Here is a 114544-nt window from a genome sequence, read left to right on the forward strand (position 1 = left end):
AATTGTGACCGGAAACTGATCAGCAGCCAATGCAGACTGCGGAGTGATGGAGAAACATGGGCATACCTAGGTAAGCCCATGACTGCTCTCGCAGCTGCATTCTGCACGATCTGAAGTTTCTGAACACTTTTCAAAGGTAGCCCCATGTAGAGAGCATTACAGTAGTCGAACCTCGAGGTGATGAGGGCATGAGTGACTGTGAGCAATGAGTCCCGGTCCAGATAGGGCCGCAACTGGTGCACCAGGCGAACCTGGGCAAACGCCCCCCTTGCCACAGCTGAGAGATGTTTTTCTAATGTGAGCTGTGGATCGAGGAGGACGCCCAAGTTGCGGACCCTCTCTGAGGAGGTCAATAATTCCCCCCCCCCCAGGGTAATGGACGGACAGATGGGATTGTCCTTGGGAGGCAAAACCCACAGCCACTCCGTCTTATCCGGGTTGAGCTTGAGTCTGTTGACACCCATCCAGGCCCCAACAGCCTCCAGGAACCGGCACATCACTTCCACCGCTTCGTTGACAGGGCATGGGGTGGAGATGTATTACAATGTTCCACAAAGTGTAGATAGTTAACGCAGTTAGGAAATGTAGTCCAAGCTATAATCCAGGAGTTCAAATGAAACGAAGCAAAAACGAAAATCCAAACATCCAAAAGGTAGTAGCGAAAATGTATTAGTTCAAGTTGTAATACAAAGGGTAATAACGAAGTAGTATTGGGGACATGATCGAAACATTTAAATATATTAAAGGGTTAAATAAGGTTCAGGAGGGAAGTGTTTTTAATAGGAAAGTGAACACAAGAACAAGGGGACACAATCTGAAGTTAGTTGGGGGAAAGATCAAAAGCAACATGAGAAAATATTATTTTACTGAAAGAGTAGTAGGTCCTTGGAACAAACTTCCAGCAGACGTGGTAGATAAATCCACAGTAACTGAATTTAAACATGCCTGGGATAAACATATATCCATCCTAAGATAAAATACAGAAAATAGTATAAGGGCAGACTAGATGGACCATGAGGTCTTTTTCTGCCGTCAGACTTCTATGTTTCTAATTCAAATTGTAATCCACAAATGCAACGACTCGAAAGTCGAAGAGTCAAAAATCCCAAGTATCGAATATCAAAAATAAAATAGTTGAAATGAATTATAATGGAAAGCAATAAGAGAGAAAAAAGGAGGGGGGGGAGGGACGTTCTGTCTTCCGGTTATATCTTTTTAGTGATTCACACCCTCCACGTTGTAATCCTTCGAACAACTCCGTAACTTCACAAACTTCCACCTTCCCATACAACTTCCAGCTTTCCCAACAGAATCCCCACTGCAATTCTCATCAAGATTTTTTCAATTGTATTTTCAAAATTTTGGGACTTTACAGTTGTTGGTAAAGTTTTCTAAAGAAGATTTTCAGTCCCTTACAGTAAACTACGCAAAACTTTTAAATGCAGTCGCCATTTTCGCGCAATAGCCGCCTTTCAATTTTAGCAATCAGCTTCAGATCACTTAATACCAGCAGCAGGGATTTACTTCCATATAACACACTAACTATATATAACACTGTCCATGTGATAACAAACAACAAAAAACAGCTTTTCACTTTCCTTTTCTTGTCGTGGCATCGGCAGCTTCCATGGGGGAATCAGAGCGTCGGCTCTTTGGGCCGATCAGAAAGATCGGGTTTTTTGCGAAACGGCTGGAGGCGTCCTCGCTGTTCGGGGGGGGGGGTGTCTGCGCCCCCCCCCCCCAAGTGCACCGGGAGTACCTCCTAAGTAACCTCCAACTCTTCGGGTCGGAAATCGCCAAAACAGACACCGAATTTCGCAAAAAGCCGGGGTAGCCCCGAGGAGAAACGGAGACTACCCAGCAGCTAACAGAGCAACGCCGGAACCAGAAGTCTCCATCCAAATCCTAAAAGAGAAAGAACAGCAGGAATCCTACAAAGACCCAGGAGGAGATCTTGGAGGATCTACAGGGATCTGAGGCTGTATCCAAAGAATCCTCTTCCTCCCCCCTCTTCTCCCCCTTCCATATCCTCCTCCTCCCTCCCCTCTCCCTCTCTCCTCCCCTCCTCCCTCTAACCTTCTCCCTCTTTTTCCTTCCCCCATTCCACTCCTCCTCTCCTTCCTCATCTTTCTCTTCCTCATCTTCTCCTCCTCTGCCTCCCCCTCCCTTCCCCTCCTCTGCTTTTTAATTTGCCTTGGTGTTGATTTTAATTTGAGGAGATTTGGGTTTTTTAATTGTAAATTATTTGGGTACAAACTGTCTATTTTCGTTTTTCTTGTTATTTTTATTCCTTTTACAACCATAATAAAGGCTGGTTTGAACTGAATTCAATTGAATGCCTATTTGGACCTGATTCCTTTAGGCTTCTTCCTTAGTCCTGGAAACCATTGGATGACCAGATTTTCCAACAATGGTTCTTCTCTGGACTCTTGTCTGACTCCCTCACAAGTGTGCAGCTGAAGACCCCAAAGCAATGGGATTCTTGTCATGATAGGACAGGTCTATTTCGACCCTCCCCCCTCTGGATCCCCCTCTCCAGCCAGGACATCTACAGGATTTAACTATTGCATTCTGTTTATGTTGTAAGCTGCTCCCAGACCTCGGAGAGGGGCGGCATATCTATCAATCAATCAATCGATCAAGTCAATCAATCAGTGAAAGGCAGCTTCTGAGTTCCATGGAAAAGATACAGTTGGATCTGTCACTCATCCACCCATACCCCACTCAGTCTGCCAAATAAAGAAACACACACAGAGGAACCTGGGGGGACTTTGTAGGTGCCTCCTAAAGTGGACATCTGGATGGAGATGTCCCTGTCAGCTGCATCAAGAAGAGCCAAAGGAAGTGGTCCTTCCTCCCACCACCGTCATTGGGAACGTGGGCTTCTCCAGCAGAGAGCATCTCCAGCAAGGCCTCTGAGCCAAAACCAGAGGCAACTGATAAGTTACCCACCACCTTGACATTTTAACGAGTTATGAGAAAGTGGGACGGAGATAATTCTCCACCAGAGTTAAGAGTCGCAAATGCACCATTATTTGTAGAAGGAGTAATTTTTATCCCCCTCAACAGTGCCTGCACGCCAAATCCCTACAGCAGTTCAGCGCAGGGAAAAGGGAAGGGCCAAGTCACCCTGGCTGGATTGCCTGTCCCTCCCCCCCACTCCGTACATTCACCCACAACCCCAACCCCACCCCAGGAGTGAGAAAAGCCTTCGAGCCTCGCGGCCAGAACAGCAGCCAACGGAACATGCACGAGGGAATGTTTCCCCACAGTAGCTCCTGGATGGGAGGGGCAGAAATTGCATGTGGGAGGATCTTCTGCAAGGAAAGCAGGAAGCCGGAACTCCATTCTGCTCTAGGACTTCACACTTCTCTGGCCTGCGCTGCGCCTCCATCAGGCGTAGATAATGCGGACTCTGTCCGTCAACTGCCCGGTGTCAATTGGCGTTGGGCCGTTCTCGGGAGCCGAAATGAGCCCCTTGGTGACCCGTCATCCATTCCCTACGCTCCACCCGTCAGATCTCAGCCCCGTTTGGATCTCTCTTGCCTCCGGGAATTTTCCCTTCTGCAGCGTCATCGGTCTCCGGGCAGACTCTCCCTCGACTTCACCCCCTGGAGGAGAGAGTTCCGCCCAGAGAAGAAGCACCAGTTGGTTCTTCAGGCTAAGACCCCTCTCCCCTCCCACTTTCCCCGCTTCTCTCTCACCTCCTTCGGGTGAAGCCAGAGGGACTCTGCCCAGAAACCGATGACGCTCAAGCAGGGAGAATTCCCATTGGCGCTGTCCCTCGTTCTGGCCCCCTCCCACCTCCAACGGCAGAGATAAACGTTTCTCCGCGACCCCCCCCCCCCCCAGAACCTCGGATTCTTCGTCTGGGGCTGGAAGTATCTGGCTGCACGCGCACGCGCACACACACAAATACACTTACAAACACACACGTTTCATTTCTGTCCTTCTATCTTCTTTCCTTTCCCTTTCTTTTTCCTTTCCCTTTCTTTTCTTGTCCTTTTTATTCCCCCCCTTTCCTTCCCCCCCTTTTCCCACTTTCTCGTTCCTTTACTAGCTTTATTTTCTACTTTATGTTTTGATAATAAAAATAGTGAAAAGGAGCCTTTTGTTTTAGGAGCGCTTCTTGTTCCAAGGCTTGAATATGCACATTTCCCTGGAGAACATCTGTGAAATGAAATGTGTGTGTGCGTGTGTGTGTCTCAGGAGGCAAGGGAGGCCAGAAAGAGGGCTAGGGACAGCCAATTCAGCCGATTCAGATGAACACATCAACAGAGTTGGAATGGGCCTTCAAGGTCATCTAGCCCAACCCTCGCTGTCCAAGCAACGGAACCTACATCTGCCTCTAGCTAGGATCGAACTCCCAACCTCCTAACCCGGGAGGGCCAGCTAAATCCCACCACTCCTTCTTTGCCTCTACTTTCTCTCCCCCTCCTTCCCTCCTCCCTCCTCTCTCTCCTCTCCCCCCCCCCAAGTAATTTTTTCTATCCATTCCATAGACTTTGCCTGGGACTCTCCGGGGGTCTCTTTCAGCTTCTGACTCTCCATCATTTAAAAAAAAATATTAAACAGTTTTAAAACATATAAATACTAATGTAAGTTTCAAAAGACACCACATGACATCACTTAACACAACAAGATCTAAACAGTAAAAAATAATATTCATTTAGCAGTATTGTGTATTGGTATATTTCCTGTGTATCTGTAACACTTGTTTGTTAACTTATCTATATTCACATAATTCTTTAAACTCCAACTCATTGCAATTTTTTCTGTCTCATAACATCTCTAAATCTATCCACCTTGCACCTTATGTCCTATATACACCACTATCTATCTATCTATCTATCTATCTATCTATCTATCTATCTATCTATCTATCTATCTATCTATCTATCTATCTGATTTGTATGCCGCCCCTCTCCGAGGTCTTGGAGTGGCTACTTTGTGTCTATCTTCCAACCAATTACAGTATACCAATTATTCCACATTTTATAAAATTCTGTTTCCTCTTTATCGTGAATTTGCATGGCTAATTTACACATTTTCACGAATTCTAAAATTTTAGTTATTATCATTGTACTTGAAGGAATTGTTGCTGCTTTCCCAGTATTGAACGTATGTGATTCTGGCTGCTGTTATTACCGTATATGTACCCTAAGATATCAATTATTGTTATTTATTTTCCCCTTTATAATTCCTAGTAAGAATATTTCCAGTTTTAAATCTAGCCTCGGATTGGGCTCTGCGACTTTGGCAAGGGGGGGGGGGTAAATTGGTGGTGGGGGGCGAAAGAGAAAGAAAGGCTTCCTTGCTTTTCCGTAGCCTTTGTCCTGGTTGCCCCCTCAAGGTGGGACCCTCAGCCTCCCTGCTTAGCACCCAAGACGCTCCAGGCAAAGCTGCCGGCCGAGCCCATGAAGCCGCTCCGGGAGAATCTCCGCAGATCTTTGGCCGCTTGAACTGGTTTCTCTTGCGGCTCCTCCGCCGCCTTTCTCAGAGGCTTTGCCCGCCCCTCGCCTGCTGCTCCCACGTTCCCTTCCGTTGCCTCCCGGGCTTTAAGCCCCCCTTCCTCTTCCTCCTCCTCTTTCTCCTCCCCTGCTCTCCTTCACCCACACGCAACATGCAACCACAACACTACACCAACAATACCCCAACCACTCCTTCATCTTATGAATAGGGGAATCCCAGGTAGACACACATGCACAAAATCAGGAGGGGGTCCCCAAATCCCCCCCCCCATCCAGGCCCCCGCAGCTGCAGGGAACCCTCAGCAATGCCGCCAGGAGCTTCTTTCCTGGAGGGAAATCCTGGGTTGGAGGGAGGGGAGACGGGGGCCACTCACCCATTTACTTGGCGACGCTGGGGAGACCCCTTATAAAGGCTGGGTTCCTTCCTGGCACTCCCGAAGAGCATCCAAACATTCCTGGCACCAAGTGGGAAAGAAATTCCCGCGCTGGCTGGGATTGTGGCTCGGAGGAGATAGGAAGCCCCCCCCTCCTTGCAAGCCCTCCCTCCCTCCCTTCCATGGCTGCCTGCCATCTGGGGGACCCCTTTCCCGAGGATGCTCCTACCGGCCCCTCCCTCCCGGCCAGACTCCATCGCAGCCTCTTGGTGGGGGGGAGGGGGTGTCTCGGTGCAAAGGGTGGGGGGTGGGACGGACGCCGGGGGAAGCCATTCCTCCCCACCCCTCCGTGCCTTTTCATTAGCTGGGTAGCGAGAGAACCAGAGACAGATAAAAGGCGGACCTGCATGCTCAGTTCCCCTTTGAGGCTAAAGAGCTGTCGGGGATGCGCTCTCTGCGAAGGGAGCCCCCTGGTGGTCGGCCACGTCCACAGCAGCCCCCTTTGTGAGCCGGAGGCAAGAGAGACTCCTTTGCATTTTTGGCGCCGCAATCCAAGTGGGACTGGGTGGAGGGAGTGGATGACAGGTCACCAAGGGGCTCATTTCGGCTCACGAGAAAGGCCCGACGCCAACTGACACCGGGCAGTTCACGGACAGACAGGGCCGCCATCAGAATTTTGGGGCCCATACAGCCTAAGTGTCTGGCCCCCCCGCCATTTAAAAACTATTTTAAGTCGCCAAGCCACTCCATCCCCCGGGGATAATTCCCGCTTCACGCCAAGTGAGGCGGTCCCATAGGCCAGTGTTTCCCAACCTGGCAACTTGAAGATATCTGGACTTCAACTCCCAGAATTCCCCAGCCAGGAAAACGCTGGCTGGGGAATTCTGGGAGTTGAAGTCCAGATATCTTCAAGTTGTCAAGGTTGGGAAGCACTGCCATAGGCTATTTCAGGAACTGGGTTAAGCCGATTGTGTGGACTCTTCCAGGAGAAAGAAAGAAGCGGGAGCGACGAGGGAAAGAAAGATCCTCCTGGCATCGGTCAGGCGGAGCGAGGCTTATTTACGGCTCCTTGGCACTTCTCCCTTTTTGGAAGAGGCCTTGTTGACAAAACCATGTGCTTTCTAGCCAAGGTTGGGAAACACTGGCCTATGGGACCGCCTCGCTTGGCGTGAAGCGGGAAATGATCCCCGGGGGATGGAGTGCTTGGCGATTTAAAATAGTTTTAAAATGGTGGTGGGGGGGGCAGACACTTAGGCTGTATGGGGCCCCAAAATTCCTGATGGTGGCCTTGCCCCGAACCCCCGGCCCAGCACTTCCGGAGGCCGAAAGGCGTGGCTTTCTTGCCCTTGCAATCCTCGGGGGGACACAAGGCCAGCGGAGAAGCGGCCAGGCTCAGCCCTCTCCCGGCTTCCCCAACAGTGCGGCTTGGCTTCTGAGGGCCGAGCCAACCCCACGGTTCATTCCTCCTTCTGCGGCTGCCATCGGGGCTCCCTGCCTGTCTGCCGGCCTCCCTGCCTTCTTTCCTCGTGGGGGTGGGAAGAAGGTGCGGGCCCGCGATCGGAGAAGCTCCGCAGAGGCAGAGTTTGTCTCAATCGGGGTTGGAGAGTTTTTGGCGGGCGTCCCCCCCATTTTTCCAATTTGGCCGGGCCCGTGATGCCACTCCCAGTAATACCGGTCTATCGGCGGCCCTGCGGACAGAGTCCGCATCATCTACGCCTGATGGAGTGTTAACACCAGAGAGGTGTGAAGTCCTAGAGTGGAAAGGAGTCCCGACTTCCTGCCTTCCTTGTAAAAGATCCTCCCAAGTGGAATTTCTCCCCTGCCCCGCCCATCCAGGAACTACTGTGGGAAATGTTCTCTCTCCATGTTCCGTTGGTCCTTTGACGCGGCCGTTGTGCCCGCGAGGCTCCTCAGTCCTGGAGGGGGGGTGTTGGTTGGAAGTGAATACACGCCGTGGAGGGTGGAACAGGTAATCCGGCCAGGGGACCTTGGCGCCCCCCTTTTCCCTGTGCTGAACTGCTGGGGATATTTGGCGTGCAGGCACTGATGGGAGCTTTTTGCCAGGAACTGGAGGCTTTTGAGGTGTTGCAGGGGTGGTGGTGTCACCAAGCGGTTTTTCTGGGTCTTCCCCCTTTGGCAGAGACTCTTTGGGGGGGGAGTCCTAAAGGTGCTGCTAAAATAAGGTCACCAGATTTTCACATTGGTAAAGCAGAACACCATTGGTGTGTGTGCGTTGGGTTCCTTAATTAAAAATTTTGTTCTATTAAATAAATAACTTACCTAAATTATCTGAGATGAGTCAAGCTATTTTCCAAAGCACCTGAGGATAAGACTGGAAGGAATGTGTGGAAACTAAACAAGGAGATGACTATGGAGAAAATTTCTGACAGAACAATGGATTAATCTGTGGAACAGCCTGCCACCAGAAGTTGTAAATGCTCCAACATTGACAGTTTTTAAGATGTTAGATACTCATTTGTCTGTAGTAGTGTAGGGTTTCCTGCCTAAGCAGGGGATTAGACCATAAGACCTCCAAGATTCCTTCCAACTCTGTTGATATTATTATTGTGTAATTTTTCCTTCCAAAATGGTTATTTCCTAAACCTTTCCATTTTTGGGCCTACTACTACCTCCCCTTTCTAAATCCCTTCCTCAGTATCTTTTTTTAAAAATTCCTTCTTTTATCATAACTAAAAACCTCTAAAAATATCCTTAGGAATGTAATCAAATCTGTTATCTTCATTACAATATCATAATTTTCTTAATTGGGATTTCATATATTATTTCAAAACAATTGCTTAAATCAAACTTCCATGTGATAAATATTCATATTTTCCATTTAAAACATATTTCATAAGTTAAAATCATTACTATCTCGATAGATCAGTAAATAACAATTTGGGGTTACACAATCATTAATTATAACATCTTTCTTCTACAAGATGATATTTATCTTGCATAAGGAGAAACCACACAATAAAGGTAAATATATTCTATTATACACACACAGGGTAATGGACGACAGATGGAGGGGTCCTTGGGAGGCAGAACCCACAGCCACTTCATCTTGTCGAAGTTGAGGTTGAGCCTGTTAGCACCTATCCAGACCCTAACAGCTTCCAGACACTGGCGCATCACTTCCACTGCTTCATTGAGTGGACATTATTATACACTCATCCAGTGGCTCATTATTATACACTCATCAAAGTTGGCTCTTCTATAACTTGTGAACTTCAACTCCCAGAATTCCTGAGCCATTCATGCTAGCAAACTTAAACACCATTAACTCCATTAAACCTTAAACACGACCTAAGAATAGCACATAAAATCATCTGCTACAACGTCCTTCCTGCCAATGACCACTTCAGCTTCAATCACAACAACACACGAGCACACAACAGATATAAACTCAAAGTAAACCACTCTAAACTCAACTGTAGGAAATACGACTTTAGTAATCGAGTTGTTAATGCCTGGAACTCAATACCTGATTCTGTAGTATCATCACCTAACCCCCAAAACTTTACCCTTAGACTATCCACTGTTGAACTCTCCCGTTTCCTAAAGGGTCAGAAAGGATTCAGATGGTGGTTCTGGTGACGCAACACCCTGAACGCAGAGGCCAAACCATACACAGACCCCAAAGATAACAATGTCACTTTCCAGGGTCTCCAAGGAACTTTGGTGGACTCTCACTGGATGGCCGCACCAGTTCTCTATTTCTTTATGTAAACATCAAATTATAATTTTATCATATCTTATCTACATTTTAAATTATTGCATTTTGTTCAATTTAATTTTAGAATGTATTTTATTCCAACTTCATCTTAAGCCGTATTTTATTCCAATTTCATTTTAAATTGTATTATAATATATTCAATTTTAAATTCTTTTATCAAATTTTAATAATAATTTGTTTCTGGAACTTTGCACTTTGATATGGCCCAAGAGCTAATCAATAAAAACTTATGTTATGTCAAACCATGACCATTATAGAATATTTATTCGGAGGTGGGAAAACTGTTGAGAATTTAATATCAAATTCTGGAAGAAAAAATGGGGTTGCTATCTAAAAGTTCTCAGTGTTTGTTCCAAATTTTTGCAGAGCTCTTCCTTTTGTGCAATTAGTTGGAGATTTTTCTGTTGTGTTTCTTTCAATTACAAAGAACAAAGAGAAATTACACATTGGTTTCTTTTACTTGAAACTCTTAAATAATATTAAATATAAGTTCATGCATTAGTGTGCAGTTGTGCATATAATAATTCATTTTTCCTATTTCTGCTATGATAATCAGAAGCTTTTCCTTACAGGGAAAAAAAGGTGCAACCATTTATCAGGTGTATTTGAAATGCTCAGGGAAACAGACAGATCAGAAAATGTTTGCATGGCCACATTTGTCAACTTTTTGATTGTTATTTTTCCACCTAAAAGATTTCAAATAGATTTTCAGTTAAATTGAATAGCTTGCTTGTTGTATTAAAGGTGGTGGTGGAGGGAGTGATTTATTTTGGTTTGATTTTTTAATTTGCATCTCAGAAACATCTCTGCAGACTTTCTATGTCCACCATGAAGGTGGTCCTTGACTTGCAACCACAGTAGAGCCCTAATGATATGTTGCAAAGCGAGACTGTTGTGAAGCGAATTTTGCCCCATTGTACGACCTATTCTGCCACAGTTGTTGAGTGAATCACAGTGATTCTTAAGTGAGACTCACACGGGATGTGAAGTGAACCTGGCTTCTCCATTGACGTTGCTTGTCAGGAGGTCCCAAAAGGGGATCACGTGACTCCCAGACACTGTGCGTCACAAAGGTGAGTCAGCCGCAAAGCCTCGGAATGTCAATCACGTGACCCTGGGGATGCTGCAAGGGTCATAAGGGTGGAAAATGGTCCTGAGTCCCTTCTTTCTACAAACAGTCTCTGAGGGAACCGTCGTCAGTTGAGGGCTGCCTGTATTAATGCCCCCAAGGCGCCTCTAGACGGAAAGGCCTTTTCCTCACAGGGGGCCACACAAGGCCCAAAGCCCTTCAAGACGCTTCCCAGAGGGAGGGTGAGGGAGGGAGGCAGGAGGGGGGAAAGGCCTCCCTTCTCCCCAATCTGTGGCCATCCTCGGACCCCAAAAAGTCACCACTAAGGTGACCAGACGTCCCTCTTTCTGCGGGACAGTCACACTTGTTAGCAATTTGTCCCGTGTCCCAGGGCATTTTTTAAAAAGTCCGAATTTTTTGAGACAAACGGCCGGCTGGGGGTTGCTGGATCTCCCTATCGGCCGATTTTGGGCAGCGCGGAAGGTGAGCTTCCTTCTTTGGGGCTTCCAAGTTTTTCCCTGCGGATTCTATTTGCCGGTGCATGGAAAAAACTTTGAAGCCGCGAAGAATAATAATTTAATAATAATTTATTAGATTTGTATGCCACCCCTCTTCGAAGACTCGGGGCGGCTCACAACAACAACAATAACAATGTTACAATGTAAACAAATCTAATATTAAAAACATCTTAAAACCCCCATCATTAAAAACCATGCACCACATGCATACCAAACGTAAAAATATAAAACCTGGGGGGGGGGGTTGTCTCAATGCCTGGCGATACAGGTGGGTCTTAAGCAATTTACCAAAGACAAGGAGGGTGGGGGCAGTTCTAATCTCTGAGGGGAATTGATTCCAGAGGGCCGGGGCCGCCACAGAGAAGGCTTTTCCCCTGGGACCCGCTAGATTACATTGTTTAGTCGACGAGACCCAGAGAAGGCCAACTCTGTGGGACCTTATAAGAAGAAAGCTCAGTTTCTGGCCTCATACCTTTTGTCTCTTCGCCCCCTCAGCCTTCCACAGCCCCTTCCCGCCTTTCTCCTGCCCCCTCTTTTCTTTCTTTTTCTTTCTTCCTCTTTCTTTGTTCATTCCCCCCCTCTTCCTCTTCTAGTCTTGCTCACTCCTCGCCCCCGGATCGACATCTTCCCGGGGCCACCACCGTTGGCTGCCTCCCTCAGTGGAGCCAAGCCACCCAGGTACGAAGGCTCGCTGGCCACGACAGCAATGGGGGGGAAGGAAAGGGAAGCGCAGCTGAGTCGTTCACCCCCTCCTCCTCTGACAGCCCATTCGCTGTGCTGAGGGGGCGGGTGGGAGGAGCGGCGTTTGCGCCAGGTGGGAAAACCTATCCACTCCTTCCGGACAGCAGCTGGCCCGGTGTATAGAGATGGGTCCAGCCTGGCCTGGCGGTTTCCTCCCTGATGGGCCTTGGGCCTTATGCCACAAATGGAGAGATTGAGTGCGCTCTGCCTCTGGGTCAGCATTGCCTTGAAAGCAGGTGAGAGAGGCACTGCCCATGCCCGCCACCAACGGATTGGGAGAGAGAGAAAGGAAGAGAGAGAAAGAAAGGGAGGGAGAGAGAGAGAAAGAGAGAGAGGGAGGGAGGGAGGAAGAGAGAGAGAAAAGAGAGAGGAAGGATGAAAGAGAAAGAAAAAGGAAGAGGGATAGAGAAATTGAGAGAAAGGGAGGATGGAAGAGAGAAAGAAAGAGGGACAGAGTGAGAGAAAGAAAGAGAGGAAGGAAGGAAGAGAAAGAAAGAGGGAGGGGGAGAGAGAGAAATAGAAAGGGAGGGATGAAGAGAGATGGGGAGAAAAAGGAAGATTTTTTTTTTGCTCCCTGTAGACCAAATTTTAAATCAAGAAACACCCCCCCCCCCCCCCCCCACCAATCAACGGTGTCCCTCTTTATCAATATGAAAATCTGGTCACTTTACCACAGGCAGAAATAGTAGTCAGATTGTATTGAGACTTGTTTCTTAAAGACATTTTCATTTGGGGAAATGTAGTGAAATTGCACTCTGGGTAATGTAGTTCTACATGTGACCACATCTGCGCCTTCCTTTATTTATTTATTTATTTATTTATTTATTTATTTATTATCTTCAAACAAACATGTTCAAAATGCCTTGTGAGAATGGGCCTAAAAAAACAAGATGGGTCTTTGCCAGTTTTAGTTGTCCTACTCATTGCCTGAGGAAGTCAGTTAGAATTTAAAGGCCAGAGCACAGACTGCCCCCTACAGGCAGCAAGAAACACAGCTAAATCACAAGGCCCAGGGAAGAGAGGTCCCTGAATGCTGACTGAGGAATTCTGGGAGTTGAAGTCCATTCATCTTCAGGTTGCTAAGCTAGCCAGTTTTTTACTAACTTCTCTCTGTTTGTTTGTTTGTTTGTTTGTTTGTGTGTGTGTGTGAGAAAGTTTGTTTTTACCTCTGCAAAGTTCTGTTAACTAGTTTTTCACTAAAGTTGCATCAGCCCTTTTGTGTGGGACCTCTGAGTTTTAACTTTCAAATTAAAGTTAAATACATGTTGGCTTTAACTCAGCAGGCAGCTATTTCAGATCTGTGAGATGCTCTGGCATTAACTGGCCCCTGGGATTTTGTCTTCATGCCAACAAATCTCAGATTTATTTGTTTCTTTAGGCACAGTTGCTGTGTATTCCCTCCGGAGTCAGTTTCAAGCATGAATTCTTCTAATTCTTCTTTAGGAACAGGAAGGAGATTGACTGAGTCACCCCATGAATTATGAACCTGCTGCTTCTGCTTCTGCTTGTGTCCCATCCAGTCTCTGGGAAGTTGAGAAGGAAATGTCCGCTGAGTTTGGAGCACCAGGATGGAAAACAACCACGGAGCTTTTACAGCCCAGGAGACCATCTCATTGGTGTAGTCACCGCTGGACTTGAAAGATTGCGTATAAAGTTGCTTTTCAACATGGCTCCTTCTCTTCAGTTTGTTTTCCCTGATATGTAAGTCATTCAGGGTGATGGAGTTGCACTCCCTCCATTCTAACAGTCTCCTTTTCTGTTTCCCCCCCCCTATTTATTCCTATATTGTGAATATGCCTAATTTCTTGAATGATTTTAATTTCCACAGCTTCTAATTTTTGACTGATTTTGTGAAAGAGACTAAAAAGGAGTCTGAGAAAAACTGAAAGGGCTGCAGATTATTTTCCTCTCTCTGTTCAATCCTTAATTTATCCCTTGAATAATGAATTTTATTTAAAGTAGTGTTGGAATCAGTTGTAGTTGCTGTACCTCAGCCAATTTCCATATTTGTGTAACTGATCATTCCTTTTGGCTTGTGGAGTATTATATATTAAAAGAAGTATTTGTTGTTACTGTTAATTATAATCACACTTTTTTTACAATAGGGATATTTATGGTTTTTTATATTTCTTAATATTAATTTTCAACATTCAACTGATCAACAAGAATTCCCATTTCATGCACAACCTCACACTGGGCTACACTATCCATAACAACTATATGAGCACTTTCCACACTTCAGATGCCTTGCTGGACATTCTCTCCAGTGGAGAAGTCAATGTCCCCAACTATGGCTGTGGAAGGAAGGAGAACCTTCTGGCTCTTCTTGATTCAGCTCGCAAGGAAATCTCCATCCAGATGTCAACAATAGGAGACACCTACAAAGTCCCACAGGTTAGTGTCTGTTTTTCTCCATCTGGTAAAAGTAAGTGGTGATCATGTCTTCTCCATGGAATTCAAGAGCTGCTTTTCTCCATATTAGCAAAAATGACAATGTTTTACCCCATTATGTTCATGATGAGATTAATCATAAAAGGCCTAAAATTCAAACAATACATTCCATGGAGAAAACATTCTACCAACTATTTAACTGTTCAAAAAATAACCCTATTTGTTGGGGCCTCTATTGGAATCTTCATTTTAGAAAATAAGTCCTGCCCTATCCATTTGGATTGAAGTTGTCAATAGTAGCATTTTATTTATCTACAACGTGGAATAAAAAGGACTCTAGCAATTATAGACCAAATGGACTAGCAGATATTGTGGCTAAAATCTATGCCACGATCCTCTTAGTTAAACTTGAGAAAAATGCATTCCTTGCAGAAGAACCAGAAGGTTTTAAGTAGAATTAAAAGCTAAGTAGATTTTATAAGAAACAATGCATAAGTTAATGATCATATATTGACTCAAATTGGTCGTGAAATATCTAATCTATATCAATGAGGTAAAACAAGGTTTACAGGCTTTCTAGATGTTAGTGCAACATTTGACTGAATGAACAGAGAAATAGGATGGAGAAAATGGATTGCCCTCCAAATGGAGCTCAGTCTGTTGGCCCTGATTGAAGCCCTTGTTGGAGAGGGAGGTTTGGGCTCAATGGAGCCACAAGAAGAAGGCTCTTTGCTTACCAAGCAGGGAAAGGAAAGATACATATTTGAACCCTTGTTATAGATATGTTATAGAGGTATAGATATGAATGACTTACTGAACTGATGTAGGATTTAAAAAACAGATCATAAATAAATGTTATTTCATTTTTTGACCAAAATTACTAAATTAGCGGACCAGTGAAAGGCAGTGCACATAGTATACAGCATTTGAATTTAAGAAAGGCTTTGACAAGGTCAACCACAACCTATTTCTCAGTAAGTGAAAAATATGTGAGATAGGCAGCCTGATGCCCAGATGGAGTCAGCCGGTGGTCCTCAATGGAACTACGTACGTCTGCATGGAGGGAAGCCAGCAGTGGGGGACCCCCAGGTTCCATTTTAGGCCCAGGATTCTTCAACATCTTCATGAATGATTTGGATGAGGGTAGAAATGGGGAAATCATCCAATTTGAAGACAACACTAAAGTAGCAGGAATAGCCAGCACCCCAGAAGATAGGCTGTAGATCAGTGTTCCCTCTAATTTTTTTTCGGTGTGGGCAGAAAAGTATAGTATCTGAGTGGCATAGAAGCATAAATAAATAAATAAATACATAAATACATAATAAATAAATAAATAAATAATAAACAAATAAACAAACAAATAAAGTGTGGGTGCGCGCTATCACGCATGCGCGAGATCTGACATCCAAAATTCTGTATTTTCAATAGTATATTTTCAAATATACAGTAATCATTCAACATCCCAAACTTCCTAAGATTAGCCTCTTACAACAGCCATTGCAAATTATAAATCTTTCACTCTAGAAATACCATGGTGTATTTGAGAACTTTAAGTTTAGTCTGTCAGTCTCAGATCAAAAACTTTAATTATCAACATCCAATATATTCATAAATGTATTTAATTATAGGTCAAAAAAGTCTGGCTCACCTTAGAGTTTCCCACATCTGTCTCTCACATTGATGATGACCATTCCATCATTGTCTTTGTCCATTCCATCTTTGTCAAGATCAATCTATCTCTTCCTCTCTTTTCTCTCTTTCTCTCCCTCCCTTTCTCTCTTTCCTTTCTATCTCTCCCCCTCTTTTTTTCTCTCTCCCTCTTTCTCTCCCTCCCTCTTTCTCTTTCTTTCCTATCTCTCCCCCTATCCTTTTCTCTCCCTCTCTTTCTCTCTCTCTCCCCTTCCCTCTTTCTCTTTCTTTCTTTCTTTCTTTCTCTCCCCATCCTACGGCAGAGGCAGAGGGCTAGGCGACTGGGCCGGGGCGGCGGGCCCGATGATGGGAGAACCGCCGCTGGATGGCAGCTGGGCCTGGGTGGCGGGTGGGCGGGCTGCAGCAGGCCGGCGGCTGGGGCTGGGTGGTTGCAGGGCCACGGTAGGCCGGCGGCAGGGGCTGGGCAGTGGGCCAACGGCGGGAGAACCGCATCAGGCCGGCGGCTGGGCATGGGTGGTGGGCCAACAATGGGAGAACCGCGGCAAGCCAAAAGCTGGGCCCAGGCAGCGGACAGGCTGCGGCAGGCCGGTGGCTGGGCCTGAGCGGTGGGCCAATGATGTAAGAACTGTGGCAGGCCGGCAGCTGGGCCTGGGCGGGCTGTGGCAGGCCGGTGGCTGGGCCGGGGTGGCGGCAGGGCCATGGCAGGCTGGCGGCCGGGCCTGGACAGCAGGCTGACAGCGGGAGAACCACGGCAGACTGGCAGCTGGGCCTGGGCGGGCCATGGCAGACCAACGGCTGGGCGTGGGAGGCAGGGCGGTGGCGGGAGAGCCGCAACAGGAGGGCTACAGCGGAGGCAGAGGGTAATGGGCTTACTTACCTCCTTAGCGAGCTGAACAACCTCTGCCACAGTTAAAGTGGCAGGAAGGAAAGCGGGCCTGCAATTGGCTCCTTTCTTTCTCATTCCAATTTCCAATTGGTCAGAGATCTGTGTGGGAGTTGCAAATTTCTGCGCTGCACTGCAATCTCCTGGACTATAGCACATAGTGCAGGTTAGAAGGAACAGTGATGTAGATAGATTTGAACCATAACAAGATGAAATTCAATGTAGAGAAATGTAAGGTTTTACACTTAGGCTAGAGAAACCAAATGTACACTTACAGATTATGTAAAATCTGCCTCAATTGTAGTAACTGTGAGAGGGATCTTGGAGTCTGAGTGGACAAACACTTAAAAATGGACCAGCAATGTATGGCACCAACCAAAAAAGCCAAAAACATTTGCATCAACAGATGGATAAAATCATGTGAAGTATTAGTATCGCTTTATAATGCCTTGACAAGGCCACACTTGGAATACTGCATCCAATTTTGATCACAACATTATTTTAAAAATGTAGAGGCTAAGATGACTAAGGGTCTGGAGAACGGTTGCAGGAATTGGGTGTGTCTAGTCTAATGAAAAGGACTGGGGTGACTGAGAGGAAAATGTAAAGATGGTTTCTTTTGGGAATCAAAGTGCAGCCATATTGATACCAAGTTCTCTTTTACACTCAAATGACCTTTCCTCTATGCCATTATGTAACCATGTGTGCAAAGCAGTATTATGAACACATATTGTATTTTTAGCTCATTGTGTGAAAAACAGGATATGAAACTGGGGCTAGTCCCTAAGTAAGAGGAAAAACCACATAAAGAACATATGACATTGCTCACGTCATGACTTATGGGAGTGTTCGGTATACTGGGAGTCACGTATGTATTGTTGATTTGGTATGAAAATTGAGGTGTGACGATGTCAATTGCCTTCTTCAGGGGTGATTCTCTACCTGAGTTGGCCTCTCCTTGATTAAGGAGAAAATAAACGTCTGTTCCTGTTCACCTGGCTCCTGTGTGTTCTGCCGGCTCAAAGGCACGAGCCCCAAATTAGGTACAAAGGTATGAATTCAAACACGCACACTTGAAAAGTCTAGAATTTTTGGATTACATCCATCTGATGTTTGGGGCTTCAGAGAGAAATCTCTAGTAGAACCAACCCAAACACAGCCTCTGAGGAGCATCTTGGGCTGAGTAAAAGGACTCCAGCCGATGCCCTCAAAGTTGTATTGGGAATTGATACAATTTCTGCTCAGTCTAAATTCTGAAAATATCGATATCGGCATAAAATTCAATCTATGGAAACTAACAGATCACAAAAACAGACAAAAGTTCAATTAAAGAGAAATCTTGGATTATACAATTGACAAATCATATTAGGAACTGAGGTCTGCCTGTTTCTTGTATAACTGGAGAAGAAGCTAAAAAAAGTCCTTCAGAAAAAATCTGGGACACAGAAACAGAAAAAGATGCATCAATCCTCAAAAATTATAATAGGCCCTTTATTGGAATATAATACTTCAGTCAGTATTTCAATATGATAATTTAATTGTGGTATATTGTAGAGGTGGTACAGTAATACTTTATTCACATTGTTTATAGTTTTTAAAATTTATTTCATAAATCATTAATATTTCAAACAATGTCTAACTACAAATTGTTCCAAAACATTCATGAAAGTTGGATTTATTAAAATCGAATATTTTGGATTTGGTCTGACCCCAAATATAACACAGAATTTTCATTGCTTTTTCAGATCAATTTTGAAATTGCTTCAGAGGCTCTGAGTGATAAAAGCAAATTCCCCCTTTTCCACCAGATGACCCACAAAGAAGGGATCCAGTACCCAGCCATTGTCCAACTGCTCCTCCATTTCAGATGGACCTTGATTGGCCTCTTTGCTTCAGGCACAAAGAAGGGAGAGAATTTCATGAGGACCTTTCCTCCTGTGCTTGTCAGAAATGGAATTTGTGTGGTTCTATCACAACAATTCTCAACAACTGAACACACAGCCTCCCTCAGGGATGCCCTCTCTAAGTGGAGACAAGTCAATGTCTTTGTTCACTTCATGGAAAATGATTCCCTTTGGGACAGAATTCTTCCTTTCCATGAAACATTTCTGCACTTACAGGGACTCATTGAAGGGAAAGTCTGGATCCTCACAAATTTTGTAGGGCATCCAATGAACAAGCGCAGACTTCTCAAATACGTCCACAGTATTTCAAACTTTGGTTATCTGCCCAAAAGAAGGCCAATGGATGAAGCCTTTGAACCCTGTTTCTTTGTGGAAGAAAACTTTCAAGATCTTCCTTTTCCCTGTTCTCTTTCAAAGAACCTCTTTTCTGTCAAAGGCCGCAGAAGATGCACCCAGAAAGCCCCACTGGAGACCCAGGGGAAGAGAAGATTGATCACAAATTACTATTCATATTACATCCTCCCGAAGACTCTGGCCCATGTCTTGAATGCTGCCTATTCCTCCAGATTGAGGAGGAGAAGGAAGGAGGGAGAAAAGAGGTTGGGGTCTCCAAGGCTGCAGCCGTGGCAGGTAGGGGGTCCCGATAGGGATCCATGAATCTTTTGATCCTTTGGAGAGGAATCCCGAGGAGAAGGAGGGGAACCACCTAAACAGATCTTTCCGATTTAATTACTCAGAGAATAATGGTTCCAAAGTAATGGAGTTTTCCTAATATTTTTACTACCACTCTGGGCGTAGCTTATTTTGTGGTTGTGGCTTAATGGTCATCTGACCGCATGGGAATGGCTTACCAGCCATGTGACCGGGTGGGGGTGGCTTGGCCATCGTGACTGGGTGGGAGTGGTTTCATGGTCATGTGATTCAGTAGGCGAGGCTTGGTGGTCATGTGACTAGGTGGGCATGGCCAACTCAATGTCACTCATATCAAGAGGTGCCTCACTTGGCCCCTCCCCACCCAGCCATTCCTTGTTGCACTCAATGAATCTACAGTTCTGCAACAATTTCTTTCGCCTTTTTTCCATCTTTGCATACTTGAGATATCCTTTCATGGACCCCTGAAAGGAAGAAATGGCCCCCATGCTTTGCCCAAGAGTGTGAGGGGCAACAGGCTCTTAGGGGGCTGCCAGAATGAGGGGGGGGGGGGCAATGTATTTTCCAAAGCACCAGAAGGCCAAACCAGAATCAATGGATGGAAATGGAAGAAAGAGCGAAGCCGCCTAAAACTAAGGAAACATTTCCTGACAGTGAGAACCAAAAGAGGTGCAGAAATATTTCGGTCATAATTTCACAGATAAAATTGCCATTCGTGGAATACAACCTGCATATTGTTCAAAACAGTCATTAGTGTTATGGCTGATGTGGCTGATTATGGGATGGAATAGTGTATTAAGCTGGACTGATGCAACTTGATGTACAAAATAAACACACCCATATTTACACTCTGTACAATAAACATTGAAAGCACGTAAATCCCTGAAAAATATGTGGTAGCCATGAGCAAAAGAAAGGTAGTAAAATCACTATATGTGTAAAATAGTATATAATATATTAACATGTGATAAATAATGGAACAATTGAAAATAATAGCAGAGTTTTTCTCTTTCTCTCTCTTCCTTTTATCTTTCATTTTCTTTTTCATCTATCCCTTCCTTCCTTTTCCTCCCTCCCTGCTTCCTTTCTTCTTTCCTCCCTCCCTTCCTTCATTCATCCTACCCTCCCACCCACCCAATCTTCCTTCCTTTCTTCTTACCTTCCTAACTTCCTACCTCCCTCCTTCCTTCCTTCCTTCTCCTCCCTCCCTCCATCTCTTTCTTTCTTTCCTTCTCTTTCTTTCTCTCCCCCTCTTTCTTTCTTTCTTCTTTCCCTCCCTCCCTCCCACTCAGCCACCTAACCTTCCTTCCTTCCTTTCCCCCCTCTTTTGTTTCTTTTTCTTTCTTTCTCCCTGCTCTTTTTTTCACATCCCACCCACCCAACCTTCCTCCTCTCTCCTTCCTTCTTTCCTTTCTCTCCCTCCCTGCCTCCCTTTCTTTCCTCCTCTTTCTCCCTCCCTCCCTTCTTCCTCTCTTTTGTTTCTTTTTTCTTTCTCCCCTCTCTTTTTTTCACATCCCACCCATCCAACCTTCCTCATCCTTCCTTCCTTCCTTCCTTTCCCTCCCTCCCTCCCAATTTCTTTCCTTTCCTCCTTTCCTTCCATTCCTTTCCTTCTCCTAACATAATAGGGTGTGTAAGGAGTTGATAAATTGAGGGGACTGCCATACCCACTAGCCTAACAGCACCCCCTCTGCCCTATGCCCCATTTTGGGCCTAGGAAGTCTTCCTCCCTCCCTCCAAGGGCCTAAAGGGCTGCAGGAGACTCTGGAAGTAGAAGTTTTGCAAAACAAACAAACAAACAAACAAACAAACACCCAAGCTGAAAAACAGATGGCAGCCACAAGTACAGTTTCGGAACTCGGCTTCTGCACATGTTCAGAAGGGAAAAAAAATTAAAAACCTGCCCAAAATAAAATGGTGATGCATGGCTTCTGCACATCCAAAGATTACATACCATGGCATTTCGATATTAATTTTAATGCTATTTCTAATAGTCAAATGGACTATTCTGGTAAAAAGAAAGACAAGAAAAAGAAAACTATTTTGCCAACAACATTTTGGAAAATGAGTTCAGAACTATTATTGAAAGATAATGGGTGAACACCACCCATTAAATAAACAATATACTTTCTATTCAAATCCTCATAAAATTTGGACCAGGATAGATACGGCGGGAGGGTGCCGGCTGCAGCGGCCCCAGGCGGTCACGGGGAGATGGGGGCGGCGAGAGAGTGCTCCAGGGTGGAGGCACCGACGGGGGCGGTTGGACGTGCTGCTGGATGGCGTACATGTTGGCGCTGCGGGGCTGGCATATACGGCGTCCAGCAGCACGTCCAGCTGCCGTCGTCAGGGCTCCCGCTCGCAGTCAGCCGAGAGAGAGAGAGAGAAAGAAAGAGAGACATAGCAAGCGAGGCAGAGAGAGAGAGAGAGAGAAAGAGAGACATAGCAAGAGAGGCAGAGAAAGAGAGAGAGAAAGAGAAAGAGAGAGAGAAAGAGAGACATAGCAAGAGAGGCAGAGAGAGAGAGACACACACATAGCAAGAGAGGCAGAGAGAGAAAGAGAGAGAGAGATATAGCAAGAGAGACAGAGAGAGAGACAGAGACAGAGAAAGAGAGAGAGACAGAGAGAGAGAGAAAGAAAGAGATAGCAAGAGAGGCAGAGAGAGAGAAAGAAAGAGACATATAGCAAGAGACAGTGAAAGAGAGAGAGAGCAAGAAAGAGAAAAAAGCAAGAAAGAGAAAAAAGCAAGAAAGAGATAGCAAGAGAGACAGAGAGAGAGAGAGCAAGGGAGAGAGAAAGACATAGAGGAAGGTAAGGAGGGAGAGATAAAGAGGGCAAAAAAGAGAGGAAGAAAGAAAGAGGGATGGAGAGAGAGAAAGAAGGGAAGGAAGGAAAAGAGAGAAATAGGGAGAAATAGAGCAAAAGGGAGGGAGAGATTTTTTTTGTCCAAACTTTTCTTTAGCGCCTCCCCCCCCCTCCGTTCAATGTTCCCCAGGATTTTGAAAATATGAATAATGCGCCGCGGCTCAAAAAAGGTTGGGAAACACTGGACTAGATGACCTGAAAGGTCCCTTACAATTCTAATAAGAAATAAAGGTATATGTAAATAAATGTCTTTGGTTTTTTAGTATAGTTACTATTATTAATCTTGATGTCTAGCTTTTAACTGAATTCATGCCATGTTCATTATGCTGTCGACTGTAATAAAGATTTTAAATCTTAAAATAATCAAATTCTATTTAATTCCCGTCAGAATGGTATTTCATTTTCTCTTTTTAGTAAGGCTGTTAGACAGATCTGTTGTCACATTTTATACTGCTTAGCCTCTGAAAATGCTTGAAACACCGTATTTTTTGTAGTATAAGTTGCTCCGGACTGTGAGACATACCTGCCTTTTGGTGGAAGGAAAAGAAGAAGAAAAAAAATTCCTTTGCCTCCCAGTATCGATCCAGTATTCATTTGGCCCATTTGCTGTGGCCCATTTGCCACTATTGCAGCCCTTTTGCCACTGTCCATTCGTTACTGCCCGTTTATGTATGTATGTATGTATGTATGTATGTATGTATGTATGTATGTATGTATTTATTTATTTTGTCCAATACACAATGAGGGTTTTAGTGGGTATATATCTATATACACATAGTAAAATACATGATGAAGGTTATAGAGGAGATACGCATAGTAAAATATATCTAAGAAATAATAGAAAAGAAGGTATAGTAACATAACATATCAGTGAAAGAAAAGAAGAAGAGATATAGGAATAGAAGAAAGGTATAGGAGATATAGGAGAGCAATAGGACAGGGGACGGAAGGCACTCTAGTGTACTTGTACTCGCCCCTTACTGACCTCTTAGGAATCTGGATAGGTCAACCGTAGATAATCTAAGGGTAAAGTGTTGGGGGTTTGGGGATGACATTAGGGCTGCTGCTATTGCTGTGGCCCATTCGCTGTTATTTAATGTTCTCTCTTTTTAGTAAGGCTACTGGAGAGATCTGTTGTCAGATTTTATTATGCTTAGCCTCTGAAAAGGCTTGAAACACCATATTTTTTTGTAGTATAAGTTGCTCCGGACTGTGAGACATACCTACCTTTTGGTGGAAGGAAAAGAAGAAGAAAAGTATCCATCCAGTATTCATTTGGCCCATTTGCTGTGGTCCATTTGCCACTATTGCAGCCGTTTTGCCACTGTTGCCCATTCACTGCGACTTGTTTACCACTGCCCATTCGTTGCCGCCCGTTTGAGACATCCTGTTTTCTGCAGCTTATTTTTCATGGCCTGTTGGCTGCTGCTATTGCCTGTTTGTTGCGGTCTATTCGCTGTAGCCGATTTGCTGCTTCTGCGGCCCAGTCAGCACAGCCCATTCCCTTTCCCTTGCTTTAGTTCTTGCAGTTGGTATAAGTGGCATCGATGTCGCTTTACAAGAAGCAAACAAAAATCTTGCAAACGACATAATTTTGTAATTCAGTTCTCTGTCGCTAGATGGCGAAACAACCAGCGACTATAAAGCGGCTAAGTACTGTACAGCAGAACGGCATCGGTGGTGGCTGAGTACCCACATCCAATGGGAGGGAGCGCGAGGGAGCCTGAAGCGGTTGAAACAATAGAGTACTCGATTCCTAGAGGGGATGTGGAATAGAGGGGAACAACTGAGAAATCTTCTCTTCCGTCTGACCCATCGGAGGACGGTGGCTTGGAGTGCGCCTCTCCTGCTCTTCCCAGGAGTTCAGCAGCTGGAAGGTGAGTTGAGGACAGGTCGGGGGAGAAGCCGGTACAGGGAGGGCTGCTTGGTTCCCTCAACGAGGCTATAGCAGATAAGAAACCAGGCTGAACCATGTCGGGTGCTGCTTTGTGTTCCTCCCCTCCGCAAACTTTATTCTACTGGTGATGGTCGTTATGGAAGTGGTGCCTGCAATTTTCTGCTTGTTGAGAGATTTTTAAAAAAATTCTTCATTGGACTCTTTGATTTTATGGGTGTGTACTTTCCTTGGAAACTGGGGCGTTTGATGCACAAAAGCCTGGATTATATCTTGCAGATGCTTTGGGTACCACACATCAATTGAAGCCCCTGATCTGGTGAAGCTGCCCCATCCTCTAAAATTAGAGACAAACGTTTAAGGGTACCCACTTCTCAGACATTTTTGAAGCTGAAGTACAAATGGACTTTTACCAGGCATATATTCGTAGGCGTATCTATCTATATTTGACCCTATGTCTGTATCTGTATAATCTAGCCTCCACATTTCCTGATATATTTGAAAATACCAACTTGGTATTTAATGTTTGTGTGTATATTTGAACTTCGATCTAACTAATTTTTTATTTGTAAAATGAATCATAATTAAGGTTTTTCTATGTGAAATGGGTTCAAATGACTCTCTGAGTGTTTAAGGTTACCGACCCCTGGTCTAGCTGTACTGCCAAGAATGTAATATGGGTTAATGGAGAGGCAGTTTCTCTAAGCAGGGCAATAAAGATTAGGCTATAGAAACAAGACCAGAATGTTGTAATCCCTTACAGGATTAAGCCTGTAAAGTGGGGGGGGAAAGGCAAATTTCTTCTAACAAGTATTTCAGTTTCAATAGTTTTGCTGTCTTTTCAAATTCTTACACTTCTGGTAGTTCTCCGTCTACTTACACCTGGAGCTAACCTTGTAGCATTTTGAGTGTAACTTTGAAAGTGAAATGGGTGCAATGGTGCAATAATCTGAGCATTCTTTGGCCTTGTCTTTCTTTGGAATTGGAATGTAGACTGACCTTTTCCAGTCCCGTGGCCTTTGCTGCCATGTTGTGAATCTGTATTCTGTCTATCAGATCTAATTCCTTTAAGCTATTTGTCACCTCCACTGTATATTCAGCAGAGATACAATTAACTTCATACCTGAGTGGTATAGTGCTTTCCCCTACTTTCTTTAAGTGAAAGCTCATGATCTCAGGCACAGTCAGCTCCTGGTCTTTTTTTTTTTACTGACTGTATATAGTAGTGATGGCGAACCTATGGCACGGGTGCCACAGGCGGCATGCGGAGCCATATCTGCTGGCACGCGAGCCGTTGCCCTAGCTCAGCTGCAACATGCCTGTATATGCTGGCCAGCTGATTTTTTTCTCGCACAGAGGCTTTGGGAGCTCGTTTTTTTTGCATCCAGAGCGCCTCTGGGGGAATGGGGAATGGTGTTTTCACCCTCCCCAGGCTCCAGGAAAGTCTTTGGAGCCTAGGGAGGGTGAAACATGAGCCTTCTGGGTTTACCAGAAGTTGGGAAACAGGCCGTTTTCAGCCTCCAGAGGGCCTCCGGTGGGCGGGGAAAGCTGTTTTCATCCTCTCCAGGTATTGAATTAGGGGAATGGGCAATCGAGCGTGCACAATAGCATGCACCCACATTCTTACGGCACCCGAGGAAAAAAAGGTTCACCATCACTGGTATAGAGCTACTCCATCTTTGGCTGCAGAGCACATAGTCAATCTGATTTTTGTGTTTACTGTCTGGTGATATATATCTGCATAATCATTTCTTGGGTTGTTGGAAAAGAGTGTTTGCTATGACTTATTTTAATTGTAATGCATGTTTTTTCTTTGTTTATGTTTTCACATCTTCTGCAGCTATTTTATAAATACTTTATGTCAATCTAATGTTTTATAATAAAAAAAGTATAATATTGTTTTTATCGTTGTTGTGAGCCGTCCCGAGTCTTCGGAGAGGGGCGGCATACAAATCTAATAAATTATTATTATTATTATTATTATTATTATTATTATTATTATTATTATTATTATGTCAATCTTGTAGACCGAAACGTTGCAAGCAAGAAAAATCCGGAAAAGTGAGAAACCCAAGCAGCATTGAAAGGAAATCAAGTCCAGCCAGCAATGAAAGTGGATTTTGCCGCCTCCAGAAAGCTACAAAAGACTTCTCCTTCTGCAGACAAGTGACGGACAAAAGAGAGAATATGAAGAGAGTTTTAAGTTGGAAAAAATGAATATGTAGAACTTAGGGAAGCACTCCAGAAAAAGATCAAAGCAGATTGCGTTCAAGTTCAGAAAAAGGAGACGTAATCTGGAAATCAGCGCAGGAGGAAGTGGTCATTTCATAGTCACATAGGATAGGCAGGCATTCAAACTTCACCCTGTGAATCAAGTAAGAATAGCTTGATTGAAAGCAGCATCCAAAAGTATCCTTGGTGGAAAATCCCACAATATGCAGCTTCTAGGGAAAAACAGATTGCAGAGCACAGCTGATAACGCATGAGATAACCCAATGAAGCGAAGGCCACCCACTGCCCATTTCGTCGCTTTAGGAAGTGTGATACAAAAGAAAATTCACATGGGGGACAAACCATATGAGTGTTTAGATTGTGGGAAAACTTTTAATAGCAATTCTCACCTGGTAATGCACCAGAATATTCACACAGGGGAGAAACTGTACGAATGTTCAGACTGTGGGAAATCTTTTAGTAAAAATTCCACTCTGGTGAAACATCAGAGGACTCACACAGGAGAGAAACCGTATGAGTGTCCGGATTGTGGGAAAAGTTTCAGTCAAAATTTCAACCTGATGATACATCAGAGGACTCACACAGGAGAGAAACCATATGAGTGTTCAGACTGTGGGAAATGTTTTAGTCAAAATTCCACTCTGGTGAATCATCAGAGGACTCACACAGGAGAGAAACCGTATGAGTGTCCTTATTGTGGGAAAAGCTTCAGTCAAAATTCCAGTCTGGTGACACATCAGACGATTCACACAGGAGAGAAACCGTATGAGTGTTCAGACTGTGGGAAAAGTTTCAGTCAGAATTCCAGGCTGGTGACACATCAGAGGACTCACACAGGAGAGAAACCGTATGAGTGTCCAGACTGTGGGAAAACTTTCAGTCAGAATTCCGGTCTGGTGAGACATCAGAGGACTCACACAGGGGAGAAACTGTATGAATGTCCAGAGTGTGGGAAAAGCTTCAGTGAGAATTCCAGTCTGGTTAAACATCAGAGGACTCACACAGGAGAGAAACCATATGAGTGTCCAGATTGTGGGAAAAGTTTCAGTCAAAATTACAACCTGATGATACATCAGAGGACTCACACAGGAGAGAAACCATATGAGTGTCCGGATTGTGGGAAAAGTTTCAGTCAAAATTACAACCTGATGACACATCAGAGGACTCACACAGGAGAGAAACTATATGAGTGTCCGGATTGTGGGAAAAGCTTCAGTCAAAATTACAACCTGATGATACATCAGAGGACTCACACAGGAGAGAAACCATATGAGTGTCCAGACTGTGGGAAATGTTTTAGTCAAAGTTCCGCTCTGATGACACATCAGAAGACTCACACAGGAGAGAAACCATATGATTGTCCAGATTGTGGGAAAGGTTTTAGTTACAATTCCAACCTGACGAGACACCAGAGGAGTCACACAAGAGAGAAACCATATGAGCAGTGAACGGCTACCAAAGTTTTTACTACCACACTGTGGGCGTGGCTTATGCAGGATGCCCTGCATTTTCTTTCAACATCTTTCAGTGCAAATTGGGTGCTCTGAGGTGGAGCTCCATTTTTGCTACCCGAATGTATCCCTCCCCCCGCATCCGCACAGTAGCCCACCCCTGCATATGAGTGTTTTAGCAACCTTTTGTATTTGTAGGAACACGAATTTCTTTTCTGATCTGCCTTTGCAAGTTCACCTGAGAGATGAAGTATTTAATTTCTGGCCTGATCCTGTTTAGCCAAACATCTGTCAGTATTATGCATTAAATGGAAAATAAAATGAAAATGGATAATGTTTCCTTGATCAAGGTTAATTACTTCTGTATTTTGTATGACGAAAAGGTAGTGGATATTTCTTTTTTGTAAAAATAGCATAATTGCAGGCAAAAGGTGTTTAGAATGTTTTTTCCACATTGAACAAGAGATAATATAAAAGCAAGATATATTTTTTTTAGAAATCTGCTTCACATCCATAAAAAATTTATTGGAAGGCAGGAATGTTACCAATTTTAGCTGCACAGATATGAAGTGAGAGAACTACTGTAGATGTGCAAATAATTTCCAATATTATAGAGAAAGAGGCATTGTGATTTTTGAGTGTGGCATCTTCAAGTTTATGAGAACTCCTGCTGTGATCTCCTTTGCTGGGAGATGCCGCTTGTTCACTTTTGAAGGTTGATATTACGATAGCACTGTCAGGATGTTAAACATTTTTCTGAGTTTGAAAGACATCAAATAATTCACTAAGGCTGCATTACTATTACTATTTTGTTTTTCTCATTATTCCTATCACTCATCCCCTCCCACTTATGACTGTGACTTCTTTGTATCCTTACTATTTAGATTTATATTTATTCCTTCCTGATTGCTTATTTGAACTCTATAACAACTATTGTTGTGCCTCATGATTCTTGACAAATGTATCTTTTTCTTTCACTGAGAGAATATGCAAAGAGAAATTCCTTGTGTATCCAATCACACTTGGCCAATAAAGAATTCTATTCTAATTCTATTCTAATCTAATCTCATTTTATTCTGTTCTAATTCTATTCTACTCTAATTCTATTCTAATCTAATCTCATTTTATTCTATTCTAATTCTATTCTATAATAATCTATCCTAATTCTAATTTACTGTTAGATTATATTAGATTAACGAAGTTGGAAGGGACCCTGTAGGTCATGTAAACCAACATCCCCCCCAAGCAGGAGACCCTACACCATTTCTGACAGATGGCAGTTCTATCTCTCCTTGAAAGTCTCCAGTGATGAAGCTCTCAGAACTTACAAAGAGAAGCTGTTCCATTGGTTGATTGGTCTCATTGTCAAAAAATGTCTCCTTATTTCCAGATTGAATATCTCCTTGTTCCGTTTCCATCCATTATTCCTTGTCTGGCCTTGAGGTGCTTTGAATATAGCTTGACCCCTCCTTCTCTTTAGCAGCCCCTGAAATACTGGAACACTGCAATCATATCACTCAAATTTTATGATAGCAGAAAAATTCTCTGAAGGAGTGAGGCTGTACAGTGAGCCACAACACACAGTTATGGTTGGTTGATAGCTCCTCCTTCAGATATTACATTTAAATACTTTAGCAGTTCCATTTAGACTCCTGTTTTTATATACATAAGCTCTTGTCTTTCATGAACTAAAAGAGGTCAATGCCAGACCACTTTCTCACATCTTCCAAGGATCATTGCTCACAGGAGAACTACCAGATTACTGGAAATGAGCCAATATAGTACCATCTATAAAAAAGGCAAAAAAACCAGACCCAAGAAAGTACTGACCTATCAGGCTTACGCCAATACCCAGGAAAATACTAGAAAAAATAATCAAGAAACAGATCTGCCACCACCTAGAGACAAATAACATAATACTCAATAGCCAATACGGGTGTGTCAGGAACACATCATTCCAAACCAACCTCATCTCATTCTTCAATACTGTGACCAAATCAATTGACCAGAGCAATGCAGGGGACTTAGTATATCTGGATTTCAGCAAAACTGCTGACAAGGTTGACCATAATCTATTACTCCGCAAGCTACAGTGTTTCCCCGAACACTATCAGGTGGATTGGCAACTGACAAACCAACAACACTCAGCGAGTCGTCCTAAATGGGACAATGTCCACATGGAATGAAGTCAGTAGTGGGATACAAAAAGGATCGTAAGCTCAGTACTTTACAACATATTCATTAATGACTTAGATGAGGGAGTAGAAGGGGAAGTAGTCAAATTTGCAGATGACACCAAGCTGACTGGAGTGGCCAACATCCCAGAGGATAGGCTCAGGATACAGAGCGATCTAAACAGACTAGTGCTAAGAGCCCAAACAAACAAAACAAAGTTCAATGCAGAGAAAAGTAGGATCCTACACCTAGGTAAGAAAAACCCAAAACCCAAATATACAAACTGGGCAAAAACACTCTTAACAGCAGTGAATGTGAGAGAGATTTTGGAGTCTTAGTGGACAACAAACTAAACATGAGCCAACAATGAGCCAAGGTGGTGCAGCAGGTAGAGTGCTGTACTGCAGGCCACTGAAGCTGACTGTAGATCTGAAGGTCAGCGGTTCAAATCCCATCACTGGCTCAAGGTTGACTCAGCCTTCCATTTTTTCGAGGTGGGTACAATGAGGACCCAGATTGTGGGGGCAATATGGTGGCTCTGTTAAAAAGTGCTATTGCTAATATGTTGTAAGCCGCACTGAGTCTAAGGAGAAGGGCGGCATAAAAATTGAATGAATGAATGAATAAATAAATGAATAAATGTTCAGCAGCGGCTAAAAAAGCCAACACAATCTTAAACTGCATAAATAGAGAGATACACTCTAAGACAAGGGATGTGCTAATACCACTCTATAATGGCTTAGTTAGACCACACCTAGAGTACTGCATTCAGTTTTGGTCACCACACTAAAAAAGGGACATTGATACTCTAGAAAAGTGAAGAAGAGAGCAACCATAATGGTAAAGGCACTAGAAACTAAAACATAGGAAGAAAGGTTGCAGGAATTGGGCATGGATAATCTAGGAAAGAGGAGGTCAAGGGGGAACATGATAGCAGTCTACTAATATTTGAGTGGTTGTCACAGGGAGGAGGGGAACACATTATTTTCCAAATCACCAGAGAGCCAGACAAGGATCAACAGTTGGAGGCTGTCCAAGGGGAGATTCAACCTGGAAATAAGGAGGAATTTTCTGAGAGGGATCAACCAGGGGAACGACTTGCCCACAGAGGTGGTGAAGGCTCCAACACTTGAGACCTTCAAGAAAAGACTGGACTGCTATTGGAGTAGTTCGATGTAGAGTCTCCTGCACTAGCAGGGGTGTGGACTAGATCAGCGTTTCCCAACCGGTGTGCCGCGGCACACTAGTGTGCCACGAGACACGGTCAGGTGTGCCGCAAAGCTCCTAGGGAAGCTCCAGCTGGGCGGGGCGCTGCCGGTGCCTCCGAGCTCCCACTCGCAGCTGTCCCCCGGCTCCTTCCTGATGCCGCGGTTTCTGGCGCTCTCCTGCTGGGCCCGAAAGAAGGAAGGCGAGAAAAAGGAGAGCTTCATTCTTCGCGCCTCCTTTTTCCTGCCTTCCTTCTTTGGGGCCCAGCAGGAGAGCGCCAGAAACCGCGGCATCGGGGAGGAGCCAGGGGACAGCTGCGAGTGGGAGCTCGGAGGCACCGGCAGCACCCCGCCCAGCTGGAGTTCCCTGGCGTCGGCGGCAAGTGTCCTTTGGGGCTTGGCGAGAGGGCACTGGCGGTGGGAGCGGGAGCAGGAGGGTGCCGGCTGCAGCGGCCCCAGGCGGTCGCGGGGAGATGGGGGTAGCGAGAGGGTGCTCCAGGGTGGAGGCACTGACGGGGGCGGATGGACGTGCTGCTGGACGCCGTACATGCTGGCGCTGCGGGGCTGGCATATACGGCGTCCAGCAGCACGTCCAGCTGCCGTCGTCAGGGCTCCCGCTCGCAGTCAGCCGAGAGAGAGAGAGAGAAAGAAAGAGAGACATAACAAGAGAGGCAGAGAGAGAGAGAGAGAAAGAGAGACATAGCAAGAGAGGCAGAGAAAAAGAGACAGAGAAAGAGAGACAGCAAGAGAGGCAGAGAGAAAGAGAGACAGCAAGAGAGGCAGAGAGAGAGAGAGAGACATAGCAAGAGAGGAAGAAAGAAAGGGATGGAGAGAGAGAAAGAAGGGAAGGAAGGAAGAAAGAAAGAGAAATAGGGAGAAATAGAGCGAAAGGGAGGAAGAGAGAGATTTTTTTTGTCCAAACTTTTCTTTAGTGCCCCCCCCCCCCGTTCAATGTTCCCCAGGATTTCGAAAATATGAATAATGTGCCGCGGCTCAAAAAAGGTTGGGAAACACTGGACTAGATGACCTGAAAGATCCCTTCCAATTCTAATAAGAAATAAAGGTACAGTATATGTAAATAAATGTCTTTGGTTTTTTAGTATAATTACTATTATTAATCTTGATGTCTAGCTTTTAACTGAATTCATGCCATGTTCATTATGCTGTCGACTGTAATAAAGATTTTAAATCTTAAAATAATCAAATTCTATTTAATTCCCGTCAGAATGGTATTTCATTTTCTCTTTTTAGTAAGGCTATTAGACAGATCTGTTGTCACATTTTATACTGCTTAGCCTCTGAAAATGCTTCAGACACTGTATTTTTTGTAGTATAAGTTGCTCCGGACTGTGAGACATAACTACCTTTTGGTGGAAGGAAAAGAAGAAGAAGAAGAATATAGTAGAGGCCTTTACAGGAGCAGCTCTGGCACAGCTGGTTAAGACACCAACTACAAGGGAGAATATTCTAGATTTAGTTTTTATGAATGGGAATTGGGTTTCAGAGGTCAAGGTGGGAGAAAATTTAGGTTGCAGTGACCATCTATGTTTGTGGTTTGATGTAAAAACTCATAGTGAGCAATCCTATAATGCAACCAAAGTATTGGATTTCAGAAAAACAAATTTTAATGCAATGGGGGAATATTTAGATAATGAATTAAAGGGGAGGGATAAAATGGCAGGAGCGAGAACCCAGTGGACTGTATTAAAAAAGGCCATCTTAAAAACCACTGGACTGTATGTAAGACAAATAACTAAAGGTAAAAGGAAGAAGAAACCGCTATGGTTTAGCAATGATGTAAGGGCTATAGTCAATGAAAAAAAGGCTGCCTATAGGAGGTATAAAGAGTCTGGAAGTATAGCTGATAGGGAGGTGTATAAAATGAGACAGAAGGAGGCGAAACAGATAATATATGCTGCTAAAGCCTCAAAAGAGGAAGAAATTGCCAAATCTCTAAAGAAGGGGGATAAAACCTTCTTCAGATATATTAGTGATAAGAAGAAGAAAAACTGCGGCATCACGAAGCTTAGTACCGGGAATAATACATGCATTAATGGGAATAAGGAGATCGCGGACCATTTCAACAGTTACTTCTGTACAGTTTTCTCAAAAGACACCTTACAAAATAATACTATAGAGGGATATAGCATTGCTTCCAGCTGTACGGATTCAGCTCCAGTGATCTTAGAAGCCGATGTCTTAGAAGAACTTGAACGATTAAAGATAAATAAGGCAATGGGTCCAGATGGCATCCACCCCAGAGTTCTTAAAGAACTCAGATCTGTCATTGCTACCCCCCTGACTGATTTGTTTAACCAATCCTTGTTAACAGGAGAAGTTCCTGAGGATTGGAGAATGGCCAGTGTTGTGCCTATCCACAAGAAGGGCAGTAGAGAAGAAGCTGGTAACTACAGGCCAGTTAGCTTGACATCAGTGGTAGTTAAAATGATGGAGACTCTACTCAAAAAGAGGATAAATCAGCACCTAAAAAACAATAACTTATTGGACGCAAATCAGCATGGCTTTACTGAAGGCAAATCATGTCAGACTAATCTCATTGTTTTCTTTGACTATGTCACAAAGGTGTTGGATGAAGGTGGTGCCGTGGATATTGCCTACCTGGACTTCAGCAAAGCCTTTGATACGGTTCCACATAAAGAGCTGATAGATAAATTAGTGAAGATTGGACTTAATCCCTGGATAGTTCAATGGATTTGCAGCTGGCTGAAGCATAGACATCAGAGAGTTATTGTTAACGGCGAGTATTCTGAGCAGAGTCAGGTTACAAGCGGTGTGCCACAAGGGTCTGTTCTGGGTCCTATTCTTTTTAATATATTTGTGAGTGACATAGGGGAAGGTTTGGTAGGGAAGTTTTGCCTATTTGCCGATGACTCTAAAGTGTGCAATAGGGTTGATATTCCTGGAGGCGTCTGTAATATGGTAAATGATTTAGCTTTACTAGATAAATGGTCAAAGCAATGGAAACTGCAGTTTAATGTTTCCAAATGTAAAATAATGCACTTGGGGAAAAGGAATCCTCAATCTGAGTATTGTATGGGCAGTTCTGTGTTAGCAAATACTTCAGAAGAAAAGGATTTAGGGTTAGTGATTTCTGACAGTCTCAAAATGGGTGAACAGTGCAGTCAGGCGGTAGGGAAAGCAAGTAGGATGCTTGGCTGCATAGCTAGAGGTATAACAAGCAGGAAGAGGGAGATTATGATCCCGCTATATAGAATGCTGGTGAGACCATATTTGGAATACTGTGTTCAGTTCTGGAGACCTCACCTACAAAAAGATATTGACAAAATTGAACGGGTCCAAAGACGAACTATAAGAATGGTGGAAGGTCTTAAGCATAAAACGTATCAGGAAAGACTTCATGAACTCAATCTCTATAGTCTGGAGGACAGAAGGAAAAGGGGGGACATGATCGAAACATTTAAATATATTAAAGGGTTAAATAAGGTCCAGGAGGGAAGTGTTTTTAATAGGAAAGTGAACACAAGAACAAGGGGACACAATCTGAAGTTAGTTGGGGGAAAGATCAAAAGCAACATGAGAAAATATTATTTTACTGAAAGAGTAGTAGATCCTTGGAACAAACTTCCAGCAGACGTGGTAGATAAATCCACAGTAACTGAATTTAAACATGCCTGGGATAAACATATATCCATCCTAAGATAAAATACAGAAAATAGTATAAGGGCAGACTAGATGGACCATGAGGTCTTTTTCTGCCGTCAGACTTCTATGTTTCTATGAAGAAAAAAGCCTTTGCCTCCCAGTATCCATCCAGTACTCATTTGGCCAATTTGCTGCAGCCCTTTTGCCACTGTCCATTCGTTGCTGCCCGTTTATTTATGTATGTATGTATGTATGTATGTATGTATGTATGTATGTATGTATGTATGTATGTATGTATTTATTTATTTTGTCCAATACACAATGAGGGTTTTAGTGGGTATATATCTATATACAGATAGTAAAATACATGATGAAGGTTATAGAGGAGATACTCATAGTAAACTATACCTAAGAAATAATAGAAAAGAAGATATAATAATATAACATATTATAGTGAAAGAAAAGAAGAAGAGATATAGGAATAGAAGAAAGGTATAGGAGATATAGGAGAGCAATAGGACAGGGGACGGAAGGCACTCTAGTGCACTTGTACTCGCCCCTTACTGACCTCTTAGGAATCTGGATAGGTCAACAGTAGATAATCTATGGCTGCTGCTACTGCTGTGGCCCATTCGCTGTTATTTAATTTTCTCTCTTTTTAGTAAGGCTACTTACTAAATATTTGGATTTGTTATTATGTACTGTTTTATTGTTGTTGTGAGCCGCCCCGAGTTTGCGGAGAGGGGCGGCATATAAATCCAATAAATCTAATCTAATCTAATCTACTGAAGAGATCTGTTGTCAGATTTTATTATGCTTAGCCTCTGAAAAGGCTTGAAACACAATATTTTTTGTAGTATAAGTTGCTCCGGACTGTGAGACATACCTACCTTTTGGTGGAAGGAAAAGAAGAAGAAAAGTATCCATTCAGCATTCATTTGGCCCATTTGCTGTGGTCCATTTGCCACTATTGCAGCCGTTTTGCCACTGCGGCCCATTCACTGCCGCCCGTTTGAGACATCCTGTTTTCTGCAGCTTATTTTTCATGGTCTGTTGGCTGCTGCTATTGCCCGTTTGTTGCGGTCTATTCGCTGTGGCCGATTTGCTGCTGCTGCGGCCCAGTCAGCACAGCCCATTCCCTTTCCCTTGCTTTAGTTCTTGCAGTTGGTATGAGTGGCCTCGATGTCGCTTTAGAAGAAGCAAACAAAAATCTTGCCAACGACATAATCTTGTAATTCAGTTCTCTGTCGCTAGATGGCGAAACAACCAGCGACTAGAAAGCGGCTAAGTACAGCAGAACGGCATCGGTGGTGGCTGAGTACCCACATCCAATGGGAGGGAGCGCGAGGGAGGCTGAAGCGGTTGAAACAATAGAGTACTCGATTCCTAGAGGGTATGTGGAAAAGGGGAACAACTGAGAAATCTTCTCTTCCGTCTGACCCATCGGAGGACGGTGGCTTGGAGGGCGCCTCTCCTGCTCTTCCCAGGAGTTCAGCAGCTGGAAGGTGAGTTGAGGACAGGTCGGGGGAGAAGCCGGTACAGGGAGGGCTGCTTGGTTCCCTCCACGAGGCTATAGCAGATAAGAAACCAGGCTGAACCATGTCGGGTGCTGCTTTGTGTTCCTCCCCTCCTCAAACTTTGTTCTACTGGTGCTGGTCGTTATGGAAGTGGTGCCTGCAATTTTCTGCTTGTTGAGAGATTTTTAAAAAATGCCTTCATTGGACTCTTTGATTTTATGGGTGTATCCTTTCCTTGGAAACTGGGGCGTTTGATGCACAAAAATCTGGATTATATCCTGCAGATGCTTTGGGTACCACACATCGATTGAAGTCCCTGATCTGGTGAAGCTGCCCCATCCTCCAAAATTAGAGACAAACGTTTAAGGGTACCCACTTCTCAGACATTTTTGAAGCTGAAGTACAAATGGACTTTTACCAGGCATATATTCGTAGGCGTATCTATCTATATTTGACCCTATGTCTGTATCTGTATAATCTAGCCTCGACATTTCCTGATATATTTGAAAATACCAACTTGGTATTGAAATCTAGAAGAGAATTTAATGTTTGTGTGTATATTTGAACTTCGATCTAACTAATTTTTTATTTGTAAAATGAATCATAATTAAAGTTTTTCTATGTGAAATGAGTTCAAATGACACTCTGAGTGTTTAAGGTTACCGACCCCTGGTCTAGGTGTACTGCCAAGAATGTAATAAGGTTTAACAGAGAGGCAGTTTCTGTAAGCAGGGCAATAAAGATTAGGCTATAGAAACAAGACCAGAATGTTGTAATACCTTACAGGATTAAGCCTGTAAAGTGGGGGGGAAAGGCAAATTTCTTCTAACAAGTATTTCAGTTTCAATAGTTTTGCTGTCTTTTCAAATTCGTACACTTCTGTAATTCTCTGTCTACTTACACCTGGAGCTAACCTTGTAGGATTTTGAGTGTCACTTTGAAAGTGAAACGGGTGCAATGGTGCAATAATCTGAGCCTTCTTTGGTATTGTCTTTCTTTGGAATTGGAATGTAGACTGACCTTTTCCAATCCCGTGGACACTGTTGAGTTTTCCAAATTTGCTGCCATGTTGTGAATCTCCATTCTGTCTATCAGATCTAATTCCTTTAAGCTATTTGTCACCTCCACTGTATATTCAGCAGAGATACAATTAACTTCATACCTGAGTGGTATAGTGCTTTCCCCTACTTTCTTTAAGTGAAACCTCATGATCTCAGGCACAGTCAGCTCCTGGTCTTTTTTTTTTACTGACTGTATATAGCAGTGATGGCGAACCTATGGCACGGGTGTCACAGGTGGCATGCAGAGCCATATCTGCTGGTACGCGAGGTGTTGCCCTAGCTCAGCTGCAGCATGCCTGGGTATGCTGGCCAGCTGTTTTTTTCTCACACAGAGGCTTTGGGAGGTCGTTTTTTTGCATCCAGAGAGCCTCTGGGGGAATGGTGTTTTTGCCCTCCCCCAGACTCCAGGGAAATCTTTGGAGCCTGGGAAGGTGAAACAAGAGCCTTCTGGGCTTACCAGAAGTTGGGAAACAGGCCGTTTTCCTCCCCAGGTATTGAATTATGGGTATGGGTAATCGAGCATGCACGATAGCACGCACCCACACTCTTTTGACACCCGAGGTAAAAAAGGTTCGCTATCATTGGTATAGAACTTCTCCACCTTTGGCTGCAGAGCACATAGTCAATCTGATTTCTGTGTTTACTGTCTGGTGATATCTATCTGCATAATCATTTCTTGGGTTGTTGGAAAAGAGTGTTTGCTATGACTTATTTTAATTGTAATGCATGTTTTTTTCTTTCTGTATGTTTTCACATCTTCTGTAGCTATTCTAGAAATACTTTATGTCAATCTAATGTTTTATTTCAATCTTTTAGAACAAAAAGTTGCGAGGAAGATAAATCCAGAAAAGTGGGAAACCTCAGCAGCTTTGAAAGGAAGGCAAGTCCAGCCAGCAATGAAAGTGGATTTCGCCGCCTCCAGAAAGCTACAAAAGACTTCTCCTTCTGCAGGCAAGTGAGGGACAAAAGAGAGAATATGAAGAGAGTTTTACGTTGGAAAAAAATGAATATGTAGAACTCAAGGAAACACTGCAGAAAAAGATCAAAGAGGATTGTGTTCAAGCTCAGTACATCTGGAAATCAGCGCAGGAGGAAGTGGTCATTTCGTAGTCACATAAGATAGGCAGGCATTCAAACTTCACCCTGTGAATCAAATAAGAATAGCTTGAATGAAAGCAGCATCCAAAAGTTTCCTTGATGGAAAATCCCACAATATGCAGCTTCTAGGGAAAAACAGATTGCAGAGCACAGCCGACAATGCATGAGAGAACCCAATGAAGCGAAGGCCACCCACTGCCCATTTCCTAGCTTTAGGAAGTGTGATACAAAATAAAATTCACATGGGGGACAAACCATATGAGTGTCTAGATTGTGGGAAAACTTTTAATAGCAATTCTCACCTGGTAATGCACCAGAATATTCACACAGGGGAGAAACTGTACGAATGTTCAGACTGTGGGAAATGTTTTAGTAATAATTCCACTCTGGTGAAACATCAGAGGACTCACACAGGAGAGAAACCCTATGAGTGTCCGGATTGTGGGAAAAGCTTCAGTCAAAATTTCAACCTGATGATACATCAGCGGACTCACAGAGGAGAGAAACCGTATGAATGTTCAGACTGTGGGAAACGTTTTAGTCAAATTTCCACTCTGGTGAATCATCAGAGGACTCACACAGGAGAGAAACCGTATGAGTGTCCGGATTGTGGGAAAAGCTTCAGTCAGATTTCCAGTCTGGTGACACATCAGAGGACTCACACAGGGGAGAAACTGTATGAGTGTTCAGACTGTGGGAAAAGTTTCAATGATAATTCCAGTCTGGTTAAACATAAGAGGACTCACACAGGAGAGAAACCGTATGAGTGTCCAGACTGTGGGAAAAGTTTCAGTCAAAATTCCAGTCTGGTGACACATCAGAGGACTCACACAGGGGAGAAACTGTATGAATGTCCAGAGTGTGGGAAAAGCTTCAGTGAGAATTCCAGTCTGGTTAAACATAAGAGGACTCACACAGGAGAGAAACCATGTGAGTGTCCAGACTGTGGGAAATGTTTTAGTCAAAGTTCCAGTTTGGTGACACATCAGAGGACTCACACAGTAGAGAAACCATATGAATGTCCAGATTGTGGGAAAAGTTTCAGTCAAAATTACCACCTGATGATTCATCAGAGGACTCACACAGGAGAGAAACCATATGAGTGTCCGGATTGTGGGAAAAGCTTCAGTCAAAATTACAACCTGATGATACATCAGAGGACTCACACAGGAGAGAAACCATATGAGTGTCCAGACTGTGGGAAATGTTTTAGCCAAAGTTCCAATCTGATGACACATCAGAAGACTCACACAGGAGAGAAACCATATGAGTGTCCAGATTGTGGGAAAAGTTTCAGTCTAAATAACCACCTGATGAGACATCAGAGGACTCACACAGGAGAGAAACCATATGAGTGTCCAGACTGTGGGAAAGGTTTTAGTCACAATTCCAACCTGATGAGACACCAGAGGAGTCACACAAGAGAGAAACCGTATGAGTGTCCAGACTGTGGGAAAGGTTTTAGTCAAAATAACAACCTTATAATACATCAGAGGACTCACACAGGAGAGAAACCGTATGAGTGTTCAGACTGTGGGAAAGGTTTTAGTCAAAATTCCACTCTCGTGATACATCAGAAGACTCACACAGGAGAGAAACCGTATGAGTGTCCGGATTGTGGGAAAAGCTTCAGTCGAAATAACGACCTGAAGAGACACCAGAGGAGTCACACAAGAGAGAAACCATATGAGCAGTGAACGGCTACCAAAGTTTTTACTACCACACTGTGGGCGTGGCTTATGCAGGATGCCCTGCATTTTCTTTCAACATCTTTCAGTGCAAATTGGGTGCTCTGAGGTGGAGGTCCATTTTTGCTATCCGATTGTATTCCCCCCCCCCCCCCCGCATCCCCACAGTAGCCCACCCCTGCATATGAGTGTTTTAGCAACCTTTTGTATTTGTAGCAACCCGAATTTCTTTTCTGATCTGCCTTTGCAAGTTCACCTGAGAGATGAAGTACTTAATTTCTGGCCTGATCTTGTTTAGCCAAACATCTCTCAGTATTATGCATTAAATGGGAAAGAAAAGAAAAATGAAAATGGATAATGTGTCCTTGATCAAGGTTAATTATTTCTGTATTTTGTATGACAAAAAGGTAGTGGATATTTCCTGTTTGTAAAAATAGCATAATTGCGCTTTAGAATGTTTTTTCCACATCGAACAAGAGATAATATAAAAGCAAGATATATATATTTTTAGAAATCTGCTTCACATCCATAAAAAAATTATTGGAAGGCAGGAATGTTACCAATTTTAGCTGCACAGATATGAAGTGAGAGAACTACTGTAGATGTGCAAATAATTTCCAATATTATAGAGAAAGAGGCATTGTGATTTTTGAGTGTGGCATCTTCAAGTTTATGAGAACTCCTGCTGTGATCTCCTTTGCTGGGAGATGCCGCTTGTTCCCTTTTGAAGGTTGATGTTACGATAGCACTGTCAGGATGTTAAACGTTTTTCTGAGTTTGAAAGACATCAAATAATTCACTAAGGCTGCATTACTATTACTATTTCGTTTTTCTCATTATTCCTATCACTCATCTCCTCCCACTTATGACTGTAACTTCTTGTTTGTATCCTTACTGTTTAGATTCATATTTATTCCTTCCTGATCGCTTATTTGAACTCTATAACAACTATTGTTGTGCCTCATGATTCTTGACAAATATATCTTTTTCTTTCACTGAGAGCATATGCAAAGACAAATTCCTTGTGTATCTAATCACACTTGGCCAATAAAAATTCTATTCTATTCCAATCTCATTTTATTCTATTCTAATTCTATTGTATTCTATTCTATTCTAATCTAATCTCATTTTATTCTATTCTAATTCTATTCTATTCTAATCTATTCTAATTCTAATTTACTTTTGGATTATATTAGATTAACAAAGTCGGAAGGGACCCTGTAGGTCATGTAAACCAACATCGCCCCCAAGCAGGAGACCCTACACCATTTCTGACAGATGGCAGTTCTATCTCTCCTTGAAAGTCTCCAGTGATGAAGCTCTCACAACTTACGAAGACAAGCTGTTCCATTGGTTGATTGGTCTCATTGTCAAAAAATGTCTCCTTATTTCTAGATTGAATATCTCTTTGTTCAGTTTCCATCCATTATTCTAGGCTCAGGATACAGAGCGATCTAAACAGACTAGTGCTAAGAGCCCAAACAAACAAAACTAAGTTCAATGCAGAGAAAAGTAGGATCCTACACCTAGGTAAGAAAAACCCAAAACAAAAATATACAAACTGGGCAAAAACACTCTCAACAGCAGTGAATGTGAGAGAGATTTTGGAGTCTTAGTGGACAACAAACTAAACATGAGCCAACAATGAGCTGGGGGGGGGGGGACGCAGCAGGTAGAGTGCTGTACTGCAGGCCACTGAAGCTGAGTAGATCTGAAGGTCAGCGGTTCAAATCTCATCACCGGCTCAAGGTTGACTCAGCCTTCCATCCTTCCGAGGTGGGTACAATGAGGACCCAGATTATGGGGGCAATACGCTGGCTCTGTTAAAAAGTGCTATTGTTAACATATAAGCCACCTTGAGTCTTAAGGAGAAGGGAGGCATAAAAATCAAATAAATAAATAAATGTTCAGCGGCGGCTAAAAAAGCCAACACAATCTTAAGCTGCATAAATAGAGACATACACTCCAAGACAAGGGAGGTGCTAATACCACTGTATAATGGCCTAGCTAGACCACACCTAGAGTACTGCATTCAGTTTTGGTCACCACACTAAAAAAGAGACATTGATACTCTAGAAAAGTGCAGAAGAGAGCAACCATAATGGTTAAGGGGCTAGAAACGAAAACATAGGAAGAAAGATTGCAGGAATTGGGCATGGATAGTCTAGGAAAGAGGAGGTCAAGGGGGGACATGATAGCAGTCTGCAAATATTTGAGTAGTTAACACAGGGAGGAGGGGAACACATTATTTTCCAAATCACCAGAGAGCCAGACAAGGAGCAATGGTTGGAGACTGTCCAAGGGGAGATTCAACCTGGAAATAAGGAGGAATTTTCTTTCTGAGAGGGATCAACCAGGGGAACGACTTGCCCGCAGAGGTGGTGAAGGCTCCAACACTAGTGACCTTCAAGAAAAGACTGGACTGCTATTGGACTACTGCAATGTAGGGTCTCCTGCACTAGCAGGGGGCTGGACTAGATGACCTGAAAGGTCCCTTCAAATTCTAATAAGAAATAAAGGTATAAATAAATAAATGCCTTTGGTTTTTTATTATAATTACTATTATTAATCTTGATGTCTAGCTTTTAACTGAATTTATGCCGTGTTCATTATACTGTCGACTGTAATAAAGATTTGAAATCTTAAAATAATCAAATTCTATTTAATTCCCGTCAGAATATTATTTCATTTTCTCTTTTTAGTAAGACTATTAGACAGATCTGTTGTCACATTTTATAATTTTGGTCACTACACTAAAAAAGAGACATTGATACTCTAGAACTGCTGAAAATGCTTGAAACACCGTATTTATTTGTAGTATAAGTTGCTCTGGACTGTGAGACATACCTACCTTTTGGTGGAAGGAAAAGAAGAAGGAAAAAATAAGCCTTTGCCTCCCAGTATCCATCCAATATTCATTTGGCCCATTTGCTGCGGTCCATTTGCCAATATTGCAGCCCTTTTGCCACTGCGGCCCATTCACTGCCGCCCGTTTGACACATCCTGTTTTCTGCAGCTTATTTTCCATGGCCTGTTGGCTGCTGCTATTTTGCGGTCAATTCGCTGTGGCACATTTACTGCTGCTGCGGCCCAGTCAGCACAGCCTATTCCCTTTCCCTTGCTTTATTTCTTGCAGTTGGTATGAGTGGCCTGGATGTCGCTTTACAACAGGCAAACAAAAATCTTGTAAACGACAGAATCCTGTAATTCAGTCTTACGTCGCTAGATGGCGAAACCCGGCGACTAGAAAGAGGCTAAGTACAGCAGAGCGGCATCGATGGTGGCTGAGTACCCACATCCAATGGGAGGGAGAGCGAGGGAGGCTGAAGAGGTTGAAACAATAGAGTACTCGATTCCTAGAGGGGATGTGGAAGAGGGGAACAACTGAGGAATCTTCTCTTCCGGCTGACCCATCGGAGGACGGTGGCTTGGAGGGCGCCTCTCCTGCTCTTCCCAGGAGTTCAGCAACTGGAAGGTGAGTTGAGGACAGGTCGGGGGAGAGGCCGGTGTAAGGAGGGCTGCTTGGTTCCCTCCAAGAGGCTGAAGCAGAGACGAAACCAGGCTGAACCATGTCGGGTCCTGCTGCGTGTTCCTTCCCTCCCCAAACTTTGTTCTAGGGGTGCTGGTCGTTATGAAAGTGGTGCCTGCAATTTTCCCCTTGTTGGAAGATTTTTTTAAAAAATCTTCATTGGACTCTTTGATTTTATGGGTGTGTTCTTTCCTTGGAAACTGGGGCGTTTGATGCACAAAAGCCTGGATTATAGCTTGCAGATGCTTTGGGTACTACGCAGCAATTGAAGCCCCTCATCTGGTGAAGCTGCCCCATCCTCCATAATTAGAGACAAACGTTTAAGGGTACCCACTTCTCAGACATTTTTGAAGCTGAAGTACAAATGGACTTTTACCAAGCATATGTTCGTAGGTGTAGCTAACTATATTTGTCCCTATGTTCGTATCTGTATAATCTATCCTCCACATTTCCTGATATACTGTACTTGAAAATACCAACTTGGTATTGAAGTCCAGAAGAGAATTTAATGTTTGTGTGTATATTTGAACTTAGATCTAACTAATTTTTTATTTGTAAAATGAATCATAATTAAAGTTAACTTAGCATTTTAGCATCTATATATTTTTCCATTATAAAGTAATGGCAGGCATTCAAACTTGACCCCGAGAAGCAAGTAAGAATAATTTGAATGAAAACACTATCCAAGAAGGGATCCAAACCCCCAGCTACTGCCCTCAATGTGTCAACTAACTTTAGGAAATGTGATACACAAGAGGACACACATGTGGGAGAAGCCATATGTGTTTCTCAATTGGGGAATAACTTTCAGTCAGAATTCTCACCTGATGATACACCAGAGGACTCACACAGCAGAGACATATATTCATAGGCGTAATATTATTTATTAGATTTGCATGCCGCCCCTCTCCGTAGACTCGGGGCGGTTCACAACAACAATAAAACAATGTTTAAGAAATCTAATAATTAAAAAGTCACTAAAACCCCCTTATTAAAAAACAATAAATGCACACAAACATACTATGCATAAACTGTATAGGCTTGGGGGAGATGTCTCAGTTCCCCCATGCCTGGCAGCAGAGGTGGTTTTTAAGGAGTTTCCGAGAGACAAGGAGGGTGGGGGCAATTCTAATCTCCGGGGGAAGCTGGTTCCAGAGGATTGGGGCCGCCACAGAGAAGGCTCTTCCCCTGGGTCCCGCCAGACGACATTGTTTAGTCGACGGGACTCTGTGGCACCTAACCGGTCACTGGGATTCGTGCGGCAGAAAGCAGTCTCTGAGATATCCTGGCCTGATGCCATGAAGGGCTTTATAGGTCACAACCAACACTTTGAATTGTGACTGGAAACTGATCAGCAACCAATGCAGACTGCGTAGTGTTGGTGTAACATGGGCATACCTAGGGAATAATAATAATAATAATAATTTATTAGATTTGTATGCCGCCCCTCTCCGAAGCCCATGATTGCTCTTGCAGCAGCATTTTGCACAATCTGAAGTTTCCGAGCACTCTTCAAAGATAGCCCCATGTAGAGAGCGTTACAGTAGTCAAACCTCAAGGTGATGAGGGCATGAGTGACTGTGAGCAGTGACTCCCTGTCCAAATAGGGCTGCAACTGGTGCACCAGGCTAACCTGGGCAAACGCCACCCTCGCCACAGCTGAAAGATGGTTTTCTAATGTTAGCTGTGGCTCGAGGAGGATGCCTAAGTTGCGAACCCTCTGTGAGGGGGTCAACAATTCCCCCCCCCCCAGGGTGATGGACAGACAGATGGAATTGATGCTTCACCCTATGTCCTTGGATGATCTCACTCAACGGTTTCATGTAGATATTAAATAGAAGGGGGGAGAGGACCGACCCCTGAGGCACCCCACAAGGGAGCAACCTAGAGATCGACCTCTGACCCCCCACTAACACCGACTGCGACCGACCGGAGAAGTAGGAGGAGAACCACTAAAGAACAGTGCCTCCCACTCCCAACCCCTCTAGTCGACGCAGAAGGATACCATGCTAGATTACCAGTAGTAATCTATACTGCTCAAAAAAAGAAAGGGAACACATCCTAGATCTGAATGAATAAAATATTCTCATTGAATATTTCATTTGCACAACTATTTAATTCGCGCAACTATTTAATTTGCACAACTATTCCATTTGCACAACAGCATGTGAAATTGACTGTCAATCAGTGTTTCTTCCTAAGTGGACAGTTTGATTTCACAGAAGTTTGATTTACTTGAAGTTATATTCTGTTTTTTAAGTGTTCCCTTTATTGTTTTGAACAATATACATTAGTCCCTATGTGGATATCTGTATAATTTGGCCTCTACATTTCCTGGTATATTTAAAAATAACCAATTTGTTATTTAAGAATTTTGACTTAACTGAAGTCCCAAAAAGAATTTAATGTTTTTTGGATAATCAAACTGTGACTGGTCTTTTATATGTCAAATGAATCATAATTAAGGTTAGAAGTTAATTTATCATTTTCATTATTGTTGTTAGTCCACAACTTTACTGCATGCCTTCCTGTGCTCTACCATCCTGTGGAGTCCAGTTAAGCTCACACCTGCTGCTTCAGTGACTCCATCCAGCCACCTCATTCTCTGTTGCCTCTTTCTTCTTTTGCCCTCAATCGTTCCCATCATTAGGCTTTTCTCCAGTAAGTCCTTCCTTCCAGTGGTGGGATTCAAATTTTTCAACAACTGACCTTCTGTGGGCGAGGCTTATTTGGGGCGTGGCTTGGTCATGTGGTGTGGGTGTAACTAACGTGTCATGTGACTGGATGGGCATGGCTACATGCATAGGGACTTAGAGAGCTAAAAAATGTCCTTGCGTTTACAACCTGTCTCCGCACTTACGAGAGTCTTCACATTTATGCCCATTGCACATTCTTAATAACCGTTTCAAGCATTTCACAACTGCGGTTCTTCTCTTTACCACGGTGACATGATAGGGTACAAAATGTAAAATGTGAGAACAGTCATAAGTGTGAGGACCCATCAAAAATAAACTTTTCAGCCCTCTGAGTAGTCCCTATGTGCACCTGTCGTGTCCATCAGTCATGTAGAGGGGCGCTCCTCACCTGGCCTATCATGACTGCAATGGCCATAAGTGTGAGTAATGGTCATAAGTCACTTTTTTAATGCCATTGTAATTTTGAATGGTCAGTAAATGAAGTGCTGCCAGAGCATCTTGAGGAATTAAAATCATTAAAATGCTATGAGAAATCAGAAGCCATTTAAGCTGTCCAGAAAGAGCACACCCAGAAGAAGCAATTCTTAGATCCATTTCTACCCCTTAAAGGTACCAGCTGGTCGCACTCACCTTATAAGATATCCTAAAGAAATCACCCAGATTTACTGCCCGGAAGGCAGTAAAAAAATCAGTGTGAAGCTTGGAAGTATACCCCAAAACCCTCTTGGAAGTACACCCCAAAAGGACAGTCCCAATAACCCCTAAAGTAGTGAAGTAAGACCCCTTCCCCAGATAGAAAAAGCACTTGAGACTAGACTGAAGCAAAGGAGCAAACACAGTACTTGTTGCTTGTTAAACCAATCACCAGAACAAACAGACACAGGAACTAGGCAGATTTCTGAAGTTGCTTCTTTTCAGAAACAGATTAACCCCTGTCCATCTAAGTTCCTTGTCTTTAAAAGCTTCCTTCTGGCAGCTCTGTGCTGGAAGAACTCCAACAGGGGAGTATTTCCTCCTAAGAGCAGCGTAAAAACCTTAAAATAACCCTTCTCCTCTAAGAAAGTCAAGCAAAGGTGGAAAAAGTATCTGTAAAGAGAAAAAAACTCTGGAAAGAGTAAGTCAAAGTCTGCTGTGGCTTCCTGTTTCTCAAAATATGCATCACAACAGCCAATGTCTAATATCTGCTGTCACACAATTTATTGAGTTATGTGACTCCAGTAAGCCAACAAAGTATAAATTAAAAAAATAAACATTTCAGAAGAAAAAAGAATGGTTAATTCAACTACATATGCTAGTTCTGTGGCCACTCAGGAAATAGTCAGGCACGGGAAGGGTTCTGTGGCTCCCAGTGGTTTTTTTTCTATGTGAAATGGGTTCAAATGACTCTCTGAGTGTTTAAGGTTACTGACCCCTGGTCTAGGTGTACTGCCAAGAATGTAATAAGGGTTAACGGAGAGGCAGTTTCTGTAAGCAGGGCAATAAAGATTAAGCTATAGAAACAAGACCAGAATGTTGTAATTCGTTACAGGATTAAGCCTGTGAAATAGGGAAAAAAGGGCAAATTTCTTCTAATAACTATTTCAGTTTCAATAGTTTTGCTCTCTCTTCAAATTCCTACACTTGTGGTAGTTCTCCATCTACTTACACCTGGAGCTAACCTTGTAGGATTTTGAGCATAACTTTGAAAGTGAAATGGGTGCAATGGTGCAATAATCTGAGCATTATTTGACATTGTCTTTCCTTGGAATTGGAATGTGGGCTGACCTTTTCCCATCCCGTGGCCATTGTTGAGTTTTCCAACAGGCTTTGACAGGTCAATTGGAATACTGTCACCTCCACTAGCTTTATAGTTGCTCAAACTTTTTAAGGCCCATTTGACGTTGCATTTGGGTGTATCTTTCTCTTTCTCCCTGGCCTTTCGCTTAACTTCTGTCGTCAGCTATTTGCAAAGCTTCCTCAGACAGCCACTTTGCTTTGTTGCATTTCTTTTCTTTGGGATGGTTTTAGTTGCAACCTCTTGTACAATGTTGTGAATCTCCATTCTGTCTATCAGATCTAATTCCTTAAATCTATTTGTCATCTCCACTGTATATTCAGCAGAGATACAATTAAGTGGCGTAGTGCTTTCCCCTACTTTCTTTAAGTGAAAGCTCATGATCTGAGGCACAGTCAGCTCCTGGTCTTTTTTTTTTAATTGACGGTATAGAGCAGTGATGGCGAACCTATGGCACGGGTGCCACAGGCGGCATACGGAGCCATATCTGCTGGCACGCGAGCCGTTGCCCTAGCTCAGCTGCAACATTTCTGTGTATGCTGGCCAGCTGATTTTTATCTTGCACAGAGGCTCTGGGAGGTTGTTTTTTTGCATCCAGAGCGCCTCTGGGGGAATGGGGAATGGTGTTTTTACCCTCCCCAGGCTCCAGGGAAGTCTTTGGAGCCTGGGAAGGGTGACACATGAGCCTTCTGGGCTTACCAGAAGTTGGGAAACAGTCCATTTCCAGCCTACAGAGGGCCTCCGGTGGGCGGGGGAAGCTGTTTTCATCCTCCCCAGGTACTGAATTAGGGGAATGGGCAATCGAGCATGCACGATAGCACGCACCCACATTCTTTCGGCACCTGTGGAAAAAAAGGTTCGCCATCACTGGTATAGAGCTACTCCACCTTTGGCTGCAGAGCACATAGTCCATCTGATTTCTGTGTTTACTGTCTGGTGATATCTATCTGCATAATCATTTCTTGGGTTGTTGGAAAGGAGTGTTTGCTATGACTTATTTTAATTGTAATGCATGTTTTTTCGTTCTTTATGTTTTCACATCTTCTGCAGCTATTTTATAAATAATTTATGTCAATCTAATGTTTTATGTCAATCTTGTAGACCGAAACGTTGCGAGCAAGATAAGTCCGGAAAAGTGAGAAACACAAGCAGCTTTGAAAGGAAATCAAGTCCAGCCAGCAATGAAAGTGTATTTCGCCGCCTCCAGAAAAGTACAAAAGATTTTTCCTTCTGCAGGCAGGTGATGGACAAAAGAGAGAATATGAAGATAGGTTTAAGTTGGAATATAATGAATATGTAGAACTCAAGGAAACACGCCGGAGGATTGCGTTCAAGCTCAGAAAAAGAAGACGTAATCTGTAAATCAGTGCAGGAGGAAGTGGTCATTTGATTGTCACATAGGATAGGCAGGCATTCAAACTTCATCCTGTGAATCAAGTAAAAAATTGCTTGAATGAAACAGCATCCAAGAAGAGATCCAAAATATTTTTCACCTTGGAAATCCCAAAATATTCTTGGTGGAAATATCCCACAATATATGCATCTTCTAGAGAAAAGCAGATTGCAGAGCACAGCCGATAATGCATGAGAGGACAAAGTGAAGTAAAGGCCACACACTGCCCATTTCCTAGCTTTAGGAAGTGTCATACCCAAGAACACGCACGTGGGGGAGAAAGAACATGGGTGTCTAGATTGTGTGAAAACTTTTAGTCGGAATTCTGAACTGGTAATACACCAGGATATTCATACAGGGAGAAACCATTTGTGTATTCAGAGTGTGGAAAAAGTTTCATTCAGAATTCCCACCTAGTTGTGCATAAGAAGACACACACAGGAGTGGAACCATATGAGTGTTCCTATTGTGGAAAATTATGAGCTGGTATTACATCAGGAGACTCATACAGGGGAGAAATATGAGTGTCCACATTGTGGAAAAGGTTTTTGTTCCAATAGCAACCTGAAAAAACACCAGAGGACTCACACGGGGGAGAAACCTTGTGATTGTCCAGATTGTGGGAAAGGTTTCAGACAGAATTCTAAACTTGTGCTACACCAGAGGGATCATATAAGGGAGAAACTGTATGAGTGTCCAGATTATGGGAAATGTTTTAGTCAAAATTCCAATCTGGTGACACAACAGATGACTCACCCAGGGCAGAAACCATATGATTGTCCGGATTGTGGAAAAAGTTTCAGTCAGGATTATAAACTTGTACTACACCAGAGGGGTCACACAATGGAGAAACCTTATGAGTGTCCAGATTGTGGGAAAGGTTTTAGTCAAAATTACGAGCTGACGAGACATCAGAGAACTCACACAGGAGAGAAACCGTATGAGTGTCCAGATTGTGGGAAAAGCTTCAGTCACAATTCCAGTCTGGTGACACATCAGAGGATTCATACAGGAGAGAAACCCTATGAATGTCCAGACTGTGGGAAATGTTTTAGTCAGAATTATAGTCTGGTGACACATCAGAGGACTCATACAGGAGAGAAACCGTATGAGTGTCCAGACTGTGGAAAAAGTTTCAGTGAGAATTCCAATCTGGTGAAACATCAGAGGATTCACATAGGGGAGAAACTGTATGAGTGTTCAGACTGTGGGAAAAGTTTCATTGACAATTCCAACCTGACTAGACACCAGAGGACTCACACAGGGGAGAAACTGTATGAGTGTCCAGAGTGTGGGAAAAGCTTCAGTGAGAATTCCGACCTGACAAGACATCAGAGGACTCACACAGGAGAGAAACCATATGAGTGTCCAGACTGTGGGAAAAGTTTCACTCAGAATTCCAGTCTGGTGAAACATCAGACGACTCACACAGGAGAGAAACCATATGAGTGTCCAGACTGTGGGAAAAGTTTCAGTAAGAATTCCAACCTGACGAGACACCAGAGGAGACACACAGGAGAGAAACCATATGAGTGTCCACATTGTGGAAAATGTTTTAGTTCAAATAGCTACCTGAAGAAACATCAGATGACTCACACAGGTGAGGAGCCATATTATGTAATAAATCTAATCTAACAAATCTAATAAATAATAAATAATATAATAATATAATAATAATAATAATAATAATAATAATAATAGTCTGGATTGTGGGAAAATGTTCAATTAGAATTCTAAACTTGTGCTACACCAGAGGACTCACACAAGGGAGAAACCATATGAGTGTCCAGACTGTGGGAAAAGTTTCAGTGAGAATTCCAAGCTGACGAGACCCCAGAGGAGCCACACAAGAGAGAAACCACATGAGCAGTGAAGGGCTACCAACATTTTTACTACCACACTGTGGACGTGGCTTTTGCAGGATGCCCTACATTTTCATTCAACATTTGACCCCACTGCGCCCCCCCCCTGCCCAGCGCCCCCTAAATTGTGAAAAAGATTTTACTTCGAATAGGAACCTGAAATAACATCAGATAACTCACACAGGTGAGAAACCATGTACTCTGTATTGGGGAAAAGCTTCAGTCAGAATTCTAACCTTGTGCTACACCAGAGGACACATACAGGGGAGAAACCTTATGATTGTCTGGATTGTGGGAAAGGTTTCAGTCACAATACTAACCTTATAGTACACCAGAGGACTCACAGTGCAGAGAAACCATATGAAATTCCTGATTGTGAGAAAGATTTCAGTACTAGAGCTAAACTTATCAATCATGTAGGTTTACACATAGGTGAGAAAACTTTCAAGTGCGCAGAGTGCAAACAGTGCTTCTCGGAAACCTGCGACCTTGTTAGACATAAGAAAATCCACATTTTCTTATGTCTAACAAGATCATCAGTAAAGGGAAAGCTTGAATCTCCTCCCACCTATGACTGTAACCTTTTGTTTGTATCCTTACAATTTAGATTAATATTTATTCCTTCCTGATTGTTTATTTGAACCCCTATAACAATTATTGTTGTACTTTATGATTATTGACAAATGTATCATTTTCTTTCATGTACACTGATCGCATATGCAAAGACAAATTCCTTGTATGTCCAATCACACTTGGCCAAGAAGTCTATTTTATCCTATCCTATTTTTAGATTATATAAGATTAACAGAATTGGAAGGGACCTTGTAGGTCATGTAAACCAACATCCCATCCAAGCAGGAGACCCTACACCATTTCTGACAGATGGCAGTCCTATCTCTTTTTGAAAGTCTCCAGTGATGAAGCTCTTGCAACTTACAAAGACAAGCTGTTCCACTGGTTGATTGGTCTCATTGTCAGAAAATGTCTCCTTATTTCCAGATTGAATATCTCCTTGTTCCGTTTCCATCCATTATCCCTTGTCTGGCCTTCAGGTGCTTTGGAAAATAGCTTGACCCCTTCTTCTCTGTAGCAACCCCTCAAATACTGGAACGCTGCTATCTTATCACTCAAAGTCCTTCTCTTCACCAAACTAGCGATGCCCGGTTCCTGAAACTGTTCTTTATATGTTTTGGTCTCAATTTCCCTGATCATGGTTCCTTTCCTCTACATTTTTTCTAACGTCTCAACATCTTCTTTATAGTATGGTGACCAAAGGTGGATGCATTATTCTAAGTGTGTTCATTTCAGTAATTCAATTCAGGTTATAATACAATGACCACGAGTCTACTGCATTTGTGAAAAATGATCATTAGTCAATTTTTACAGTGTTTACTGTTGTAATTTGGAATGGTCATAGCAAACAGGAGCATCATGTGGTAAATAGCTTTTAACTGAATACATGCCATGTTCATTATGTTGTTGTTGACTAATAAAGATTTTGAAACTTAAAATAATCAAATTCTATTTAATTCACGTCAGAACATTATTTAATTCTGTCTCTTTTTAATAATGCTATTGGACAGATCTGTTATCACATTTTGCTATGCTTAGGCTCTGAAAATGCTTGAAACACCGTATTTTTTGGAGTATAAGTTGCTCTGGACTGTGAGACATACCTACCTTTTGGTGGAAGGAAAAGAAGGGGAAAAATGCCTTTTCCTCCCAGTATCCATCCAGTATCCATTCCCGGGAACCAGTCAAAAATGCAATGTGTGGATGCCAAAAACAGCATGTGCGGAGTTAGAAAATAGACAAAAGATGGGGGCTGGTTGGTGGGCAGGCCTTCGGCAACATTTGGTGTATAACATGGTGAGATATTTATTTATTTATTTATTTTATTAGATTTGTATGCCAACCCTCTCCGAAGACTAGGAGCGGCTCACAACAATAAAATAGTACATATCCAATGGATTAAAACAATTTAAAAAACCTTAAATTAAAAACCAATCATACATCTCATATAAACCATACATAAATCGTAAATGACCTGGGGGAATCAATTTCCCCATGCCTGATGGAAGAGGTGGGTTTTAAGAAGTTTGCGAAATGCAAGGAGGGTGGGAGCAATCCTAATCTCCAGGGGGAGGTGATTCCAGAGGGTCGGGGCCGCCACAGAGAAGGCTCTTCCCTGGGTCCCGCCAGACGACATTGTTTAGTCGACGGGACCCGGAGAAGGGCAACTCTGTGGGACCTAACTGGTCGCTGGGATTCGTGTGGCAGAAGGCGGTCTCGGAGATATTCTGGTCTGAAAGAAACCAGTCCAGTCAATTACCAGGTGCAAATTCGATCTTCAAGGAACCTTAAACTGTAGCTATGGACAGCAGAAAGTGTTTCCTGGTTCGGACCAGTTCAGCGAACTGGTGGTGTTGCTGTTGGAAGGCTCTGCCCACCCATCCTAGAAGTTTCTGTGCATGTGCAGAAGTAGCACATGTGCAAACTAGTAGCAATACAATTTAGAAACTATCACTGGCTACGGAATACTGGGATGCCAATTGAAAGGCCAAAATGAGGTCCCTGAAGGGAGACAAGAGGATAGGGGACATTTAAATGAACCTCCTTCCTGGTCCAGGATGTGACCTACGATGTGCTTTATGCAAAGAAATACTATGGTACCTTGAATTCTGGAAGGAAAAAAGAATCGAGGTAAGTTGGGTTTGCTTCATTCTGATTTCTGCATGCAACACAGATTAGAACCAAGAACTGAACTGAGGTCTTCTGAATGTAGTTAGGCCAGCAACTCCATGGTCACTATGTTTTCCCTTGCTTTCGTGCTTGCAGTTGGTATGGGTGGCATCAATGTCGCGTTAGAACAATCAAACAAAAATCTTGCAAATGACAGAAGCCTGTAATTCAGCAGTGTGTCGCTAGATGGCGAGCGCTCTATTACATGGGAAACAGACGGCGACTAGAAAGCTGTTAAATACAGTAGAGCCGAATCGATGGTGGCTGAGTACCCACATCCAATGGGAGGGAGAGCGACGGAGCCTGACGAGGTTGAAACGATGGAGTACTGGATTCCTAGAGAGGATGTGGAAGAGAGGGGAAGAACTGAGGAATCTCCTCTTCCGGCTTACCCATCGGAGGACGGTGGCGAGGAGGGCGCCTCTCCTGCTCTTCCCAGGAGTTCAGCAGCTGGATGGTGAGTTGAGGCCGGTCAGGTCGTGGGAGGAGCCGGTGCAAGGAGAGCTGCTTGGTACCCTCCACGAGGCAGAAGCAGAGAAGAAACCAGGCTGAAACATGTCGGGTGCTGCTGCATGTTCCTCCACTCCCCAAACTTTGTTCCAGTGGTGCGTGCTGGTCGTTATGAAAGTGGTGCCTGTAATTTTCTGCTTGTTGGGGTTTTTTTAAAAAAATTCTTTCATTTTAAATTGGACTCTTTGATTTTATGGATGCGTTCTTTCCTGGGAACCTGGCGGTTTGATGCACAAAAGCCTGGATTATATCTTGCAGATGCTTTGGGTACCACGCATCAATTAAACCCCCTGATCTGGTGAAGCTGTCCCACCCTCCAAAATTAGAGACAAACGTTTAAGGGTACCCACTTCTCAGACATTTTTGAAGCTGAAATACAAATGGACTTTTACCAGGCATATATTCCTAGGCATAGCTATCTATATTTGTCCCTATGTCCGTATCTGTATAATCTAGCCTTGACATTTCCTGATATATTTGAAAATACCAACTTGGTATTGAAGAGTTTTGATTTAACAGAAGTCCAGAAGAGAGTTTAATGTTTGTGTGTATATTTGAACTTAGATCTCACTATTTTTTCATTTATGAAATGAATCACGATTAAGGTTAAAATGAATCATAATCAAAGTTAACTTAGCATTTTGGCATTTGTATATTTTTCAATTACAAAGTAATGGCAGGCATTCAAACTTGATCATGTAAAGCAAGTAAGAATAGCTTGAATGAAAACACTATGCAAGAAGAGATCCAAACGCCCAGCCACTTCTCTCAATGTGGCAATTAACTTTAGGAAATGTGATACAGAAGAGGAGAAACTTGTGGGAGAAACCATATGAGTTTCTCAATGGTGGGAAAATTTTCAGTCAGAATTCTCACCTGATGATTCACCAGAGGACTCACACAGCAGAGACATATATTCATAGTTTTAGTAATCTATACTGCTCAAAAAAATAAAGGGAATACTCAAATATCACATCCTAGATCTGAATGAATGAAATATTCTCATTTCATATTTCATTTACACAACAGCATGTGAAATTGACTGTCAATCAGTGTTGCTTCCTAAGTGGACAGTTTTATTTCACAGACGTTTGATTTACTTGAAGTTATATTTTGTTCTGTTTTTCCCTTTATTTTTTTTTTAACAATGTATATCAGTCCCCATGTGCATATCTGTATAATTTAGCCTTGACATTTCCTGATATATTTGAAAATAACCAATTTGCCATTTAAGACATTTGACTTAACTGAAGTCCAGAAGAGAATTTAATGTTTTTGTGGATATCCAAACTGTGACTAGTCTTTCATATGTCAAATTAATCATAATTAAATTTAGAAGTTAATTCATAACTTTGTGCTGTTTGTTTTTCATTATTGTTGTTAGTCCACAACTTTCCTCCAAGCCTTCTGGTCCTTTGCCATCCTGTGGAGTCCAGTTAAGCTCACGCCTGCTGCTTCAGTGACTCCATCCAGCCATCTTCAACTCCCAGAATTCCTCCACCAGTCATGCTACCTTAGGAGTGGGAGTTGAAGTCCACAAGCCTTAATCTTGCCAGGTTTGAAGACCCTTGTACGCCTAACCTCTAACTCAGGGGTTTTTAAACTTGACAGTTTTAGGACTAGTGGACTTCAACTCTCAGAATTCCTTCACCAGTCATGGTAACTTAGGAGTGGGAGTTGAAGTCCACGAGCATTAATCTTGCCAGGTTTGAAGACCCTTGCACCCCTAACATCTAACTTAGGGGTCTTTAAACTTGACAGTTTTAAGACTAGTGGAATTCACTCCACCCACTTACCCCCTAGCTACCCACCCTGATTTCTTTCTTGGTTTGCTAAAATTTGGAAGGCCAGTTTGAGATGAGAAAGCAAAGGGGGGGGGGATCCACACCCAGGAGAAGCAATTCTTAGATCCATTTACACCCCTTAAAGATACCAGCTAGTCTCACTCACCTTATAAGATATCCTAAAGAAATCATCCAGATTTAAGGAGACATCAAATGCCTCCCAGGAAGGCAGTAAAAAAATCAGTGCCAAGCTTGCATCCTGCCTCTTGGAAGTACACCCCAAATGGACGGTACCAGTAACCACTAAAGAGTGAAGTAAGACCCCCTCCCCAGATAGAAAAAGCACTTGAAATAAGCCTAAATAGAATGAAGCAAAGGACCAAACACAGTAGCTGTTGCTTGGTAAACCAATTACCAGAACAAATAGCCACAGGAACTAGGCAAATCTCTGAAGCTGCTTCTTTTTAGGAACAGAGATTAACCCCTGTCCTTCCAGGTCCCTTGTCATGAAAAGCTTCCTTCTGGCAGCTCTCTACTGAAAGAACTCCAACAGTGGAGTATTTCCTCCTAAGAGCAGTGTAAAAAATGGTTAATTCAACTACATATGCTAGTTCTGTGAGTTTTGTGGCTCCCGATGTTTTCTTTTTTGTGGGAAATGGGTTCAAATGACTCTCTGAGTGTTTAAGGTTACCGACCCCTGGTCTAGGTGTACTGCCAAGAATGTAATAAGGGTTAACGGAGAGGCAGTTTCTGTAACCAGGACAATAAAGATTAGGCTATAGAAACAACACCAGAATGTTGTAATTCCTTACAGGATTAAGCCTGTGAAGTGGGAAAAACAAAGGTAAAGTATTTCAGTTTCAATTTGATCTCTAGTTTCTCTCTCTCTTCAAAATCCTGCCAGAACTTCTGGTAGTTCATGGACCACATACACCTGGAGCTAAGCTTGTAGGATTTTGAGCATATCTTTGAAAGTGAAATAAGTGCAATGGTGCAATAATCTGAGCATTCTTTGGCATTGTCTTTCTTTGGAATTGGAATGTAGACTGACCTTTTCCAATCCTATGGCCACTGTTGAGTTTTCAAAATTTGCTGCCATGTTGATAGTAGCTTTTTTACTGCAATTTTACTGCATTGTCTTTTAAGATTTTGAAAGGTCAATTTGGAATCCTGTCACCTCCACTAGCTTTATTGTTGCTCAGATTTTCTAAGGCCCATTTGATTTTGCATTTGGGTGTATTTTTCTCTTTCTCCCTTGCCTTTTGCTTAACTTTTGCCCTCAGCTATTTGCAAAGCTTCTTCAGACAGCCACTTTACTTTCTTGCATTTCTTTTCTTTGGGAGTTGCAACCTCTTTTGCAATGTTGTGAACCTCCATCCATGGTTCTTCCGGCATTCTGTCTATCAGATCTAATTCTTTAAATCTATTTGCCATCTCTACTGTATATTCAGCAGAAATGCAGTTCAGTTCATACCTGAGTGGCCTAGAGCTTTCCCCTACTTTCTTTAAGTGAATCCTAAATTTTGCCACTAAATGAGCCGGGGTGGCGCAGCAGGTAGAGTGCTGTACTACAGGCCACTGAAGCTGACTGTAGATCTGTAGGTCAGCGGTTCAGATCTCATCACTGGCTCAAGGTTGACTCAGCCTTCCATCCTTCCGAGGTGGGTAGAATGAGGACCTGGATTGTGGGGGCCAAATGCTGGCTCTGTTGAAAAGTGCTATTGCTAACATGTTGTAAGCCGCCCTAAGTTTAAGGAGAAGGGCGGCATAAAAATTGAATGAATGAATGAATGAATGAGTGAGTGAATGAATAAATAAATAACTAAACAAACAGACAAACAAACAAACAATCAAATAAATAAACTAATCATCTGAGCCATAGTTAGCTCCTGGTCTTTTTTTTTTTACTGACCCTATTGAGCTCCTCCACTTTTGGCTGCAGAGCACATAGTCAATCTGATTTCTGTGTTTCCCCTCTGGTGATATCTATCTGCATAATCATTTCTTGGGTTGTTGCAAAATGGTGTTTGCTGTGACTTCATTATTTTCATTATAATGCATGTTTTTTCTTTCTATATGTTTTCACATCTTCTGCAGCTATTTTATAAATACTTTATGTCAATCTAATGTTTTATGTCAATCTTGTAGACCGAAAAGTTGCGAACAAGATAAATCCGGAAAAGTGAGAAACCGAAGCAGCTTTGAAAGGAAGGCAAGTCCAGCCAGCAATGAAAGTGGATTTCGCCGCCTCCAGAAAAGTACAAAAGACTTCTCCTTCTGCAGGCAGGTGAGGGACAAAAGAGAGAATATGAAGAGAGTTTTAAGTTGGAATATAATGAATATGTAGAACTCAAGGAAACACGCCGGAGGATTGCATTCAAGTTCAGAAAAAGGAGACGTAATCTGAAAATCAGTGCAGGAGGAAGTGGTCATTTGATATCAGATAGGATAGGCAGGCATTCAAACTTCACCCTGTGAATCAAGTAAGAATAGCTTGAATGAAAGCAGCATCCAAGAAGACATCCAAAATATTTTTCATCTTGAAACTCCAAAAATATCCTTGATGGAAAAATCCCACAATATATGCATCTTCTAGGGAAAAGCAGATTGCAGAGCACAGCTGATAATGCATGAGGACACAGTGAAGTAAAGGCCACCCACTGCCCATTTTGTAGCTTTAGGAAATGTCATAACCAAGAGGACTCACATGGGGGAGAAACAATATGAGTGTCTAGATTGTGGGAAAACTTTCAGTCAGAATTCTCACCTGATAATACACCAGAAGATTCACACAGGGGAGAAACCGTACGAATGTCCTGATTGTGGGAAAAGCTTCAGTCACAATTCCAACCTGATGAAACATCAGACGACTCACACAGGGGAGAAACCGTATGAATGTCCAGATTGTGGGAAAAGTTTCAGTCAGAATTCTAACCTGGTAAGCCATCAGAGAACACACACAGGAGAAAGACCATATGAGTGTTCAGAGTGTGGGAAAAGTTTCAGTCAGAATTCCCACCTAGAGGCGCATAAGAAGACTCACACATATGAGTGTCCATATTGTGGGAAAGGTTTTAGTAAAAATTCCAGCCTGACGAGACATCACAGGACTCACACAGGAAAGAAACCGTATGAGTGTCTAGACTGTGGGAAGAGTTTCAGTGAGAATTCCAGTCTGGTGACACACCAGAGGAGTCACACAGGAGAGATACCCTATGATTCTCCTGAATTTGGGAAAAGTTTCAGTCAGAATTATAACCTTGTGCTACACCAGAGGGCTCACACAAGGAAGAAACCTTATGATTGTACAGATTGTGGGAAAACTTTCAGTTGGAATTCTAAACTTGTGGTACACCAGAGGACTCACACAGGAGAGAAACCGTATGAGTGTCCAGACTGTGGGAAAAGTTTCAGTCAGAATTCCAGTCTAGTGACACACCAGAGGACTCACACAGGAGAGAAACCATATGAGTGTCCACATTGTGGAAAAGGTTTTAGTTCGAATAGCAAACTGAAAAAACACCAGATGACTCACACAGGTGAGAAACCGTATGATTGTCCGGATTGTGGGAAAAGTTTCAGTCAAAATTCCAACCTTGTGAAACACCAGAGGACTCACACAGGGGAGAAACCATATGATTGTCCAGATTGTGGGAAAAGTTTTAGTCAGAATTATAACCTTGTGCTACACCAGAGAACTCACAAAGGGGCGAAACCTTATGATTATACGGATTGTGGGAAAACTTTCAGTTGTATTTGTACTTGTGCTACACCAGAGGACTCACACAATAGAGAAACCATATGAGTGTCTGGTTTGTGGGAAAGGTTTCAGTCAGAATTCCAGTCTGGTGACACACCAGAGGACTCACACAGGGGAGAAAACATGATTGTCCGGATTGTGGGAAAAGTTTCAGTCACAATTTTAAACTTGTGCGACACCAGAGGACTCACACAGGAGAGAAACCGTATGAGTGTCCAGATTGTGGGAAAGGTTTTAGTCAAAATTCCAACCTAACGAGACACAAGGGAAGTCACACAAGATAGAAACCATATGAGCAGTGAAGGGCTTCCAAAATTTTTACTACCACACTAGGCATGGCTTTTACTTTCAACATATTTCAGTGCAAATTGGGTGCTCTGGGGTGGAGCTTCATTTTCGGTACCGGACTGCGTTCCCCTTCGTTCGGGCACTAGCCCACTCCTGCATATGAGTGTCCACAATGTGGAAAATGTTTTACTTCAAATAGCAACCTGAAAAAACATCAGACGACTCACACAGGTGAGAAACCATATAACTGTCTGGTTTGGGGAAAACTTTCAGTCACAATACTAACTTTGTAATATACCAGAGGACTCATACAGGAGAGAAACCATATGAATTTCCTGATTGTGGGAAAGATTTGAGTACTAGAGCTAAACTTATCAATCATGTAGGTTTACACATAGGTGAGAAAACTTTCAAGTGCGCAGAGTGCAGACAGTGCTTCTTGCAAGCTTCCGACCTTGTTAGACATAAGGAAATCCACATGACCCAGAAGATCATCAGTAAAGGGAAAGCTTGAATTTCCTTTCTGATCTGCCTTTGCAAGTTCACCAGAGAGATGAAGTATTTAATTTCTGGCCTGATCCTGTTTAGCCAAATATCTCTCAGTATTATGCATGAAACGGAAAAGAAAATGGATAATGTTACCTTGATCAAGGTTAACTACTTGTGTATTGCTATGATGAAAAGGTAGTGGATATTTCCTTTTGCAAAAATAGCAGAATTGCAGGCAAAAAGCGATTTAGAATGTTTTTTCCACATTGAATAAGAGATAATATAAAAGCAACATTTTTTTTTTAGAAATCTGCTTCACATCCTTACAAAATATATTGGAACATACGAATGTTACCAATTACAGAACTACTGCAGATGTGCAAATAACTTCCAATATTATAGAGAAAGAGGCATTGTGATTTTTGAGTGTAGCATCTTCAGGTTTATGAGAACTCCTGCTGTGATCTCCTTTGCTGGGAGATGCCTCTTGTTACCTTTTGAAGGTTGATGTTATGATAGCACTGTCCGGGTGTTAAACATTTTGCTGAGTTTGAAAGACATCAAATAATTCACTAAGGCTGCATCACTATTACTATTAGTTTTTCTCATTGTTCCTATCACTCATCTCCTCCCACTTATGACTGTAACTTCCTGTTTGTAACCTTACAATTTAGATTAATATTTATTCCTTCCTGATTGCTTATTTGAACTCTATAACTATTATTGTTGTACCTGATGATTCTTGACAAATGTATCTTTTTCTTTTACCAAGAGCATATGCAAAGACAAATTCCTTGTGTATCCAATCACACTTGACCAATAAAGAATTCTATTCTATTCTAATTTTCTTTTAGATTACATATGATTAACAGAGTTGGAAGGGACCATGTAGGTCATGTAAACCAATATCCCACCCTAGATGGCAGTCCTGTCTCTCCTTGAAGGTCTCCAGTGATGAAGCTCTTGCAACTTACAAAGACAAGCTGTTTCATTGGTTGATTGGTCTCATTGTCAGAAAATGTTTCCTTATTTCCAGATTGAATATCTCCTTGTTCCCTTTCCATCCATTATTCCTTGTCTGGCCTTCAGGTGCTTTGGAAGATAGCTTGACCCCTTCTCTGTAGCAGCCCCTCAAATACTGGAACGCTGCTATCATATCACTCAAAGTCCTTCTCTTTGCTAAACTAGCCATGCCCAGTTCCTGTAATGATTCTTCATATGTTTTGGTCTCAGTTTCCCTGATGATGGTTGCTTTCCTCTGCACTTTTTCTAACGTCTCCACATCTTCTTTATAGTGTGGTGACCAAAAATGGATTAGATTAGATTAGATTAGATTTATTGGATTTATATGCCGCCCCTCTCCGTAGACTCAGGGCGGCTCACAACAATAGTAAAAAACAATACATAGTAACAAATCTAATATTTAGCAATCTAAATTACAGTTTTAGGTTAAAAAATCCAAAAGAAACCCCAATATATAAAAAACAAGCACACGGTTGAATCATACACAGAAACTACATGGGCAAGGGGGAGATGTTTCAATTCCCCCATGCCTGACGGCAGAGGTGGGTTTTAAGGAGTTTCCGAAAGGCAATGCACTATTCTAGGTGTGTTCATTTCAGTAGTTCAGTTCAAGTTATAACACAATGACCATGTGATTAGATTAGATTAGATTAGATTAGATTTATTGGATTTATATGCCGCCCCTCTCCGCAAACTCGGGGTGGCTCACAACAATAATAAAAAAACAGTACATAATAACAAATCCAATGCCCACCATGTGTCTACTGCAGTGGTCAAAACTGAAAAATGATCATTACTCCCTTTTTACAGTGTTTACTGTTGTAATTTGGAATGGCCATAGTACGAAAAACCCAAAACACACATAGAAACTAGGCGAAAACACACTCAACAGCAGTGAATTTGAGAGATTTTGGAGAGTGGACAACAAAGTAAACCTAAGGCAACAATGTTCAGCGGCGGCTAAAAAAGCCAACACAATCTTAAGGTGCATATAAAGAGGAATACACTCCAAGACAAGGGAGGTGCTAATACCACTCTATAATGGCCTAGTTAGACCACACCTAGAGTACTGCATTCAGTTTTGGTCACCACACCAAAAAAGAGACATTGATACTCTAGAAAAGTGCAGAAGTGAGCAACCATAATGGTAAAGGGACTAGAAACTAAAACATACGAAGAAAGGTTGCAGGAATTGGGCATGCATAGTCTAGGAAAGAGGAGGTCCAAGGGGGACATGATAACAGTCTACAGATACTTGAGTGGTTGCCAAAAGGAGGAAGGGAACACATTATTTTCCAAAGCGCCAGAGAACCAGACAAGGAGCAACAGTTGGAGGCTGTCCAAGGGGAGATTCAACCTGGAAATGAGGAATTTTCTGTCTGAGAGCGATCAGTCAGTGGAATGGCTTGCCGCAGAGGTGGTGGACACCTCTGCGGACAATTGGACTAGTGTGATGTAGGGTCTCTTGCAGCTGGACTAGATGACCTGCAAGGTCCCTTCCAACCCTAATAATAAATGAATAAATAAATGTCTTTGTTTTTTTAGTATACAGTGGAGGGAAATGTATTTAGTCAGACACCAATTGTGCACGTTCTCCCACTTAAAAAGATGAGAGAGGTCTGTAATTGACATCATAGGTAGACCTCACCTATGAGAGACAACATGCGAAAACACATCCAGAAAATCACATTGTCTGATTTTTAACGAATTTATTTCCAAATTATAGTGGAAAATATAACGGATCAGCATGTCAATTCTCTCCATAGTCATGGCTATCTTATCTTGTCCTCTAATAGTTTTGCCCCCCCCCCATGACATTCTTATCTCACTGCATTATAGCCTGACCACAGGTATTAAAATAGCCTGGCCTTGGGTGTGTTCCAGGAGGAATTATCTCAAGTCATTTGGTTTTACTGAATATATCCTGGGTTGGTTTAGAAAAGAGTATTATAGCATGTTAATTGTATATAAAGCCTGTTAGTACATTAACTACCATTTATGAAAGAGTAACTCATCATCATATTATTTCAAGACGCACCACAATTTTCACCCACTTTGGGGGTGGGTGGGTATGTCTCATACATACTGTGTTTTCCCCAAAATAAGACCATGTCTTTTATTTTTTTGAACCCTGAAATAAGCGCTTGGCCTTATTGCCATGAACGCAAAAGCCTGATTGGGCTTATTAACAGGGGATGTCTTATTTTGGGGGAAAACGGTACAACCAAAATACCAGGTGGCAAGAAAGTGGAGCTATGAGTATGAGCATGGGGAGAGGAATAACAATTTATGCCATGATTAAAAATTTCGCTTAGAGAAAGAAACAAGCAAAAAAGAACTGTAATTGGATCCCATTAGACAAACATTCAACATAAACACAATGAAACTGATATGTGGGAAAAAGTGGAATTCCCTATAAATAACTCATTTACAGCAGAGCAAATTAATTAAACCCCATAAAACCTACAAACGCTGTCTATCAAATGTCCATCTTTACTCTGTCTGTCTCTGTCTGTCTAGCCATCCAATCAGCCAGTTTCATCTATCTATCATAAAAAGAATTAAAATTCTGCAATGGGCTATCCAAAGGAGCTGACTCGTTCCTAGAGCCAGAAAAGAAACCACCACTCCATTTCCTTAGAAGAAAACTTCGAAGCTCAGATTTAAGACAAAAAAGGCTCCATTTTCTGAAGACTAATGGGAACATAACTGCAAAGATAACAATAACATTTAGTTCATAGTGCTTCATAGTGCTTTTATACTTTATAGTGCTTTTATAGACCTCTTTAGTTTACAGAATCAGGATATTGCCTCCAACAATCTGGGTCCTCATTTTACCTGCCTTGGAAGGATGGAAGGCTGAGTCAACCCTTGAGATGTTGGACTAGATCATGAAAGGCTGGATCCACCAGAACAGATGTGCTAGTATATTATGTGGAACTCATTACCGGACTCAATAGCGTCAACCCCTAACCCTCAACATTTCTCCCTTAGACTATCCATGATTGAACCTCTCCAGGTTTCTAAGAGGTCAGTATGGGGCGTACATAAGTGCACTAGTGTGCCTTTCGTCCCCTGTCCAATTGTCTTTCCTTTATCTCATATATCATATATATTTTCTTCCTTTCATATATCTTCTCTATTTTTACATATTATCTTTATATATATTACTTCATGTCTATTCTCTTCCATATGTGTTGTGTATTGGACAAATGAATAAATAAATAAAATAAATAAATAAAATAAATAAGAGCCAGTTTGGTGCAGTGGTAAAAGTTGCAAGTTGAAGACGGGGAGGTGCTCAGTTCCAGTCCTACAGCAGGTGTAAATCCATCTGGGCATATCTGGTGAGTCATCTCGGGCCTAGGAAACGGGAAAGGGAGAGACCACTTGGGAAATCCTTGCCAATGAAACTGCAGATAAACCAGTCCAGGCAATTGCCAGGTGCGAATTCTGTCTTTAAGGCACTTAAAACAGTAGCTATGGACAGCAGAAGGTGTTTCCTGGTTCGGACTCGTTCTGCGAACTGGTGGTATTGGTGTTGGAAGGCTCTGCCCATCCACCCTGGAAGTTTCTGTGCCTGTGCAGAAGGAGCACGTATGCAAACTAGTAACAATACAATTTAGAAGCAATCACTGGTTATGGAATACTGGGATGCCAATTGTGAGGACAAAATTAGGTCCCTGAAGGGAGACAAGAGGATAGGGGACATTTAAATGAACCTCCTTCCTGGTCCAGGATGCGACCTAAGATGTGCTTTTTGCAATGAAATACTATGGCACCTTGAATTCTGGAAGGAAAAAAGAATCGAAGTAAGTTGGGTTTGCTTCATTCTGATTTCTGAATGCAACACAGATTAGAACCAAGAGCTGAACTGAGGTCTTCTGAATGTAGCTAGGCCAGCATCTCCGTCGTCTTCGCCCGGCCCAAATGATGCTTTCCCTTGCTTTAGTTTTTGCAGTTGGTATGAGTGGCATCGATTTGGCGTTAGAAACAATCAAACAAAAATCTTGCAAACGACAGAAGCGTGTAATTCAGCAGTGTGTCGCTAGGTGGCGGGCGATCTACATGAGTAACACCCGGCGACTAGAAAGCGGATCAATACAGTAGAGCCGCATCGATGGTGGCTGTGTTCCCACATCCAATGGGAGGGGGACCGACGGAGCCCAAAGGGTTGAAACAATAGAGTACTGTACTGTATTCCTAGAGGGGATGTGGAAGAGGGGAAGAACTGAGGAATCTTCTCTTCCGGCTGACCCATCGGAGGACGGTGGCGAGGAGGGCGCCTCTCCTGCTCTTCCCAGGAGTTCAGCATCTGGAAGGTGAGTTGAGGACAGGTCGGGGGAGAAGCCGGTGCAAGGAGGGCTGCTTGGTTTCTTCAACGAGGCAGAAGCAGAGAAGAAACCAGGCTGAATCATGTCGGGTGCTGCTGCATGTTCCTCCCCTTCCCAAACTTTGTTCCAGTGGTGCTGGTCGTTAGGAAAGTGGTGCCTGTAATTTTCTACATGTTGGAGGATTTTAAAAAAATAGACTCTTTGATTTTATGGGTGTGTCCTTTCCTTGGAAACTGCGGCGTTTGATGCACAAAAGCCTGGATTATATCTTGCAGATGCTTTGGGTACCATGCAGCAATTGAAGCCCCACATCTGGTGAAGCTGTCCCATCCTCTAAAATTAGAGACAAACGTTTAAGGATACCCGCTTTTCTGATATTTTTGAGGCTGAAATACAAACGGAATTTTACCAGGCATATATTCGTAGCCATAACTATCTATATTTGTCCCTATGTCCGTATCTGTATAATCTAGCCGCAACATTTCCTGATATATTTGAAAACACCAATTTGGTATTGAAGAATTTTGATTTAACTGAAGTCCTGAAGAGAATTCACAAATGAAACATAATTAAGGTTAAAATGAATCATAATTAAAGTTAATAATTATTAATTTTGGCATCTATATATGTTTTCATTATAAAGTAATGGCAGGCATTCAAACCTGACCCTGTAAAGCAAGTAAGAATAATTTGAATGAAAACACTATGCAAAAAGGGATCCAAACGCATAGCCACTGCCCTCAATGTGGCAACTAACTTAAGGAAATGTGATACACAAGAGGACTTACATGGGAGAGAAACTATATGAGTTTCTCAATTGTGGGATAACTTTCAGTCAGAATTCTCATCTGATGATACACCAGAGGACTCCCACAGCGGAGGCATATATTCATAGGCATAATAATCTATACTGCTCAAAAAAAGAAAGGGAACACTCAAATAACACATCCTAGATCTGAATGAATGAAATATTCTCATTGAATATTTCATTTGCACAACTATTCCATTTGCACAACAGCATGTGAAATTGACTGTCAATCAGTGTTGCTTCCTTAGTGGACAGTTTGATTTTACAGAAGTTTGGTTTACAGTACTTGAAGTTATATTCTGTTTTTTAAGTGTTCCCTTTATTTTTTTGAGCAGTGTGCATATATTTTAGTCCCTGTGTGCATATCTGTATAATGCACCCTTGACATTTCCTGATATATTTGAAAATAACCAATTTGTTATTTAAGAATTTTGACTTAACTAAAGTCCAGAAGAGAATTTAATGTTTTTGTGGATATTCAAACTGTGACTAGTCTTTTATATGTCGAATTAATCATAAGGTTAGAAATTAATTTATCATTTTTCCCTGTTTGTTTTCATTACTGTTGTTAGTGCACAACTTTACTGCAGGCCTTCCTGTCCTCTACCATCCCCTGGAGTCCAGTTAAGCTCAAGCCTGCTGCTCCAGTGACTCCATCCAGCCACCTCATTCTCTGTTGCCTCTTTCTTCTTTTGCCCTCAATCGTTCCCATCATTAGGCTTTTCTCCAGTAAGTCGCCGGGTCCAGATGGCATCCACCCTAGAGTTCTCACAAGTACTCAAGTGTAAAATTGCTGAACGTCTAGCTAAAATATATAATATTTTTCTAAGATCAGGCACTTTACCTGAGGATTGGAGGGAGGCAAATGTAACCCCGATCTTCAAGAAAGATCCAGAGGTGATCCAGGAAATTATAGACTAGTCAGTTTAATCTCAGTTCCAGGCAAAGTAATGGAAACCACTATTAAAGATAAAATTACTGGGCACATAGAAAATTCAATTTAATTTATTAGACTTGTATGCCACCCCTCTCCAAGGACCCGGAGCAGCTCACAACATGCAATGCAAACAATATGTATACAAATCTAATATTAAAAAACAGTAACTAAAATCCCATTATATAAAAAACAGTCAGTCTATTCAAAACAGGCATTGCTGAAAGAAAATCAACATGGTTTCTGCAAAGGCAAATCATGCCTTACTAACGTTAGAATTCTTTGAGGGTGTAAATAAACACATAGATATAGGGGACCCAGTTGATATTGTATATCTCGACTTTCAAAAAGCTTTTGACAAAGTCCCTCGCCAAATGCTCCTAAAAAAGCTCTTCAGCCACAGAATTAGAGGATAGGTCTTATCCTGGATTGGTAACTGGCTAAATTGTAGGAAGCAAAGGGTGGCAATAAGGGGACAATTCTGTGGATGGAAAGTGAGAAGCGATGTACCCCAAAGTTCAGTTTGGGGACCTTTACTTTTAATTTATTCATTAATCTTCCCCAGGCCTATATAATTTATGTATGGTATGTTTGTGTGTATGTCTTGTTTTTAAATAAGGGTTTTTTAGATATTTTTAAATATTAGATTTCTTATTGTACATTGTTTTTATTGCTGTAAGCCGCCCCAAGTCTACGGAGACGGGTGGCATACAAATCTAATTAATAATAATAATAATAATGATGATGATGATGATGATGATCTGGATGTAGAAGTAAATAATGAGGTAGCAAAGTTTGCTGATGATACCAAATTGTTCCGGGTAGTGAAATGTGAAACTGATTGTCGGGAGCTCCAGAAGGATCTCTCGAAATTGAGTGAGTGGGCAACAAAGTGGCAAATGTTTTTAACCTAAACAAGTGCAAAGTTATGCATATCGGGGCAAAGAACCCCAATTATACCTACCAACTGATGGGGACCAAGCTTTCTGAGACAACCCAAGAAAAGGATCTTGGGATTTCGGTGGACAGCTCAATGAAGATGTCAACCCAGTGCGCAGCAGCAGTAAAAAAAGCAAATTCCATGCTTGGCATGATTAGGAAGGGAATCGAAAATAAGTCAGTAAGGGTTGTATTGCCTCTGTACAAATCAATGGTGAGACCATATTTGGAGTACTGTGTACAGTTCTGGTCACCTCACCTCAAGAAGGATATAATGGAACTGGAAAAGGTGCAAAAAAGGGCAACAAGTATGATCAAGTAAACGGAGCACATCCCTTATGAAACTAGTTTGCAATGCCTTGGTGTCTTCAGCCTTGAAAGACGGTGTTTAAGGAGTGACTTGATCGAAATGTATAAAATCATGCATGGGATAGAAAAGGTGGATAGAGAAAAATTATTTTCGCTATCACACAATACTAGGATGAGGAGACACTCCGTAAAGCTCATAGGTAAGAAAGCGAGGGCAAATAAAGGGAAATATTTCTTCACCCAGAGGGCCCTTGGTTTATGGAATTCACTTCCAGAAGAGGTTGTAACAGCCGTCAGACTTGATAGCTTCAAGGCAGGATTAGAAATATTCATGGATACCAAATGTATTGGTGGTTGCTTTCCCCTACTTTCTTCAAGTGAATCCTAAATTTTGCCACGAAAAGCTCATGATCTGAGCCACATTCAGTTCCTGGTCTTTTTTTTTTTTTACTGACTGTATAGAGTTTCTCCATCTTTGGCTGCAGAGCACAAAGTCAATCTGATTTCTGTCTTTAGGTGATATCTATCTGCATAATCATTTCCTGGGTTGTTACAAAAGAGTGTTTGCTATGACTTCATTATTTTAATTGTTATGCATGTTTTTCCTTTCTTTATGTTTTCACATCTTTTGCAGCTATTTTAGAAATATTTTATGTCAATTTAATGTTTTATATCAATCTTGTAGATTGAAAAGTTTCGAGGAAGATAAATCCAGAAAAGTGAGAAACCCAAAGAAAGCAAAAGAAAGCAGGTCCAGCCAGGAATCAATGTGTATTTCACCGTTTCCAGAAAGCTACAAAAGACTTCTCCTTCTGCAGGCAAGTGACAGACAAAAGAGAGAATGTGAAGAGAGTTTTAAGTTGGAAAATAATGAATATGTAGAACTCAAGGAAACACTCCAGAAAAAGATTAAAGAGGATTGCGTTCAAGTTCAGAAAAAGGAGACGTAATCTGGAAATCAGTGCAGGAGGAAGTGGTCATTTCATAGTCACATAGGATAGGCAGGCATTCAAACTTCACCCTGTGAATCAAGTAAGAATAGCTTGAATGAAAGCAGCATCCAAGAAGGGATCCAAAATATTTTTCACCTTGGAAATCCCAAAATATTCTTGGTGGAAAAATCCCACAATATATGCATCTTCTAGCGTAAAGCAGATTGCAGAGCACAGCCGATAATGCATGAGAGGAGACAGTGAAGTAAAGGCCACCCACTGCCCATTTCCTAGCTTTAGGAAGTGTGATACAAAAGAAGACTCACATGGGGGGGGGGGGACCATATGAGTGTCCAGATTGTGGGAAAATTTTCTATTAGAGTGTGGAAAAAGTTTCATTCAGAATTCCTACCTAGTGGTGCATATGAAGACTCACACAGAACCATATGAGTGTTCTGATTGTGGAAAATGTTTTAGTTGGAATTATGAGATGGTATTACATCAGAAGACTCATACTAGGGAGAAATATGAGGGTCCACATTGTGGAAAAGTTTTTTGTTCAAAGAGCAACCTGAAAAAACATCAGAGGACTCACACAGGGGAGAAACCTTATGATTGTATGGACTGTGGGAAAACCTTTAGACAGAATTCTAAACTTGTGCTACACCATACAAGGGAGAAACTGTATGAGTGTCCAGATTGTGAGAAATGTTTTAATCAAAATTCTGACCTGACGAGACACCAGAGGAGTCACACAGGAGAGAAACCGTATGAGTGTCCACATTGCCGGAAAAGTTTCAGTCAGAATTCCAATCTGGTGACACACCAGAGGACTCACACAGGGGAGAAACCATATGATTGTACGGATTGTGGGAAAAATTTCAGTCACAATTCTAAACTTGTGCTACACCAGAGAACTCACACAAGGGAGAAACCATATGAGTGTCCAGATTGTAGGAAAGGTTTTAGTCAAAATTCTGACCTGACGAGACATCAGAGGACTCATACAGGAGAGAAACCGTATGCGTGTCCAGATTGTGGGAAAACCTTCAGTGAGAATTCCAACCTGATGAGACATCAGAGGACTCACACAGGAGATAAACCATATGAGTGTCCAGACTGTGGGAAAAGTTTCAGTCAGAATTCTAGTCTGGTGACACATCAGACGACTCACACAGGAGAGAAACCATATCAGTGTCCAGAATGTGGGAAAACTTTCAGTGAGAATTCCAACCTGACAAGACACCAGAGGAGTCACACAGGAGAGAAACCATATGGGTGTCCACATTGTGGGAAAGGTTTTAGTTCGAGTAGCAACCTGAAAAAACATCAGAAGACACACACAGGGGAAAAACCATATAATTGTCTGGATTGTGGGAAATCTTTCAGTCAGAATTCTAAACTTGTGCTACATCAGAGGACTCACACTGGGGAGAAACCATATCAGTGTCCAGACTGTGGAAAAAGTTTCAGTGAGAATTCCAACCTGACGAGACACCAGAGGAGTCACACAAGAGAGAAACCGTATGAGTGTCCAGATTGTAGGAAAAGCTTCAGTGAGAATTCCAACCTGACGAGACATCAGAGGACTCACACAGGAGAGAAGCCATATGAGTGTCCAGACTGTGGGAAAAGTTTCAGTCAGAATTCCAGTCTGGTGAAACATCAGACGACTCACACAGGAGAGAAACCGTATGAGTGTCCAGACTGTGGGAAAGGTTTCAGTGAGAATTCCAACTTGACGAGACACCAGAGAAGTCACACAAGAGAGAAACCATAAGAGCAGTGAAGGGCTACCAAAATTTTTACTACCTTACTGTGGGCGTGGCTTATGCAGGATGCCCTTCATTTTCTTTCAACATCTTTCAGTGCAAATTGGGTGCTCTGGGGTGGAGCTCCATTTTTGCGACCCCACTGTGTTTCTCTCCCCCCATCCGCGCAGTAGCCCACCCCTGCATATGAGGGTCCACATTGTGGAAAATGTTTTAGCAACCTTTTGAATAGCAACCTGAAAAAAAAACCAGACAACTCACACAGGTGAGAAACCATATAATTGTCCAGTTTGTGGGAAAAGTTTCAGTTAGAATTATAACCCTGTGCTATACCAGAGGACTCACACAGGGCAAAAGCCATATAAGTGTCCTGAATGTGGGAAAGATTTCAGTACTAGAGCTAAGGTTTACATATAGATGAGAAACCTTTCAAGTGCCCAGAGTGCAGCCAGTGCTTCTCACAAATTTCCGACCTTGTTAGACATAAGAAAATCCACATGACCCAGAAAATCATCAGTAAAGAGAAAGCTTGAATTTCCTTTCTGATCTGCCTTTGCAAATTCACCTGAGAGATGAGGTATTTAATTTCTGGCCTGATCCTGTTTAGCCAAACATCTCTCAGTATTATGCATGAAATGGAAAAAAAGAAAAAGAAAATTGATAATGTTACCTTGATCAAGGTTAACTACTTGTATATTGCTATGAAGAAAAGGTAGTGGATATTTCCTTTAGCAAAAATAGCAGAATTACAGGCAAAAATCGCTTTGGAATGATTTTTCCACATTCAACAAGAGATAATAGAAAAGCAACTTTTTTTTTTTAGAAATCTGTTTCACATCCTTTAAAAAAATTGGAAGATATGAATGCTATGATTTACTTACCAATTTTAGCTCCACAGCTATGAAGTGACAGGAGAAGAGAAGTGAAGAGAGTTCAGAATTTATCTTTCCTAACATTTTCAGAAATTGAGGGGAAGAGGATTGTGAACAGTGAAGCACAGAATGGAGAACATTTGAGTGAGAAAAGCACAAAAATTCACATATAAAGGTTATTGATCTTGATGTGCCAATAACTGTTGCAATATTGTAGAGAAAGAGATGTTGTGGTTTTGAGCGTAACATCTTCAAGGTTATGACAACCCTTGCTGTTATCTGGGAGATGCCTCTTGTTATTTTTTGAAGGTTGATGTTACGACAGGACTGTCAGGATGTTAAACATTTTGCTGAGTTTGAAATAATTCACCAAGGCTGCATTACTATTACTACTAGTTTTTCTCATTGTTCCTATCACCTGTCTCCTCCCACTTATGACTGTAACTTCTTGTTTGTATCATTACAATTTAGATTAATATTTATTCCTTCCTGATTGCTTATTTGAACCCTATAAAAATTATTGTTGTAGCTCATTATTCCTCTTGTGTCCAATCACACTTGGCCAATAAAGAATTCTATTCTATTCTGTTCCCTTCCCTTCCAGTCCAGTCTATTTTTAGATTATATTAGTTTAACAGAGTTGGATGGGACCTTGTGGGTTATGTAAACCAACAACCCTCCGAAGCAGGAGATCTTGGACCATTTCTGACAGATGGCAGTCCTACCTCTTCTTGAAAGTCTCCAGTGATGAAGTTCTCGCAACTTACAAAGACAATTTGTATGCCGCCCCGAGTCTACGGAGAGGGGCGGCATACAAATCAGATAGATAGATAGATAGATAGATAGATAGATAGATAGATAGATAGATAGATAGATAGATAGATAGATAGATAAAGCTGTTCCATTGGTTGATTGGTCTCATTGTTAAAAAATGTCTCCTTTTTTCCAGATTGAATATCTCCTTGTTCAGTTTCCATCCATTATCCCTTGTCTGGCCTTTAGGTGCTTTGGAAAATAGCTTGACCCCTTCTTCTCTGTAGCAGCCCCTCAAATACTGGAACACTGCTATCATATCACTCAAAGTCCTAATCTTCGCTAGACTTGCCATGCCCGGTTCCTGTAACCGCTCTTCATATGTTTTGGTCTCAATTACTTTAATCATGGTTCCTTTCCTCTGCACTTTTTAAATGTCTCAACATCTTCTTTGTAGTATGGTGACCAAAGGTGGATGCATTATTCTAGGTGTGTCCAATTCATTAATTCAATTCAGGTTATAACACAATGACCATGTGTCTACTGCAGTGGTCAAAACTGTGAAAGATCATTAGTCATGTTTTACAGTGTTTACTTTGTTGTAATTTGTTGTATGGTCATAGCGAACAGAAGCATTATGAGGTAAATCACAGAACAGCATAGAAAGCCCACAGAACACATTCATGAATAGAAGGGGAACTAATCAAATTTGCTGACAACACCAAGCTAGTGGGAGTGGCCAACACCCCAGAGGATAGGCTCAGGATATAGATCTAGACAGACTAGTGCAAAGGGCCCAAACAAAATCTTTGTGGACAACAAACTAAACATGACCCAAAAATGTGCAGTGGCAGTTTAAAAAGTCAACACATTCTTAAGCTTCATAAACAGAGGGATACACTCCAAGACAAGGGAGGTGCTAATGCTCTATAATGCCCCAGTTAGACCACACCTAAAGTACCGTACTGCATTCAGTTTTGGTCACCACACAAGAAAGAAACATTGATACTCTAGAAAAAGTGCAGAAGAGAGCAACCAGAATGATAAAGGGACTAGAAACTAAAACTTCCAATGAAAGGTTGCAGGAATTTGGCATGGATAGTCTAGGAAAGAGAAGGGAAGGTCCAGGTTGAACATGATAACAGTCTACAAATACTGTACTTGAGGGGTTGCCAAAGGGAGGAGGGGAACACATTATTTCCCAAAGCACCGAAGAGCCAGACAAGGATCAACGGTTGGAGGCTGTCCAAGGGGAGATTCAACCTGGAAATAAGGAGGAATTTTCTGACTGTGAGAGCGATCAACCAGTGGAACGGCTTGCCCGCAGAGGTGGTGAACACTCCAATACTAGTGACCTTCAAGAAAAGACTGGACTGCTATTAGACTAGTGTGCCTTAGGGTCTCCTGCACTAGCAGGGGGCTGGACTAGATGACCTGCAAGTTCCCTTCCAATTCTAATAATAAATGAATGTATAAATGAATGTCTTTTTTTAGTATAATTACTATTATTAATTTTGATGTCTATACCTTTTAACTAAATACATGCCACATTCATTATGCTGTTGTTGAGTGTAATAAAGATTTTAAATCTTTAAACTGATACGTGGGGAAAAAGTGGAATTCCCTATAAATAGCTCATTTACAGCAGACCAAATAGATTAATTAAACCCCATAAAACCTACAAATACTGTCTATCATCTGTCCATCTCTATTCTCTCTCTCTCATCTATCTATCTACATCCAAGCATCCTGTTTCATCTATTTTATCATAAAATGAAATAAAATCCTGCAATGGGCAATCCAAAGGAGCTGGCTCGTTCCTAGAGCCAGACCAGAAACCACTACTCCATTTCCTCAGAAGAAAACTTTGAAGCTCAGATGTAAGACATTAAAAAGGTCCATTTTCTGAAGACGAATGGGAATATAACTGAAAAGATAGCAATAGCATTTAGACACCTGCACATGCGGCAAAACAGTAGCAACACAATTTGGAACCCACTACTGGTTATGGAGTACTGGGATGCTAATTGAGAGGTAAAAATTATGTCAATGAAAGGAGAGAGGCTGGTAGGGGAGATTGAAATGAACCTCCTTCCTGGTCCAGGATACCACCGAAGAATTGCTTTATGCTATGAAGTACTATGGCGCCTTGAGTTCCGGAGGGAAAAAAGAATCAAGGTACGTTGAGGTTGTTTCGTTCAGATTCTAGCCTGCAGAATAGATTAAAGCCAATAGCTGAACTGGGGTCTTCCAAACGATGTTTTCCCTTGGTTTAGTTCTTGCTTCAGTTGCGGTTGGTATATGAGTGCATCGATGTCGCAAATAGTAATCAAACAAAACTTTTGCAAAACGCCCTAAGCCTGTAATTCATTCTTATGTCGGTAGATGGCGAAAGCGACTAGAAAGCGGGTCAATATAGTAGAGCGGCATCGATGGTGATTGAGTACCCACATCGAACAGCAGGGAGAGCGATGGAGCCTGAAGGGGTTGAAACGATAGAGTACTGCATTCCTAGAGAGGATGGGGAAGAGAGGGGAAGAACTGAGGAATTTCTTCCGGCTGACCCATCGGAGGATGTTGGCGTGGAGGGCGCCTCTCTTGCTCTTCCCAGGAGTTCAGCAGCTGGAAAAGGTGAGTTGAGGACAGGTCGGAGGAGAAGCCGGTGCAAGGAGGGCTGCTTTGTTCCCTCGACGAGGCAGAAGCAGAGAAGAAACCAGGCTGAACCATGTCGGGTGCTGCTGCATGTCCTGCCCCTCCCCAAACTTTGTTCCAGTGGTGCTGATCGTTATGGAAGTGGTGCCTGTAATTTTCTGCTTGTTGGGGGATTTTAAAAAAGTTTCCTTCAGTTTAAATTGGACTCTTTGATTTTATGGATGTGTTCTTTTCATGGAAAGTGGGGCGTTTGATACACAAAAGCTGGGATTTTATCTCGGGTGCCAATAGGGTGTGTGAATGCGTGTGTGCGTGCCCACATCCATAATGCAATGCCCTCCCCCGTGTGCATGCATACAAACGTCGTGCTGACCCCACCCCCCGCACAAACACACAGACCTCACTGAAGCCTGAGGACTTCCGGTAGGCCCATTGAGCTGTTTTTCGCCATCCCCAGGGTCCAAGAAAGCCTCCTGAAGCCTGGGGAGAAAGAAAACAGCCAAACGGAAATTCAAAAATGAATGTCCAGTTGTCCTGTGGGTGGTTTGATGCCATCCACCTGCTTCCCTGAACCCCGGTGATGGTAAAAAATGGCCCATTGGCACAACCAGAAGTCTGTTTCTGAACTTGTGTTTGGCCATTTTCGCTGTTCTCGGGTTTCAAGGGACTTTCCTGAAGTCTGGGGAAAGCAAAAATGGCTAAAAAGAAGGTTGAAAATCAGCTTGCCCTCACACACGTGTGCTCTGGAGCTGACTTCGGACAACTTTTCATGGGTCCTCAGATATGTCATATGTTTGCCATGATTGGTATAGAGCAGTGATGGTGAATTTTTTTTCCCTGGGTGCCAAAAAAGCCCACACCCATAAATCAATGCCTGGGGAGGGCGAAAACAGCATCCCAGAGACCCTCTGGAGGCTGGAAATGGCCTGTTTTCCAACTTCTGGTGGGCCCAATAGGCTGGTGTTTTGCCCTCCCCAGGCTCCAAAGGCTTCCCTGGAGCCGGGGGAGGTTAAAAATGTCTCCCCCATCACCGCAAAGGTTCTCTGGAAGCTAAACATGGCCACCCAGAGCCTCTGTATGAGCTAAAAATCAGCTGGATGGCATACACTTGCACACTGAAGCTAAACTAGGGCAATGGGTCTTTTGCCAGCAGATTTGGCTCTGCCTGCCACCAATGGCACCCATGCCATAGGTTTGCCATCACTGGTATAGAGCTTCTCCATGTTTGGCTGCACAGCACATAGTTAATCTGATTTCTGTGTTGACCGTCTGGTGATTTCCATATGTACAGTCATCTCTTAGATTGTTGGAAATGAGTGTTTGTTATGACCTCATTATTTTCATTATAATTCACGTTTTTTCTTGCTTGCTGTTTTCACATTATGTCAATCTAACATTTTATATCAATCTTGCAGACCAAAACGTTGCTAGGAAGAGAATTCTGGACAAGTGAGAATCCCAAACGGCATTAAAAGGAAAGCAAATCCAGCCAGCAATGAAAGTGTTTATCGTCGCCTTTGGAAAATTACTAAAGACTTCTCCTTCTGCAGGCAGGACATAATCTGGAAATCAGTACAGGGAGAAGTGGTCATTTGATAGTCACATAAGATAGGCAGGCATTCAAACTTCACCCTGTGAATCAAGTAAGAATAGCTTGAATGAAAGCAGCATCCAAGAACTGATCCAAAATATTTTTAATCTTGAGAATCCAAAAACATCCTTGGTTGAAAAATCTCACAATACGCATCTTCTAGGGAAAAGCAGATTGCAGAGCACAGCCGATGATGACACAATGAAGTAAAGCCCACCCACTGCCCCTTTCCTACTTTAGGAAGTCTGATACAAAAGAAGACTCACATGGGGGAGAAATCATATGAGTGTCTAGACTGTGGCAAAGGTTTTAGTCATAATTCCAGTCTAGCGAGACACCAGAGGAAGCATGCAGGGGATAAACTGTATGATTGTCCGGATTGTGGGAAAAGTTTCAGTCGGAATTCTGCCCTTGTGGTACACCAGAGGACTCATAAAGGGAAGAAACCGCATGAGTGTCTAGACTGTGGCAAAGGTTTTAGTTGTAATTCCAGTCTAGCGAGACACCAAAGAATTCATACTGGGGAGAAACCTTATGATTGTCCAGATTGTGGGAAAAGTTTCAGTCGCAATTCTAGCCTTGTGCTACACCAGAGGAGTCACACAGGTGAGAAACCGTATCAGTGTCCAGTCTGTGATAAAAGTTTAATGTCTTATTCCAGTCTGGTGAGACATCAGAGGACTCACACAGGAAAGAAATCCTATGAATGTCCATCCTGTGGCCAAAGTTTCATTTATAATTCCTGTCTGGTGAAACACCAGAGAATGCATACAGGAGGTAAACTATATGAATGTCCAGATTGTGGGAAAAGCTTCCTTCACAATTCTGCACTGGTAATACATCAGAGAACACACACAGGAGAAAGACCATACGAGTGTCCAGAGTGTGGAAAAGGTTTCACTTTGAATTCCGACCTAGTATTTCATAAGAGGACTCACACAGGAGAGAAACCGTATGAATGTCCTGATTGTGGGAAAAGTTTCAGTCGGAATACTCACCTGATAATGCATCAGAGAATACATACAGGGGAAAGACCATATGAGTGTTCAGAGTGTGGAAACAGTTACATTAGGAATTCCACCCTAGTAGTGCATATGAGGACTCACACAGGGAAGAAACCTTATGAGTGTCCAGTTTGTAGAAAACATTTCAATCGGAATTGTACCCTTGTGCTACACCAGAGGACTCACACAGGGGAGAAACCTTATGACTGTCCGGATTGTGGAAAATGTTTCAGTCGTAAATCTACCCTTGTGCTACACCAGAGGACTCACACAGGAGAGAAACCATATGAGTGTCCTGATTGTGGGAAAGATTTCAGTAGTAGGGACAAACTTTTAAATCATGTAGCTTTACACATAGGTGAGAAACCTTTCAAATGTCCAGAGTGTGGGCGGGGCTTCTCACAATCTTCCAACCTTGTTAAACATAAGAAAACCCACAAAACCAAGAATATCATCAGTAAAGAGAAAGTGTGAATTACTTTTCTGATCTGCATTTGCAACTTGACCTGTGAGATGGAGTACAGTGTTCCCTCGCTTTTCGCGGGGGATGCGTTCCGAGAGCGCCCGTTAAAGTCAAATTTCCGCGAAGTAGAGATGCGGAAGTAAATACACTATTTTTGGCTGTGAACAGTATCACAAGCCTTCCCTTAACACTTTAAGCCCCTAAATTGCAATTTCCCATTCCCTTAGCAACCATTCAGATTATTACTCACCATGTTTATTTATTAAAGTTTATTAAAAAAAATATTTATTAAAGGCAGAGGAAAGTTTGGCGATGACATATGACGTCATCGGGTTGGAAAAAACGTGGTATAGGGAAAAAACCCGCAAAGTATTTTTTAATTAATATTTTTGAAAAACCATGGTATAGACTTTCCGTGAAGTTCAAACCCACGAAAATCGGGGGAACACTGTATTTAATTTCTGACTTGATTCTGCTTAGCCAAACCTGTCTCAGTATTAGGTATGAAGGGAGAAGAAAAGAAATGAAAATGGTTAATGTTAGCTTGATCGAGGTTAACTATTTATGTGTTGCAATGAGGAAAACACCGGATATTTCCTTTTGCAAAAATAGCAAAATTGCTGCCAAAAAGTGCTTTGGAATGTTTTTTGTACATGGGACAACAGAGATAATGGAAAAGCTACACATAATTTTTTAGAAACCTGCTTCCCATCCTGAAAAAAAAATATTGGAAGATAGGAACACTATGATTTATTTACCAATTTTAGCTCCACAAATATGAAGTGACGGCAGAAGATGAGTAAAGAGGGTTCAGAATTTATCTTCCCTTGATAGCAAGAAAAATCCCTGTCAAGATTGTGAACAGTGAACCAGAGAATGGAGAATATTTGACAGAGGTTGGGGCAGTGAGAAGAGAACAAAAATCCACATATAAGGGTTGTTGAACATTTTGCTGAGTTTGAAAGACATCAAATAATTCACCAAGGCTGCATTACTATTACTACTAGTTTTTCTCATTGTTCCTATCACCTGTCTCCTCCCACTTATGACTGTAACTTCTTGTTTGTATCCTTACTATTTAGATTAATATTTATTCCTTCCTGATTGCTTATTTGAACCCTATAAAAATTATTGTTGTACCTCATGATTCCTCTTGTGTCCAATCACACTTGGCCAATAAAGAATTCTATTCTATTCCATTCTATTCCCTTCCAGTCCAGTCCAGTCCAGTCCAGTCTATTTTTAGATTATATTAGTTTAACAGAGTTGGAAGGGACCTTGTGGGTTATGTAAACCGACCCCCCTCCGAAGCAGGAGACTTTGGATCATTTCTGACAGATGGCAGTCCTACCTCTTCTTGAAAGTCTCCAGTGATGAAGTTCTCGCAACTTACAAAGACAATTTGTATGCCGCCCCAAGTCTTCGGAGAGGAGCGGCATACAAATCAGATAGATAGATAGATAGATAGATAGATAGATAGATAGATAAAGCTGTTCCATTGGTTGATTGGTCTCATTGTTTAAAAATGTCTCCTTATTTACAGATTGAATATCTCCTTGTTCAGTTTCCATCCATTATCCCTTGTCTGGCCTTTAGGTGCTTTGGAAAATAGCTTGACCCCTTCTTCTCTGTAGCAGCCCGTGAAATACTGGAACACTGCTATCATATCACTCAAAGTCCTAATCTTCGCTAGACTTTCCATGCCCGGTTCCTGTAACAGCTCTTCTTATGTTTTGGTCTCAATTACTTTAATCATGGTTCCTTTCCTCTGCACTTTTTAAATGTCTCAACATCTTCTTTGTAGTATGGTGACCAAAGGTGGATGCATTATTCTAGGTGTGTCCAATTCAGTAATTCAATTCAGGTTATAACACAATGACCATGTGTCTACTGCAGTGGTCAAAACTGAAAGATCATTAGTCATGTTTTACAGTGTTTACTTTGTTGTAATTTGTTGTATGGTCATAGCGAACAGAAGCATTATGAGGTAAATCACAGAACAGCATAGAAAGCCCACAGAAGAAAAGGGCAGAAAACCAGAAAACTTCCCTACCACACTCACAGCATGTCCACATGGAAAAAAGTCAGTAGCGGGATACCACAAGGATCCTAGGTACAGTGCTTTTCAACATATTCATGAGTAGAATGGGAACTAATCAAATTTGCTGACAACACCAAGCTGGTGGGAGTGCCCCCCCCCCCCCGAGGATAGGCTCAGGATATAGATCTAGACAGACTAGTGCAAAGGGCACAAACAAAGTCTTTGTGGACAACAAACTAAACATGAGCCAAAAATGTGCAGTGGCAGTTTAAAAGCCAACACAATCTTAAGCTTCATAAACAGAAAGATACACTCCAAGACAAGGGAGGTGCTAATACTCTATAATGCCCCAGTTAGACCACACCTAAAGTACTGCATTCAGTTTTGGTCTCCACACCAGAAAGAAACATTGATACTCTAGAAAAAGTGCAGAAGAGAGCCACCAGAATGATAAAGGGACTAGAAACTAAAACATACGAGGAAAGGTTGCAGGAATTGGGCATGGATAATCTAGGAAAGAGAAGGTCCAGGTTGAACATGATAACAGTCTACAAATACTGTACTTGAGGGGTTGCCAAAGGGAGGAGGGGAACACATTATTTTCCAAAGCACCGAAGAGCCAGACAAGGATCAACGGTTGGAGGCTGTCCAAGGGGAGATTCAACCTGGAAATAAGGAGGAATTTTCTGACTGAGAGCGATCAACCAGTGGAATGGCTTGCCCGCAGAGGTGGTGAACGCTACAACACTAGTGACCTTCAAGAAAAGACTGGACTGCTATTGGAGTAGTGTGTTTTAGGGTCTCCTGCACTAGCAGGGGGCTGGAGTAGATGACCTGCAAGTTCCCTTCCAACTCTAATAATAAATAAATGTATAAATGAATGATTGTCTTTTTTTAGTATAATTACTATTATTAATTTTGATGTCTATACCTTTTAACTAAATACATGCCACGTTCATTATGCTGTTGTTGAGTGTAATAAAGGTTTTAAATCTTTAAACTGATACGTGGGGAAAAAGTGGAATTCCCTATAAATAACTCATTTACAGCAGACCAAATAGATTAATTAAACCCCATAAACCCTACAAATACTGTCTATCATCTGTCCATCTCTCTCTCTCTCTCATCTATCTATCTCCATCCAAGCATCCTGTTTCATCTATTTTATCATAAAATGAAATAAAATCCTGCAATGGGCAATCCAAAGGAACTGGCTCGTTCCTAGAGGCAGACCAGAAACCACTACTCCATTTCCTCAGAAGAAAACTTTGAAGCTCAGATGTAAGACATTAAAAAGGTCCATTTTCTGAAGACCAATAACTGAAAAGATAATAATAGCATTTAGACTTCTGCACATTCACAAAACAATAGCAACACAATTTAGAACCCACTACTGGTTATGGAGTACTGGGGTGCCCAGGATACCACCGAAGAATTGCTTTATGCTATGAAGTACTATGGCACCTTGAGTTACGGAAGGAAAAAATAATCGAGGTACGTTGAGGTTGTTTCGTTCAGATTCTAGCCTGCAGAATAGATTAAAGCCAATAGCTGAACTGGGTTCTTCCAAACGATGTTTTCCCTTGGTAGCTTCAGTTGCAATTGGTATATGAGTGCATCGATGTCGCGAATAGTAATCAAACAAAACTTTTGCAAAACGACCAAAGCCTGTAATTCATTCGTATGTCGCTAGATGGCAAAAGCTTTACTAAATGGCAAACACCCGGCGACTAGAAAGTGGGTTAATATAGTAGAACGGCATAGATAGTGGCTGAGTACCCACATCCAACGGGAGGGAGAGCAACGGAGCCTGAAGGGGTTGAAGCGATAGAGTACTGGATTCCTAGAGAGGATGGGGAAGAGAGGGGAAGAACTGAGGAATTTCTTCCGGCTGACCCATCGGAGGACGGTGGCGTGGAGGGCGCCTCTCCTGCTCTTCCCAGGAGTTCAGCAGCTGGAAAAGGTGAGTTGAGGACAGGTCGGAGGAGAAGCCGGTGCAAGGAGGGCTGCTTTGTTCCCTCGACGAGGCAGAAGCAGAGAAGAAACCAGGCTGAACCATGTCGGGTGCTGCTGCATGTTCCGTCCCTCCCCAAACTTTGTTCCAGTGGTCCTTGTCGTTATGGAAGTGGTGCCTGCAACTTTCTGCTTGTTGGGCGATTTTTAAAAACTTTCCTTCAGTTTAAATTGGACTCTTTGATTTTATGGATGTGTTCTTTTCATGGAAAGTGGGGCGTTTGATACACAAAAGCTGGGATTTTATCTCGGGTGCCAATAAGGTGTGTGAATGCGTGTGTGCGTGCCCACATCCATAATGCAATGCCCTCCCCCGTGTGCATGCATATAAACGTCGTGCTGACACCCCCCCCCCCCGCACAAACACACAGACCTCACTGAAGCCTGAGGACTTCCGGTAGGCCCATTGAGCTGTTTTTCGCCATCCCCAGGGTCCAAGAAAGCCTCCTGAAGCCTGGGGAGAAAGAACACGGCCAAACGGAAATTCGAAAATGAATGTCCAGTTGTCCTGTGGGCTGTTTGATGCCATCCACCTGCTTCCCTGAACCCCGGTGATGGTAAAAAATGGCCCAGTGGCACAACCAGAAGCTTGTTTCTGAACTTGTGTTTGGCCATTTTCGCAGTTCCCAGGCTTCCTGAAGCCTGGGGAGGGCAAAAATGGCTAAAAAGAAAACTGAAAATCAGCTTGCCTGCACACACTTGTGCTCTGGAGCTGACTTTTGGCAACTTTTCATGGGTCCTCAGATATGTCATATGTTCGCCATGATTGGTACAGAGCAGTGATTGTGAAATTCTTTCCCCCGGGTGCCGAAAAAGCATGGGCATGTGCTATTGTGCATGTGTGAATGCCCACACCCATAAATCAATGCCTGGGTAGGGCGAAAACCGCATCCCCCATCCCAGAGACCCTCTGGAGGATGGAAATGGCCTGTTTTCCAACTTCTGGTGGGCCTAATAGGCTCATGTTTCGCCCTCCCCAGGCTCCAAAGGCTTCCCTGGAGCCCAGGGAGGGTAAAAACGTCTCCCCCATCACCCTCCCAGATCCTCTGTATGAGCTAAAAATCAGCTGGATGGCATACACATGCACACTAAACTGAGCTAGGGCAATGGCTCTTGTGCCAGCAGATTTGGTTCTGCCTGCCACCAGTGGCACCCATGCCATAGGTTTGCCATCACTGGTATAGAGCTTCTCCATCTTTGGTTGCACAGCACATAGTTAATCTGATTTCTGTGTTGACTGTCTGGTGATTTCCATATGTACAGTCATCTCTTAGATTGTTGGAAATGAGTGTTTGTTATGACCTCATTATTTTCATTATAATTCATGTTTTTTCTTGCTTGCTGTTTTCACATTATGTCAATCTAACATTTTATATCAATCTTGCAGACCAAAACGTTGCTAGGAAGAGAATTCTGGACAAGTGAGAATCCCAAACAGCATTAAAAGGAAAGCAAATTCAGCCAGCAATGAAAGTGTTTATCGTCGCCTTTGGAAAATTACTAGACTTCTCCTTCTGCAGGCAGGACATAATCTGGAAATCAGTACAGGGAGAAGTGGTCATTTGATAGTCACATAAGATAGGCAGGCATTCAAACTTCACCCTGTGAATCAAGTAAGAACAGCTTGAATGAAAGCAGCATCCAAGAAGGGATCCAAAATATTTTTCATCTTGAGAATCCAAAAACATCCTTGGTTGAAAAATCGCACAATACGCATCTTCTAGGGAAAAGCAGATTGCAGACCACAGCTGATGATGACACAATGAAGTAAAGCCCACCTGCTGCCCCTTTCTAAGCTTTAGGAAGTGTGATACAAAAGAAGACTCACATGGGGGAGAAATCATATGAGTGTCTAGACTGTGGCAAAGGTTTTAGTCGTAATTCCAGTCTAGCGAGACACCAGAGGAAGCATGCAGGGGATAAACTGTATGATTGTCCGGATTGTGGGAAAAGTTTCAGTCGGAATTCTGCCCTTGTGGTACACCAGAGGACTCATAAAGGGAAGAAACCGCATGAGTGTCTAGACTGTGGCAAAGGTTTTAGTCGTAATTCCAGTCTAGCGAGACACCAAAGAACTCATACTGGGGAGAAACCGCATGAGTGTCCTGATTGTGGAAATTGTTTTAGTCGGATTTTTCACCTGGTGAGACACCAAAGAATTCATACTGGGGAGAAACCTTATGATTGTCCAGATTGTGGGAAAAGTTTCAGTCGCAATTCTAGCCTTGTGCTACACCAGAGGAGTCACACAGGGGAGAAACCGTATCAGTGTCCAGTCTGTGACAAAAGTTTAATGTCTTATTCCAGTCTGGTGAGACATCAGAAGACTCACACAGGAAAGAAATCCTATGAATGTCCATCCTGTGGCCAAAGTTTCATTTATAATTCCTGTCTGGTGAAACACCAGAGAATGCATACAGGAGGTAAACTATATGAATGTCCAGATTGTGGGAAAAGCTTCCTTCACAATTCTGCACTGGTAATACATCAGAGAACACACACAGGAGAAAGACCATACGAGTGTCCAGAGTGTGGAAAAGGTTTCACTTTGAATTCCGAACTAGTAATGCATAAGAGGACTCACACAGGAGAGAAACCGTATGAATGTCCTGATTGTGGGAAAAGTTTCAGTCGGAATACTCACCTGATAATGCATCAGAGAATACATACAGGGGAAAGACCATATGAGTGTTCAGAGTGTGGAAACAGTTACATTAGGAATTCCACCCTAATAGTGCATATGAGGACTCACACAGGGAAGAAACCTTATGAGTGTCCTGTTTGTAGAAAACGTTTCAATCGGAATTCTACCCTTGTGCTACACCAGAGGACTCACACAGGGGAGAAACCTTATGACTGTCCGGATTGTGGAAAATGTTTCAGTCGTAAATCTACCCTTGTGCTACACCAGAGGACTCACACAGGAGAGAAACCATATGAGTGTCCTGATTGTGGGAAAGATTTCAGTAGTAGGGACAAACTTTTAAATCATGTAGGTTTACACATAGGTGAGAAACCTTTCAAATGTCCAGAGTGTGGGCGGGGCTTCTCACAATCTTCCAGCCTTGTTAAACATAAGAAAAGCCACAAAACCCAGAATATCATCAGTAAAGAGAAAGTGTGAATTACTTTTCTGATCTGCATTTGCAAGTTCTGTGTGAGATGGAGTATTTAATTTCTGACTTGATTCTGCTTAGCCAAACCTGTCTCGGTATTAGTCATGAAGGGAGAAGAAAAGAAATGAAAATGGATAATGTTAGCTTGATCGAGGTTAACTATTTATGTGTTGCTAGGAGGAAAACATACCGGATATTTCCTTTTGCAAAAATAGCACAATTGCTGCCAAAAGGTGCTTTGGAATGTTTTTTTGTACATGGGACAACAGAGATAATGGAAAAGCTACACATAGTTTTTTAGAAACCTGCTTCCCATCCTGAAAAAAATATATTGGAAGATACGAACACTATGATTTATTTACCAATTTTAGCTCCACAAATATGAATTGACTGGAGAAGATAAGTAAAGAGGGTTCAGAATTTATCTTCCCTTGATAGCAAGAAAAATCCCTGTCAAGATTGTGAACAGTGAACCAGAGAATGGAGAATATTTGACAGAGGTTGGGGCAGTGAGAAGAGCAGAAAAATCCACATATAAGGGTTGTTGAACATAATGTGCAAACAACTGTTGCAATATCATAGAGAAAGAGGGGTTGTGTTATTTGAGCGTACCATCTTCAAGTTTATGAGAACTCCTGCTGTGATCTTCTTTGCTTGGACATGCCTCTTGTTACCTTTTGAAGGTTGATGTTGTGATAGGATTGTGAAGATGCTAAACATTTTACTGAGTTTGGAAGCCATCATAGAATTTATTTTTAGATTAGATTAGATTAGATTAACAGAGTTGGAAAGGACTTTGTTGTAGGTCAGTGGTCCCCAAACTTTTGGACCTCAGGGACCACCAAGGCAGTGAAGGGCTGCAAATGTTTTTACTACCACACTGTGGCCGTGGCTTGTTTTGTGGGAATGGCTTGCTGACCATGTGACCAGGTGGGAGTGGCTTGACGATCATGTGGCCGGGGAGTGGCATAAAGGTCATGTGACTGGCTTAAAGGTGGCCAACTTGACGTCACTCACATAAGGGTTAGGATGCCTGACCTCTCCTCTCCTCAATTTCTGTATCTATTTACTAATACTGGATATCTAAAATATACTATTTAATTTTATGTATATACGCCATATGTGTGCACATATGTTACACACACACACATACACACACACACCCCTCTTCTAAAATTATACACATTCAACCTCATTTACTGTGATAGGAAAAACATACCCAGGGCCCAGAATGGGAAAAAAGAAAAAAAGATTAGTAAAAAGATTAGATTAGTAAATGGGCTCTTACATAGAAACATAGAAGACTGACGGCAGAAAAAGACCTCATGGTCCATCTAGTCTGCCCTTATACTATTTCCTGTATTTTATCTTAGGATGGATATATGTTTATCCCAGGCATGTTTAAATTCAGTTACTGTGGATTTACAAACCACATCTGCTGGAAGTTTGTTCCAAGGATCTACTACTCTTTCAGTGAAATAATATTTCCTCACGTTGCTTTTGATCTTTCCCCCAACTAACTTCAGATTGTGTCCCCTTGTTCTTGTGTTCACTTTCCTATTAAAAACACTTCCCTCCTGAAACTTATTTAACCCTTTGACATATTTAAATGTTTCGATCATGTCCCCCTTTTCCTTCTGTCCTCCAGACTATACAGATTGAGTTCATTAAGTCTTTCCTGATACGTTTTATGCTTAAGACCCTCCACCATTCTTGTAGCCCGTCTTTGGACCCGTTCAATTTTGTCAATATCTTTTTGTAGGTGAGGTCTCCAGAACTGAACACAGTATTCCAAATGTGGTCTCACCAGCGCTCTATACAGTGGGATCACAATCTCCCTCTTCCTGCTTGTTATACCTCTAGCTATGCAGCCAAGCATCCTACTTGCTTTTCCTACTGCCCGACCACACTGCTCACCCATTTTGAGACTGTCAGAAATCACTACCCCTAAATCCTTACGTACTTGTCCGTACCCGCAAGACCCTATCACTGCACCAAGGTCATACTTTTAAATCCCGCAAACCACCAAATTCATCACTAATGTGATTTTTTTTTAAAGATAAATGCATTTGTAAAATAATGATCAGAGAACTTCCATTTTATTCATATGAAATGTACCAATTTCGCACAACAAAATAATAAATGCTTATATAATAATAATAAAGGTTGTTTAATTGTCACAAAATTATTAAAGGTAGTTTAATTACAAAATAATTGAAGCTTATTTGACGGTGCCTTGCTGATGTTGAGAAAGTCAGTCCCATATTCCAGTTCCACTGTAGTCCCTTCCCTCCTCTCCATTTCCTTTCCTCTTCTTCCTGTCCACTTCTTTCTTTCTTTTCCTTTTTTCCTTTCCTTTCCTATTTTCCTTTCCCTTCCCTTCTTCTTACTCCCCTTTCCTTTTTTCTTCCTGGACTGAATTAATTGCTGTCAGCCATATCTGGCCCAGGGACCAAAATTTCTCTATGGACCATCAAAATTTTCTCGTGGACCACTAGTGGACCACAGACCACAGGTTGGTGACTTGTGTTGTAGGTTATTGTCAATTCTTGCCAACGTACGGAAACATTATATTGACCAAACATCCCATTCTTCTATTTAAGTCTAAAGGTTGCGTGCTCTATTCTCTGTGTATCTAGGGTAAAGGTTACTTACTTATTCAGTTCTTCTGTTGTTCTAGCTAAGAACAAAAGGTTAACCAAGAACCTTGCTTGATATGATCTATCTGTGTTGTGGTTCATCCTGAGTCAGATGAAAGACCAGCTGCGTCTCTGCTGGCTCCATGCAAGGGGGAGGCTGAGAGCGAAGAGGAGAGTTCTTGGCAGCCAGACGGGAGATTACTGTCAGGAAAGTGATGAGGAAGAAAGGCCTGGGAGCCCTGGGGAAGGGCGCTCGCAAGCAAGTAGCTTGGATTCTTTGGAGTCCTTGGAGTCATTGGATGACGCAGCACAAGCTATCATTAGTATGCGACAGAGACGCATAGATCAAAGGAGGCAGCAACTGAAGAGATATTATCAGCGTTGAATGAGGAACACCAGGGGGTTGGGTGTGGTCCTCATTAGCAGGGAAGGATTTATAAGGCAGGCAAACTCTTTCGGTAGCATGGAGTGTTATCACAGTGGAGTTGCTGTTATCTGCATTTTCTCTCAGCGTTTTTGTTCCTGGCTCGTGGCCCAGCAGTCTTGAAGACCCGTGGGAGGTTGGTGTATGTTAGCAACAGCCTTGTTTGGCATTGAGGATCCTGTGTTTATGTATGAACAATTGCCTTCGTGTATCTATTTGGAGTTCCAGTGCTTTCCTGACTTGTAAGGACACTTTCTGTTGGCTTCTTTTCTCTTTACCATTATAAAACTGTGTTTGGATTCAACCGGTGTGTCTGGCTTATCTTTTTGGGTTGGTCATAGCTTCCAGAGTGACCCAGACAGAACAATCTGTATGCTGTATATTAACCTGTTACTAGCTAGCTATCTTTGGGGTAAGTCAATCACTGTAATTGTATACACAGGAATTTTGTTATAAAAACAAAGAGCAAGTCCTGAGCAACACAAATCTTTGAACACACCCAAAGAGAGATCTTTGAACAGCATACCCAGTGAGAACAGGTCTCTGGACAACAGAGGCTTCATGCCCAGAGATAAGGTCTTCTGAGCTCAGAACTGCTTTGGTCAGAAAACCATGTCTCCATTTGTTTAATGCCTGCACTTCATAGGTCATTTAGTCCAACCCCCGCCCCCAAGCAGGAGACCCTACATTAAGCAGGAGACATCATTTTTGCCCAAGCAGGAGACCCTCCATCATTTCTGAAAAATGGCAGTCCTATCTCTTATTGAAAGTTTGTTTGTTTGTTTGTTTGTTTGTTTGTTTGTGTATGTATGTATGTATGTATGTATGTATGTATGTATGTATGTATGTATTTGATTTGATTTGATTTGATTTACATGCCGCTCCTCTCCACAGACTCGGGGCGGCTAACAACAATGATAAAAACAGCATGTAGCAATCCAATTAATAAAACGACTAATAACCCTTATAATAAAACCAAACATACACACAAACATACCATGCATAACTTGTAATGGCCTAGGGGGAAGGAATATCTTAATTCCCCCATGCCTGGCGGCATAAATGAGTCTTGAATAGTTTACGAAAGGGAGGGTGGGGGCAGTTCTAATCTCCGGGGGGAGTTGGTTCCAGAGGGCCGGGGCTGCCAAAGAGAAGGCTCTTCCCCTGGGGCCAGCCAAACGTCATTGTTTAGTCGACGGATCCCGGAGAAGGCCAACTCTCGCAAGGCCAACTCTCACAGTTCTCAGAAGGTAAGCTGTTCCATTGGTCGATTGCTCTCACCGTCAGAAAATGTCTCTCTATTTTCAGATTGAACCTCTCCTTGTTCAGTTTTCATCCATTATTCCTTGTCTGGCTCTCAGAAGCTTTTGAAAATAGCTTAACACCCTCTTCTCTATGGCAGCCTCTCAAATATTGGAACGCTGCTATCATGTCACCCTAGGTTGACTCAGCGTTCCATCCTTCCGAGGTGGGTAAAATGAGCACCTGGATTGTGGGGGCAATAGCGTAGCTCTGTTAAAAAAATGCCATTGCTAACATGTTGTAAGCTGCCCCGAATCTAAGGAGAAGGGCGGCATAAAAATCGAATAAATAAATAAATTAAATAAATAGACCTTCTCTTCGGTAGACTAGCCGTGCCCAGTTCCTGTAACCGTTCTTCATATGTTTTGGTTTCCAGTCCCCTGATCATCCTGCTTGCTCTCCTCTGCACTTTTTCTAGTGTCCCAACATCTTTTTCATAGTGTGGTGACAAAACTGGATGCAGTATTCTAGGTGTGTTCATTTCAGTAATTCAATTCAGGTTAATTTATTTTATTTATTTATTTATTAGTTCGATTTCTATTTATTAGTTCGATTTCTGTGTGGGGAATAAGAAGAGCCAGTTTGGTGCAGTGGTGAAAGTTGCAAGGTACAGATGGGAAGGTGCTCGGTTCCAGTCCTGCCTTAGGTGTAAATCCATCTGGGCAAGTCTCTCTCTCAGGTCTAGGAAACAGGAAAGGGAGAGTCCGCTTGGAAAATCCTTGTCAAGGAAACTGCAGAGAAACCAGTCCAGGCAATTGCCAGGTGCCAAGTCTATTTTGAAGGCACCTAAAACAAACATTGGGCGTAAGGTTCAAGGACAGGAGATTAAAACTTCAAAGAAGTTCCAGTTCAGTGTTCGCTCAGGCCTGAATGTAGCACTCAGTAGCTATGGACAGCAGGGGGTTGCTCCCAGTTCACCGAAACAGTAGTGGCGGTGGAAGGAGGCTCTGCCCACCCACTCAGGACACTTCTGCACATGCGAACCAGTAGCAACGCAATTTAGAATCCACCACTGGCTATGGAATCTTGGGATACCCATTGAGAGGCCAAAATTATGTCCCTGAAGGGAGACAGGTGAGTAGGAGAGATGGAAATGAACCTCCTTTCTGGTCCAGGATGCGACCTAAGAAGTCCTTTGTGCTATGAAATGCTATGGCACCTTGAATTCCGGAGGGAGAAAAGAGTGAAGGTAAGTTGGGTTTGTTTCAATCAGATTCCTGCATGCAACAGAGATTAAAGCCAATAGCTGAACTGGGGTCTTCTGAATCTAGTTAGGCCAGCAACTCCTTTGTCTCCACTCCACTCCAAACGATGCTCTTCCTTTGTTCTGTTCTTGCTTCAGTTGTAGTTGGTATGAGTGCATCAATGTGGCGTATACTGTAATAATAATAATAATAATAAATCTTGCAAATGACAGAAGCCTGTAATTCAGCTGCATGTCGCTAGATGGCGACTAGAAAGCGGGTCAATACAGTATAGCCGCATCCATGGTAGCTGAGTACCCACATCCAACGGGAAAGGGAGTGACGGAGCGTGAAGAGGTTGAAACAATAGAGTACTCGATTCCTAGAGAGGATGTGGAAGAGGGGAAGACAGGAATCTCTTCCGGCTGACCCATCGGAGGACGGTGGCGTGGACTGCGCCTCTCCTGCTCTTCCCAGGAGTTCAGCAGCTGGGAGGTGAGTTGAGGACAGGTCGGAGGAGAAGCCGGTGCACGATGGGCTGTTTGGTTCCCTCGGCGAGGCAGAAGCAGAGCAGAAACCAGGCTGAACCATGTCGGGTATTGCTGCTTGTTCCTCCCCTCCCCAAACTTTGTTCCAGTGGTGCTGATCGTTATGGAAGTGTTGCCTGCAATTTTCTGCTTGTTGGGGGATTTTTAAAAAGTTTCCTTCAGTTTAAATTGGACTCTTTGTTTTTATGAATGTGTTATTTTCATGGAAAGTGGGGCGTTTGATGCACAAAAGCCGGGATTTTATCTCGGGTGCCAATAGGGTGTGTGAGTGCGTGTGTACGTGCCCACATCCATTATGCAATGCCCTCCCCCGTATGCATGCATACAAACGTCATGCTGCCACTCTCCCCCGTTCCCGCAGAAATACACAGGCCTCACTGAAGCTTGAGGACTTCCGGTAGGCCCATTGAGCTGTTTTTCGCCATCCCCAGGGTCCAAGAAACTTCCTGAAGCCTGGGAAGAAAGAAAACAGCCAAACGGAAATGCGAAAATGAATGTCCAGTTGTCCTGTGGGCTGTTTGATGCCATCCACCTGCTTCCCTGAACCCCGGGGATGGTCAAAAATGGCCCAGTGGCACAACCAGAAGCTTGTTTCTGAACTTGTGTTTGGCCATTTTCGCAGTTCCCAGGCTTCCTGAAGCCTGGGGAGGGCAAAAATGGCTAAAAAGGAGGCTGCAAATCAGCTTGCCTGCACACACTTGTGCTCTGGAGCTGACTTTGGGCAACTTTTCATGGGTCCTCAGATATGGAAATGGCCTGTTTTCCAACTTCTGGTGGGCCCTAATAGACTCATGTTTCGCCCTCCCCAGGCTTCCCTGGAGCCCAGGGAGGGTAAAAACGTCTCCCCATCACCCTCCCAGATCCTCTGTATGAGCTAAAAATCAGCTGGATGGCATACACATGCACAGGGCCACCATCAGGAATTTTGGGGCCCCATACAGCCTAAGTGTCTGGGGCCCCCTTGCCATTTTAAAACTATTTTAAGTCGCCAAGCCACTCCATCCCCCAGGGATCATTTCCCGCTTCACGCCAAGCGAGGTGGTCCCATAGGCCAGTGTTTCCCAACCTTGGCAACTTGAAGATATCTGGACTTTAACTCCCAGAATTCCCCAGCCAGCGAATGCTGGCTGGGGAATTCTGGGAGTTGAAGTCCATATATCTTCATGGTGTCAAGGTTGGGAAACACTGCCATAGGCTATTTCAGGAACTGGGTTAAGCCGATTGTGTGGACTCATCCAGGAGAAAGAAAGAAGTGGGAGTGACAAGGGAAAGAAAGATCCTCCTGGCATCGTTCAGGCAGAGCGAGGCTTATTTACGGCTCCTTGGCACTTCTCCCTTCTTGTTGACAAAACCATGTGCTTTCTAGTGAGGGGAGGGGGGAGGGGGATCCCACACCCGGCAGCCACCGGCGAGGAGCTGGTAAGGACGAGGGGAGAGAAAAAGCAGGGTACCAGCAGTCGGGCGGGTGTCTTGAGGGTGCACTCCCATCTGGAAGGAAGGGAAGAAAGGTGAGGGCGAGCTATGAAGGAAGGAGGGAGGGTGGAAGGAAGGAAGGAAGGAAGGAAGGAATGGTAAAAGGGGCGATCAAGAGAGGAATGGGTGAATGAATGGACGGAGGGTGAGAAGGAAGGAAGGAAAGAGGGAAGGGACAGGAACAGAGGAAGGATGCAAAGGAAGCAAGGAAAGGTGTGAAAGGGGAGAGTAAGACAGGAAGGAGTGAAAGAAGGGAGTGAGGGAGGAAAGAAGGGAGGAAGGAGAAGGAAAGCAAGAAATGGAGGGAGGGGAGGAAAGAAAGAAAGAAAGGGGGAAGGGACAGGAACAGAGGAAGGAAGGAAACTTATGAAAGGGGAGAGTAAGAGAGGAAGGACTGAAGGAAGGGAGGGAGGGAAGAAGGTAGGAAGGAGAAAGAAAAGAAGAAATAGAGGAAGGGAAGGTAAAAGAGAAAAAGAAAAAGCAAGAAAGAGAAAGAAAGAAAGAAAGAGAATGAAAGAGAAATAAAAAGAGAGAGGGGGAATGAAAGAAATGGAAGGAGGGAAGGAAGGAAGGAGAGAAAGAAAGAGGAAGAAAGAAAGCAAGAGAAAGAAAAAAGAATGAAAGAGCAAGAGAGAAAGAGAGAAAGAAAGAAAAAGAAACGGTCATAGGTCTTTCTTTCTTTCTGTCTCTCTCTCCTTCCTTTCTTCCCTCCCCCTTTTTCTGTCTGCCTATCTTCCTTCCTTTTTCTTTCCTTCTTCCGTCCCTTCCCTCCCTCCCTTTCCTTTTTTGTCTTTTTTCCTTCCTACCATCTTTCTTTGTCTCTCTTCCTTTCTACCATCTTTTTTTTCTTTCTTTTTGTCTTCCTTCTTTCCTAACTCCTTCCTTCCCTCTCTCCCTCCCTCTTTCCTTGCCGCCCAACTCCAACAGGACTCTGGGTGGCTCACAACAGTCACAACAACTAAAAAGCAATATAAAATGTAACAACAATACAACAGCATATAGCATAAAATGCATAAATAACCCTTAAAATGCCTTGACACTGGCAATGAGTAAAATGCCAACTGTATAAGACAGGGACTTTAAGGTAGAGGAGGGGGGCACCCCTGCTCAGGTGCAGAGCACAAAGCAGGGCTAAGTCTCCAAATGAAAGATGCAGAGAACTACCGTAATTTTCCTGGAAGGCTTGAGCACTGGTGCTTTTCATTCTAGAAAAACAACTCAGCCTGGCATCCCCCTCCCCCCTCCCCACCACGGAAATACCCATTGACAGGACGCCTGCCGGTGTCTCTTTCGGCTGCATCCACAGTTTACATCACGCTCCCTTTAGCCTTCTGGGAGCCGTAGTGTCTCTTTAGGCAGAGCGGCTGAGCCCGCCTCCTTGAAAAGACTACAACCCCCAAGAGGCACCGGGAGGGAAGTGTGGGCGAAGGGGGCGGGCGCCCGCGGAGTTGGTTGTGGGAATAGTAGAATGAAAAGGCAGCCAAGTCGGCAAAATAAAGGCGAGTGAGTGAGGGAAGGGAATGTCGGGAGGGAATGGCTCACTGCTTTTCCACCCAGCCAGCCCCTTCCCACTGAGACGAGGGGGGTCATGCGACTGCGGGCCCCCCTAATTGTTCAATTTCGCCGGGCCCGTGACACCACTCCCAGTAGTACCGGTCTATCGGCAGCCCTGCACATGCACACTAAACTGAGCTAGGGCAATGGCTCTTGTGCCAGCAGATTTGGCTCCGCGTGCCACCAGTGGCACCGATGCCATAGGTTCACCATCACTGGTATAGAGCTTCTCCATCTTTGGTTGCACAGCACATAGTTAATCTGATTTCTGTGTTGACCGTCTGGTGATTTCCATATGTACAGTCGTCTCTTAGATTGTTGGAAATGAGTGTTTGTTATGACCTCATTATTTTCATTATAATTCACGTTTTTTCTTGCTTGCTATTTTCACATTATGTCAATAAAACATTTTATATCAATCTTGCAGACCAAAACGTTGCTAGGAAGAGAATTCTGGACAAGTGAGAATCCCAAACGGCATTAAAAGGAAAGCAAATCCAGCCAGCAATGAAAGTGTTTATCGTCGCCTTTGGAAAATTACTAAAGACTTCTCCTTCTGCAGGCAGGACATAATCTGGAAATCAGTACAGGGAGAAGTGGTCATTTGATAGTCACATAAGATAGGCAGGCATTCAAACTTCACCCTGTGAATCAAGTAAGAATAGCTTGAATGAAAGCAGCATCCAAGAACTGATCCAAAATATTTTTCATCTTGAGAATCCAAAAACATCCTTGGTTGAAAAATCTCACAATACGCATCTTCTAGGGAAAAGCAGATTGCAGAGCACAGCCGATGATGACACAATGAAGTAAAGCCCACCCGCTGCCCATTTTTTACTTTAGGAAGTCTGATACAAAAGAAGACTCACATGGGGGAGAAATCATATGAGTGTCTAGACTGTGGCAAAGGTTTTAGTCATAATTCCAGTCTAGTGAGACACCAGAGGAAGCATGCAGGGGATAAACTGTATGATTGTCCGGATTGTGGGAAAAGTTTCAGTCGGAATTCTGCCCTTGTGGTACACCAGAGGACTCATAAAGGGAAGAAACCGCATGAGTGTCTAGACTGTGGCAAAGGTTTTAGTTGTAATTCCAGTCTAGCGACACACCAAAGAACTCATACTGGGGAGAAACCACATGAGTGTCCTGATTGTGGAAATTGTTTTAGTCGGATTTTTAACCTGGTGAGACACCAAAGAACTCATACTGGGGAGAAACCACATGAGTGTCCTGATTGTGGAAATTGTTTTAGTCGTAATTCCAGTCTAGCGAGACACCAAAGAATTCATACTGGGGAGAAACCTTATAATTGTCCAGATTGTGGGAAAAGTTTCATTCGCAATTCTAGCCTTGTGCTACACCAGAGGAGTCACACAGGGGAGAAACCGTATCAGTGTCCAGTCTGTGACAAAAGTTTAATGTCTTATTCCAGTCTGGTGAGACATCAGAAGACTCACACAGGAAAGAAATCCTATGAATGTCCATCCTGTGGCCAAAGTTTCATTTATAATTCCTGTCTGGTGAAACACCAGAGAATGCATACAGGAGGTAAACTATATGAATGTCCAGATTGTGGGAAAAGCTTCCTTCACAATTCTGCACTGGTAATACATCAGAGAACACACACAGGAGAAAGACCATACGAGTGTCCAGAGTGTGGAAAAGGTTTCTCTTTGAATTCCGAACTAGTAATGCATAAGAGGACTCACACAGGAGAGAAACCGTATGAATGTCCTGATTGTGGGAAAAGTTTCAGTCGGAATACTCACCTGATAATGCATCAGAGAATACATACAGGGGAAAGACCATATGAGTGTTCAGTGTGTGGAAACAGTTACATTACGAATTCCACCCTAGTAGTGCATATGAGGACTCACACAGGGAAGAAACCTTATGAGTGTCCTGTTTGTAGAAAACGTTTCAATCGGAATTCTACCCTTGTGCTACACCAGAGGACTCACACAGGGGAGAAACCTTATGACTGTCCGGATTGTGGAAAATGTTTCAGTCGTAAATCTACCCTTGTGCTACACCAGAGGACTCACACAGGAGAGAAACCATATGAGTGTCCTGATTGTGGGAAAGATTTCAGTAGTAGGGACAAACTTTTAAATCATGTAGGTTTACACATAGGTGAGAAACCTTTCAAATGTTCAGAGTGTGGGCGGGGCTTCTCACAATCTTCCAACTTTGTTAAACATAAGAAAACCCACAAAACCCAGAATATCATCAGTAAAGAGAAAGTGTGAATTACTTTTCTGATCTGCATTTGCAAGTTCACCTGTGAGATGGAGTACAGTGTTCCCTCGCTTTTCGCGGGGGATGCGTTCTGAGACCGCCCGCGAAAGTCGAATTTCCGCGAAGTAGAGATGCGGAATTAAATACAGTTCTTTTGGCTATGAACAGTATCACAAGCCTTCCCTTAACACTTTAAATCCCTAAATTGCAATTTCCCATTCCCTTAGCAACCGTTCAGATTATTACCATGTTTATTTATTAAAGTTTATTAAAAAAAATATTTATTAAAGGCAGAGGAAAGTTTGGCGATGACATATGACGTCATCGGGTGGGAAAAACCGTGGTATAGGGAAAAAACCCGCAAAGTATTTTTTAATTAATATTTTTGAAAAACCGTGGTATAGACTTTCCGTGAAGTTCAAACCCGCGAAAATCGAGGGAACACTGTATTTAATTTCTGACTTGATTCTGCTTAGCCAAACCTGTCTCAGTATTAGGCAGGAAGGGAGAAGAAAAGAAATGAAAATGGATAATGTTAGCTTGATTGAGGTTAACTATTTATGTGTTGCTATGAGGAAAACACCAGATATTTCCTTTTGCAAAAATAGCATAATTGCTGCTAAAAGGTGCTTTGGAATGTTTTTTGTACATGGGACAACAGAGATAATGGAAAAGCTTCACATAGGTTTTTTTTAAAAACCTGCTTCCCATCCTGAAAAAAATATATTGGAAGATAGGAACACTATGATTTATTTACCAATTTTAGCTCCACAAATATGAAGTGACCGCAGAAGATGAGTAAAGAGGGTTCAGAATTTATCTTCCCTTGATAGCAAGAAAAATCCCTGTCAAGATTGTGAACAGTGAACCAGAGAATGGAGAATATTTGACGGAGGTTGGGGCAGTGAGAAGAGCACAAAAATCCACATATAAGGGTTGTTGAACATGATGTGCTAACAATTGTTGCAATATCATAGAGAAAGAGGGGTTGTGTTATTTGAGCGTACCATCTTCAAGTTTATGAGAACTCCTGCTGTGATCTTTGCTTGGACATGCCTCTTGTTACCTTTTGAAGGTTGATGTTGTGATAGGATTGTCAAGATGCTAAACATTTTACTGTGTTTAGAAGCCATCATAGAATTTATTTTTAGATTAGATTAACAGAGTTGGAAGGGACTTTGTTGTAGGTCAGTGGTCCCCTAACCTTTGGACCTCAGGGACCACCAAGGCAGTGAAGGGCTGCAAATATTTTTACTACCACACTGTGGCCGTGGCTTGTTTTGTGGGAATGGCTTGCTGACCAGGTGGGAGTGGCTTGACGATCATGTGGCCGGGGAGTGGCATAAAGGTCATGTGACTGGCTTAAAGGTGGCCAACTTGACGTCACTCACATAAGGGTTAGGATGCCTGACCTCTCCTCAAAGAGATACAATTTCTGTATCTATTTACTAATACTGGATATCTAAAATATACTATTTAATTTTATGTATATACGCCATATGTGTGCACATATGTTACACACACACACCTCTTCTAAAATTATACACATTGAACCTCATTTACTGTGATAGTAAAAACATACCCAGGGCCCAGAATGGGAAAAAAGAAAAAAATATTAGTAAAAAGATTAGATTAGTAAATGAGCTCTTACATACCTGTCTGTACCCGTACGATCCTATCACATAGAAACATAGAAGACTGACGGCAGAAAAAGACCTCATGGTCCATCTAGTCTGCCCTTATACTATTTTCTGTATTTTATCTTAGGATGGATATATGTTTATCCCAGGCATGTTTAAATTCAGTTACTGTGGATTTACCAACCACGTCTGCTGGAAGTTTGTTCCAAGGATCTACTACTCTTTCAGTAAAATAATATTTTCTCATGTTGCCTTTGATCTTTCCCCCAACTAACTTCAGATTGTGTCCCCTTGTTCTTGTGTTCACTTTCCTATTAAAAACACTTCCCTCCTGAACCCTATTTAACCCTTTAACATATTTAAATGTTTTGATCATGTCCCCCTTTTCCTTCTGTCTTCCAGACTATACAGATTGAGTTCATTAAGTCTTTCCTGATACGTTTTATGCTTAAGACCTTCCACCATTCTTGTAGCCCGTCTTTGGACCCGTTCCATTTTGTCAATATCTTTTTGTAGGTGAGGTCTCCAGAACTGAACACAGTAATTCCAAATGTGGTCTCACCAGCGCTCTATATAGTGGGATCACAATCTCCCTCTTCCTGCTTGTTATACCTCTAGCTATGCAGCCAAGCATCCTACTTGCTTTTCCTACTGCCCGACCACACTGCTCACTACCTCTAAATCCTTACGTACTTGTCCGTACCCGTAAGACCCTATCACTGCACCACTGATTTTTTTAAAAAGATAAATGCATTTGTAAAATAATGATCAGAGAACTTCCATTTTATTCATATGAAATGTACCAATTTCACACAACAAAATAATAAATGCTTATATAATAATAATAAAGGTTGTTTAATTGTCACAAAATTATTAAAGGTAGTCTAATTACAAAATAATTGAAGCTTATTTGACGGTGCCTTGCTGATGTTGAGAAAGTCAGTCCCATATTCCAGTCCCACTGTAGTCCCTTCCCTTCCCTCCTCTCCATTTCCTTTCCTCTTCTTCCTTTCCACTTCTTTCTTTCTTTTTCTTTTTTCCTTTCGTTTCCTATTTTCCCTTCCCTTCTTACTCCCCTTTCCTTTTTTCTTCCTGGACTGAATTAATTGCTGTCAGCCATATCTGGCCCAGGGGCCAAAATTTCTCTATGGACCATCAAAATTTTCTCGTGGACCACTAGTGGACCACAGACCACAGGTTGGTGACTTGTGTTGTAAGTTATTGTCAATTCTTGCCAACGTACGGAAACATTATATTGACCAAACATCCCATTCTTCTATTTAAGTCTAAAGGTTGCGTGCTCTATTCTCTGTGTATCTAGGGTAAAGGTTACTTACTTATTCAGTTTTTCTATTGTTCTAGCTAAGAAGAAAAGGTTAACCAAGAACCATGCTTGATATGATCTATCTGTGTTGTGGTTCAGCCTGAGTCAGATCAAAGACCAGCTGCGTCTCTGCTGGCTCCATGCCCGGGGGAGGCTGAGAGCGAAGAGGAGAGTTCTTGGCAGCCAGACAGGGGAGATTACCGTCAGGAAAGTGACGAGGAAGAAAGGCCTGGGAGCCCTGGGGAAGGGCTCTCGCAAGCAAGTAGCTTGGATTCTTTGGAGTCCTTGGAGTCATTGGATGACGCAGCACAAGCTATCATTAGTATGCGACAGAGACGCATAGATCAAAGGAGGCAGCAACTGAAGAGATATTATCAGAGTTGAATGAGGAACACCAGGGGGTTGGGTGTGATCCTCATTAGCAGGGAAGGGTTTATAAGGTAGCATGGAGTGTTATCACAGTGGAGTTGCTGTTATCTGCATTTTCTCTCAGCGTTTTTGTTCCTGGCTCGTGGCCCAGCAGTCTTGAAGACCCATGGGAGGTTGGTGTATGTTAGCAACAGCCTTGTTTGGCATTGAGGATCCTGTGTTTATGTATGAACAATTGCCTTCGTGTATCTATTTGGAGTTCCAGTGCTTTTCTGACTTGTAAGGACATTTTCTGTTGGCTTCTTTTCTTTTTACCATTATAAAACTGTGTTTGGATTCAACCGGTGTGTCTGGCTTATCTTTTTGGGTTGGTCATAGCTTCCGGAGTGACCCAGACAGAACAATCTGTATGCTGTATATTAACCTGTTACTAGCTAGCTATCTTTGGGGTAAGTCAATCACTGTAATTGTATACACAGGAATTTTGTAATAGAAACAAGGAGCAAGTCCTGAGCAACACAAATCTCTGAACACACCCAAAGAGAGATCTTTGAACAGCATACCCAGTGAGAACAGGTCTCTGGACAACAGAGGCTTCATGCCCAGAGATAAGGTCTTCTGAGCTCAGAACTGCTTTGGTCAGAAAACCATGTCTCCATGTCTTTGAGGCCTACATTTGTAGGTCATTTAGTCCAACCCCCACCCCCAAGCAGGAGACCCTACATTAAGCAGGAGACATCATTTTTGCCCAAGCAGGAGACCCTCCATTAATTCTGAAAAATGGCAGTCCTATCTCTTCTTAAAAGTCTCCAGTGATGAAGTTTGTTTGTTTGTTTATTTATTTTATTCATTCGTTTATTTATTTATTGGATTTGTATGCCGCCCCTCTCCGCAGACTCGGGGCGGCTAATAATGATAAAAACAACATGTAACAATCCAATTAATAAAACAACTAAAAACCCTTATAATAAAACCAAATATACACACAAACATACCATGCATAACTTGTAATGGCCTAGGGGGAAGGAATATCTTAATTCCCCCATGCCTGGCGGCATAAATGACTCTTGAGTAGTTTACGAAAGACAGGGAGGGTGGGAGCAGTTCTAATCTCCGGGGGGAGTTGGTTCCAGAGGGCCGGGGCTGCCACAGAGAAGGCTCTTCCCCTGGGGCCTGCTAAACGACATTGTTTAGTCGACGGGACCTGGAGAAGGCCAACTCTCACAAGGCCAACTCTCACAGTTCTCAGAAGGTAAGCTGTTCCATTGGTTGATTGCTCTCACCGTCAGAAAATGTCTCTCTATTTTCAAATTGAATCTCTCCTTGTTCAGTTTTCATCCATTATTCCTTGTCTGGCCTTCAGGAGCTTTGGAAAATAGCTTAACACTCTCTTCTCTATGGCAGCCTCTCAAATATTGGAACGCTGCTATTATGTCACCCATAGACCTTCTCTTCGGTAGACTAGCCATGCCCAGTTCCTGTATCCGTTCTTCATATGTTTTGGTCTCCAGTCCCCTGATCGTCCTGCTTGCTCTCCTCTGCACTTTTTCTAGTGTCCCAACATCTTTTTCATAGTGTGGTGACAAAACTGGATGCAGTATTCTAGGTGTGTTCATTTCAGTAATTCAATTCAGGTTAATTTATTTTATTTATTTATTAGTTCGATTTCTATTTATTAGTTTGATTTCTGTGTGGGGAATAAGAAGAGCCAGTTTGGTGCAGTGGTGAAAGTTGCAAGGTACAGATGGGACGGTGCTCGGTTCCTGTCCTGACTTAGGTGTAAATCCATCTGGGCAAGTCTCTCTCTCAGGTCTAGGAAACAGGAAAGGGAGAGTCCGCTTGGAAAATCCTTGTCAAGGAAACTGCAGAGAAACCAGTCCAGGCAATTGCCAGGTGCCAAGTCTATTTTGAAGGCACCTAAAACAAACATTGGGCGTAAGGTTCAAGGACAGGAGATTAAAACTTCAAAGAAGTTCCAGTTCAGTGTTAGCTCAGGCCTGAATGTAGCACTCAGTAGCTATGGACAGCAGGGGGGTTGCTCCCAGTTCACCGAAACAGTAGCGGCGGTGGAAGGAGGCTCTGCCCACCCACTCAGGACACTTCTGCACATGCGAACCAGTAGCAACGCAATTTAGAATCCACCACTGGCTATGGAATCCTGGGATACCCATTGAGAGGCCAAAATTATGTCCCTGAAGGGAGACAGGTGAGTAGGAGATGGATATGAACCTCCTTCCTGGTCCAGGATGCGACCTGAGAAGTCCTTTATGCTATGAAATGCTATGGCACCTTGAATTCCGGAGGGAAAAAAGAGTCAAGGTAAGTTGGGTTTGTTTCAATCAGATTCCTGCATGCAACAGAGATTAGAGCCAATAGCTGAACTGGGGTCTTCTGAATCTAGTTAGGCCAATAACTCCTTTGTCTTTCCTCCACTCCAAACGATGCTCTCCATTTGTTCTGTTCTTGCTTCAGTTGTAGTTTGTATGAGTGCATCAATGTGGCGTATACTGTAATAATAATAATAAATCTTGCAAATGACAGAAGCCTGTAATTGAGCTGCATGTCGCTAGATGGCAACTAGAAAGCGGGTCAATCCACTCCAAACGATGCTCTTCCTTTGTTCTGTTCTTGCTTCAGTTGTAGTTTGTATGAGTGCATCAATGTGGCGTATACTGTAATAATAATAATAAATCTTGCAAATGACAGAAGCCTGTAATTGAGCTGCATGTCGCTAGATGGCAACTAGAAAGCGGGTCAATACAGTATAGCGGCATCCATGGTGGCTGAGTTCCCACATCCAACGGGAAAGGGAGTGACGGAACCGGAAGAGGTTGAAACAATAGAGTACAGTACTCGATTCCTAAAGAGGATGTGGAAGAGGGGAAGACAGGAATCTCTTCCGGCTGACCTTTCGAAGGACGGTGGCGTGGAGGGCGCCTCTCCTGCTCTTCCCAGGAGTTCAGCAGCTGGAAGGTGAGTTGAGGGCAGATCGGGGGAGAAACCGGTGCAAGGAGGGCTGTTTGGTTCCCTCCGCGAGGCAGAAGCAGAGAAGAAACCAGACTGAACCATGTCGGGTGCTGCTGCCTGTTCCTCCCCTCCCCAAACTTTGTTCCAGTGTTGCTGGTTGTTATGAAAGTGCTGCCTGCAATTTTCTGCTTGTTGGGGGATTTTAAAAAAAAAATCCTTCAGTTTAAAGTGGACTCTGATTTTATGATGTGTCATTTAACTGGGGCATTTGATGCACAAAAGCCGGGATTATATCTTGCAGATGTTTTGGGTACCATGCATCAGTTGAAGCCCCTCATCTGGTGAAGTTGTTCTATCCCATAAAAGACCAAAATATTTAAATGTCCTCACTTCTCAAACATTTTTTAATCTGAAATGGACGTTTAGCAGACATAGGGGTATCTTAGGTGTATCTTTGTTTGTGTCAACTTGCTATTGAAGAATTTTGATTTAACTGATTTCCAGGAAAGAATTTAATTTTTGTGTGGATATTTGAACTTGGATCTCAAATCTTTTATATGTCAAATGAATCATAATTAAGGTTAGAAGTTAATTCACCATTTGACATGTATACCATATATTTTTCCATTATATTGTATGTTTATTCCTTTTTGATGTTTTCACATCATCTGCAGCCATTTTATACATCTAACCTTTTAAACTAACCTTTTACCTCAATCTTGCAGATTGAAAAACTGGTAGGAAGAGAATTTTGGACAAGTGAGAATCCCAAGCAGCATTAAAAGGAGAGCGAATCCAGCCAGCAGTGAAAGTGTTTTTCGCAGCCTTTGGAAAACTACAAAAGACTTCTTCTGGAGGCAGGTGATGGACAAAAGAAATGAAGAGAGTTTTGAATTGGGAAAAAAATGAATATGTAGAACTCAAGGAAACACTCCAGAAAAAGGTCAAAAGTTGACTCAGCTTTCCATCCTTCCGAGTTGGATAAAATGAGGAACCAGATTATTGGGGACAATATGCTGACTCTGTAAGCCCCTTAGAGAAGGCTGTAAAAGCACTATGAAGCAGTTTATAAGTGCTAGTATTTTCAAATCCAGAAAAGGAGAACTAATCTGGAAATCAGTGCAGTAGGAAGTGGTCGTTTGATAGTCACATAGGATAGGCAGGCGTTCAAACCTCACCTTGTGAATCAACTAAGAATAGCTTAGGAATGAAAGCACCATCCAAGAAGGGATCCAAAATATTTTTGATCTTGAGAATTGGGCACAGATTGCACAGCACAACTCATAATGCTGTGGACACACACTGAATAAAAGCCCACCCACTACCCTCAATGTGGCAAATAGCCTTAGGAAATGTGATACCCAAGAGGATTCAGATGGGGAAGAAAGCATATGGGTGTCTAGATTGTGGGAAATCTTTCAGTCGTAATTCTCACCTGGTGATACACCGGAGGATTCACACAGGGGAGAAACCTTATGAGTGTCCAGATTGTGGAAAAGGTTTTAGTCGGAATACCAACCTAATGATCCATCAGAGGACTCACACAGGAGAGAAACCATACAAGTGTCCAGACTGCGGTAAACGCTTCAGTCAGAATCCCAATCTGGTGATACACCAGAGGATGCACACAGGACAGAAACCGTATGAATGTCCAGATTGTGGGAAAAGTTTTAGCCAGAATTCTGACCTGGTAGTACATCAGAGAACACACACAGGAGAAAGACCATATGAGTGTGCAGAGTGTGGAAAAAGCTTCATTCAGAATTCTGACCTAGTGATACATAAGAGAACTCACACAGGGGAGAAACCGTATGAGTGTCCTGATTGTGGGAAAGGTTTTATTCGGAATTATGCGTTGGTATTACATCAGAGGACTCATACTGGGGAGAAACCGTACGAGTGTCCAGGTTGTGGGAAATGTTTCAGTCGGAGTTCTGACCTCGTGACACACCAAAGGACTCATACTGGGGAGAAACCTTATGATTGTCCGGATTGTGGCAAAAGTTTCAGTCGAAATTCCCACCTTGTGCTACACCGTAGGAGTCACACAGGAGAAAAACCATATGAGTGTCTGGATTGTGGAAAAAGTTTCAGTCGGAATTCTGGCCTAGTGATACACCAGAGAACTCATACTGGGGAGAAACCTTACGAGTGTCTGGATTGTGGGAAAAATTTCAATCGTACTTCCCACCTGGTGATTCACCAGAGGACTCACACAGGAGAAAAACTGTTCGAGTGTCCCGGATGTGGGAAAACTTTCAGTCGGAATTGTGAGCTGGTGATACATCAGAGGACTCACACAGGGGAGAAACCGTATGAGTGTCCTGATTGTGGGAAATGTTTCAGTCAGAATTCCCATCTGATAGTACACCATAGAACTCACACAGGAGAAAAACCATATGAGTGTCCAGAATGTGGGAAAGGTTTCAGTACTAGATCTAAACTTATAAATCATTTAGGTTTACATACTGGGGAGAAACCTTTCAGATGCCAGGAGTGCAGACGGTGTTTCACACATTATTCTTCCCTTAAGGCACACAAGAAAATCCATATGAGGCAGATAGTGATGGGTGTAGAAAAGCCCTGAATTTCTTTTTGAATACCCCACTGGCAGTGCAAATTAACCATTTAATTTTTGGTCTTTATTCTTATTAGTGAATCATGTCTCAATGTTGGACATAAGCCGGGGAGAGAAAATAGAAAATGTTAGTTTGAAGGCTAACTATATCTTACTACCAGCAGAGTGTAGTAAACAGCCTGTTTTGCAGAAATAGCACACAATGGCACAAAAAAACACGTCTGGCTTGGTGGGTGGCGGTTGGTATATTGTTCATCATAGATCACAGAGATGCCCCAGGCAGAATTTCAACTTTTTATCTGGCTGTCCTCCAGATTTCAACCCCAGAGTTTCTGTCCATTAGAACAGTGTTTCCCAACCTTGGCAACTTGAAGATATTTGGACTTCAACTCCCAGAATTCCCCAGCCAGCGAATGCTGGCTGGGGACTCCTGGGAGTTGAAGTCCAGATATCTTCAAGTTGTCAAGTTTGGGAAACACTGCATTAGAGACACTGCAGAGTGGTATGGAATGATAGTCAAGATTGCTATGAGTCCCTAGTAATCTACAAATCATAAGTAAATATTACTGTGTAACATAATAAGAGCACCCAGATTTATTTAGAGTTTGTGAGTTGTAAAGATGAAGAAAATGAATGGAGAAGTAAGGGTGTGTGTGTCAGGATTCATCTTTTACTAACACCTCCCAAAATCAGTTCAAGTTTAATCCCTGTTCAGATTCGCTCTAAAATGAGGGCTCCGATTTTCAAAAAAATCCCTACTAGTAAAGAGAGAGAAAGTACTTCGAGTAAGCATTTAGCTATGCAGATGAATAATCCTGATGTTGCTGAATTTAGAGGTCAAAAAATTCAAGGTTGGTTCTTTTCATGTCTCCTTTTTGTGGATAAAAAATTGTTTTGCCTGTCAGTTGTGTCTGACTGTAGAAAATAGTGGTGATCTCCAATTCATGATTGAAGGGGCAGCATTGTCTGAAGACACTTCCATGATCATATGACTGGCAAAAGTGGAACAGAATAGAATTCTTTATTGGCCAAGTGTGATTGGACACACAAGGAATTTGTCTTTGGTGCATATGTTCTCAGTGTACATAAAAGAAAATATACATTTGTCAAGAATCATGAAGTACAACGCTTAATGATTGTCATAGGGGTTAAATAAGAAACGAAGAAGCGATATTACTAAAATCTTGATACAAGCAATAAGTTACAGTCATATAGTCATAAGTGGGAGGAAATGGGTGATAGGAATGATGGGAAAAATCTAGTAGTAAGAACAGTGCAGACTTAGTAAATAGTTTGACAGTGTTGAGGGAATTATTTGTTTAGCAGAGTGATGGTGTTCAGGGAAAAACTATATGGCGAAGGCGCACAGAAAACTATTGCCTTCCCACTGAAGTGTCTTTCTACCGGTACTTGCATGTACACTTTTTATAACTGCTAGGTTGGCAGCATGTGGTGCAAGTAAAGAAGCTCACTCAGTACTTAGGTCTCAAATTGCTGACCTCCCAGATGGCAAGCCCAGCATTATAATCTCTTGGCCACCACACTCTCCCTTCTGTGGATACAGAAACAACAGCAGAAGTTTCTCCAGTAGCTTTATTACAGGTTGACACCAGCCTCATCTTGCCAGGGCTCACCAGACATTTCTACACCTCACTGTTGCTTTCAGATAATAACCTTTGTGCAACATGTAATGCTTCCAAGATTCCTTGGAGCGATACTTAAAATTTGTTAAACGATTGATGAATCTGAGTTAGAGACTTTGGCCTTCCACAGTAGAATAGTATCAAGGGAACTGGGAGGGGTAGTTGCATGAGAGGGAAAGTTACTAGCCACAGCAAATTCCTTTCTTAGAGTCCAAGGTCATTCTTTGTTCTGGACCAGCGGATGTAAGGAGGAGGTCGGTGAAATCCCTGCATTTGGACTGGTCCTCGTGATGAACTTGTGGGTGTGGGGATGTGGGATGAACCTTAACCTGGGTGGGGTACTGGAAGGAAGTTAGTATCGGGATGGCAACAGTGTGACCAACGTGGCTCTGATAATAAATCGACCCTTGAAGGAGAGAATTGGACTGGAATCTGATTTATTTCTCAGATGCTATTTGGGATGCTGACACTAGTCTTCATGAGCAATCAGGTCCTCATGGGGCATGTTCTGTAGAGCATGGATGTCAAACTAGTGTGACTTGTGACATTTTCCTCATTTGTGGAGCTGATGTGGGCGTGGCCTGCTCATCCGGCCTGTAAGCCACCAGTTTGTCATCCCAGCGAGTGATATACTAACTAACTAACTAACCAACCACATACTAACTTTTATGTTCCCTACATCCATTTTGGTGGTGCAGTGGTTAGAGTGCAGTACTGCAAACTACTTCTACTGATCACCAGCTGCCAACAGTTTGGCAGATTAAATCTCAATAGGCTCAAAGTTGACTCAGCCTTCCGTCCTTCCAAGGTCAATAAAATGAGGACTCAGATTGTTGGGGGCAACATGCTTGTGCTGGTCTTTCACTATAATAAAGATTTTATAATGCTATATATATAAAACAGTTCTTTTCTTGGTATGTTATATGTAAACCAGTTAGAGAAGGCTATAAAGCACTGTGAAGTGGTATAGAAGTCTAAATGCTATTGCTATTGCTATTTCATTTTAGCTTTCTTTTTAGTTCCATTTAAGTTCCACGAGCCATGGTGGTTAGAGTGCAGTACTGCAGGCTACTTCTGCTGACTGACGGCTGATTGCAATTTGGCAGTTTGAACATCACCAGGCTCAAGGTTGAAGTTGACAAAGTGAAGACCTAGATTGTTGGGGGCAATATGCTGACTGCAAACTGCTTATGAGAGGGCTGTAAAGCACTATATAAGCCTGGGTGCTATTGCTATTTAAACTTCTGTTTTTATATATACTTTTTATATATTTTAGCTGCTTATAATAATCATTTTTTAAAAATAAAATGTATCCCAATTAACCTTGTGCTGGTCTTTCACTATAATAAATATTTTATAATGATATATATATATATAACAGTTCTTTTCTTGGTATGTTATATTTCACATGATACTTTTGCAGAATTTGCAAAGTTCAGCAACCAGGGGCAGGCCAGGCATGTAGAGAAACCAAGAGGTTCATTTGTCCTGATACTCAAGCTCCAGGTGGCTTCAAATTTAAGCATGCACAGTTTTTAAATTTTAAAATAATCCAATTATATTTTTTTCTCCTTTTCTTTCTCTTTCTTGCTGCCACTTTTTAGTCACACACATTATGAAGTTGCATATTTTTATGCTTAGGAGCTGAAAACGCTTGAAATAGTTCAACAGCTTCTGGATTTTTGAAAAGATCATTTCATTAATCAGATTCTTAATGGCTACAGTATTCTGCTTTCTTTGGGGAATAAAATAGGACGTTGGCGCAGAAGGAAAAGAAGTTGGAAAACTTTGTGGCTGGCTGCCTATTGCAAGAATTTAGTACACAGAGTGTGTTTATTGTGATTACCCTTCTGTAAAGGTTTTTGTTTGTTTGTTTATTTGTTTCTGTAGCTGGTTTATACATATACATATGTGTATGCCCTGTTGGTACCACTCCTTGTTCTGGTCACGAAGCCATTTCTGCACTGTGCAAATCACCTCTTTGTCATCCTCCAAAATGTCTTCCGCGCATGGCATCTTTTAATGGGCCATAACTTTCTGGGCAACCCTCGTAGGTTGGTGGCTCTACTTCAAATCCTATTGTAATCTCTATTTGGCAGGGATAACATCAAGCATGAAAAGAAACGGTTGAGGTGAAGAAATGCTGATAGAAAGCTTTAGTGATCCTTAGGTTTGATAAGAGATAAAAGAAAGCCTATCAAGAAACCACTTCAAAGCGTTGTGTGAAAAGCTTCAGGCCACAAATGAATGTTTGCTCACACAGGAACTCAGATGAGTGTGTGGAGAAACAGCTTCTGCTATACTACATTCATTGCTAGTGTAATCTTTGGGAAAATTGAAGGAAGACTGTGTAGAATTATGAGCTGGTCGAGGCAGAGGTGGGTTCCTCCCAGTTCCAACCAGTTCACCTGAATTGGTAGTGACCCGCTTGTGATGTCATTTTAAAAAAATATTTTTATTTTGATTATAATACAAACAAACAAACAAAACAGGACATATAAATAAATATGTGTGTGTGTGTGTATATATATATATATATATATATATATATATATATATATATATATATATATATAGAGAGAGAGAGAGAGAGAGAGAGAGAGAGAGATATAGATATATAGATATATACGTTGAATTTACTTAATGTTTAATACTTTACAATTCTGTTTTTGTTAATTCATTTCCTTCCCTTAAATATTAGTTCAGTTTTTGTTTTTTTTTCTATCCAGTTATATAGTTTTCCCCAAATTGTATAGTAGTCCTTATTTTGTTTATTCTGTAATTCATATGTTAATTTACTTAATTTAGCACAGCTTGTGATGTCATGATGATGTCATGGAACTGGTTCAGTTGGTGTCGATCTGTGGGTGCCGCCACCTTTTTCTGGAATTATTTTTTGAGGGAGGATTTTTTTATTTATTTCTTCTGAGCATGCGCAGAAGACAGGCTTCCATGCATCACCACCTTGTTTTTGGCTTTTTTTGAGGGAGGGATTTTTTAAAAAAAATTCGGCAATGCGTATGCACGCGCCTATGAGGCATGCCCAAGTAGCAGGGGAGGAAGCGAACTGGCAGAGAGGTAAGTTAGAACCCACCCCTGGCTCAAGGCCACATTTGGTACATTTTGCCCATCATAAATCAGATAATATTATACATGTCTTCTTGCATCAACTCAGAAATCTCAGATTACCCAAGGCAAACTTAGATCTCTAATGATCTAAGAGCCTCAGCTCACTATAACAGCATTGCCAAAAAAATCATTAGAAGTTGTTAACCTAATCTTGCATTAACTTCTTCTCCAAACACATTCAAACTAGGGCATACAGAATTTTTGCTAGACCAATCCTTGAATACAGCTCATCTGTCTGAAACCCGCACTGCATATCAGACATTTATACAATTGAACATGTTCAGAGATATTTCACAAGAAGAGTACTCCACTTTGCTCGTAAGAGAATACCTCATGCCTACCATCCCTGTCCTAATGTTTCCCTTTTATTCATATCCATTTCATGTATTCATAGTTACGTTTATACTTATATCTGTTATCTAATACATGCTTGATGAAAATAAATAAGTACATAAAAATAGACATCTGCTGATACAGTTCTATAGAGGAATGATTGAATCTGTCATTCAATCTACCAGAATGGTGGAAGGTCTTAAGCATAAAACGTATCAGGAAAGACTTAATTAACTCAATCTGTATAGTTTGGAGGACAGAAGGAAAAGGGGGGATATGATCGAAAGATTTAAATATGTCAAAGGGTTAAATAAGGTTCAGGAGGGAAGTGAACACGAGAACAAGGGCCCATAATCTGAGGTTAGTTGGGGGAAAGATCAAAAGCAACATGAGAAAATATTATTTTACTGAAAGAGTAGTAGATCCATGAAACAAACTTCCAGCAAACGTGGTTGGTAAATCCACAGTAACTGAATTTAAACATGCCTCGGATAAACAGATCCATCCTAAGATAAAATACAAAAAATAGTATAAGGGCAGACTAGATGGGCCATGAGGTCTTTTTCTGCCGTCAGTCTTCTATGTTTCTATGTTTCTATTTGTACCTCTATAACTGTCTGGTGTGGCGCAAGAAGCAAACAGGACAGGTAGATACTTCAACAGATAGTTAGGACTCCAGAAAAAACAACTGCAACCAACTTGCCTTCCATTGAGGGCCTGCATACTTCACAAACTACCGTACAGGTAGTCTCAGCGTACAGCCACAATTGAGCCCAAATGTATGTGGTTAAGCAAGATATTTGTTATATGGATTTTGCTCCATTTTACCTTTTTTGTCACAGTTGTTCAGTGAATCACAACAGTTGTTAAATAAGTGATCAAGATGTTAAGTGAATCTGGCTTCCACATTGAATGTGCTTGTCGGAAGGTCACAAAAGGTGTTCACATGCCCATGGGCTATGGCAACTGTCATAAATACAAAGGACTCAAAAGGGGATGATCAAGTGACCCTGGGATACTGCCACCCTCATAAAATATGAGTCAGCTGCCAAGCGGCTGAATTTTGATCACGTGACCATGGGGATGCTGCAACGGTCACTACCTTTGAAAAGTGTTCGGAAACTTCAGATCGTGCAGAATGCGGCCGCGAGATCCATTGTGGGGCTTCCTAGATTTGCCCACGTCTCTGCAACAGTCCGTGGCCTGCATTGGCTGCCGATCAGTTTCCAGTCACAATTCAAAGTTTTGGTTATGACCTTTAAATCCCTACATGGCATTGGACCAGAGTACCTCCGGAACCGCCTGCTACTGCACGAATCACAGCGCCCGATAAGGTCCCACAGAGTTGGCCTTCTCCGGGTCCCGTCGACCAAACAATGTCGTTTGGCGGGCCCCAGGGGAAGAGCCTTCTCTGTGGCGGCCCCGGCCCTCTGGAATCAACTCCCCCCCGGAGATTAGAACTGCCCCCACCCTCCTTGTCTTTCGTAAATTACTCAAGACCCATCTATACTGCCAGGCATGGGGGAGTTGAGACACCTTTCCCCCAGGCTTTTTTATATTTATGTTTGGATATGTATGTGTTGTTTGTTTTTTAAATATGATAGGGTTTTTATGTGCTTTTTAATATTAGATTTGTTTTCGCTAGAATATTGTTTTTATTGTTGTTGTGAGCCGCCCCGAGTCTTTGGAGAGGGGCGGCATACAAATCTAATAAATTGAATTGAATTGAATTGAATTCTATACAGGAATCATTGAGTCTGTCAGCTGCACCTCTATAACTGTCTGGTTTGGTTCTGCAACCCAACAAGTCCAACATAGACTTCAGAGGATAATCAGAACTGCAGAAAAAACAATTGCTGCCAAACTACCTTCAATTGAGAACCTGTATAATAATGATATGTGGGTGGGAGATTTGATTGGTAATTGAATGGGGAAATGCTGCTGCTTTTTGTTCTTTCTACGCCAACTCAGGAAGCTTAAACTGCCCAAGGAGCTGCTGATATAGTTCAACAGAAGAATCACTGAGTCTGTCATCTGCATCTCTATAACTGTCTGGTTCTGCAACCCAACAAGACAGATACAGACTTCAGAGGATAATCAGAACTGCAGAAAAAACAATTGCTGCCAACCTGCCTTCCATTGAGGATCTGTATATTGCACGAGTCAAAAAGAGGGCGGGGAAAATATTTACTGACCCCTCGCATCCTGAACATAAACTATTTCAACTCTTACCCTCAAAACATCACTACAGAGCACTGCACACCAAGACAACTAGACACAAGAACAGTTTCCCCCCGAATGCCATCACTCTACTGAACAAATAATTCCCTCATCACTCTCAAATTATTTACTAAATCTGCACTACTATTACTACTAGTTTTTCCCCATTTCCTCCCACTTATGACTGTATGATTGTAACTTGTTGCTTGTATCCTTAAGATTTTTTATTAATATTGTTTCCTCATTGCTTATTTGACCCCTATGATAATCATTAAGTGTTGTAGCACATGATTCTTGACAAATGTATCTTTTTCTTTTATGTACGCTGAGAGCATATGCACCAAGACAAATTCCTTGTGTGTCCAATCACACTTGGCCAATAAGGAATTCTATT

At 42.4% G+C, this 114544-nt stretch overlaps 6 protein-coding genes across 11 annotated transcripts; all 6 read left to right on the forward strand.

Annotated features, from left to right (window-relative positions):
* Positions 1-24008: 24008 nt before the first annotated feature.
* On the forward strand, positions 24009-41172 carry LOC139163115 (zinc finger protein 84-like). Of its 2 annotated transcripts, XM_070744075.1 has the most exons (3): positions 24009-24134; positions 26179-27799; positions 38731-41172. In XM_070744075.1, the coding sequence occupies exons 2-3, from the start codon at positions 26647-26649 to the stop codon at positions 40209-40211; spliced, it is 2634 nt and encodes an 877-aa protein (XP_070600176.1). In that variant the 5' UTR covers positions 24009-24134; positions 26179-26646; the 3' UTR covers positions 40212-41172. The 2 variants fall into 2 exon arrangements, with proteins under 2 accessions (XP_070600176.1, XP_070600175.1); XM_070744074.1 differs by lacking the exons at positions 24009-24134; positions 26179-27799 and adding an exon at positions 36079-36343 and having other exon boundaries at positions 38233-41172.
* Positions 41173-43574: 2402 nt separating this feature from the next.
* On the forward strand, positions 43575-82147 carry LOC139163130 (zinc finger protein 345-like). 3 transcript variants are annotated; one of them, XR_011558412.1, is made up of 3 exons: positions 43575-43677; positions 49303-52892; positions 81403-82147. XR_011558412.1 is itself a non-coding variant. In XM_070744098.1 (2 exons), exon 2 carries the CDS (start codon positions 50048-50050, stop codon positions 51227-51229), a length of 1182 nt encoding a protein of 393 aa, XP_070600199.1. In that variant the 5' UTR covers positions 43575-43677; positions 49303-50047; the 3' UTR covers positions 51230-52936. The 3 variants fall into 3 exon arrangements, 1 of the variants encoding a protein (XP_070600199.1); XR_011558413.1 differs by lacking the exon at positions 81403-82147 and adding an exon at positions 74348-74378; XM_070744098.1 differs by lacking the exon at positions 81403-82147 and having other exon boundaries at positions 49303-52936.
* LOC139163131 (zinc finger and SCAN domain-containing protein 2-like) lies at positions 58656-61317 on the forward strand. The gene has a single exon (XM_070744100.1). The coding sequence runs from the start codon at positions 59200-59202 to the stop codon at positions 60295-60297; it is 1098 nt and encodes a 365-aa protein (XP_070600201.1). The 5' UTR covers positions 58656-59199; the 3' UTR covers positions 60298-61317.
* LOC139163122 (zinc finger protein 850-like) lies at positions 66289-80609 on the forward strand. 2 transcript variants are annotated; one of them, XR_011558410.1, is made up of 4 exons: positions 66289-66374; positions 70062-72345; positions 76091-76336; positions 77773-78213. XR_011558410.1 is itself a non-coding variant. In XM_070744083.1 (3 exons), the coding sequence occupies exons 2-3, from the start codon at positions 70733-70735 to the stop codon at positions 79424-79426; spliced, it is 2466 nt and encodes an 821-aa protein (XP_070600184.1). In that variant the 5' UTR covers positions 66289-66374; positions 70062-70732; the 3' UTR covers positions 79427-80609. The 2 variants fall into 2 exon arrangements, 1 of the variants encoding a protein (XP_070600184.1); XM_070744083.1 differs by lacking the exons at positions 76091-76336; positions 77773-78213 and adding an exon at positions 78255-80609 and having other exon boundaries at positions 70062-72026.
* Positions 82148-83310: 1163 nt separating the features above from the next.
* LOC139163123 (zinc finger protein 135-like) lies at positions 83311-88749 on the forward strand. 2 transcript variants are annotated; one of them, XR_011558411.1, is made up of 3 exons: positions 83311-83419; positions 84857-87507; positions 88521-88749. XR_011558411.1 is itself a non-coding variant. In XM_070744084.1 (2 exons), exon 2 carries the CDS (start codon positions 85298-85300, stop codon positions 86591-86593), a length of 1296 nt encoding a protein of 431 aa, XP_070600185.1. In that variant the 5' UTR covers positions 83317-83419; positions 84857-85297; the 3' UTR covers positions 86594-88749. The 2 variants fall into 2 exon arrangements, 1 of the variants encoding a protein (XP_070600185.1); XM_070744084.1 differs by having other exon boundaries at positions 83317-83419; positions 84857-88749.
* A 3793-nt stretch (positions 88750-92542) lies between these two features.
* LOC139163150 (zinc finger protein 850-like) lies at positions 92543-109790 on the forward strand. Its single transcript, XM_070744124.1, has 3 exons — positions 92543-92629; positions 96137-97860; positions 105636-109790. Exons 2-3 carry the CDS (start codon positions 96579-96581, stop codon positions 106832-106834), a joined length of 2481 nt encoding a protein of 826 aa, XP_070600225.1. The 5' UTR covers positions 92543-92629; positions 96137-96578; the 3' UTR covers positions 106835-109790.
* The last annotated feature ends 4754 nt before the right edge of the window (positions 109791-114544 follow it).

This window comes from Erythrolamprus reginae, chromosome 2 (assembly GCF_031021105.1).
Source record: "Erythrolamprus reginae isolate rEryReg1 chromosome 2, rEryReg1.hap1, whole genome shotgun sequence".
In the NCBI taxonomy this organism is placed as follows: domain Eukaryota; kingdom Metazoa; phylum Chordata; class Lepidosauria; order Squamata; family Dipsadidae; genus Erythrolamprus; species Erythrolamprus reginae.

Coding starts and splice junctions, on each gene's coding strand:
- LOC139163115 (XM_070744075.1), top strand. CDS start 26,647: ATGAAGCGAAGGCCACCCACTGCCCATTTCGTCGCTTTAGGAAGTGTG. Junction 27,800..38,730: donor CCTGACGAGACACCAGAGGA/GTCACACAAGAG, acceptor TCCTAGCTTTAG/GAAGTGTGATACAAAATAAA.
- LOC139163130 (XM_070744098.1), top strand. CDS start 50,048: ATGAGTGTTCCTATTGTGGAAAATTATGAGCTGGTATTACATCAGGAG.
- LOC139163131 (XM_070744100.1), top strand. CDS start 59,200: ATGGGGGAGAAACAATATGAGTGTCTAGATTGTGGGAAAACTTTCAGT.
- LOC139163122 (XM_070744083.1), top strand. CDS start 70,733: ATGAAGACTCACACAGAACCATATGAGTGTTCTGATTGTGGAAAATGT. Junction 72,027..78,254: donor GTGTCCAGACTGTGGGAAAG/GTTTCAGTGAGA, acceptor ACTGTGGCAAAG/GTTTTAGTCATAATTCCAGT.
- LOC139163123 (XM_070744084.1), top strand. CDS start 85,298: ATGGGGGAGAAATCATATGAGTGTCTAGACTGTGGCAAAGGTTTTAGT.
- LOC139163150 (XM_070744124.1), top strand. CDS start 96,579: ATGGGGGAGAAATCATATGAGTGTCTAGACTGTGGCAAAGGTTTTAGT. Junction 97,861..105,635: donor AGGTGAGAAACCTTTCAAAT/GTTCAGAGTGTG, acceptor TGGGGAAGAAAG/CATATGGGTGTCTAGATTGT.